The sequence below is a fragment of the Canis aureus genome, chromosome 1 (genome assembly GCF_053574225.1).
Source record: "Canis aureus isolate CA01 chromosome 1, VMU_Caureus_v.1.0, whole genome shotgun sequence".
NCBI classification, from domain to species: domain Eukaryota; kingdom Metazoa; phylum Chordata; class Mammalia; order Carnivora; family Canidae; genus Canis; species Canis aureus.
In genome coordinates, this window is record NC_135611.1 from 110,022,369 (window position 1) to 110,130,564 (window position 108,196).

Below are 108,196 nucleotides of genomic sequence, written 5' to 3' on the forward strand. Positions count from 1 at the left end.
ACCCAGGTGCCCCACTTTAAAAAAGAAAAGGATTTTATTTATTTATTTGAGAAAGAGACAGAGAATGAGATTGAGAGAGAGAGAGAGAAGGAGCATGGGCGTGGGTGCAGAGGAAGAAGGAGAGGCAGGCTCCCCCCTGAGCAGGGAGCCCGATGTGGGCTGGATCCCGGCTGCGGGGATCGTGACTGATGCTAAGGGCACAGGTTAACCTACTGAGCCACCCAGGCACCCCGACGCGAGCCATCCTAATGAAGAGCATGCATAGGAGCCAGCAGATTTAATTCCAGCTGAAACAAGATTTACGCAGGAATGAGGCTGCCCTCTGGGGCCACCCACTCACACGCTGGGGAGGTTTCTAGCTTCGAGGTTGAAGGGAAAAATGAATCATTTGTACATCTTTCGTGTATTTTCTTTTTTCCTGGCAAGAGCTAGCATTTCCATTAAAGTGCTCTGTGTCTGTCCCACCCTACTTAGTCCATTTGTTTTTATTTCTTTCCCTCAGTGTCATTTAGATGGACTTTCTTCACCTACCTATAAAAGTAATTATGATTGGGACACCTGGGTGGCTCAGCAGTTGAGCGTCTGCCTTTGGCTCAGGGCGTGACTGTGGGGTCCTGGGTTCGAGTCCCGCATCCGGCTCCCCGCAGGGAGCCTGCTTCTGCCTCTGCCCGTGTCTCTGCCTCTCTCTGTGTGTGTCTCTCATGAATAAATAAAATCTTTTTTAAAAAAAGTATGATGGCTAGATAAAACCCTCAGTAAACACCGAAAAATTAACCCATCATTTTGCCACACGTAACTAACATTTTACTGCTGAATACTTTGCTTCTTAAAGTTACAATATAGGTTTTAATTAAAAAAATATGGAAGCATGGAAGCCTTAGGGCACCTGGGTGGCTCAGTCGTTTAAGTGTCTGCCTTGGGATCAGGTCATGATCCCGGAATCCTAGGATGGAACACCACCCTGGGCTCTCTCTTGGTAGGGGAGCCTGCTTCTCCCTTTTCCCTCTGTTCGTGTTCTCTCTTGTTATCTCTCACCCTCAGGTAAATAAATAAATAAAATCTTTAAAAGAAAAAAACCAAAGAATATGGAAACCTTTTCTTTTCTTAAGATATTAAAATTTTATTTGACAGAGCAAGAGCAATGGTGGGGGGGGTAGGAGCAGAGGGAGAAGCAGACTCCCTGCTGAGCAGGGACCGCCCCCCCCCCCCCAAGCAGGACTGGATCCCAGCACCCTAGGATCATGACCTGAGCAGAAGGCACACATTTATTTTTTTTAATTTTTATTTATTTATGATAGTCACACACAGAGAGAGGCAGAGACACAGGCAGAGGGAGAAGCAGGCTCCATGCACCGGGAGCCCAACGTGGGATTCGATCCCGGGTCTCCAGGATCGCGCCCTGGGCCAAAGGCAGGCGCTAAACCGCTGCGCCACCCAGGGATCCCAGAAGGCACACATTTAGACGACTGAGCCACCCAAGTACTCTGGGAACCTTTAGATAAGCCATTAACAGTCCTTGTAAGGCATATAACCATGATAATTCTAACAGGGCCCAGAGGTGACTTATGTAGTGCAAAGAAACTTTGAGTGGGAATCAAGAATTCTGGGTTCGGGGTGCCTGGCTGGCTCTGTAGAGGAGCAGGTGACTCTTGACCTCGACATTGTGAGTTTGAGCCCCACATTGGGTGCAGAGATTACTTAAAAAGATCTTAAGGGATCCTTGCGTGGCTTAGCGGTTTAGCACCTGCCTTTGGCCCAGGGAGTGATCCTGGAGACCTGGAATCAAGTCCCACGTCGGGCTCCCTGCATGGAGCCTGCTTCTCCCTCTGCCTGTGTCTCTGCCTCTCTCTCCCTCTCTCTCTCTCTCTCTTTCATGAATAAATAAATAAAATCTTAAAAAAAAAAAAAGATCTTAAAAAAAAAAGACTCCTGGGTTCTACTCCTAGTCTGCCGCCAACTTGCCCCATGACCTTAGCGAATGCCTCCGCCCATCTGCCCTCTGTTTCTTGTCTATGAAATAGAGACTGGAGCAGAAGTGGTTTCTAATCCACCATCCCTACGCCACACCTGCCACACCTCCGACCAACAGCTTCAAACTCCGAGGGTGTGGCGGGGCATCCCAATGTCTTAAACACTCCCCGGGGGATTCAAATGTGTAGCCAAGGTGGAGCACCACTGTCCTTTTCTAGGGTTCTGAGTCAGTAGTCTCTTGGAAGTGGGGGGACCCGGCCCATTGCTGCTGCTCGGGGGAACACACTTTGAGAACCACTGCCTTAGCTGTTAGTTCACTCTCTCCCCGCTGTGACAATCCTGCAAGTTTGTGAGCGTCTGGCTATTACAGACCAGACTGGTTTCCTGGGTGAGTACAGGTTTGTCATAGTGAGGTGGTTTCGTGGTTGTCCTGGAAAAGGTGGCTTTGCCGTGCGTCCATCAACCGCTCACCTAAGACAGGCTGGGATGCCATGACCTACGGTGCCACACACACACACACACCAAGAGATGATCGAAAGGTCTGTTATGAGGGGCGCCTTGGCTGCCTCAGTTGGTAGTGCTTGTGACTCTTGATCTTGGGGTTGTGAGTTCGAGCCTCATGTTGGGTGTAAAGGTTACTTAAAAATAAAATCTTTGGGGAAAAAAAAGGGTTGTTGCTTACACGCTGGGACTTTTCTGGGGCAACTGAGGCAGGCAGCATAAACTAGTCCCGGTGGTTTGAACAAAATCAGAGCAGGTGGGGGCTGGGGATGCGGGTTTGCAAGACTTGACCTTCATCCCAGCACCAAGGGAGGGAGTGTATGGGCTTTCCTATCAGCCTTCCCAGATGTGCGGCATGGGGCGGGCAATCTCAGAGCTGTCAATGATCGATGGTCGGGTCGCCTAGGTGGCTCAGTCAATAAGGGTCAGATTCTTGGTCTCAGCTCAGGTCTTGAGCTCAGGGTCATGAGTTCAAGCCCTCCTCCTAGCCCCTGCATCGAGCTCCACTTTGGGCTCAAAGCCTACCTAAAAAAATAAAAATAAAAATAAATTTAAAAAAAAAACAATGATCAAACCTCAAAAACAGAGTCAGCCTCTTATCACAGGGGGATTTTACTTTTGGGATCGCTGTTTATGCACGATCATAAAACGTAAGTGGCACAAGGATTGGGCAGCCCACATAGCTGAGTGAGTGGCCTAAGGTCACACAGCAGTGAGTGGGGCGGGAAGAGGTTAGGACTTGAACCCAGGTCAGACGTCCAGAGATCAGCCTCTTGTCCACTGTGCTGTTTCTCTCTCTTTATGGGAACACAATGAAAACCGTCTGCTGTTTATCCACATGTGTATTTCCTCTTTTTTTGGTACCTCAAATGGTAATGCATAAATTGTAATGTGAATCCGAATCACCTGAGCTCCCTGGTACAAGGAAGCCCCGATGCAGTGGGTCTGGGTGGCGCCTGTGAATCCGCTGTGGAACCAGCTCCCAGGAGGGACATGCGCCTTTCTTGCAAAGGGATATAATGTGCACTGCTCCACACTTCGCTATTTCCGATTAATAACGTATTTTGTTCTATCATCTACCATGGATCCACCTTTTAAAAGATTTTATTTATTCATGAGAGACACAAACAGAGAGGAAGAGACATAAACAGAGGGAGAAGCTCCTCCTTTGGGGAGCCCGATGTGGGACTTGACCTCAGGACCCCGGGATCATGACCTGAATCAACAGTGGACACTCAACCACTAAGCCACCTAAGGGCTTTTCTTAAAAAGCCCTTGCTTGCTTTTCTTAAAGCACATCAAGCTCGTTGCTGCCTCAGGGCCTTTGCACTTGCTGTTCCCGCTGTCTGGAATGCTCTTTCCCCAGGAATCCATGTGGCTTTCTCTCTCTCTCACATCATTCAGGTCTCTGCCCAAATGTCACCTCCTCATAGAAGCTCTCACTGACTATCTAAGGTAGCTCCAGGATGCTCCGTCCCCTCAGCCTGCTTTGTTCTTTTTAGCATTTGATTTATATCGTTGGCCTGAATACTGCAACTGAAGTAGGGATGTCTGTCCACTTGCTCACTGCTGCCTCTCCAGTGCCTACCCCTAGCTTCTAGGTGTGAGATCGTGGTATGTAAAATAGAGTCCCCCAATATTCATGTCCACCAGAACCTCGGTCAAGAAGTTCCAACATCCAACACCCTGATTTCAACTTCCAGCCTCTGGAACTGGGAGAGAACACATTCCGTTGTTTGAAGCCACAGTTTGTAACAGGTGGCCAGAGTCCAGCACACCAGCTTCTGGTGGCCCCTGGCATTCCTGGGCTCGTCGCCCATCTCTGCCTCCGCCTCCACATGGCCTCTTCTGTCTAGGTTTCTCCTGCCTCAGTATCCCTCTCCTTCCTTTATAAAGATGCCCCTGGTATTGGATTTGGGGCCCACCCAAAACCCCAGATGGTTTCATCTACAGATGCTTAACTAATTACATCAGCAAACACCCTATTTCCAAATAACACCTTGCTCTGAGGTTCAAGGGGAGGCCTAAGTTTTGAGGGGGATGCCAGTAGACCCACTATATTGCTTTAAGCCAGAGAGGCTTTTTTTGGGAGGTTCAGAAGCAGGCTCCGAGAGACTTTGACAGCTTGGAAAGAAGAGGCTCATCTTACAATTTTCCATTTAAAAAATGTTTCCAGGGGATCCCTGGGTGGCGCAGCGGTTTGGCGCCTGCCTTTGGCCCAGGGCGCGGTCCTGGAGACCCGGGATCGAATCCCACGTCAGGCTCCCGGTGCATGGAGCCTGCTTCTCCCTCTGCCTGTGTCTCTGCTTCTCTCTCTCTCTCACTGTGTGCCTATCATAAATAAATAAAAATTAAAAAAAAATAATAAAATAAAATAAAAATAAATAAAAAATGTTTCCAGGGCAGCCCCGGTGGCTCAGCGGTTTAGCGCTGCGTTCAGCCCAGGGTGTGATCCTGGAGAACCGGGATCGAGTCCCACGTTGGGCTCCCTGCATGGAGCCTGCTTCTCCCTCTGCCTGTGTCCCTGCCTCTCTCTATGTCTCTCATGCATAAATAAATAAAATATTTTTTAAAAAATGTTTCCACTTGGGGCCCTGGGTGGCTCAGTGGTTGAGTCCCTGCCTTCCACTCAGATTGTGATCCCAGGGTCCTGGGATCCAAGTCCCACAGACTCCTGAGGGGAGCCTGCTTCTCCCTCAGTCTGTGTCTCTGCCTCTCTCTGTGTCTCTCATGAATAAATAAAATCTTTTTTTAAAGTGTTTCCACTTAATTTCTTTATACACATGTAAAACTTGACATGACCCGACAAACATCATCACGTGGTGATGATCTGTTACCGGCTTTGTGGTCTGGACCCACAGAACCCCTCTCCCTACATAACCAGGTCAACTTCCTACACCTTGTACTTGAGCGTTACTCTGTGCCAGGAGCTATTAGAAGCCCTTTACGTGTATTCTGCAAGGCAGATCCTACTATCCCTATTTTACAGATGAGGACTCTGAGGCCCAGAGAGGTCACAGAGTCAAGTCAGGAAGCCAAGATTTAGCTGCGCTCCTGCGCCTACCTCTTTAGCCCCTGACATGGCCTTCACGCTCTCGCTTTGTTCAGTGTCAGTATGGACACATATACAGAGAGGTCATTTGGGGCATATTTTTAAAAAAGATTTTCTGTGTTTATTCATGAGAGACAGAGAGAGAGAGAGAGAGAGAGAGAGAGGGAGAGACACAGGCAGAGGGAGAAGCAGACTCCATGCAGGAAGCCCGATATGGGACTTGATCCCAGGACCCCAGGATCATGCCCTGAGCCAAAGGCAGATGCTCATTCGCTGAGCCACTCAGACATCCCAGCATATTTTTTTAAATCTTTTTTTTTTTTTTTTAAGTAAACTCTACCCCCAGTGCAGGGCTAGAACTCATGATCTGGATATTAGGAGCTGCATGCTCCCCCAACTGAGCCAGCCAGATGCCCCTGGGTATATATATTTTGACCGAAAAAGGAGATCATATGACAACCTTTCTGGCCTCCCGCTGCTTTTACTAAAAAGGACCCCATGGAAAGTATGCAGGCTGCATGGACCCTCCATGCAGGGTTTGGGGGGTCCAAACCCTGGGCATTCCCAGGGAGACTTCTGCCCCGCAGGTGAGCCATCCTGATGCCAACCTGGGGTGCACCAGAGATCCTTTCTCTTTTCCCGAGCCCATTATCTGTGACAGCAGTGATTGTGTCACCTGATGGGCCACGTGTATTTGAGCCTTCATCTGTTAAAAGTACTTGACCAAACTATATCACTGTTTCAGGCATGCTCAACATATTTTGACACATCTTCATTAAAAAATATTTATTTAGGGATCCCTGGGTGGCGCAGCGGTTTGGCGCCTGCCTTTGGCCCAGGGGGCGATCCTGGAGACCCGGGATCGAATCCCACGTCGGGCTCCCGGTGCATGGAGCCTGCTTCTCCCTCTGCCTGTGTCTCTGCCTCTCTCTTTCTCTCTCTGTGACTATCATAAATAAATAAAAATTAAAAATATATATATATTTATTTATGTATTTGTTTGTTTGTTTGAGAGAACACAAGTGGGTGAGGGGAGGTGCAGAGGGAGAAGCAGAATCCCCGCTGAGCAGGGAGCCTGACATGGGGTCAATTCCAGGACCCTGAGTTCATGACCTGAGCTGAAGGCAGAAGCTCAACCGACTGAGCCACCCAGGCGCCCCTCAATATTGTTTTTAACTTGAGGAAGATTCAAAGGGTGCCTGCAGGGTCCAGACCCCAAATGCAGCCAGTTGGCTTCTGCAGGATTGTGATTTCAAATGTGCCAGGATTTTTAGGGAGGAAGCCCCAGGAAATTGAAACTGCCCTTTAACTGGAGTAGCCCAGCTGTCCCCCACCATCACCAAGGAGAAAAAACAAATACAGATGAAGAGGCCACCTGGGTGGCTCAGTGGTTGAACGTCTGCCTTTGGCTAACGTTGTGATCCAGGGGTCCTGGGATCAAATTCCACACTGGGCTCTTTTCAGGGAGCCTGCTTCTCCCTCAGCCTATGTCTCTGCCTCTCTCTGTGTGTCTGTCATGGTAAATAAATAAAATCTTAAAAAAAAAACCACACAGATGAAGAGAGGAGAGATGCCACCCCATGATAGGTGGGGACCCCAACTCAGGCCTCATGGTGCTGTGACAGAAAAACAGGACTCCTAGGGGTGAGGAGGGATTTAGAGACTGGATCATTCTCAGGCCTGCCACTTATTACAAGCTGTTCCCTTTCAGCTGCTTACCTTTCTGTGCCTGCAATTCTCATCAAAAAGGCAGATTATGACAGAATATTCCTTCCAGGATTGCTGAGATGATTGAAGAAGACATAATGTATTAAAGCTCAAATCAGCCCCAACAGACATCATCTCTCCTTGTCCTATTCCTGTTCCACGTCAGAAGCAGCCAGAACTTCACCAGATGTCTCAGCCCCAATTGGGGCCCCCAGGACCCTGGTTCCCATCCTGGCTGGTAGGTGGACCGACCAGGGAGGTTCCCAACACCCTTGGCCAGCCTGCATACGCAGAGATTGTCATGCAAGTGGTACAGGGTGAGGCTGGGGCTCCCAGAGCCCTGGGGCTTGCAGGGTGATTCCAGTGTGCACCCGGGACTGACCACTGCTACCCCAGGGCTCCGGGAGATGACCAGACCCCACAGCAGACCCTCTCCAGCTGGTCGTGCAGCAGAATCCTTGGGAGGCTTTCAAAACCACAGATTGCTGGGTCCCAACCCCAAGTGATTCCCTAGGTGTGGGGTGGGCTCGGGAAGATGCATCTCGTCCAGCTCAAGCTCGGGGTGAGAGCAGCTGGTGCTGCTGATCCCAGGACCTCACACGAAGGGCCCTGCGCTACAGAAACGTGCACTCTGGGCAGCCTGACGCTCCCAGGTGGAGCTTTGACCTGGAAGGCCCTGGGCCAGGGTCTGCAGCGTCCCGCGCCCTCCCCGAGCGGTCCTGGAGCGCCCCCTGGCGGGAGCCGCGGCGGGTGCGGGCGCTCTCCCCTCTCCGGGGGCGGGGGCGGATCCGGCGGCGTCTGCTGGCCTCGGGTCGCTGGATCTTCCCTCTAGAAGCTCTGGGACCCGACCCCATTCGCAGGAGTCCTGGGACTCGAGCGGGCCGAGGGGCCGGCACGGGGGGGGGGGTGCGGGGGAGGCCTGGGGGGGGAGGCGAGGTTGGTGGGGATCAGCGGGGCGGCGGACACTGAGGCCACAGGTTCAGAAACGTTAAGCGGTTCTGCGAGGGAGCCCCGGAATAGGACAAATCCGGGTTCGAGCTCCCCTCCCCGCCTCCTGAGCCTCACTTTCGTCACCTGGGAAACGGGAGTGAAAACCTGCCTTCGCCCATCCTATCTCCCCAACCCTATTCTACGCACAGGATCAAAAACAGGACACACACGAGCCAGCCCCAATCTCGTCACCCCACAGACCCCACAAGGACACACACAGCACGGGGGTGGCACTGGAGGGGCCCGGGAACACCCGCGAATGAGCCCTTGGCTCACGGGCCTGCTCGGGGCTTGTGCCCGCCGTCGGGCGGCCTGAAGGCGCCTCCCTCGGGGATCCCCTGCCCTAGGCCTCACCTCTTCGGGTCCTCGCTCAGCCGCACCTGCTGCGAGAGGGCGTCCCCCAGCCCTTCTCCCTCCTCACCCCCACCCCCCACCCCCACCCCCACGGGGGGTGCTGGCACCCTGCCCCGCCGCGGCTCCCCGGCAGCCTCCGGGATGCTGCCCAGCGCGCACTGCTCCAGACGCGTTTCCCCGGCGCCCCCGCCCCCCGCGCCCCGCGAGGGTCCTTCCCGCCGCCGCACTAGCGCCGAGCACCGGGCGGGGCTCCGTGTCCCCGTGACCCGCAGGGTCCCTGCCCCCTCTTCCTGAGTGCCACCTCCCGCCGCCGCCTCCAGGCTCGCTGTCCTCGGGGCTGCGGTCTGGGTGGGGGCTCGGGCGGGGACCTCCTAACCTTGGGGCCACCTGACATTCCCTTTCTGCACTTGGGCCTGAGGTACCCGTGTCACTGATCCCTCTACTACACCCCCTGACAAATAGAGTCAGCGGGTCATCTGGGAACAAATTAGTGTCGCAGGTGGCAACCAATTCGAGCTTGAAAAAGTGAGATGTGTGGGAAGGGCTATATTTTTTGTAGGGTGGTCAGGGAAGGCCTGCCTGGGAATGTTTGACAGTTGAACAAAGACAGGAATGAAGTGAAAGTGGAGCTACACAAATATCCTGGGGAAAAGCACTCCAGGCCCCAGGGGAACAGCAAGTGCAAAGGCCCTGAGGCAGGAATAGGCTCCAAGAGTTTCCTGAAAATCAAGAGATCTGGGCATCTGAAGGCCTGAGAGAGTGGTGAGCAGTGAGGCTGATGGAATGGAGAGAGTAAGCGAGCAGTGCTGTCCCAGAGAACTTTCTGCGATGGTGGAAATGACCTTTACTTGCACCTGAATGGAAGCCAGTGCCCCCACGCAGCTCTTGAGCACCTATGATGTGACTGATATGGTTGAGGAAATGGATGGTCAATCTTACATTTAATCAATTCAATCAATTAAGTTTAATTTTAATTGTCTCATTTGGGGACACCTGGGTGGCTCAGTGGTTGAGCATCTGCCTTTGGCTCAGGGCATATCTTGGGGTCCCAGGATCGATTCCCCGCATAGGGCTCCCCGCAGAAGGCCTGCTGCTCCCTCTGCCTATGTCTCTGCCTCTCTCTCTGTGTCTCTCATGAACAAATAAAATCGTTTTTGTAAAGTTATCCCGATTGCCCAGTGGTATTGGACAGAGCGTCTCTAACCATTACGAAGACTTTTGTCTTGACCTTTAGTGACCTAGGAAAACATTAGAGAGTGAGAAAGGGAGTGATTGCCTGGAACTTGACTTCTTGGTGAAACCGAGTTAAGTCCAGCCCAGATTCAAGCGGAGGGGAAACAGGCCCATCTCCTGGTGGGCGTGATGGGCGCTACTGGCAGGGAGGGAGTGGAGTGGCCCTTTTGGAGACAGTCCTCTGCAGCGCACCGGCTGGCAAGAAGACCCGGAGTCCGTTTGTCCTGCTCCAGGCGGGACACAGCTGAGTCGGCCCGTCTGGACCCCAGCGTGAGCATCTGCAGCGGCAGGGATGCGGAGGGGGCACTTTGGTAACCTGGAGATGGAGGCACAAGTATTCACGATTTTTAAGGCCAGGAGAGTGTAAATGGTGCCTGCAAGGCCTAGTCCCCGGATTCAGCCCGTGGATCCTTCTGGGTCTGTGGTTTCGGACTCAGCACGGTTGGTAAGGCTGTGGCCCCCAGGAAACCCGGGTCTTGACTCCAAACCAGCGTTTGTGTGGAGCAGCCTAGGGGCCCTTGGCTGTCATCAAAGGGAATGTCGACAGAACACAGACCTGGAGCGAAGAGCACAAGAGCACGCGCCTGGGCTGGGGGGAGGGACATAGATGGGGACATCATAGGTCCCCATTCTTGAGGGGGGGGGGTGGGACAGGAAGAGATCCTGAACCCACACAGCCCGGGTGCAGGTATTTGGAGTGGAGCTGCCTGGGCTCTCGCCCACTCTCTGCCCATCCTCCTTATGACCTTTGGCTGGTTCCTGACCTCTGAGTGTCTCCACTCACTCACCCGGAAAATGGGGATGCTGTTTCCTTCGCACCCTCAGGGAGATGGGAGGGTTTGACGTGCTCAGGCTTAGGGCAGGGCCTTAGGCTGCTGTGCTGGGCTCCCCTGCCCGCCAGCTGCCAGTCTCATCCGAAGATGAGAGCTCACCTGGAGCCTCTGCCTCTGGCTCACCTCCAGCAGCTCCCCTACACCTCACATTCCCCCTTCTGCAGGAACCCTGCTGGGAGATTGAAGGACCACAAAGGAGAAGCCTCATGGATTCTGGAGCCACACAGATCGAGTTTGAGTCCAGGTAGCCCGCCTGGGTTCAGATCCCAGCGCTGTGTGACCCTAGGCAAGTCATCTACCTTCTCTGAGCCTCTCTTTCCTCCCGGGTAAAATGTGAACAACAGGGAGCCGAAAAACAATCTGAGTGTCATCGCTAAAACATGGCAGGAACACAAGCGACCATCCACCGATGGCTGGATAAGCAAAATGTGTTATATTCACACAATGGAATAGTATTTGGCCCCAACTGGGAAGTTAATTCTGCAACATGCTACACCGTGGATGAACCTTCGGGGCATGATGCTAAGTGCAATAACCCAGCCACAAAAAGACAAGTGCTTCCAAATGGTTCCACATATAGGGGGTAGTTAGAGTAGTCAAAATCATAAAGACGGAAAAATCTCATGGTGATTGGCAGGGGTTGGGGGGCATCAGGGAGAATGGGGAGCTATTGTTCAACAGGTAGAGGTTTACAAATGGAGGGTTCTGGGGTGGATGGTGGTGATGGCTGCACAATAGCGTGAGTGGATTTAATACCACCGAACTGTACAATTCAAAAATGGCTCTGAAGGTAAATTTTGTGTTATGCGTATTTTAACTAAAAAAAATAAAAATAAATTTAAAAAATAATTAGGTGCCTGGGTGGCTCTGCGGTGGAGCATCTGCCTTCAGCCCAGGGTGTGATCCCAGAGTCCCGGTATCGAGTCCCACATCAGGTTCCCCGCAGGGAGCCTGCTTCTCTCTCTGCCTGTGACTCTACCTCTCTCTCTGGGTCTTTTATTATTAAATAAATTTTTAAAAATCTTTTTAAAAATTTTTAAATAAAAAAAAACAATTAGAGTACCTCAAACAGTGCTTGGAATATAGAACTATAGAAGAAATGGTTAGTGTTATTTTTGTAATTAGCGTTGAACCCCTACTTCAGAGCTGAACGGATCTGGGCAGGTTATCCCCCCACCTCCACCCCGACCCCGAGCTGCGGAGCCCCCTGCTGGGCTCGCCCTCAGCCAGCGGTCCTGGAGCGCCCCCTGGTGGGCATCCCGGGCACCGCAGACTGGGGCGGGGCGGGGCGGGGTTGCCTTCCATCCCCAGAGCCCCCATTCCTCCTTCCGGCTGCTCTAAGATCTGGTCACACACTCAAGAGTGTCCGGGCGCCCCTCTCCTTGCCTGGACGGGCCGAAGGGCCGGGACAGGGTCAGCCTCAGGGGATGGATGTCGGGGGCTGACGTGGGGACACCAGGACCTCAGCCTCGGGGATTCGGTCTACACCCCCCTCCTCCACCACCCCCTACGCAGGACTAGGGATGGTCATAAAAGGGGCTGTGGGGTCAGACCCGGGTTGGAGGTCTTCTTCCAAGCCTCTCTGAGCCCCAGTTTTGTCGTCGGGGAAATGGGAGTGTAACCTGCCTCTGTCCTGTTCTCAGTGTCAGCCTGGGAGGGGCGCCGGGGTGGCTTCCACCAACCAGTCGGTGAGAATGGAGGGGAAAGCTTGAAGGTGCTAAGTTAGGAAGTAGGATTTGGATAAATCTAAATATGGATTTCATGTGAAGGAATCGTTGTAGTCTGAGATCATATCCTACCCACTCTTTGGCTTTGTGGTTTCCTGTCTTCACGTGGGTTGTATTTTTATGTTTGTTTCTATTTATTTTTGCACTTAATTTGTGTTAGGCCACAGAAGAGGTCAGTGACCCTGTATCTGGGAGTCACCAGGATGCCGAGATTACACTGAAGGTGACACCCGAACTTTGGGGGCCTGCTCGGGCGCAAGCTCTCCATGGCTGCTCAGCACACGGACCCAGGGTGGTTTGGTAGCTTCAAGGTGTGGGGTAGGCTCGTGTCAGCCTGTGTCGCAATCACACTAACACGTTCACATACACAGAGGCTCACAGAAACTAACACACTCATAAAATACACACTCGGTCACAACTCACATATTCTAACACACTGAGGCACACTCATGCACTCACACATACAGCAGACCACCCAGGTATACACAGAGATTTGCACACCTTTGAGCATTCACATGCACCACACCTAGGGAGTGGGCTGGGGCATCAGACTGGAGGCCACCCCAGCCTCTCTTAGACTGGGACTGTGCTGGGACCTTCCCTCTCTGTGGAGCCCTGGGCTTCCCCCTGCTATCACCCTCACCCCCCAGGCCCCACCCCTCCTGTCTGGGTGCCTCCTTTCTGGTCCCAGCTCCCTCCTCTCGTCTCTTCCCATTCGCCTTCCACGTGGCTGCACAAATCTGGCCCTGCCCCTCCCCAGCTCAGAACCTGCCATGGCCCCCCAGTGCCCGCAGGACAGGGCCTGGCTCCTCATCGTGGCCCCGAGGTCTGAAAAAGTCTGGCCTCTACTCCTCCCAGGTCTCATTCCAGCCTACAGGGCCTGGACCCCGTCAGGTGCCCACTCTGGGCGGTCACTAATGTCTCAGCCTCGAGCTGTGTGAGCCCCGGGAGAGCGGTCCAGGCCTGTCATGGACAATGATGGGTCCCCAGCACCACCCAGCAGGTAGAAGAGGTTCAAGAAGTTCCTGAAATGAATAGATTAATTAATTCTCCGTTTAAACTTTGGCTCAAAAAAAAAAAAAAAAAAAAAAAAAAAAACGAAAAAGAAAAAGAAAAAGAAAAAAGAAAAAGAAAAAGGGGCAGCCCCGGTGGCGCAGTGGTTTAGCGTCGCCTGCAGCCCAGCGCCTGATCCTGGAGACCCAGGATCGAGTCCCGTGACAGGCTCCCTGCATGGAGCCTGCTTCTCCCTCTGCCTCTCTCTCTCTCTCTCTGTCTCTATAAATATAAACAAACAAACAAACAAATAAATAAAACTTTGGCTCCCTGTTCCTTTCCCTTGAGCTGTGGTTTCCTTGCCCACCAGAGGGCGCTCTGCCCCAACAAATATCTAATTCAGCGGGTCCCTCTCGGGCAGGGAGAAAGGAGGGACTATTCTGTTGTGGACAATTACTAATTTCAACCCTACTGCCTGCCAGGCCGGCGTCTGCTGAGCGCCCCCACGCACCCGATCTCCACATCAGCAGCGAGATGAGACCTAACCAAGATGGGTGAGGAAAGGCACAGAAAGATTGTTTAATTTCCCTAAGTCACACACATCCAAGCCACAGGCAGGCACAGGCAGGCTTCCACTCCAGGCCTGTGTGACTTCACAGCTCCTTGCTCTGTTGTTTGCCAAGGTTCCCAGAAGAGAGAGTGGTGACAAGGTGCTTGGCCAACGCTTGGAAACAGGGCCTCCAGCCAGGCGCCCTCCCCCCGGCCCGACCCGGCAGCCCCCAACAGGGCCTGTGTGCCATAGAGCATGTTCTTCACAGCTTTAGCTGCTGACTGTAGCTCTCTCAGCGGTCCAGAGGTGCAGGTGCTACTATATCCCCATTATACAGAGGAGGAAACAGGTTTGGGGGAATCCGGGGCCTGTCCAGAGTCACAGGGCACGGAGGTGGCAGGGCTGTGATTTAGTCTGTAGGATGCCACAGCTGGGAGGAGGTATGGATGTCTTTCCAGAGAGGAGGAGAAAGGAACTAAAGGGTGAGGATCTGAGGGGAGAGTGGGAGCCTATTTTAGGAGGAGGAAAGATAATCCTTTGTAGATCTGCATCAAAGGTTCAAGGGAGCCCAGGGAACCTTGTCTTCTCTGAAGTTAATTTTAAAAAGAAACCGGGCACCTGGGTGGCTCAGTGGTTGAGGGTCTGCCTTCGGCTCAGGTGGTGATCCTGGGGTCCCAGGATCAAGTCCCGCATGAGGCTCCCCACAGGGAGCCTGCTTCTCCCTCTGCCTATGTCTCTGCCCCTCTCCTGGTGTCTCTCATGGATAAATAAATAAAATCTTTAAAAATAAAAATAAAATAAAAAGAAACCAAAGTAGGGGCGCCTGGGTGGCTCAGTCAGTTAAGCAATTGAATCTTGGTCTCAGGGGGGTGAGTTCAAGCTCCATGTCAGAGTGGCACTTCCTTAAAAGGAGAAAAAAATCTTTTTTTCTGTTAAAGATATATTTATGTATTTACTCACGAGAGATACACAGAGAGAGAGGCAGAGACACAGGCAGAGGGAGAAGCAGGAACTTGATACCAGGACCCTGGGTCACGACCTGAGCCAAAGGCAGCTACTCAACCGCTGAGCCACCCAGGTGCCCAGAAAAAAAAAAAAATCTTAAAAAGAAAAAACCCAAAGGATGCAGAGTGAGGAAAAAGGAAGTAATAAACCATTCAGCTATTAGAAAGAAGACTCTAGATCCCTTATGGGCCAACCTGGAAAAAAATGCCCAGGTAATGTTATTAAGTGAAGAAAAAAGCCATGGGTAGAAATAGGAGTGTAGAGCCACTCCGTTTCGGTTCATTAAAGAAATAGTTTTATAAAGCTGACATTTATTCCCTGCTAATGACATGCCGGGAATGGTCTAAGAATTTTATGTGGACTTTTGTCATTAATTTCCATAACCTTTATAGTTCCTATTTTACAGGCAAAAAAATTGCATGAAGCCCAAGAGTGGCAAAGTGTGGTTGCAGACACAGGTTTTCGGACCCCGGAACCCCAGCTCTCAGTCCCTGTTCCCTGGTGCTCACAGCCCCAAACTTGCTCTGTGCCTGGGCTCTTCATGTTTCCCACGGTGCCCCCAAATAAATACCTGTTTTGTTTATTGTCTAGTTTGGCCCAAACATAAGTCCTTGTGTCCTAACAACTTAGTAGCCATTTGGAGGGAAAATAATAAAATAAATAAACACACACACATATACATACATCCATATGTATGTATATAGAAATAAAAAACCAATATTTTAATTTCATTCTTAAATAAGCATAATTATTCACTAAGGAGATGTATGTGCTTGTTGGGCACAGTCCAACTTCTCAAACCTTGGGATCAAATTGAGATCGCCCCTTTCATTCTGTTTCGTCTTGACTTCCGCGCGGGGTTTGCTTGTTACTCTCTAAAACCCACGAAAACGCAGCTCCACCTGCAAAGGCCGGTAGCAAGGGGGGCGGGGGTGGGCGGGCGGGGAGACTTCGAGCTCCCTGAGCCGGTAGTTCACACAGTGTCCGACAGACGGCGCTGTAGTCCAATAAAAAACTTAAAAGATGCCTTGGGAACCAGGGCGCTGATGCTTTTCTACATATAAATGGATAACTGTCAGAGCGAGTTTTTGTTTGAAAACCACAGATGGTCCACGAAGAGCTGAGTAAATATATATAGGAAACGAAAATTGTTTTTTTTTAAGATTTTATTTATTCATGAGAGACGCAGAGAGAGGCAGAGACAGGCAGAGAGAGAAGCAGGGAGCCTGATGGGGGACTCCATCCCAGGACCCCAGGATCACAACCCGAGCCAAAGGCAGATGCACAACCACTGAGCTACCCAGGCGTCCCAGGAAACAAAAATTGAATCCCTAATTTACACTGCTACTCACAAAGGTGGACTCTAGAGCTCTATGGAAAAAAAACAAACAAACAAACAAACCCAAAACAACAACAAAACCCACAAAAAGCCATCCAAGCTCAGAAGATTAGGATGAACTTGGGGGTTTAGGGTAAGCAAGAAGTACATCTTCGACAAAACTTAAAAATATAAACTCTCACGCAAAATCCGGTGAATCTGATTATATAAAAAAATTAGAGTTTTTATTTAATTATTCATAAGAGAGAGAGAAGCAGAGAGAGAAGCAGGCTCCACGCAGGGAGCCCAACGTGGGACTCGATCCCAGGACTCCAGGACCGTGCCCTGGGCCAAAGGCAGGCGCTAAACTGCTGAGCCACCCAGGGATCCCCAAATTAGAGTTTTTAAAAAAGAGTAGCTCTTAAAAGTTTTCACCACACACTCACAATAAAATAAATGGTAACTATGTGAAGTGATGGGTGTGTTAACTATTGTTAATTAACCTTAATGGTTGTGCAGTACACACATATACCAAATCATCCCATTGCACACCTTAAACTTACACAATGTTGTATGTCAAAAAATTTAAAGATTAAGAGCCTCTGTTAACACATCACCACAAAGTAAAGGCACAGAGAATGGAAGTGGAACATTGCAAACTGTTACGTGTTAGGAACACATGATGAGAAATGTACACAGTATTAACGCAAATTGGGGAGAAAAAGAAGGCAATCCAGGAGAAAAATGGGCGAGAATACAAACAGGCAGTGTAGAAAAGAGGGCAGCTCAAGGGCTCATCCATACATGATTAGATGCTCAAAAATCATTAAAATTCGAGATGTATGAAAGTAAGTAACAGGGATCCCTGGGTGGCGCAGCGGTTTGGCGCCTGCCTTTGGCCCAGGGCGCGATCCTGGAGACCCGGGATCGAATCCCACGTCGGGCTCCCGGTGCATGGAGCCTGCTTCTCCCTCTGCCTATGTCTCTGCCTCTCTCTCTCTCTCTCTCTCTTTCTCTCTCTCTCTCTGTGTGACTATCATAAATAAATAAATAAAAATTAAAAAAAAAAAGAAAGTAAGTAACAATGAGCTTATCGCTTTACAACCTGTAAGACCGGAGAAATGAGAAAGCTGGATAATGCTATTAATATACCCATTTTCCAGAGGAGAAACCTGATACTTGGTGGGGAAAAAGGTGGGGGATCTTGCCAAGTCCCACAAGCTGGGAAGTGGAAGGGGCAGGAAGTCATTGTTCTCTCACACCTCAAACCCCACACTGTTAACAACTATATGTCAGGCAGGCTTCAGTAGCACCATCCCTGCCATTCGTTCATTTACTCATTGATTCATTCATTCTTCCATCAGTCCATCCATCCCTCCAACCGTCCACTTATCCATCCAAGAGAGCACCCACCATTGTTGGATACCATTGAGATGAAGATAAGTCTGGTTCCAGTTGACAATATAAGTCACATAAACATCTGTTTAATTACTACCTGTCAACAACATGGACTGTGGCATGACCATTAAAAAATCATGAGCCGGATCCCAAAGCACTGACCTGGCAAATGGGGGAAAATGAGTTATGGGGGAAGAGACCTAGTTAGTGCAGTCACTCATATCAATCAACTATAGTCAACCATCCTCATCAATGACCTGTCAAGTTATTTAGAAAATGTATGCATTTTCTGCCCCCCTATTTAAAATTTTTTTCAACTTATATGATGAAAATGTTTAGCTGTAATGGGGAAGATGTTGTTTTTTTTTTTTTAAAAGATTTTATTTATATATTTGAGAGAGGGAGAGTGAACAGGGAGAGGAAGAGAGGGGCAGAGGGAGATGGAGAGATAATCTCCAGTGACTCCGTGCGGAACGCAGAGCCCGACATGGGGCTGGATCCCACATCCCTGAGATCATGATCTGAATCGAAACCAAGAGTTGGATGCCTAACCAACTGAGCCACCTAGGCACCCCAGAAGGTAGGTCTTCAAAAACACTTTTTTTGGGATCCCTGGGTGGCTCAGTGGTTTAACGCCTACGTTCAGCCCAGGGCGTGATCCTGGAGTCATCGGGTTGAATCCCACATCAGGCTCCCTGCATGGAGCCTGCTTCTCCCTCTGCCTGAGTCTCTGCCTCTCTCTCTCTCTGTGTCTCTCATGAATAAATAAATAAAATCTTTTAAAACCCCCACTTTTTTAGGGGATACAAAAAAATAAAGCTTGAAGTCCACCATCCTAGGTGACTTTCATTTGCTATACATGTTCTTATTTAATTTAAAGGCGGACGGAAGCACAGGACACAATCCTGAGAAGAAAGGAAATCCTAAGTAGATGGATCAGGAAAATCTCCTTCTGACCAAAGACCTGCAATGATTAAGCCAAGGTCAAGGAAAGGGGGTGAGTGTCAGCTGGGACAGACTCAACCTGAGTAGGGGAGCAGGGGAACCCTCCAGGTGTCTTTCGTGTCCTTCCAGAGGTGTACGCACATGTACACATACATGTGCAATGTGACATATTCTTTCTGCCATACAAAAGGCATCACATTCCACACACCTTTCTACTCCTTGTATTTTGCGCTTAACACCACATCTCAGAGTTGATTTCTTATCAGGACACTTAGAACCACAGCCAACTTTCTCTTTGATTTTCTCTTCTTTCTTTCTTTTTTTCTTTCCTTCCTTCCTTCCTTCCTTCCTTCCTTCCTTCCTTCCTTCCTTCCTTCCTTCCTTCCTTTTTTCCTTCTTTCCTTCCTCTCTTCCTTCTCTCCTTCCTTCCTTTTTAGGGGTAATAGCTTTATTGAGATATAATTCATATACCACAAAATTCACCCATTTAAAGCGTACAGTTCAGTGGTTTTGAGTACAGAGTCCTACAACATCAACACAATCTATTTTTTAAAGTTTTCGTGACCCCCCAAAGAAACTGTACACCGGTTAGCAGTCGATCCCCATCTTTCTTCCTCCCTCTTCGCTCTCAGCTCTTGACAAGCCATTTACCTACTTCCTGTCCCTATGGATTTCTTTATTCTGGACAGCTCATGTAAACAGAATCATAGAATATGTGACTAGCTTCTTTGATTTAGCATAGTGCATTTTCAAAGATTTTTATTTATTTATCTTAGAGAGAGAGAGAGAAAGAGAGTGTGAGCCAGGAGAGGGGCAGTAGGAGAGAGAGAATCTCAAGCAGACTCCGTGCTGAGCTTGGAGGCCGATGCAGGACTGGATCCTATGACCCTGAGATCGTAATCTGAGCCAAAATCAAGTCAGATGCTTAACTGACTGAGCCACCCAGGTGCCCTGACTTAGTGTATGTTTTATGTGTTGTTGTTGGTTCTTTTTTTTTTTTTTTTTTAGTGTAATATTTTGAAGGTTCATCCATGTTGGTACCACAGTCACTGCTTCTTTTTTTTTTTTAATTATTTTTTTAGTTTGATGTTTCCCCAGTTTGTAACAAGTAGGATTAAAGCCTTTTTTTATGATTTTATTTATTTATTAATGAGAGACACAGAGAGAGAGAGAGAGAGAGAGAGGCAAAGACACAGGCAGAGGGAGAAGCAGGCTCCATGAAGGGAGCCCGACGTGGGACTCGATCCCAGGTCTCCAGGATCAGGCCCTGGGCTGAAGGCGCCGCTCTACCGCTGAGCCACCCGGGCTGCCCTGCTTCATTTCTTTTTATGGCCAAGTAAGACTCCATCTCCCAGATCTACCACATTTGGGCTATCCATTCATTGACTGGTATACATTTGGGTTGTTTCTGCTTTTTTACTATTACGAACGTCCATGGACAAGCTTTTGTGTAGACAGATGTTTTCATTTCTCTAGGGTAGAGACCTAGGACTGGCACTGCTGGATCATATGGGGTATCAGTTGGCTAGCGCTGCCATCACAGAGGACCAGATTGGCTTCGACAACCGAAAAGTATTTTCTTGGAATTCTGGAGGCTCGAGGTCTGAGATGGGGGGCAAAGGTGATTTCTTCTGAGGCCACTCTCCTTGTCTTGCTGATGGCTTCTCTCCATGTCCTCACATGTTCTTCCCTCTGCGTGTGTCTGTGTCCTAACCTCTTGTTATCAGGACACCAGTCACACTGGATGAGAGCCCACCCTACTGACCTCATTTAACCGCCTCTTATGGTCCTTGGAGGGACTCACATTTGGAGGGACTGGGGATTGGGATTTCATCATACGAATTTGGAGGGGATGTAATTCAGCCCATCCCATGTGGTAATCCTGATTTACCTCTTGGGGAACTGCCAGAGTGTTTGCCACAGCAGTATTTTTTTTGTTTAGTTTTGTTTTTTTCTTTTTCTTTTCTTTTTTTTTTTTCATTTTTTAAAAAGATTTTATTTATCGGAGAGAGAGAGAGAGAAAGCCTGAGCAAGGAGAGAGAGGGAGAAGCAGGGGAAAGGGAGGGACAGGAAAGAGGAAGGGTAGGGGGAGAGGGAGAAACAGACTCCCCGCTGAGCAGGGGGCCCAACACAAGGCTGGATCCCAGGTCCCCGAGATCATGACCTGAACCCAAAGGCAGAAACCTAACCGACTGAGCCACCCAGGCTCCCCCACCTCCAGCAGCATTTTAATTTAAATTTGGCTGTGTTTTCTCTGCACTCATCCTGCCCTCTCAAAAATTCCTGTGAACTGAGGCAAGTTAGCCTATCTAAATTGTTTTCAAATGTAGAGACATGCAGGCTTATTTAATAGTTACTTGACTTGACTCACTGTCAGACATTGAAAGGAAGGTTAGCTAACTACAATTTTGCTGGTTTCTTTCTGTATTTAGGGAACCAATATATTTTTCCCCGATTCAGACATTTTGGGGAGGTGCTAGTGGGCAGAAGCAGCTGTTTTTTGAGCTCCTGCTGGCTGGACCTTGCAGACAAAGTATTAAAGCAACTCAACGCAAATGTCTTAAGTACGTGAATTTGGGTTTGATTTTCATAGCTGTGGAAAGCTCAGCATCCCTCCTGGCAAGTAAGGGGAGAACTTTGCCATAGTTTTTTTTTTTCCTCTCGCTATAGTTTTACTATTAATAAAGTCATTTTGAGGGTGTCTGGGTGTTTCAGTGGCTGAGAGTCTGCCTTGGGCTCAGGTCGTGATCCCAGGGTCCTGGATTCAAGTCCTGGATTGGGCTCCTTGCATGGAGCCTGCTGTTCCCTCTGCCTGTCTCTGCCTCTCCCTGCGTGTCTCTCATGAATAGATAAATAAAATAAAATCTTAAAAAAAATAAACTAAGGGGAGAGGTTGCTTGAATCAGAATCCGTAGAGATGGGATCCCTGGGTGGCGCAGCGGTTTGGCGCCTGCCTTTGGCCCAGGGCGTGATCCTGGAGACCAGGGATCAAATCCCACATCGAGCTCCTGGTGCATGGAGCCTGCTTCTCCCTCTGCCTATGTCTCTGCCTCTCTCTCTCTCTCACTGTGACTATCATACATAAATAAAAATTAAAAAAAAAAAAAAGAATCCGTAGAGATAATTCAGGGTAAGGTTGCTCTGATGAAAAGCCAGAACGAGATCTTCGGTGGACTGCTCTGCTCACTTCTTCAACCAGACAGCTAGCAACCAAAGGATAATCACGGATCAAAAAAAGGTGGATTCGTTTCAAGTCTTCTGTTGGTTGGTTCCATTCACCTGGGAGTCCGTGATCTCTCATTACCAGGATGGTCTCTCTCTCTCTCTCTTTCTCTTTTTTTTTTCTTTTTTCTTTTTTTTTTTTCTCTCTCTTTTTTTTAAGATTTTATTTATTTTCATGAGACACACAGAGAGAGGCAGAGACACAGGCAGAGGGAGAAGCAGGCTCTCTGTGGGGATCCCAATGTGGGACTCAATTCCAGGACTCTGGGATCACCACCTGAGCCAAAGGCAGACACTCAACCACTGAGCCCCCCAGGTGTGCCTCAGGATGGTCTCTAATCAGATTATTTTTTCCTTTATATTCTTGCTTTATGATTCCCCAGGTGTTCCTTTGAAGTTTTGTGTAGAAGATACAAGAAAGTGTTTTGCTGACTGAAGCCAGAGGGGAAAACTAGATCTGACTTTCTTCAGGGGTTGGTGGACTGTTGTCACCAAGTGACAACATGACAGGAGAGTGACAGTGACTGCGGAGTCTTTCGACTCTTGCCCTGCGAGTGTCCAGCCTGAGAGCAGCCTCTCCATCCACAGCAGAGGACGAGCCCATGTGGGGCAGAGGGTTTCCAAGAAGCTGTGAGTCCTGGCTCCTGGGCCTGAAACCCAGCAGGACTCTGCAAAGTCTGACCAGGTCGGGGCTGCTGGTTTGTCACTTGAATCTCTAAACACTTATTTGACTTTTTACAGATATTTTTGACCAGTCGGATTGTTCCCACACGTGGACTTTTGGCTCTCAATCATTTCTCTAACTACTGTTATTTTAAGTGCTGTTTGCTTTCATTTTGAATTGTATGGATTTCACGCCTCTGCACTACCCCCATATTTCATATACCCAAACACATGCATATGGACATGTGCTGTGCAGAGAACCTTTATAAAGCCTAAAATTAAATAAGCCATAGAGGTAAAAGACTCAAGTTATTGAATTTAGCTATAATTAGAGGTTTGTGTCAGGGTGAGGCTGGACTGTGCCGGTCCTTCTGGGCTCTGCTAGGGGTTTATCCTGAGAATGCTGTGGGGCATGGAATTGCCTAGAACAGGAGAAGGGCACCAGCAGCGCTTCATTGCACAGAAGACTTGAAATCTTGGCCAGCGTGACAGGTGCTGAGCCCCACCTTGGGAGAACGTGGGTAAAATGGTGGCCTGCCACCTGCACAGCAGGAGGTGGGGAATGGGAGGGGCCAGGACATGCCCTGGGTGACAGAGAGGACAGAGCAGCCACCCGAGATGGGCAGGAGAAGAGCAGCAGGAGGAGGCTTGGGACGAGAGAGGGTAATAAGGCTGGTTTTATGAAGGTTTCCCTGTATTCCTCAGAATGGTGATAGATTTCTTCTTTTTTATCACAACAAATAAACTAATCTACACTCTTCGAAAGGATTTGGATAAATACAAAAGTAAAAATCAGCTAGGGGCAGCCCCAGTGGCGCAGCGGTTTAGCGCCGCTTGCAGCCCAGGGCGTGATCCTGGAGACCCTGGATCGAGTCCCAGGTCAGGCTCTCTGTATGATGCCTGTTTCTCCCTCTGCCTGTGTCTCTGCCTCTCTCTCTCTGTCTCTATGAATAAATAAATAAAATCTTTTAAAAAATCAGCTAGGATTCTTCGTAAAATAATTCCTATTGTTATTTGATTGTATACTTATAATCTTGGTTACACAGACACAGGGGTATAGATACAGGTGCAGACAGGGATACACACATAGGTAAGGATATGCTCAGAGGTATGGATGCAGCCGTGGATGTGCATGTGGATATACAGAAGGATGTAGATGCTGCTACAGACAGAAGCATAGCTATTATAGTGGGGTGAATGTTGATCCCCCCGAAAATATGTCCACATCCTAACCCAACCACTGGAACCTGTGACTGGGGCCTCATCTGGAATAAAGGTCTTTGCAAATGTAATAAAGGATTTCGAGATGAGATCATCCCGGATTATGAGAGTGGGGGCTAAACCCAATGACCAGCGTCATCATGGGTGAGAGAAGACACAGGGAAGAGGGGACAAAACAGAGGCAGAGGCGGGAGCCCGAAATGCCAGGAGCCCCAGGGAGCTGGAAGGAGCAAGCAAGGTTGTCCCCTAGGGCCTCGGGACAGAGCGTGGCCCTGCTGATAATTCTGATTTAGAGCCTCTGGCCTCCAGAATTGGGAGCAAAGAAAAAAAAAAATTCTGTGACTACGCCACTGAGGTTGTGGGGATCTGTTAGGGAAGCCCTAGGAGAGGAACACAGATGGGCCTGGAAGGCAGCAAGGAGATCGCTGCGGATGCAGATCCAGATGAGGTGGTGGCTGTGGATGCGCACGCACGTGGCTGTCAGTGCAGGAACGGAGGGGCATAATAATCGCTGTGGCTGCCGGCACAGACAGACAGAACCCAGGTCTTGAGGAAGCTCTGATGAAGGACCGGAGCCAGCCCGGGCTGCCTGTGGGGCGCCGCCACAGGGAGGCCACCGCAGATGTCACAGGCACAGCCTCCCCCAACACACTCTGCAGCTGAACTCTCAAGGTTTTCTGGAAAATCCCACACATCCTGTAATCGTTTTTAGTGCCCCCTGCAAGCCTGCTCATTCCTGGTTTCTGGATAATCATTTTGTCCCCCAAAATGTAAAAATAAATCCCGTTCCCAGACTCTCTGTAGGTTTCTGCTTTTTCCTTTCTCGTGTAAATCCTGTTTGCCTTTGCGCATTGACAGCGGTCCAGTGGCCACCTCCCTCCCCTTCACATGCCCATAACTATTTTAGAATCAGGGCTTTGGAGCCTGGGAAAGAGGAGGGAGCTAGAAAGGGCTGAGGGAGGGAGGGCAGGGCCAGTAAGGAAGGAAAGGAGGGGAGCGTGCACCCTGCCACCTGGGGATCCAGCAGCCAGGGCTTTTAAACCAGCTTCCCTCTCCAGACAGAAACTGTCCCACATGCGTCATGGGAAAGAGACCTCCTCCTCCCAAAACTCCTTTAAATACCCGTCATCCTTCCTGATGGGAAGACTAAGGCCCAGATAGAAGGGGACACAGAAGTGCGCCTCCGTGGCTCAGTGGGTTAAGCCTCTGCCTTCGGCTCAGGTTCTGATCCCGGAGTCCTGGGGGAGCCTGCTTCTCCCTCTCCCTCTGCATGCCATTCCCCCTGCTTGTGTCCTCTGTGAAATAAATAAAATCTTTAAAAAAAAAAATAGAAAAGCGTAAGCCCACAAATACTTTGATTCAGGCTCTGTTAAGATTGGTAGTTGGAACCAAATTACATTAGGAATATGTGTATCCTGTATAAATCCTGAGGATTAGGACAAATCAGGTGGATTAGGAAAAAGTCACTCCCTTTACAGAGGCACTTCCCTGAAAATTATGTCTCTTGTGTGCTGAAAGGGCCACAAAGTCTCCCCCAGATGTTCTACTTTTAGCATTTGCATCCAAGGTTCTAATTTCCTGGTTCAGGACTCACTTCCTCACGCTATTGTCAGGCAGCCGGCTTGCTGCCCCTGTGCCTGTGTCCTCAGCTGTAACACGGGGCCACAGGTTGTGAGGAGCCAGTGTGCCCGTGCCTGCAAACTTGCCTGACACAAAGTGGGCCCTGGCTAAGGGCGCAGACTCTCGAGCAGCCTGCTGGTGTTCACAGTCTGGCTCTGCCACTTGCTGGCTGGGTGATCTGGGGCATGGAGCGTAACCTCTGCTGCAATTTGTTCATCTGTAAAATGGCCACCAAAAAGTGTGTCTACCTCACAGCTCTGACTTAAATTTTTTTAAGATTTCATTTGACATAGAGAGAGAGCATAAGCAGGGGGAGCGGCAGGCAGAGGGAGAGGGAGAAGCAGGCTCCTGGCTACCAGGGAGCCTGATTGTGGGGCTCAATCCCAGGACCCCAGGATCATGAACTAAGCCAACAGCAAACACTTAACCATCTGAGCCAGCCAGGTGCCCCAAGAATGAAATGTTAATACAGGTAAAGTACTTAGGACAGAACCAGGCATAGAGCAATTACCTGTTTTTTTAAAAGTACGCTCCACTCCCATCATGGGGCTTGAACTCACGACTTTGAGGTCAAGAATCGAATGCTCCACAACTGAGCCAGCCAGGCGCTCCCAGTGCAGTTACTCTCTCAGAGTTGCCCGTTAAGGTCTCCACTGGCAGACAGCATGGGTGCAGATGCCCCTTGAAGGTCTTCTCTCAGGGAGGACTGGGCGAGCTGGGAGAGAGCCCCAGTTCTGGCCAGGTTGCTGTCCCAGCCGGGGTCTCTGCGAGGACAGGGGAGTGGCATCCCCTCTCAGCACCGCTGAGCCGCTGGACTTCCTTCCCCGCTCCGCAACATCCCACATCCCTGTTTTTCTAAGTGCATGCCTGTTTCGGGTTTTTAGCGAATGGTGGCCCCATGTGTTTGTTTTATATTGCAGTAAAAATACACACAAAATTTACCATTTCAGCCATTTTGAAGTGCACAATTTGAGTGCATTTAGTACATTCCCAGTGTTGTACAACTATTACAGACCACTATTTCCAAAGCATCCCTATCGCCCTGAAGAAACCCCGTCCCCCTGGGTGGCTTAGTGGTTGAGTGTCTGCCTTTGGCTCAGGTCGTGATCCCAGGGTCCAGAGATCGAGTCCCACACTGGGCTCCCCATGGAGAACCTGCTTTTCCCTCTCCCTGTGTCTCTGCCTCTCTGATGAATAAATAAAATCCTTAAAAAAAAAAAAAAAGTCCCCACTGTCCCTTCCCCTCCCACAAGCCTGGCCACCACTAATCTGCTTTCCGTCTCCACAGATGTGCCCTCCTGCGCATTTCGTATTACTGGAATCCTACTACTGTCTAGATCTGCCACATTTTGCTTACCCCTCCACCCACCTGCTGATGGACATTCGTTTGGGTTGGCCTTTTGGCAACTGTGAACAGCACCGCTGTGAACATTCATGTACAAGTGTTTGAACACCCGTCTTAACTCCTTCTGAAAAGTCACCTGGGAGAGGGCTGCTGGATGTCGGGAACCACTGACACCCACAGGGGTGGCACCGCCTTACATTCCCCCAGCAATGTTGGAGGGTTCCAGTTCCTACACGACTGTGATTCAGAATATAGGCTGCGAAGCTCGAGCTCCCAGAACCCTGAAAGCTGCCCCGATTCATCCTGAGGTGGACACTCACCCTCCCCTCCTGGCACCACCAGGCTTGCACTGCTTCCACCCAGGTTCATTTTCAAATTCAAATTCAAGCTGGCTCCCCTCACCCTTTGGGCCTTGTGGATGTTAACTCCAGGTTTAGGCAGGCCTGGGGCTCAAATCCTGACCCCCCTGCTGTGTGCCCTAGGGCAAATGGCTTCACCTGTTTCCTCCTCTTACAGAAACCATGGAAAAGCCGGGTCATGACAGAATGAGGACAGCAATCTGGTGCATGAATGGAGGCAGTGACTGGTTCGCAAGCACACTGCAAGCACTCGCACCATGCCGGGGGCTGTTTACAGCACTGAACACACAGCTGCGGACACGACAGAGAAAGCCCCTGCCCTCGGAGGCCAGGACTCTATTGGGGACACAAGCAATGAGCATGAGCAGCAAACACTGGACAGTGTGTTGGAAGCTGGTGTGCGCTGTGGAGGAAGAGTGCTGTGCCACGTGACATGGTGCGTGCACTCTGGGCAGACTTCTCTGAGCAGGGACTGAAGGACCGGCAGGAGGTATTTAATAAGTGAGAAGGAGCAACATGGAAAAGGCTAGAACACATGCAAAGGCAGGTGTGCCTGGAAGGTTCCAGAATACCAAGGAGTCTTGAAGGAATCTGGCTTTTACAGAGATGGGAACCACAGGAGGGTCACAAGCAGAGGAACCCACGGGTGCGTGTGGTGGTCAGGGAGCAGTGGGCATCTGTCACTTTGGCTGCCAAGCACCTGACATCCCCCGACAGGTGGGTGCCCCCAGCCTGTGCAATGGGGCTGGTAATCTCTCCTCGCCTGGTGGCCACTTTGGGCCCAGGACCTGACTAAACATGCCAATGACAGGCTGGGTGGGGTTGTGGAGGGAGGCGTGAAGGGAAAGGTAGCTTCAAAGGAAGAGAGGCCCAGATCCAGCTACTTCCGAGCCTCAGCTCTGTCCAATGGGGCAGCTGCCTGGGTCCATCACAGCAGTTGGGGAGGGAAGCTTCCGAGACCCCCTTCTGGTTCTCCAGCTTCTCCTGTGTAGCCGTCCCCAACTCCGACAGGCCCTCCTCAGGTAGCAGGGTATCTCGGGGGCCCCTCATTCATGCCCAGACTCTGATGACCTCCACATTTGTTCCTGCTCAGATCCCAAGAACTTCCAATGGTTTCTGACATGACCATGCATCACAGTGTCTACACCTGACCTCAGTGTCTCCCCACTCGGCCACCCTGTGCACCTCTCATGGCCCCAGCTTGGTGACCCTGACCTAAATTCTAAAGGCTGGGGGTGGGGGGAGCCCCCATCCCAGCATCTGTAACCTTGCATCTTAATTACCTGTTTTCACGGGCATCTCTTGGCCAAATTCCCTTTAGTATTTAGTCTTATATTTAGACATTGGTTGTTTTTGCTGTTGTTCAATTAGCTGCCTTGAATCTTATGTTCATACAGATCCGTCCCTACTGGTACCTGTAAAACTTACGGACATATGGCGACCTTCCCCTCACAGGTCCCTCTCCCTGTCCTTCCTGCACCTCCACCCAACCTCCTTCATGTGGATGTTTAGTGTTAGTTCTTGTTGGGGGTATATCTCCTGACTTCCTTAATTCCTTTTTTTGTCAAGACATAAACACTACTGAGATGCTGCCCCTCCCAGCATCTCCTGAAGTGGTTTCTCTTTTCATTAAAAAACTCCTCTGGTAGCCACTCAGGGAAAGATAACACCCCACATACAAGAATAAGCAAACTCCAAACAGACCTGAGATCTAGATGGAAAACAAGGAATTGCACAAACGTGGGAAGAAAACCTGTCGGGGGCAGCCCGGGTGGCTCAGCAGTTTAGCGCCGCCTTTAGCCCAGGGCCTGATCTTGGAGACCCAGGATCGAGTTCTGGTCCTGGAGACCCGGGATCGAGTCCCACGTCAGGCTCCCTGCATGGAGCCTGCTTCTCCCTCTGCCTGTGTCTCTGCCTCTCACTCTTTCTGTGTGTCTCTCATGAATAAATAAATAAAATCTTTAAAAAACAAAAAAAGAAAAAGAAAAGAAAACCTGTCGGGATTTCTGTGAAACCTGGGTATAGAGTTCTAACCCTGACTCACAATGCAGAGACCATGAAAGAAAAACCCATACATTCGATTTCATCAAAATAGACTTTTGCATGGCACAAGCAAAGTCTAAAGAGAAAAGACTGGCATATAAACTGAAATATGGTTAAGACTTACACAGAGTATAAGTTTTATCTTCTGTGTAAATTTTTACAATTAAAAAATAAAAAAGGAAAGACCAGGAAAAAACTATTATTTGCAGCCTATTTCCCAAGCAGAGGGCTTCCAATACATTCCTTACAAGCTGTTCCAGTTAGAGGTCCACAAGAATCTCATGAAGAAACACCAGACCAACCCCCCAAATAAGCATTCTTTAAAAAGGAAGGATCACATTCACCACAAATGTCAATGTCATAAAAGACAAAGAGTGTGAGGAAACATTCCAGATTGAAGCAGACCAAAGGGGACAGGACAACTAAATTTAATTAGGGCATGCCTGGGTCAACTGACATGAATTGATATACACGGTGGCTGGAAGTAAATACAAACATCCTATGACTGTGAGGCTGACTAGCGGTTACGTTATCCTTACTCAGGAAAAACACACTGGAGGACACAGGGCTAATGGGCTATGACCTATGCTCTGCAACTTTCTCCCAATGGCTCAGGAAACACTGGTGTGCGTGTGTGCATGCGCGCCCCACACCGAGTGTGTCAAGCAAACGGAACTGAAATGAAATGCTTTGTTCCTTGGTGAATCTAGGTAAAAGGTATACAAGTGTTCTTTGTACTTCTCTGGTGGGCTTTTGTTCAGTTTAACATTGTTACCAAATAAAAAGTTAAAAAAAAAAAAAAAAAACCCAACAGGATTTTATGAAGAATGCCAGCAATATACATTCTAGAATCCAGACATCCTTAACATATAAAGCCAAGCAGTTGACAAATTAAATGCTTGCTATAGGCCTCTTTCTATAGAAAAAATTCATCATCTACTGACTTAAAAGAATCTGGCTTCTCGAGATCAACCCAAAACTGTACTTTGAATCAGAAATTTGCACAAATAAATATTTATTTCTATCTGGGTTGGCCTTAGTGACTTGCTTGACAAGCAGAATGTAGTGGCAGTGATGCTGTGGGATCTCCATGATCAGGTCACGAGGACTTATGGGCTCTCCCACCTGAGTGTGTAGGGTGCCTCTCCATACCACCCTCCCGACACCCCCCACCCCACACCCCGCCACACCAGGACCCAATTACACTAGAAGAAGCCCAAGCAACATGGAGGCCCTGTGTGGACGCTCCAGTGACAGTTCCCAGCCTGCACCAGCTTCCAGGCCTCAGAATGAGCCGCCATAAATGTCTAGCTAGGCTAGTCTTCTAGTCTCCAGGTGACTCCGGCCCCAGATGTCACCTGACAGCAAATGCCTAAGACCTCAAGTGAGAACCGCACAGTGAAGCCCAGTCAACCCACAGAACCGAGACAAATACACAGGTCTAAAGGCAGTTGTTTGTTGTGTAGCAAAAGGACTCACCTTGCCTAAATAAAGGTTTGGCCCTTGCCCAGCTCCCAGGAGGGGACCTTGAAGCCCTGAGAACATCCTCCCTGATGAGGGTCTTTGTTTACTGAGGGCCTTGGGCCACTTGAGGTGGTTTATGCTGGGGACCCTGGGCTACATGACACCAGCCCGTCTGGAGACGAAGGGTCCGCCCGCAGTCGAGGAAGTCAAAGTGACCAACCCCAATAAAGACCCTGAGCGCCAAGGCCTGAGTGAGCTGCTTCTGTGCTGGGAGAAATCAGTGTGTGTGACTCTCCTGTGTGGAGGACAAGTGGGAGCTCCAGCCTCGTCTCTCCTGGACTCCCTGCTCCCCCGTCCCCATCCCTGTGTGTCCCTTGTCTCTGCTGATTTTAATCTTTTTGCTGTAATAAACTAACCATAACCGCTTTTTCTGAGTCCCATGAGTCCTCCTAGCAAATTACCAAGCAGGAGGGGTAGGTGGTCTGGGGCCTCTTGGCTACGGCTGCTGGAGAGCCACAACCCCAGTGTGCTTGTGGAGACTGCAGCTTCTCACCAGGCCTGATCCACATGCAGGTCTGAAGGCCTCCTCAGAACACGTCCTTCCTGTGGGGAGTAAATGGGACTCGGCACATCAGGATCTGTGCCTATCCTCCTCAGGATATGCTAACCCCCAGGAAGGAGGTTCCCATACCACACTGCTAAAGTGGAGCCTCTCCAAATACCATGAAATCAGGACAGCCATCTCATTTCTGCCCCAGGGGAGGCAACCCAGGGGGTCAACGTGCTCACAGGACCCCACCCTCCTACACAGACAATAACCCAGGTCTACATCTCCCCAGGAAAAGGTGGGTCCAGAGGTGCTCAAACTGGAAAACAAAAATGTCTCCAGAGGGCCAGAGCCAGGCATAGTAGCCTGGACGGGATTCAATACTCATCTCTGATGGAGAATGAAAGAACAACAGTAGAAAATACCTCTGGTCTTCCTTGGCGGGGGGAAATGTCTGCTTCACTGGGTGCTGCAAGAGCCAGAGTGGGGTCTGCCCTGGCGGACACTGAGTGGCTGAGGGCAGGCGGTAGCCTCAGTGAGGACCTGCTGACCAGATCGTTAGAGGGGAGGACGAGGCTTTCCAGCTTCTGTTCTGGCCTGGCCACCCCGGCCCAGCCTGCGCCTTGCTTCCCGGTGTGCACCCTGGGCCACTGCTGGGGTGGGGATGGGGGGTCCTCCCTCCAGAGCCCGTGGGAAGGGCAGACATTGGGCGGCCTGGCTGGTCCAGTCCCAAGGTACCCCAAGCTTTATGGCCCCCCCGACCCCTCCGGATGCTGTGCTCATCCCAATCCCAGCAGCTCCACCGAGACCAGTTGACTTACAATAATGACTTTATTTTAACATTTAATTACAGACATAAAATAGCTGGGGAAGGGGGTGAGCCCCAGCCTCGCCCCATCTCGGGGCCGCCAGGAGGGGGGGATGCAGGCGAGGCCTCCCTGATGACCCTCCTTCTGGGGGGGTCTTCCTATGGCGGGGCCCTATTGCTTCAGGGGGAGGGGCCATGCAAACAAGGGAGGCGGGGAAACCTCTGGGCCCCGCCCACCCCACATGCAGTGGCCTCCCTCCCTCTGCAATGCCCGGATGTGCCCCAACCCCAGCCTCTCCACCTCCTTTCTCTTTCTCCGGGGAGCGGACCCTCTGGTCGGCTCCCCACCCCCTCTGCAAACCTATAGGGGAATAAATACAAACTTTACAAAGTAAAAGGGGTCCAACGTTGCCCTGGGCTGGGCCTGGGGTCACATGGGGTGCAGGCCCTGGGACATTCGGGCCTCACATCATCCCTAACTGCAGCAGCGTGCTGGCGTAGGCCATGGGCTTGACGTCGGGATGAGGCTGGGGAGCAAGAGCACAGAGGACAAGGGAGACAGAAATGGGGTGGCTTCAGGGGGAGTCTGAGCACTAGATGCAGAGAACCGCCCTCCCCGCAAGAGCTGTTGGGCACTGGGCCCTGACCCTGACTAGGCCTCTCAGCCTGGTCCTCCCTACGTCCAGGCCAGGGAGAGCAGGGGACCCAGCTGGTGACTCACCACTGCTGTGAACTGGTGGAACTGGGGTCGCAGATCGGAGCCCCGGAGGTGGATGTAGGAGGCTTTATTCCCCATCTGGTCACTGTGGGGACAGGGCAGAGTGGCCAGTCAGGGATGGGATGGGGGAAGAAGAGACCCAAGGAGGCTGGATGGCAGAAAGTCCGAGAAAGGAGGGAGAGACAGACGGTCAGAGTCCATCGGAGACTGACAGAAACAGGTACATAGATGTTGAGGGCCAGGAGAGGGTGAGAAACACAGACACAGGTGGACAGAGACACGTAAGTGAGAAAGAGGCCAACCCAGAAACACAGGGATCCTGGGGAAAGGAGGATGAGGGGAGGGAGGAGGAAGGTGGGATGGGGGAGCAGTAGAGGGCCTTCCTGAGCTGACAGGGAGCACAAGCAGCCCCATGGAGGCAGGGCTCTTGCCAAACCCTGAACTCTGACCACCCGGAGACATAGGAGATAGAGGAACGTGTGACTGGCACCCAGGGTATGGGTGGCCTGGTCCAGAGCACAGGCAACCCTGCAGGTCAGGGGGCCTGGTTTCTTCCACCAAAACCCAGCAAGTGGCAGGGAAGGAGGGACAGGGAACTGGGAGACCAGGACACTGAGAATGGGGCCCTTACTCGGGTCCTACTAGGAAGAACTCAAACTGCAAAGAGACATTTATGTGAGACATGAGGAAACAGAGCTCTGCGTTCAGGTGACCTCTCCTGACACCTGACAGTAGGACAGTGGTACCCTGCTTGCATAGAGAAAAGGAGAGTCCTTTCTTTCAGAAACATACGGGGGTGTCGGTGCATAAAAGAGGTGATGCCTGGGGTTTGCTTTAAAAGAGCCCAGGAGTTGGTAACTACTGAATCTGAGTGACTGCCACGCAGGTGTTCCTGATACCATTTGACCTACTCTTACCTCTCTTAGAAACATTATTGTAAAATTAAAAAAAAAAAAAAAAAAAAAATTCAGTGGGAGAGAAAAAGAAGCCCAGATCAGCGGAGGAGGTGGGACCCACCAGTAGTTGGGTGCGGAGAAGACTGTGACACAGCGGCCACCGTGCGCCACCTCGTAGCCCTCGGCCTTGACTTCGTGGCTGCGGATGATGTAGTCCAGGTGGTTCTCTTCCAGGAAAGCCTTGGTGACATCAGGGCCAAACTGGCAGCTCACACCCCGCTTGCTGACCGAGCGTCCGTTCTGGGGAGACAGGGTGCTCAGGGTGCTGACCGCCCCACCCTTCTCTGCCCGCAGCCCACACCTGCCGGCCGCAGCCCTGCGCACACTGACCTGCGGCTGTGGGTCTGACCAGAGCAGGTCGCACATGGGACCTGGGGGGGAGGAGAGGGGACGTCAGGGACTGGCCCACCCCACAGCACAGGTGGGGTGGGGGCTGGGCAGGGCATCCCTGAGCAGGGGCATGTGAAATAGGGTTCTGAGCCTCGTGACCTCCCCTTCCTCCAGACCCATTCAATGTATTATGGCCCCACAATGGGAGGAACTTTTAACAGTATAGCTCAGATCACACACCCCTGCTGTTCAAAGCCTGCTGTGGCCCCCACTGCCCTAGGAACAAAGCCCAAGCTCACCACTCAGGCCTGTGAGGCTCTGCGGGGTCTGGCCTCATCAATCCCTTTAACGTACATCCTGGCTTACCCCTAAACCACTGGCCTGCCAGCTGTTCCTCCCACCTGCAAACTCACCCCTGATGTGGGGCCCCCTGTGCTTGCCCCAGACATCTTCTATGTGGCAGGTGTGTCCTTCCCCATGAGTTCTAATGTGGCATCCCTAGAGAGGCCATCCTAACCTCTTCAGGCCCGGGCAGCACTTCCCACAGTTGTGTGCATGTGCATGAGAACGCTCCGTCGGTCCTCACTGCTGGAACAGGAGCCCTGATTTGTCTGTCACTCTCTGGGCTCGGCAGCTGAACTCACAAATGAGTGACCGATGTGTGCTCCCCGTGAACACAAATGCTCCCTCACCAGCCCAGCCCCATGAAGGAGGTGCGGCAATCAGAGGACACAGAGGCTCAGCCTTGCTGTCCTTGCCGAGGGTGTGAAGCCCACCCGGGGCAGGGCCACCCGTTTCTGCTGGAGATGCTGCAGCCCTGGAAAGGAAGGGGCTGCCACTCAGCCCGCCCTGGTCACCTGAATCTGGGGGCTGCCGGTTCCGCTCGATCTTCCTGATATCGTCCAGGGTGACGCCGTCCTCACTGAATAAGCCCCCATGCATGATCTGGATGTGGGAGTGACACGGCTGTGAGTGGAGGCGCCAGCCACACCCTACCCCTCCAACTTGCTTCACCAGCATATCTGCCTGCGTGTGGCCCCCATGGGTGCGGGGGTGGGAGGAGCCTGAGGGGTCCTGTCTGCCACCCTCACCAGTACTTTGCCGTTGATACACTGGGCCAATGGGAGCCACTCGAACACTTCGCTGAAGAGTTCATACATCTGGGCTGTGTATTTGGCCTTCACCTCTCCCTCGAAGCCATAGATCTGGTTCATGTTGTCCGTCTCGTGGTTGCCTGGCCAGCAGCAGAATGAAGAGAAGCTTCAGCATCCCCTGCCTGGGCGCCCCTGGGGACTGGGACTTAGGGTGACTGCCTAGCAGCCCCAAGCCCACAACATTCACACCTCTGCTTGTAGGCCCTTCACAGAAACCTGACAAGGTGCAGACACTGTTCTTGGTCCCTTTTCTGGAGGGAGAAACAGTCTGAAAAGCACACATCAGGTGTGTGGCCATGAGGTGCAGGCCTGGTTCAGCCTTGGGCTTCATTTTGGAGAAGCCTTGTGCCTTGTAAGCCAGAAGGACCAAGGAGGGGCCTGCTACAGAACACCTATTATGGGCTGGCCCCGTGCTGTGCTTCCAACTTCCCACACACAACCTCATTCTCCCCTCCCGGGTTCCTGGGGCTCAGGGGAGACAGAGAAGCTGCCCAGGCCCCCATGTCTGCTGAGTCTGGATTAGTCAAGTCTTCTGCTAGACCCACCTCTTCATCACCTCCTACAGAGAAGCCCACAGCAGGTGGTTACTGAGCACTTACCGTGTACCAAGTGCTGTTGTGTGAGCCCCCCGAACCTGGCCATGAACCTGGCCACCACTAGTGCTCAGGCCCCTGGGAGCCCCAAGCCCGGCCCACCCTTACCCCCTCCATCTCTCAATGGACAGGACCCCCCCCCTCCCCCGGGGCTCCTTGTTCCCTGGCGAGCTCATCCTACACAAGGCCACACTGACCCCAAACCCTGCTGCTGCCCAGCTTACCTCGAAGTAGGTGAAAGTGATCTGGGTACAGGAGCTTAAAGCCAAACAGGGTGAGGATCACTTCTACGGAAAAGGAGCCGCGGTCCACAAAGTCGCCATTAAATATCTGCTCTGCTAAGGAAAACGAGGTGGGGCATGCACTGCCTTCTTCCCCTGCCTTTCCAGGTCCCATGGCTCCCGGTTCTTTCCTAGGAGTGGGGATGTCAGCAAGCCTGGAGGATCTGGGGTGTTCTCTCTGGCCCGGCAGCTGGGCCTATCCGAGCCTCAGCAGGACAGTCCTGAGATCCCCCACCTCACTTGTTTCTCAGGGAAACAGATGGTAGAGGGGGACATGAGGTGGTCAGCTCACTTTGCTCCCCCTCCTCAACCAAATACAAGCCCAAAACCATAGGGGAAATGGAACACAGACCCTCCCACCGCATACTATGCAGGCCTGGTGGCCCCACACGGTGGCCATTAATCAAGCAATTGTCATAACCTCAGCAAACACTTATACAGCTCTGTGAGGCTCAGAGCCTCAGCTCTTTGCAACCCTCTCAACAATGAGGCAGACTCTACGATCCCCGTTTTTCAAACGAGGAATCTGAGGCACTGAGAGGAGGTATTGCTAACGGTCACACAGCTGGGAAGTGGCGGTGCCTGGTGTTGTTACACATATGATCTTGTGGCAGCCTCATCTGGAGATGAAGAGAGGCTGGGGCCCAGAGAGACTGAGCCACCTGCCCAGGTCACACAGCATGCAGGGAACGAGCCCTGGCCTATCTGGTGCTGGCCGGCCACTCCCACCACATCCTTGTGCCTGAGCAACTGGTCAGGCTTCTCCCTTTGCAGGTCCACGCCTTGCTCTGTGGCAGGAGCGCCTTTCTCAAATCCAGGTGGAGGAAGGGGAGGGTGTGCTTTTCTGAGGAAGGATACATAGGGGTTGGTCTCCGAGGGTAAACCATTGAGCTCAAATATGTTGAGGAGGTCATAGAACTGGCCATGAGTGTCCCCGCACACCGTAATCTTCTCTGTCTGGAAGAAAAGAGGCCACCGGAGAGGGAGGGGCCCAGAGAGAGAGGTGGGGAGGGGGCAGAGGTGAGGGGAGAGGCAAGAGGTCACGGGAGACCGAGAAGAGGCATGCAAAAGACACAAGCAGGGGACACAGAAATGGAGAGGGTGGGACAAAGACCAGGAGGGGAGAGGGACATTCAGGGGAGAGGCAGGAGGTGGGGGGAGAGGAAAGGCAGACCAAGCCAGGTGGGTCTGTGAGTTTCTGAGCTCCACAGCCCCTCCCCAGCCAGGGAGCCCCCCACCCCTGGCCAGTCCACACACCACCCAACAGTGCGCACCTCTTTGAGTGTGGTCTCTACGAGCGTGCTCAGCTTGGAGAGGGCCTCTTTGACCTGTACCAGGATCTGGAAGGGAGGGCAGGCTGTGAGCGCAGCCGGTGGGACTGCCTGCTGCCCACTCCGGGTCCCGGAGAGCCTGGGCTGACCAGGAGGCACCACTGAGTGCAGGGCAGGGAAAAGTGGGGGCAAACTGGAGAGCACAGAACTCCCCCAAAAATCTGGCTATGGGGCTGAAAATCCGAGTGCTCCCACAGTTCTGGAAGCTGGAGACCTCACAACTTAAAGACATTCCCAGGATGCTACCAGGGCTGAAGGAGAGTCCTGATTCCAGTGTGAAAACACCACGAGTCAGCGGTGACCACCAAGAGCTGCGCCAACTGCAGATTGCCGGGATTCAGCCCCTCACACCAGTGGCCTGACACAAGATGGGGCCGCCATCTTCGGCGGAGAATTCTTACTCAGCTCAGTCTCTACCGTTCTTTTACACAAAATGTCTGGCATACGATTTAAAAAAGGATGAGACGCATGAAGAACAGACAACAGAAGCAGACCCAGAGATGACCCAGATGGTGGAATTACCAGAGACTTTAAAATAACTATGATAAATGTGTAAAAGATCTAGTGGAAAAGACAACGTGCATGAACATATGGGGCAGGGAGATGAAAACTATTAATAAAAATAACTAGATGGAAATGCCAGAAACGAAAATGCAGCATCAGAAATAAAGCCTTCCTCTGCACTGCTCAGCACACTCCCCACTCGGCGGTGCCGGCTGCCGTGGCCACCCTTCTTCTCAACCTGCCCTCCGTGGCTGAGGCTGGGCACTGCCAGCGCTGCGATGCTATTGTGGGGTGACAGGTGTGAGCAGTGCCTGACACAGGCCTTACCTGGTAGGCGCATTTCCGGTGCAGTTTCTTCTGGTCCTTGTACCACTGCATGAGCTCCTTCATGAAGGTGATTGTCACTTTGCCATCCTCGAGCTTGGGCCCACTGTACTCATCCTCAATGGCTGGTGTGCGAATGGAAAGCAGGGGCTAGAGTCAGTGGCCGCAGCCCTCAAGGTGGTGGTGGGGGCAGGGAGGGGAGGCTGGCTCCTGGGCATGGGCGAGAGGCCGAGGGAGGGAGAAGGTCCCTCCCCTGCCCACTCCCTTCTGCTCAGGCCAGCTCTGCTAACCTCTCTGTATAGTGAGCTCCCTCTTCCAGCACCCCTCCCCCCTGCTGCCTACTTGGTTTTATAGCACTTAACACAGTTAATTCATTTGTTTACTTGTTAATCATCTCTCTCCCCACCAGGCCATCAGCTTGATGAGGGCAGAGACTATTTTAATCGCAGCTGTATCCCGAGAGCCTAGAACAGGGTTTGGCACCTAGTAGTTATCTGTAGAACGAGTGACTGAATTGTATGAGCACCCGGAGGACTGAGACAAATCCCACTGGGAGGCCCATGAGGGTGGGGTGGGCCGTACAGATGCTGGTAGGAAGCTGGGCCCTGGCACGGGGCAGGAGGGGCTCGCCTACCTCGCCTGAACCAGGGAACGCAAACCCTGGCAAACCTCGGCGGCGTGGAACTGTGGAGCTCCCAGGAGCGTAGACAGAGGAGCAACAGACATTGGGCTGGGGACAGGAGTATAGGCACATGGGGAGTGGAGAAGGCCCAGGCAAGGATGTGGTGTGTTCAGGGCTGGGTGTGGCAGGGCACCTAGGCCTGACTCACTCATGCTCTCAATGTCCAGCGAGTCCACAACGGAGCGCTTGTGCTCATCGCCTGCAATGGCCCGCTCGAAGGCTTTCTGCTTCACGATTTTGTTGCACTCCTGGTACTTCATTTTGGCATCCTTGTCGTGGGGCTTTACCTTCACCACCTGGGCAGGCAGGCAGAAAGGGAGGGAGCGAGGGAAAGAAGAAAAGAGGCATCAAGGCCCAGGCACAGCTGGCCTAGGGCAGAGAAGCAGACAGGTAGTGGGGACACTGAGGCTGTGCTCAGCCTGCCTGGCGCTGGGCTCCCCAGACACGGAAGCCAGACCACCGGCCTCCACGCACCACTGGCACACCCCTCCACTCTCTCACTTCCAGGCTGTGTGCCCCAAAACAGGGCAAGGAGAGCTGCCCGCACAAAGAGGGCTGTCCTGGGGTTTGGTAAACACTGTGAACCCATGCAAGCGGGGATTTCTTATAAAAATCAGCTCTGTCATTAAAATAAGCGTCCTGGCTGAGGAGTACGCGCTCAGCTTTTGGCTGCTTGTGGGAACCACAGCAGGCTGAGGCTCACTCTACTGACATGAGAGTCAACACCAAGGGGGATAGGATTAGAAGGAAAGGATGGGCTGGGTCTACAATCACGAACAGCCCCAGATGCAACAGAACCAATGATTTGCTGGCTGACTGGGACCGTTTTTATCACCTATAAAGGCGGGGTGTGGGTGTGGGGTGTGTGTGTGACAACACGGGACACGACTAGCTCCACCTGACAGGGCCGTAGGGAAGAACAGGTAACAAACAGAGGGCCTGGCACGTCGCAGCCAGCACCTACTGCTGTCCCCTTGGTGTCCTCCTCTGCAGGGCAGTAAAAGCTGTGGGCTGCCTGGGTTCAAATCTCAGCCCCACCAGTCCTCAGCTGAGTAACCCAGGACCAGCCTCTCTGCAAGAGGGAAGCTGTAGCAGTATCCGCCCAAGAGGCAGCAGCTCACAGGAGTGAACATGCACAAAGTGTGCACGGTGGTGCCAGCAAGAGTAAAGTCCACACAAGTGGAGGCTGCCCTTCGTGGCTCCTCTCACGGGCCGCCATGCTGGAAATGGGATCACACACACAAAAAAAGCCCCAGGCACGTGACTGTGGGGTCCAGTAAGTGTGCAATAAAGGCACCTGATCCCTCCCCACCCTCCACCACTCCACCACCTTCTATCCCACTTCCCACAAACTCTGATCCTCCCAGTTTGGAAGCACACAAGGCCACATGCCCCGGCTCTGTCACTTCCTTTTTTTTTTATTTAATTTTTATTTATTTATGATAGTCATCAGAGAGAGAGAGAGAGAGAGAGAGGCAGAGACATAGGCAGAGGGAGAAGAAGCAGGCTCCATGCACCGGGAGCCCGACGTGGGATTCGATCCCGGGTCTCCAGGATCGCGCCCTGGGCCAAAGGCAGGTGCTAAACCGCTGCGCCACCCAGGGATCCCGCTCTGCCACTTCCTTACCGTGTCATCTTGGCAAGGATGTCATGCCCCCAGGCCTCAGTGTCATTATCTGTAACTATAACTGCTATGCTCAGACCCTGCCCAACTCGCCCACCCTGCGGGTCGACCAACGAGTAGGTCCTGCAGCTCCTGTGCCAGGGGCCCAGAGAGAGGTGCCAGTGCCAGTCCTCAAGTGCGGGATGCCACCGCCCCCAGGGAAAGGCTGGCAGAGGGAGTCAGAAGGCTGTGCAGAGGTACTTGCCAACCCCCGTGGGGGCAGCCCCGGTGGCGCAGCGGTTTAGCGCCACCTGCAGCCTGGGGTGTGATCCTGGGGACCCTGGATCGAGTCCCACATCGGGCTCCCTGCATGGAGCCTGCTTCTCCCTCTGCCTGTTTCTCTGCCCCTCTCTCTCTGTGTCTCTATGAATAAATAAATAAAAATAAAATCTTAAAAAAAAAAAAAAAGAATAAAAGCCACAAAAAAAACCCCAAAAAAACAAAAAAACCGTGGGTCACTGTGGCTCATTCACTCTGGGAATGGGTGCACAGACGCAGTGGATGGCAGGAAGCTGGGTCATGGCACGCGGTGGCTTCCTCCCTGTCTGGGCAGGCTTCGGCTAGGGCAGCCTGCCAGGCAGCTCCACCTGAGGTGTGGGCATGGTGTGAGGCTCGGGAGGTAGGCGGCACCAGACACCACCTGGAGTCCTTCCCACTGGGGAGGGTATGAGTCCACACCCTGGGATCAAGTCCAAACCGCCACTTGGCCTGGCCCACACAGGCCTGCCCACCTCTCTGCTCTCTGTTTGCCCAGCACAACCTAGCCAGACCAAACCCACAAGTCCAACGCGCCAGCTCCCTGTCACCTGGTGCAGGCTGCCCCCAGCCCAGAACACCTCACTTGTACCTCCAACTCCTTCCTAGCTCCTCCTCCTCCTCCAGCTGTCAGCACCGCCGCCCCTCCTCCAGGAGCACCCTTACCCCCCTGGCTGGGTCGAGACCCCGGGGCTCACCTGCCCCAGTCCTAAGCACGGCTGGAGATGGGTGTCTCCACTGGAAGGTGGCCCCATGAAGGTGAGGCTGTGGCTGTGCCCCAAGAGGGAGTGAATGCCTCCCAGGGGATGGATGAACCACTAAGCACTTCCTCTGGCCAGTCCCCTGTTCTCAGAGAGTTCCTAGGGTGGGTGGAGGACAGGGATAAATACTAACAAGGCAGGGAAAAGGGAGAAGGAGCAGTAACAATACACAAGTAATTTTTGGAGCACTTATTACGTGCCTGACATCATTGTATGCACTGAACTTGCTCATTTTATCCTCAAAGTGGTTCTACTAGGTGTTACCACATTCCCCACTTAATGGATGTGGAAACTGAGGCCCAGAGACATGAGGCCTAAGGAGCCAGGATTCCGTTTTCTTCCCGCCTAGGGTCCAGTCTTCCACCATGCAAGCTAGGACACGTTCCCTCCTGGCCTGCTGCCACCTGTCCCCACAGCACCTCGTATACCCTCTGGGGAGTTGCAGGACCATGCCACCTCTATCCTGAGCTCCCCTCAGCTTCCAGGAGGGCAGGGTGCCAGTGGAGGGCTGTCACAGGCACTGGCAGCCAGCGAGTGCTCATTCCAGGCCTGGTGGCTGGCGCTGCTGCTAGGACTCACTACGGGCCGGCAAAGGAGAGGTGGCCCTGCCAAGCCCTGCTGTTCCTAGGGAAGGTCATTTGCTCCAGACTGGAGGGGCCTGTGAGAGAGAACTCAACACTGGACTCTTCTTTAGAAAGTAGTATGTGAGTTGTATCCCGGTCCGGATCCTGACTATGGTGTCTGCATAGTTAACGCAGATGTGTCACTGGGGTAACCAGGGAGCTAGGTCTCACTTGTTCACTTCTTACAATTGCGCATGTGAAGCTATGATGCTCTCAAGAGCTGTTTTTGACAACTGCCACCTTCAGTTGGGAATGCTCACAGGCAAGAGCCACATGCTCAAACTGATCAAACAGGAACCCAGGTTTGCGATCCCTCCATGACACTGGAGGGCCACCTGTGTAATAACCGGGAAATGCCATGCATGACCTCACGCCCCCAACAAGTCCAATCAGCACCTAATAATTACAAGTGTTCCGGGCTGTGGTTGCAGAACCTCCAGTCACCTGGAGGGGCACACTGGCATCTGCACCCAGCCCCTCCTGTGGGCCACAGGCTCTCCCCCTCCATCCCCCCCAACACCCTCCTGGAGAAATGGCAGCAAGTGCCAAGGAGGGGCAGGCCCCACTCTCAATTTACTTATCTCATTTATTCCTTGCAAGAACGCTCTAAGGAAGGCCCTAGTGTTCTTCCCCTTTTACAGAGGAGGACACTGAGGGCAGAGAGCCAAAGCACTCAGAGCTACCCAACCAATGGCTGGGTGTCCTGACCATGCTGCCAGTGCCAACTGCCAACTCCTACATTAGTGACCTTGAGGCTTTTGATTATGACTCACCGTAAGGAAATACACATTTTATATCACATCCATATCCACATAAATGAGATTTTTTTTTTTCACAAATACATACACAATTCATCTAAACGAACTACTTTTTTTTTCTATTCTAGTTGAGGAAGACAGATGTGCTGGTCTCAAACCACTAAGTCACAAGACGGGACTCCAGGTCCTACCTAGTCTTAGCTCTGCCAGGAGACCTTGGAGGAGGGGTTTCCCCCTCCAGACCTCAGTTTCCTGCCTATACGATGGACTGAATCCTTGCGTGCTAAGAGCTCACGAGGCCCACGGTGAGCATGTAGATGAGGACACAGAGGCCAAGAAAGCAAAGGCCTTTAGACTTAAGGCCAGGGCTGTTGAGAGGCAAAGCCTCAGGCCTGTGTTCATCCAAGGTCACGTCTTGGCTCCGCCTCCATGGAAGCTGTGATCCAAGAGGGGGCCTGAAGCTCTAGCATATCTGCAAGGCACCAGGGCAGAAGGTAGAGCGCGTGGATGGGCAGCCCTGCTGCCTGCTGGGAGTTCACAGAGCCTGATGAAATGTGTCACAGCAGAGAAGCAGATCACCCCGCAGGCTGGGGGAGGAACCACATGGGCGAGGATCTCAGGCTCATGTGGGGACTCCCCACGGCTCCTGGCCGAAGACTCCATGGGAAAATAGGCTATGACAAAAAAATTTTTTTTTAAGGCTGTGACAATTTAAGTGCTGAGTGTGGCCCCACCTGAGGGTGGTTCCCAAAGGCTATGGATCCCCTACCACCAGCCTTCCATGACATCCAAAAGACCAAGGAAGAAGTTCAGATGTGATTATGTCCACAAGATGGCTGGAACTGACCATCTCAGCTTCATGGAGTATGTGGGGTTAGGCCCCTGCCTGTGAAGAAGGAGTCTTCACCCCAGGAAAGACTTTTTCCTACAATTCCAGGCATGGTGAAGGCCCTGCCATAGACCTGTGCTCAGGCCCTCTGGTCCTCTGCCCTGCCCCGTCTCCCCAGGTCTCCCCCTGCACTGGGAGCCCAGCAGGAAAACCCTGCTCCCGACCAACCCCAAGTGCTCTCCTGGGTTACTCATTAATGGACCCTGTGCCCCAATGACCTCCACTCACGGCACTTTACCAGAGTCCCACAGCCACCCAGGAGGTGGCTACTCCTCTTGCCACCATTCTCTAGATAAGAACAAGGGGGAAGTTACACTAGGGAACGCCCTGGGACCTGAAGCTCTGCAGTTCCTTCCTCCATCCTCCCAGGTGTCACCGTGCTTCCTCCTCCATTTTGCCCCCCAGTCTCTAAATTACCTTCTATTCCATGCCCCTGCCCCCACCCTGACACAGGTGTCTCCTGACCCACGATTTGGCTCAAGACTTCACCTGGCCTGAAATCCACCCTCCACCCCAGGCCGGCAGCCAGCCCCGCTCCCTCCAACAGCAGCCTGTGGCTCTCACCCCCCCCAGGCGCCCCTCCCCACACAACAGAAGTTGCTCATCGCAGTATGGTGAATGAAACAAAAGGAGGGAATATGGGGGTGAATGGGGGGGGTCAGAATTATAATGCAACACATTCTGATTGAGCCTCTGCTGGTGCCAAGCAATGACCCAATGAACAGAACAAGCAAAACCCCTCCTCTCAGGGGGCTGACACAGGAGACATGGGTGCCAGGGGTTCGAATTCCAGTTCTGCCACTTGCCAGCTGCATGCTGACAGAGAGGTGACTTAACTCCCTGGGCCTCAGCCTCCCCATCTGCACAATGGAGTTAATCACCGTCCCTCCAGAGACTCATTTATTCCTCACCACAACCCTCAGAGGTAGGTCTCAGTGTTCTCCCAATTTCATGATGTGGAACAGGTGGCACAGAGAGGCCAGGTACTAAGCAAGTTATGGTAGAGCTGGGATGTGAACCCCTGAAGAGGGCTCCGGGCCAAGGGGCCTCACAGGCATTTATCTGTTGGATGGGTGAGGGGTGGTTGAATGCATGAATGGCCACCCATACCCTCCCAAGCCAGCCACGCACCCTGAGGCCAACCTTCCCCAGCTGGCCTACTCCCCAGGCCCACCCTCCAAGGCCCGGCTCACCGTCTCATAGTCACGCAGGGCGGCCCGGAACTTGCCCAGTGCCATGTTGCTGGCGGCCCGGCGGTAGTAGCCTTTAATGTACTTCTTGTCGATCTCGATGGCCCGCGTGGCATCAGCCAGTGCGTAGCCATAGCACTCAGTGCGCAGGTAGGCCAGGCTGCGGTTGCCATAGTAGATGGCATTGCTAGGGTTCAGCTCAATGGCCTGGCTGTAGAACTTGATCGCGTTCTCGTAGTCCTTGGCTGTGGAGATGGAGAAGGCGGCGGCATGAGGCACGGTGGCTGCCACCCAGTAAGAATAGGCCCTAGGCTGGGTAATGGCCCAGTCTCCCCATTCATGGATAGGGAAACTGAAGTCCACGGCTGGGCTCAGCAATGTCTTTTCAGCCTACCTCCTCTCCCTGTCCCAACTGTCCCATGCTTTGTTTCCTCAGGTTAAAATCCCCAGGACTCAAAGTCACTTCCACATAATCATCCAGCCATGCCATCACCCCTTATGGCCCCAACCTGGATACTTCTTCCCGGACTTCAGGAGGGTCTTACTCCAGTCCTATGGCCTGGAGAGGGTATATATTAGAATGCCAGAGCGGAGATGTTGTGAATCAGCAAATCTGAGTCCGCCCTGAGCCCCCTGGATGTCCAGCCCCACAAAACAAGTAAACAAGCCCAAAGAAGGGGCCTAGTAGAACAAGTAGGAAAGGAAAAGGGACCTACTCAGGCCTCGAGAAGGGGAAATACTAGCAGAGACCCAAAAGAAGTAACAAACTGGACAAGAGGAAAAGCATTCCCAAGAGAAGGAACAGGGGGTCCAGCAAAGGCCCCGGGCAAGGACGGAGGGAGTGTGCTGCCAGCATAAGCCTTGTATTTTAGGATTAGTGAGTGAGAGGCTGATGGGGCTGCAGAGTGAGTGGGAGGATGGAAGGGTGAGGGCAAGGACAAGACACATCCCGAAGGCCACTGCCACAGCAGGGGGTGGACCCTGAGGTGTAAGTGTAGAGCAGCAGGATGTGTCATCTGGCCAATGGGAAAAGGTTCATTTTATTGGAAATGAGCTATGACTGTGCCTTGCACTTTACATCTTGACTCGGGGAACCGTCACATCTCCACGGCATAGGCACTGTCTGGTGCTCACTTTACAGATGAGCCACGGAGGTCTTGTGCAAGGTCAGACACCCAGGCTGTGTCTGCAGAGCCAAGCTTGGACCCTTCCCATGTGCCCATTCGATAGAGAGGAGGCTATGGCTCAGGGGCTTGCCTGATTTGGGGGACCATGATGTGCCAAGTGCTACGCAGGGCTCTTGGTACATGAGTCCCTTCCCTGAACCCTCACCACACCTCTGAGGATAACTGAACTAGCCCCATTTTCCAGATGAGTGTACTGAGGCTCAGTGAGGGAAACTCATACTTGAGGTCACAAGGCAAATGGTACACAGGAACTGTGGGCCAAGCCAAGACCAAACATTCCCATTCTCACTCTCCATGCCAGGTAGCCCCTGAGAGGGAATCCAGCACAAGGGGCGGGTGGTCTGAGCCCAATCCGTGGCTTCACCTCTTATTTGCCGGGTGTCTTTGGGCAACTTATGTTACCCGCTCTGGACTTGAGTCTGAGAGTCCTTCTCCCAGCACTTGGCCTAAAATGGGAATGCTTGCCCTAACTCCCACCTCATTTTTGTCCAGCGCCATCAGATAAACCATAACTTTCCTTTGTTTTGTTTGCTTATAATCTATTTCCCCAATTTGAACCTAAGCTCTATGGGGGCCAGGGCCCTGCCCTGAGGACACAGCATCCCCTCTGCTCTGGCCTGCCCTGCTGGGGCTCACAGTCCAGTGGGCGACAAACACACACACACACACACACACACACACACACACACACACTACTGATGAGCGTTTAGCACGGGGGCAGACCAAGAAGATGCCAGAGCAGGAGACCTGGAGAGTGAGAAAAGAGTGAGTCAGGTGAAGAAAATGGAAGAGAGTTCCAAGCTCCATGAATAATTCTTCAAGGAAGGAAGGAAGGAAGGAAGGAAGGAAGGAAGGAAGGAAAAGATTGACACTAGGAAAAGGAGAAGTCAGGTCCCGGGGAGACGGCCAGGAACAAAATAATACCTCCTGTAGGCTAATACCCACTATCTTTCAAAGAGGGTTCAGATGTCCCCTCTTCCGGAATGCCCTCCTTGACTCCAAGGCTGGGTCGGGCACTCCTTTGGGCTGCCCTGGCCTCTGGGCTCACCTATCCCAGCCCCGCTCATTTCTGCGTTTGTCACCTTTAGGTGATGGGTGTGTCTCTTCAGGACTAGGAGTCCCGGAGGGCAGGCCCCACAGACTTCCCAGAAACAAGCAAGGGCAGAACCAGACAGCCTAAGTCTGCCGGACCCTCCCTGGAATGCCAGCGCCTTCGAGGACTACTTCCAGCCACCTGGCTGAGTTCCAGAGGCCAGCTGGCCAGCTCTCTTGATGGCTGAGGTGTTACTCTTGTGGCCATTTGGTCTGGCATGGGGAGCCTGGTGTCTTGGAGCCTGACACCTGGCTCTGCGGATGCTGACCACGAAGCCTCAGGCAAACAGCCTTCCCTCCCTGCATCTTCACTGGCTCATCTGAAAAAGCAGGAATGACGATCAGCCATTCTCTGCCTCACCCAGCTGTGAGGGCTACATAAACTCTCATATGAAATGTGGCTACGGCAGAGAAAGCCATCAGCAGATACTTCCAAAAGAAGTGAATATATGACTAACTGAAAGGGAGAGGAGAATCGGGCAGAGGAAATGGGAGGGGACTGTACTTCCCGCATCTACCCAACGACACCAAATCCTGGCCCTGTTCTATCTGCTTTAGATGCGGTGCATCTAATCCTCAAGACAGTCCTCATTTTAGAGATGAGGACAGGAAGTCACAGAGAGGTTAAGTCATTTGCCCAGGGGGTGACACAGCACATAAGGGAAATAAACAAGATTTGAATCCAGGCAGCCTGAGCTCTTAACCATGTCTACAAAATCTTAGACCCAGAGGCTTCTCTGGGGGTTAAATCCAACCCCTCCCATTTTATAGAATGGGGGATGATGAGGCCCGGAGAGCAGAGCAACAGCAGGGACCAGGCTCTGAGCTCGTAGAGGGGATCCAGCCATGCTGGCAGGGGGATATCCTCTTCCCCCTGCAGGCTGCAGGTAAGGACTCTGAACAAGGGAGCACGTGGTGAGGAAGGGGGATATCCGGGCTCTGCTGCTCACACTCTGACCTTGGGCAAGCGGTTTCACTTCTGAGCCTCAGCTTCCTCTATAAAACAAACAGGGCTGCTCCTACCTACCTCTCAGTGCCCGGGGGGAAGATTAAGCAAAGTGGTGTACCTGGCCACCACAGGGGCTCAATTAAAGAGAGCTGTAATTATTCTTTTTATTGTTATTCCCACAGCCCCCGAGGCTGGGGCTCTGTGCCTGCCATTGCCTGCCAGAGAGTTGAGGGGCCTGGACCAGTAGCTTTCTCCTCTGTGCCAGCTCAATGTGAGCACCTCTGGCTGCATGCCCGGCCTCAGGGATTCTGAGCGCCCAGGTCCTGGGGGGCAGGGGGCCCCTCCCCATGACTTACGGTTTCCCAGAATTCTTACCTCGCCTCAGCAACAACCCTCATACTTGCTGCTCTTCCTCAGCCCCATTTCAGGGACAGCCAATCCCCAGCTGGAGACCATGCCTCATCCTGGACACCTCTCCCGACGACACCTCTCCCGACCCCTCAACCCCCCGAAGCCAGGCAGTTGCCATGTTCTGTCAAGGCAGCCTCCTGAACATCTCAGATCTATTCATCCACTTCCATCCCTCCAGCCCCGCCCTGCCCTGGTCTGGCCTTCAATCTGTCCACCTGCCCGGGTTCCTGCCTCAGCCTCCTCCCTGCTCTCCCAGCCTCCAGTCCTGCCCCTCTGTAGGGGTCCAGCTAAAGCACAAACCTAACCCTGTCCTTCCCTTTCTCAGAACTATCCATGGTTCCCCAGAGTCCACAGTAGAAAGCTCAGCATCCTCCCTTGCCTCCTACACTCCGGCCCCACTTACTTCCTTGAGGCTAGGTTCTGCTCACCTTTGCCAGGATAGGCCTCTGCCATCCTGTTCTTTCTGCCTGGCATTCCCTCCTCCCTCTCACCAGCCCTCATATCCTCTCTGAAACATTTCTTGTTGGTTTCTGACCAGAGACACCTCTCATCTACCTGTCCACCATCCTTGTCTCCTTCCTGCCTCCAGCTCTGCCCTTGTATCCAATCTCAGCCCGGAAGCTGGGGAATCTTACCATGCCTCCCCACCACCCTCAGGATGACATCCACACTCCCTGAACTGGCCTCCAAGGCTCCGCCTCATCTCTCACTGGTCCTCTCCTCGTGGCTGCAGCCTGACCAAATGTTCCTGCTCTGAATCCCCTTGTGCTTCCACTGAAGGCCAACTGAAGGCTGCTAAGGCTCTAGATTCCAACCCCATTTCTTTTCCCCAGCTTTGCTGCCATAAGTCTCCCATCTCTCTTGTAGGATCAATTCCAGCTCTCTACTGGACCAGACTCTTGGACTCTTCCATCCTTTAAGAGAGAGAAAGAAAGCAAGCACCTCCCTCTCTCCATTTCTCCACTCCCTTTTAGGACCAAAATACTCGAACCACTTTGTCAACATTTGCTGTCTCTACTTCACTTCCTGTTCACCCTTGGGTGTTCTCCTAGCTAATTACCAACTTCATTGTTGCCCAAAACTGTTCTTATAAACTGCCCTTCTTAGGGCTACCACCAACATTCGTGAAGCCAAATCCAATGGTCAATGCTCAGTGCTCACCCGGGTAGCACCCGACCCAAGGTACAGCCCCCCTCCTTCTAGAAGCACTCTCTTCTCTCATCTTTCCTGACACCTTTCCCAACTTCCCTTTCACTTCACTGACCACTCCTCCTCAGCCTCTTCCTCTTCTTTTCTAAACATTAGAATTCCTCAAGGTTCCAGCCCCTTCTCTCCCTAGATGACCTCATCCATTCGCAGGTGTTCTATTCCATGCATAGGCTGATCAGGCCCAAATTCCTCTCCTTGCAGCTCCAGACTGGCCCATCTGTCAACTCAATGTCTCCTCTTGAATAGCCCAGTAAAATCCAAACCAGCTTTGCAATGACTTATGAAACCCCACCTGGTCTGGCCCCGGTCCTAAACTTATCTTGTATCCATCTCCCTGCTAACTTGCTAAAGCTTCCGCCACACTAGTCTTTCATTTCCTACCTCAGGGCCTTTGCACATCTGGCTGCATCCACCTGAAACACTCCTTCGAGATTCTTCTCAAATGCCTTCTCAGTAAGGCTTTCCCTGACGACGCTCTCTATAAAGTAGCCTCCAGCCCTCATTCTCTCCTTCACACCCTGTTGGGGTCTGTTCAAAGCATTCTTCATAACTTCTAAGCATTTTATTACTTCTTGTGTTTTTGCTCAATGTCTTATTCTCCTGCTGAATTACAAGCTATAAAAGGGCAGGGCCACATCTGCTTCATTCCCTGCTAAATCCCCAGAGTCTGGCACAGTCCTTAGCGCAAAGCAGGTGCTCTAGAAATATAATGAATTACTGAATGAATGAGTGCCCCCACATCTTACTCTTTTTCAAGATCGGATGTCATACTATTCTTGGGATTTCCCCACCTTTACTCCCAGGGCCTCCCACGCATCCCTTTTTCTCGTGCAACCCCCAATCTCCTTGCCCTCCCATCTAATGATCTATTCCCCACCCCTACTCTACTGGGACAGTGCCCCCCCCCCCCCGCCCCATCTCCCCACTGGGTAGCACCATCACTCCCCAGCCCTGTGTCACTACTTGGCAGCGCCCTCTTCAGGCCTCACCACAACTAGCACCTCTCAAGGACCTCACGTTCGGAAATGCCCTCGCTCCCGTCCCCCTCCCGCCGCACACTTGGTAGCGCCCTCCCCAGTCTCCCATTTAGTAGCACCCGCTCCGAATGCCGCTTCTAGGTATCACCCCTCCTGTCAGAAGCCCCCCCTGTCGGCCCCTGGTAGCGGCATCCTGGGCCTCCCCAAGCCCGGTCACTTGGTAGTGCCTGCCCCGCGCCCAGGCTGCCGCTCCGCGTTGCCATGGTTCCGCGCGGGCCGGGCACCCCTTGCCCCGGGCCGCTCTCCACCCTCCCTGGCCCCCTCCGGGGCAGGCGCACCTTTGAAGTAGTCGTTGGCCTGCGTCTTGAGCTCCTCTGCCCGCTTCAGAGCGCCATCGGCCGGGGGCTCGTCCCGGGGGGGCTCAGCACACTCAGTCCGCTCGCCCTCCGCCATCGCCATGCCGCAAAGCGACCCCCACCCTGGCAACGGCCGCCAGCGGCACCCGGCCGAATCGTCGCGAAGGAGTGCCGAGTTGCTGCGGCCGCTGCTGCACAAGTGTCGTAAAGCGCGGGCCCCGAAGGCTCCCTTCGCGCGCCTGCGCAGGGCCCTTTCGCCATAGAGCGCGCGGAGGACAAGGTGACCAGAGGGACCCTAGACAGCGCCCTTCGTAGAAGGAGCCAATGGGGAGGGCGAAAGGGGGCGCGCGGGGCGGGGGCGAGCGGGGAAGGTCTGGCCGCGCCCGCGCTCGCGAAGTCGCCGTGTTCGAAGGCCGCCGAAGTTCTGGAGGGGTCTTCTTGGGTGGGTGGGTGTGGCTGCAAGGCAGCCCCACGCAGAACCAGAGCCGGGAGACTAGCCCTACGGCCGGTTATTTGGGTGACCTTGAGCAATTAGGGGCAATTACCCCCCTCTGAAAAATGCGTGGATTCTCAAACCAAGAGACTAAAGTTCCAACCCTGAAGGTTAACTGTATCTCCATCTGTTAACTGAAGGCGCTCTGGATGCCCTAGTCCTGAGCAAGGCCCAGAAGTTTGTTGCACCATCTCCTTTCTTCATCCTCATCTCCTAGTCCCCAGCCTGCAACAGTGGCCTTAGAAAAACCTAAACTCTTTCTACTGCATTACCTAGGAAACGCTGAATAGGATAGCCCCAGGCGACATCTCCAGATGCACACACACACACCCCAACCATTACATCCTAGCAGACCATCCTCTCCAAGCCTTCAACTGCTCCTCCTGTGGAACTATGGCACTAAATCATTTAAGGCCCTGCTGGAGCTCCCATCCTACAACCACAGCTGTCCCACTTCTCAGTCGCCTTGTCCTGACAGCCTGATCCCACCACCTCGTATCATAGCCAACAATCAGCCTAGAAAGTAGATTATAGTATCAGCTCCATTTTACCACTGAGGACACCGAGGTTTGTAGAAGTCAACCAACTTCCCCAAGGTCATACAAGGAGAGTGGCAGAGCCAGGACTTCACCTTGTCCCATCTGATTCTGTGCTCTTAAGCCCTACTCCACTGTCCCTAGACTCTAGATTTTTGAGATTTTTAGAAGTGTGTATGGGAAGGCTGCTGTGATGGATTTGAATCCCGGATTCGAATCCAGCTCAGTCCTTCCCTGCTGTGTGACCCTGGCAAGTGATCATCCTCTGAACCTGTTTCCTCTTCTGTAAAATGGGGACAATAACTGTGCTTATTATATATGATTAGCAGAAATTTGATAAGATCATAGGAATAAAGTATTTGGCAGAGGGCCTAACACAGAGTAAGCACTTTTTATACACAGTCCAATAAAATACTCAGAGTGGTATCGAGTACCTAGACCTGAGAGGGGAGAGGAGGGGCTCACCCTGTTGGACAAGCAGGGAAGAGTTCCTGGAGGAGGGAATGTTTGAACCAAGAGCTGAAAATGAGTAGGAGATAACCAAGTGTGAAGGAGGAAGGAAGAAAAAAGCATTTTAGGCAAGGGAGCAACGAGGCCTGAAAGTTTTATTTCTTTAGTAGAGCACGTGGCTTGGGGTCATGATTTCAAACCCCACGTTGGGTATAGAGATTACTTAAAAATTTTTAAAGTAGTAATAAAAAAAAGATTCCTGCATGGAACATAGGAAGAGGGTTATTATAAAAGTCATACAGAGATGGGACAGAACAGGCACACCCATCTGCACCTGAATCTGTAGATACGCAGTCTCTCTTTCTCCCTCTCTTTCTTTCTCTCTCTCTCTCTCTCTCACACACACACACACACACTCAAGTACAGAGAACCATGTCATACAGATACCAGTATACAGAATGATAGTGTCAAAACAGTCCCATATGTGTAAGCATAATTGTAACACCACAAAACCTCCCACATTCAGGAACACAGAAACCCAAAGTAACCAGAAACACAAAGCAGAATCATTTCACTCAGATACTAACATACAGGTAGAAGGAATTACAACTCCCCACTCCTCACAGGTTCACAGAATTATGTCACAAAAACACATATATAGATTTACAACATCTCCAGGCATACAACTTTACATAGACCCATATAGGAACACAGTCACACACACACACTCACAGCGACATGGAACGGCCAGTGTACCCACATACCCTGAAGCAACCCCACAGATGAGTCAACACACGGAGCTCTGGTGCCTACCAAGGCAAGATCTTTATGGTGGTGTAGAAATTAGTGGGTTTCAGAGCCAGAGTGGCTGGTCCAGTCCCTTCCCCTCCCCAACCCAGCCCAGTTCCCCGGAACCTAATTTGAGGGCCCAGATTACCCCCTGAGGGAGAGAGGGCCCAGACCCTCTTCCCCCATAGCACCAATCTGGATAGGCCATCCCATGACAAAACAGAGTGAGAAGTGCCTTCCAAAAAGGGGGTGAATTGAGCTGAGAGAGGGAGGCCTTTTTGTGTGGGAGACCCAGAGTAGCACCATCGTAGAAATAGGTTTGGAGGGTAAGAGTGACACAAAGGTGGTCGTAGAGGACTGAGGAGTCCTGGCCTCTCTCCCCACCCTGTGATATGCAGATAGGGCTGTGCGTGTCTCTGTGCGGCTGGGGAAGTCTCTTGGATTGTAAAGGGAGCCCCAGGTCCCCCAGGTACCTGGGGTAAAGTAAAGGTAAGTGCATCCCTGGAGAGCTGAGGGGGGCAGTGGTGGTGGCTCTAGGACAGGGTAACTGTAAGGTATGAGCTTGAGGATGGCGAGGCTTGAGCATGAAGTCCCCTAGTAGAGGGACTTGGAATGGGAAGACTTGAGACAGAACAGGAAGTGGGGCAACTTGACTAGGATAGGAAGCCTAGAATAGAGTTACAAGGATGGGGTCTGGAATCAGAGAGTCAGAGGAATCCAAACCAGAGGAATCCACAGGGTGACATCCAGATTGTAGAATCAGGAACACCTGGAGGCTAAGTTCTAGAACCAAAAGAATTTGGATCTGAAGTCAGAGATAGCTGGAGGCTGTGAGGTCTAGAACCAGAGGAATCTATAGAGCAAGAATAGAATTCACAAAACTCTAAGAACTGAGTTCTAGAACCAGAGAGATTTTGGAGTCATAAGATCTAGATCTAAAATCAGGAGTTGGGCATTGTAGGGTCTAGAACCAGAAAAATGTATAAAGGCAAGGTCTATAATCAGAAGATGTCTGAAAGCTAAGTTCTAGATCTAGAGTAATTTGGAGTCATAAGATCTGGAGAGCAAACTGGAGATTGTGAGGTCTAGAACCACGGGAATTAACAGGGTGAGGTCTGGAATCAGAAGACATCTGAAGCCACGTTCAAAAATCAGAGAAAAAAGATCATCATCTCTGGAATCACAGGGTCCTGGGAACTGCAAGTTCTAAAGGTGATGTAGTCAGGAACCAGTGGATGTTGGAGGTCACAAGGTCTAGAGCAGAAGAGACCTGGCGTGCGGTGTCTGCCCTGGAAGTACTATAATGGTTGTAAGAGTGACATAAAACTCATTTTACTCCTCTTTGATTGGAAAAACAAGTGTTGAGTGTAAAAAGTTGAAAAGGAATGAGCTGGGTATTGTGAAGTGTACCACCAAAATGACTTAGAAATTTGGAATTCTGGGTTTGGAGCCAAATGTATCACACATGAGGAAGACTAAAACCAATACGAAGCTTGGGTTGTGGGTTCAGTCTGGAATCAGAGGCAGTTGTTGGTTGTAAGAGGTGGAATCAGCAGGAGTTGGAGCATGTGACATCTGGTACAAGGGAGACTTATTTACAGAAAGGTGTGGAACCAGAGGAAGTCAGAGTGAGTTCTAGAACCAGAGGACTCTGGTGGGTGTAGGCTCTGGAGCTTGAGGGACCTGGGAGCTGTGAGACCTAGAACCAGACAACTTAGGAGACCACGGAAGTATGAAAAGAGACAGTGCTAGAGGTGGTGGGTCCAGGACGAGAAGAGGGGTTTGGGGGATATGGGGTCTGAACCCAACCTGCTGGGGGCTGTGCAGTCTAGGACTAGAGAAGGTCTGAGGTTGTGTGGTCTAGAAGCATAGAGAGCTTGAGGTTGCATGGTCCGGGAGCAGAGGAAGCTGCAGGTTACCCCTGGTAATAGGAAGCCCGTAAATGGAGCTAGTGTCCCGGCGAGGCTCGGGGCAGCAGAAGTCCCAAGTGGAGGGGCGGGTGGAGCGGGGTGGCCACTTGGGAGGCTAAGGGATTGATCAGAAGTTGCTAGGGGTGAAGTCTGCGCCAGAGGCCCCTCCCCATTAACACCTGAGGGAGGAGGGGGGATCAGGGTCCTGCATTCTCATGGACCCCAGGCAATTCATAGCGATTAAAAACATCATGAAAACAACAAGGATAAAAATAAAAGAAAGATGGATGGAAAGAAAGGTGATCATGGTTATCAATACTCCCCAGAGCCCAGAAACACAGGTCTGAATCCCAACCTTCCCCTCCCCCCCAATTACCAAAATTGAGCCAGGAGAGTTGGAGAAAGAGATGAGGTAAGCAGTATTGAGAACCCCAAGGGAAGTCCTGAGAGAAGGAGGAGGAGGGCTCCAGGGACCCCCCTCCCAGAGGTCACTGAGCTGAGACCACCCCAAAGAGCCCCCAGATGTCGGGGGCAGAGGGGTGAGAGCTGAGGTAGGCCCAAGATGGGCAGGGGCCACCAAGAAGAGAGAGGGAACCCCTCTCCTGGCACCCCCATCCTGTGCGTTGGCTGCTGGCGTGGAGTGTGGTTGAGGTCCTTTCTGGGGAGTGGCAGGGAGAAGGGAAGAGGGCCTGGCTCAGTTGGCCTGGGCCAAGCCCACCGCTGGTTGGAAGTGGCTCCTGGGCTCCACGGTGTCCTCATCCGGGTAGAGAGAGAGCAGCGAGGGGCCCAGGCCTGTGGGGGAAGATGGGAAGGTCAGCCAGTGGGGAATTACTACCCAAACCCATCTTCCCCTCATGACAGTTAAAAGCGTGGGTGGCGAGGCAGGCGTGCCTGGATTCACATCGTAGGAAAATCGTGGGCAAGTTCTAATCTCTGAACCTCGGGTGCTCGGGATGTTTAAGGCAGCTGGAGCCAGATGCTGCCTGAGTTTGCCGCTCTTTACTTGCTGTGTGAGCCGAGGCAGGTGACTTCACCTCTCTCTGCACCAGCTACCTCATCTGCAAAGTGGACTACTGCTACTCCCTTTCCAGGGCTGCTGTGGGAAGTAAACCAGTGAATCCCTGTAAAGTGCTTTGAACGATAATTAGCACTGGTGAGCGCTCAGTAAATGAGCTGTCGTCACTGAGGGAACAGGCGTACTTACTTATACCTACCCCATTCGGAAAATATCTATTGAGCACCTGCTGTGTGCCAGGCACGGGGGACAGGGCAGGTAATGGGACAGACGAAACTCCCCGTCCTGAGTTCCAGCAAGGGGTGTCAGTTCGATCATGTATACAGTAGGTTTCGCACAAAACTTGGCACAGAGTGAGTGCTAGATAAATCTTAGTTCTTCCTTTACAAACATGTACTGAGGCCCTGCTCTGTGCTCAGCCACTGCCCTGCCTCACCCAGACTGTAGAGTATGGCAGTGACAAGACAAGCCTGGCCCCTGCCCTCACACGGCTCATTCCCACAGGGAGAGGACAGCTAAAAATCAAATGACAAACACCCATATATGAGCCATGAGCTTAGGAAGTTAGGGAGGGCTCCACAGAAGGGGTAATATTTGATCTGAGATCTAAAGGATGCAGTAATTAGGCAAAGAATAGAAGGAAAAGCATTTCAGGCAGAAGGATCAGCATATGCAAAGGCCCTGAGGCTATCTCCTCAAGCCAGATTGCTTCAAAGTCAGCAGGATGCCTTCTGGAGTCCCCATGTAATTAGTCCCCCAACCTTCTTCCTTCTTTGCTGCAGTTGTACTGGCCTTGCTTCCCCCAGCTAAGATACACTTCTACCTCAGGACCTTTGCATTTGCTCTTCCTTCCACCTCGAATGCTCTTCCCCTAGAAATTTTCATGGTTCACTCTCTCACTTCCTTCAAGTCTTTGCTCAAATGTCACTTTCTCAATGAGACCACTCTTAACTGTGCTACTTGAAATTGAAATCCCACCCCCCCGCTCCCCACCCCAGAATTCCTTTTCCCTTTGCATGCATTATTTTTCCCAGAAGCATGTGTTTCCCTCCCTTGCCTCCCTTCAGCTCTGTGACAGCAGGGATTTCTGTTTTGTTCACAGGTGTGTCCCAGCTCCCAGGACAGTGCCTGGCACTTATTTGTGTTCAGTAAATCTTTGTTTCGTGTCTGAAGGACAGAATGAACCAAACAAAAGACCGTAACTGTGGCTGGAACAGAGGATGTGCAGCAGTCAGACCCCGCAGAGACTGGAGGACAAGGTGAGGAGCCTGTTCTTTCTCGGAAGGGCACTAGGGAGCCATGGATGAGTTTGGAGCGGAAGGAGGCCTGGGTCAGATGTGTGGAGGTTTGGAGTGGAGCTCTGGCTACTGACAGGCGTGCTGGAAGGTGAGGATGGTAGCGCAAACAAGCCTAGCAGCCGGTCTTGCTCTGTGGCTCAGTGGCGGGGCTGTGAGGCCAACATGGCGTGAGGGCAGACATTTCTTGAGTGTTTACTACCAATCAGATCTTGTGCTGGGCTCTCCTTGTGCTGCCCCTCCACAGTTCCTGCACACATCTCCTTAAGGTAAGAACTATTATAACACATCTGTCGGAGGAGGCAAGGCTCCAGAAGCAAAAACTATTTCCCAAAGCCACGTAGCTGGGAATGACCAAGGCAGGACAAGCCCAAAGCATAATCAGACACAGGCTTCGGGAGGCCTAGACTGAGCCTGGGCTCAGCTTCCACCCCAAAGGGCAGCTCTGGGAAGCCTCTGCCTTCCACCCCTCGGGGCCTCTCTTTCCTCCTCACAGTGCTGCTGAGAGCAGAAAGGGGATGTCTGTCTTTACCAGGGTTGTATACAGGCACTGACAGCTGCCCCCAACCTTCTGGATTGCCCCCCCTCAGCCATCTGGGGCACCTTCTTGGGGAGAGAGGGATCCAGGGCCTTGCTACTCACGCAGGGGCTCATTCAGTTCCAGGAGGTGGGTGCTGGGATCCTGCTGGCTCCCTGGGGCTGGCCCTCCTGTCAGAAGGAAACTCTGTAGGAGAGAGATAAAGCTGCCACCACCATCATCGTCATCAATATCCCAGGAGACAGGATGGTGCAATGTGGTTAAGAGCTCTGCACGGTCCAGCGGCCACTTATGGGCTATGTGACTGTGGGTTAAGCCAATGTCCTACATCTCCTCCGTGTGTCCCTCCAGAGCCCCGTCCTGCCCTTCACCTGTGCCCCAGCAGGTAGACCATGCACATGGACCCAATCAACATGCAGCCTTGCTCCGCATGTTCATGTTAACGGGAGATGCCAGCACGATGGACAAGAAAGCAAGGGTATCTGATCTAGCTGCATCTCTGCTGGGTCGTCCTGGGTTGGCTGTGTCCCGCCATGGAAGGTTTTGGCTCTCACAAGACCTACTGTCTCCAGGATCGAGTGACCACCCTCTGCCCTGTGCCTTCAGGCAAGGGACAGTGCCAGCTCCCCATGCTGCTGGCCCCATGGTGATGCACCACCTCTTGCTGATTCCTAGACACTGACCCATGCAGTTGCTTGTCCTCTCATGTGCAAATGTGAATGCTAATAGTAACGATCATGGCAACAACATCTTAAGAGTGGTCATGGGGATTAAATAACTTAATCATGAAAGGCACTTAGTACAGTGTCTGCTGCAAGGTAAGCACTCAGTAAGTATCAGCTGTTGATACTATCAACCACAAATAGCCCTGCTCTGAGTGAGGAGCCAGAGAGCCACGGAAGGTCCTGGAGGGAGGAAGTGGTGCAGCCTAGGACGGGTTTTGGAAAGGGCAGAAAGGACAGCAGAGGTGAGATGGAAGCAGGGAGATGGGGGAAGGCGGGATACGGGATGCTGCCTTTGCTTGCTTGTTTTTATACTATTTATCACAGCCACTAAGGATGGGCCTAATTTCATTTGTTTCTCTTGAGTCCTGTGAGATGTAACCATCCCACTTCCCAGATGAGGAAACTGAGGTTCACAGTGGTCCCATCCACCTGCCCGATGGTCTCACAGTTACTAGGTGGCAGACCTGGGACTTGAACTTAAGTCAGTCTAACTCCAGTGTCTGGACTCTTAATGCTATGCTAATAATCCAAGGCCAAGAACTGTCTAGGTTTGGGGGGAGGCTCTCGGGAGAAGAGGAGGTTCCTATACCTATTAACATTTGTCATTTCTCCCCTTCACCCTGCTTAATTTTTCTTCTTAGAACTTACCACCAACTTACATAAATTTGCACAACCCTTCCATACCCCTGACCTGAGCTAGCAAATCAAGGTCCTAGCCTCACCTGGATGACTGACCTTCCATTTGACCTTCAGCCGGTACCTGCCCCTCTCTGGTTTTCCCACCCATAAAACAGTAGGCTTAAGGCCACTAGGTTCTGAGGGCCAGAGAATCACATGAGTCACCCAACATACCAGGCTGAGGGGAGGCAGCAGGAAGTTTTCGGGTTCTGGGCTGGGGGACCGTTTGGGGGGTCTCACTCCCAGCAGCTCCACCCCCTCAGCCTCATCTTCTGAGCTCTGAGCTAGGGTCCTGGAGGGAAACAGAATCTCAGAACACAACAACCCAAGCAGGCGTGGGCACCACTGTAAGCAGGTGATAAGCACTCATTCACTCTCCCAAGTGCCTGTTTATTCCTTTACTCATACACTCACCCATCCATCCACCCATCATCCACCCATCCATCCATCATCTATCCATCCATCTACCCACTTACCCATCTCTCCATCCACCAATCGTACATCCACCCATCCATCCACCAATCATACATCCATCCACCCATCTACCCACCCATCCACCAATCCATCTTCCCATTCATCCAGTGATCCATCTACCACCCACCCACTCAGCATCCATCCATCTGCTGTATTCATTAATTTCCTCCCTCCCTTGTTCAGTAAGTCTTTATTTAGGCACCCACTGTATATCCAGCACCAAGCTGAGAGCCTTGGGAAATAATGAGATGTATCCATAAAGCCTCATACAGATAGTAAAGGGACCATTCTGGACACTAAATGGGCACATGCCTACAACGTGGAAAGTAAAAACTCGAGTATTAGTAATTTAATGTCTCTGGAAGGCAGACATGAACCCTCTGAAATTATATGCAAAATTGTGCGTCTGTATGTATGTGTAAATGTTCTTGGGAAAGAGTCCATAGCTTTCCACAGATTCTCAAAGGTGTTAGGAAACTTGGTTTTAGACAGTTGCTTTGACACTTGCAATGTCCTTTTAACTGTGACAAAAAATCATCACTAGGCCAGATAAAAATCTGTTCCAAAGGAGAGGGCTCTGGTGGACTGGATAAACAAAGAGAACAGTGGAGGGCACTCTGGGGTGGGGGTGGGGGGGCACAGATGAGGCAAAAACAGAGGTTGAAACAAACATGGCATGGGCTGGGGACACCGAGAGCCCAGCTAGAGCAGAGGCCAGCAGGTCAGCAGGAGGAATGATGAGGGATGGGGCTGAAACAGGAGGCAGAAATAAGACAGGGGGTGTCCCTCCCCTTATATCCTCACCTCTTCCGAGCCCCAGCCATGGAGGAGGAGGCCGAGGGGTCCCCTCTGGAAGGGCTGGAACAGCTCAGCCGGGGGTCACTCCCCCAGCGGGGCAGCAAGGAGGACTCAGTGGTTGGGGGTGACAGGCCATGGAAGCTCCGTGCACGGGGTCTGGGGATGGCTCCTGGAGGTCTGTGGAAGGCCCTGGGTAGCTGCTCACTGGAGTTGAGCTGGAAGTCATCATCCATGGAGATGTAGGGGGCCAGCATCTCCAAATCCAGAGCATCGACATCCTGTGGGAAGCAGAAGGAAGTTAAGAACAAGAGCCTTGAGTCCCAGCTCTACCACCTCTGAGTTGTGTGCCCGTGTGGCTGGCGTCAAGAGTCTGAGCTTCACAAAAAAAAAAAAAAAAAAAAAGAGTCTGAGCTTCACTTTCCTCATCTGTAGAATGGATGGAAGGACTCTGGTAGCCAGTCCCCAAGGTGGCTCCCAAGGATCCTCACCTCTTGGTGTTCGTGTCCTAGTATAGTCCCCTACTACAGTGACCAGGGTTGATCTGGGAACAATAGAATATTGAGGGGATGATAGTGTGGGACTCTGAACATCAAGTTATAAAGGTACCATGGCTTCTGTTTCTGCTGCAAACTCTCTCAGGTCACGTGCTCTGGGAGAAGCCCTACGTAGAGGCTCATATGGCAAGAAACAGACCTCCCGCCAGCAAACCAGCGAGTCATCTTGGAAGTGCACCCTCTAGTCCCCTTCAAGCCTTCAAGTCACCGCAGCCCTGGGTAATGACATCTGGACTGCAATCTCGCAAGAGACCCAGAGCAAAAGCCACCCTGCTAATTGACTCCCAGGCCCCTGATCCCCAGAAATTATGTGAGCTAATACATGCTTGTTATTTTCAGTTTTAGGGGAGTGTGTTACCCAGAAACAAACAGCAAGTAAAATTTTGATCCCAAGAGTGGGGCGCTGCCCTAACAAAAAGCCTAAAATGCAGAGTGGCTTTGGTACTGGGTAGTGGGGCAAGGGCAGGGCCCAGAAGGGCTTTGAAGAGCCTGTCAGAGCCTAGATTGCCTTGAACAAACTATTAATGGAAACATGAAGCACAAGGAGCTGGCCAGGGAGGGCTCAAAGGGAGGTGAGGAACACGTGACCAGAAGCCCGAGGAAAGGGGATTTTTGTTGTGAAGTGACTAAAGCTTAGCACCAGTGTTGTGTGCAGTTCTGTGGAACTCAGAACACATAACTAGTGAGCCAGGCAATCCACCTCTGAAATTGCCAGCCAGAATGCTGAACAGCTGCCTGATTTCTTCTTGCCACTCAGAGTAAAGGCAAGAGGAGAAATCTTTTCTTTTTAAAGAATTTATTTATTCATGAGACACAGAGAGAGGCAGAGACATAAGCAGAGGGAGAAGCAGGCTCCTTGGGGGGAGCCCGATGTGGGACTCGATCCCAGGACCCAGGATCATAACCTGAACTGAAGGCAGGCGCTCAACCACTGAGCCACCCAGGTGCCCTAAGAAGAGAAATGCTAAACAGAAGGAGCTGGAACTTGAAGGTCTGGAAGCTTCTCAACCTCCCTGTGAAGCATCAACTTTACCCAAAATGAGGTGTGGTCTTTGCCCCAGCTCGTTGGGATTTCCTGAGTGGCCAGATATGTCTTTGCTCCTCAGGGTGAGCCCCTGGGGCCATATCTGATACTGTGCCAACAAGATGACTCAAGCTGGGGGCTGATCATGCCCGAATGGCCAACCGTGTGATGGGAGGGTTGGGGCCACGTGAGATCAGACTGACCTCCAGGGGAAGCATGTGTATCAGGGAGGTAAGATGAAGATTAAGGTTAACTACACGGGGAATAATCCAGTCATGCCTACATAATGACACTTCAGTGAAAACTGGACACCTGGGGCACCTGGCTGGCTCAATTGGTTGTATCCAACTCTTAGTTTCAGCTCAGGTCATGATCTCACGGTCCTGGGATCGAATCCCATGTCAGACTCCGTGCTCAGCAGGAGTCTGTTTGGATATTCTCTACCTCTGCCCCCTCCCCCTATTTATGCATGTGCTCTCTCTCTCTCTCTCTCTCTCAAATAAATAATAAATTAATCATTAAAAAAAACAAAATTCTGGACATCACAGCTTGAGTGAGCTTCCTGGTGTGGTGATACACCATGTATGCTCCCAGGAGCGTGATGTGTCTCTGGGGTCATGAAAGCTTTGCATGTGGGACCCTCCTGGTCCCAGATTCCATCCTATGCACCTCTTCCTTTGGCTATAATATTCTTTTGCTATAATAAAACTATTATCATAAGTCCAGTGCTGTCCTAAGTTCTAGAGCTACTTTTTTTTTTTTAAGATTTTATTTATTCATGAGAGAGAAAGAGAGGGGGCAGAGACATAGGCAGAGGCAGAAGCAGGCTCACCGTGGGGAGCCCAATGTGGGACTCGATCCCAGGACCCCGGGATCACACCCTGAGCCAAAGGCAGATGCTCAGCCACTGAGCCACCCAGGGGTGTCTCTCTAGAGCTACTTCTAGCAATTATTGAAACTGAGGGACTCAGTGGGAATCTCTGAATTTGTAGGCAGCTAATCTGAAGTGAGGATGGCCCTGGGGCCTCCCAAGCTTGTGGCTGATGTCAGGACTCTTGGATAGACTTGGCAGACCGGAGGACTGCAGCCTTCACCTTGTGTTTGCCCAGATGGCAAAGGATGCTAAACCTGAGCCAAAAAGAGCACTCTTGGGAAGGCATGGTCTAAAGATGAAGCCCAAGGTGTGACTATAAAATTCTTGGTGATGGCTTTGGAAAGATCAAAGGTCAGACAACGGCACTCTAGAGTTTAAGGATGTGTCTTCTCAATCAGACAACAGGGCTTCTATTAAACTTCCAGACACTGTCACACAGCATCTCAGTAAAAGCCCCAAGGTAGGGGCTTATCTCAAAGAGATCATGGGCATGACTTTTGTGTAATGGAGTGAACTCCAAAGAGATTCACATAAGACCCACACTTTTTTTTTTTTTTTTTTACAGATTAATATATAAACAGAAATGTTGCCAGCTTGGACTGAAAGGGACAGAGATGGTTACTAAATGAAAAGAGCCTTTGGGTCACCAAAGTCCCCTCACAAGAAAGCAGGTCATGAAAACCCTCTCAGCTGCAAAAACATATTACCTTTTATGAAGAAGCAAGGAGGAGTCCAAGCAAGGAGTCTAGTCTAGAGGGTGGAGTCAAGAACCATGGAGAAAGTAGTAGGAATAAGTTCTCATCAAGGAACTTCCCACAGTTGTCCAACCAGATTTCAAAATTGCTGTGGACCAGTGACACCTGTACACCCTCCAATCCTCTCGCTCTTTTTAATAGAACACATGGCCTTACTTTGTGCCTGTCCCACCATTGTATATGGGGCATGTGGCTGGCACATAACTTGTCTCTTTAGTTCACAGGCCAACAGAGTGAGGGCTTCACCACTCTCAGACCTGATGTAGGTGATGAGGTTCCAGATTTAGGCTGATGCTGTCATGGGAAGAGACTTTGGGGGCACTTGGGAGGAGGTGAGTATATTTTGCAGGAGGGAGAGACATGAATTATTGGGGGCCCCAATAATCCTCACCTTCTGGTGTATGCAGATGCCTTCTGCATTGTATCAGGGTTGGTCTGTATGACCAATACAATATAGTTGCTTCTGAGATTAGGTTATAAAAGACTGCATTTTCTGTCTTGGGCTCACTCTTGTTATCTCTTGGATTCCTTGCCTTGGGGAAAGCCAGACAGCCTATGTGGTAAGGAACTGAGGCTTCCAGCCAGAGCCAGTGAGGGGCTGATGACTGTCAACAACCATGTATATGAGCTTGGAAGTGGATCCTCTAGCCCCACATGACTGAACCCCTGATGGAGCGCTTGACTTCATCCAAACAAGGGACTCAGCAAAAACCAGCTGAGCTGCTCCCAGATTCCTGAATCTCAGAAATAGTGTGACTAAATAAATGTTACTTCTTTCAAGGTGCTCTGTTTGGGGATGATTTATTATGCAGCAATAGATAATACATCATATCACTGTCATTTATCTAGCCACTCAATCATCCAAGTATCTATCCATCCATCATCTATCCAAAGAACCAGTGGCTAACTACTCATCCAAACATCCAATATCCATCCATCCATCCAGGTATCTATCTAACCATCATCCATCCATCTATCGACCATCATCCACCTAATGAATACAGTGGCCTTTCTATCCATCCATCCACTCATGCCCTTAACCATTCAGTCACCCTCTCTAAAGCTCAGATATATCAGCCCCCAGAGCACAGACGTAAAGACTGTTCCTTCCAGGCCAGCCCTTACCTGAGCTATATCTAGATCCGTCTCCACAGCCTCAAGGTCTTTCCCTGAGGCCAAGAGTTTGTGTGTATTTTCCATGTTCATGAGTGGTTCATCTGGGAGATCAGCCTGTGGGGAGAGAGTAGCCACTTAAAGGAAATCTGGAGCCTAGGAAATGTTAACAGTAAGATAGTCTGATATTTGAGCTCAGGGGTAGAAGTAAGGGTTAAATGTCAGATGGCTGGGACACCAAGGAAGTCAAACAGCAAAAGCGAATGAATTCTGGACCCCGGTGTTCAGTAGGTGGAAGAAGCTGGGGATAGCTTGACAGGGAAAACTCAAAGATTAAAAGACTAAAGCCTGAGGCCAAGGTATTGAGGCCCTCTAGGGTTAAAGGTCTTGGAATCTGAAGTCTGGGTAAAAATGATGCAGAGTCTACTCTCCCAAGTGAGGTCAAAGGCCACAGTCTTATTTTGCTGGTGGAGAAAAGATTTTAGGGGTGGGGGGGGGTTGGGTAAGGATGAGAAAGTCAACATCATATAATATGGGCCCCTGAGTCAAAGGTTATACTATGGGTGCCTGTGTGGCTCAGTGGTTGAGCGTCTGCCTTCGGCTCAGGGAGTGATCCCAGGGTCCTGGGATGGAGTCCCACATTGGGCTCCCTGCAGGGAGCCTGCTTCTCCCTCTGCCTATGTCTCTGTGTCTTTCATGAATAAATAAAAAAATCTTCAAAAAAAAAGTCACACTATGTGAATTCATGTAAAAAATGTAACTGCTCTGGTATACTGAGCACCTACTAGGTATCAGGTGTCTACTAAGCACTTCCCATGAATGATCTCAATGAACCCTCAAAACAATCAATGAGATAGCTACTTGCTGTGATCCTAATTTTATATATATAAAGACACGGAGAGCCCACTTGCCCAGGACAACATAGCTGGTAAGTGGCAGATTCAGGACTTGAATCCTAGTTTGTGTAATTTAAGACATTAGACATTCTTGACTGTTTGAGAGCCTGGATGATTGATCACAAAGCAAGGAGGAGGTCACCCATGCCAGTCCCAAATATCCCAGGTTTTGGTCCAGATAAAAGTTGAAGAATCTGAGATGTAGGTCTTAAGGGAACCCCAAACCCCATCTCACCCCAGCCTTCCCATTGCACAGATGGAGAACTGAGGCCCAGAGAATAGCAAGATTCAAAAGCCAGAAGCCAAAGCAGCATGGATCCTGAGGGTTTACTCAGGAGGAACTGCTTACCGGAAGAGGACTTTGGGGGCGCTGTGTGGCTAGGGATGCGCTGGGGGTGGCGGCTACTGAAGTCCCATCCAGGATTGGTGCCAGGAGGCGACGAAGGTCAGGGCTACAGAAGCGGCGGGGATCAGCAGCCAGGGTGGCTTCGCTCAGGGCAGGGGGGTGCAGGAAGGCCAGGATCCGGGGACCAGAGGCATCTACGAGACGCAGAGATGGGGAGGACACAGGATGGTCATCCAGGGCTGAGGGGCAGAGCCCTCCACACCAACCCCAGGGAGCCTCATTGACATTTTCAACAAAGTATCAGAGGGGATGCCATTCACGTGCTGCAGAGCTAAGTTCTGCAGAACGCTTGCTGGACCAGGTCTAATCTCTTCCGTTGCCAGATTGTGGTGAGACCGTGGAGGGTCCTCGGGGCGCCAGTGCAGGGTGGGGGGCACACAGTAGGCTCGGGATAGTAGCAACTGCCCAATGATGGGGAAATGTTTTACTATTTAAAATCAACATGGGGGATCCCTGGGTGGCGCAGCGGTTTGGCGCCTGCCTTTGGCCCAGGGCGCGATCCTGGAGACCCGGGATCGAATCCCACGTCGGGCTCCCAGTGCATGGGGCCTGCTTCTCCCTCTGCCTATGTTTCTGCCTCTCTCTCTCTCTCTCTCTCTCTGTGACTATCATAAATAAATAAAAAAAAAAAAAAAAAAAAAAAATCAACATGGCTGGGCCGAGGCCCACGACTGACCCTATTTTCCAGTGACACAGAACAGCCATCAGCCACTCAGCTCTGGGGGGCTTGCATGTTAGGAGAAAAGACTGGCCCAGGGCCCTCAAGGAGGTTCTAAGGTCCCTGGAGGGGAGTTCTGAGCCAGAAAAGGAAAGGATATCAGTGACCCCATACCACACCCAGGAGCACTGGCTGCCAGTGACAGCTTGGAGAAGGTGATTGGCCTTGAAGAACCAACAGGAAGAGAAGCTGGTCCAGGATTGGGGAGTCACCGAGAAAGGAGCCAGACGTGGGAGGGTCAAGATTCCTGGATGCCAAGGAGCAGTGAGGTGGGAGCAGGGAACCAACCAGCTGAAGGGTGGGGGTCATGGGGAGCCATAGCAGGATTCAGAGCAGAGGAGCCACAAGACTGAAAGAATCATCCCAAGGACACAGGAGAAGAGGAAGGATAGCAAAGAGAAGAGCATTCTGGGCAGAGGAAACTGCCAGTGCATAGGTCCTGAGGCATGAGAGTCTAGCATGTTCCAAGAGGGCTAACTAAGGAAACTGGTGCCGCTCAGAGAGTGAGAAGAGGAAGGAGACAGGAGTCCGGTCACACAGGGCCCGGTGAGCCCTTTATTAAGGCATTTGGGCTTTTCTGGAGCCACAACCCCTCCCGGTCCCGGCCCTGTCCCATACCAAGGCTGTCCCCGGGATTAGGGGTGTCCTTCTGGGAGGGGGTGCCCCGCTGAGAGTGTCTGCGAGAGTGTCGCTCCGTTTGCTCCAGGGACAGCACCACTCCGGTCTCTTCCACCCGGCTGGGGTACAGGGCAAAAAGGGGAGTGGAAGTCAGGGAGCATCCTCGGCCCCCAGCCCAGGCAGCCCCTTCAGATGACGTCCTGTCATAGGAGGCGATCTCGTTCAGGGGCAGAAGGGCATTGTGCAGAAAATAACGTGCCACATTTACTTGTTGCCTTTAAGGATTTAATTTTTGTTGAATGCTTTTTATGATAATAGCTTTTAAAATAAAATTATGTGTGTCTTCCCAAGCTCTCTCTGTGGAAGGAGACAGAAAAAAAAAGAGTTGGCATTTAGCACAGCCTGGGTAGAGAGGGGAGACGGGTGGGGGCGGGGGTGACAAGGGACAGAGAAGGGGAGAATAAAAAGGCCTAAGAACAAAATATTCTCTTTATATTTGCTTATAAACATATTCTTAGAAATGACTGATTAAGTATATATATTTAACATTCTTACATTACCAAATATGAAGAATTCAGAGGGATATATTTTAATGAATAAGATTTTATTTATGAAGTTTCTATTCATAGACATTTTTCATATTCAAGGGAATGGATTTATAAATATATCCTTCTTATGTCCCCCGTGCTTCCCTTCCCCCCAGTCTCTAGCTGCTCAGACAACCCAAATGTTCGCTGAGGGAACTGGCTTTTGGAGAATTGGTCTGGGGGCTGAAGACCAGACCCTTGTTTGCATCTCATTTGCATAACAATATGCAGGAGGGCCTGTGGGTGGTCCTCCCACCAGCTCTTTGAGAAGCTACAACCCCTTCCCCACCCTCACCAAATCCCTTCTGGGCTGGACACATCCCAATTTAGGCTGGACCAAAGCCACCCCATCCCCTTTGAAAAACACAAGCACGCACATGTCACACATGTACACACGCATGGTACACAGGAGAACAGCAATGCTCATATACCCCCAAGTGTATACACAGACAGATATGGATGCATAATCCATGCTCTCCACGCTCACACGTGTGCATATTCAGCACATGAAGTTCACTCATTCGTTCATTCCATAAACATTTCCTAGACAACTAGTACTGCCTGATGGCTAAGAGCAATGGCTCTGCAGGCAGTGGCCTGGGTTCAAATCCCTACCATGCCACTTTTGAGCTGTGTGACCTTGAGCATGCGGCTGAACCTCTCTCTGTGCCTCATTTTCCTTCCCTGTAAAGAGGCAATATAATAATACCTCCTCCCCAAGTTGTTATGAGGCCTAAGTGGGCTAATGCACATCAAATGCATAGAACTATGCCTGACACATGGTGAGCTCTATGTAAGTATTTGCAATTATTGTTTATTGAACAACTACTAGGTGCCAGGCGCTGTTCTGGGTGCTGAAGATTCAGCAATGCCCGTGTAAATGAGTTTCTTTCCTTATAAAGCAATTGCTCACTGCAATGGATGGAGGCTCAGGTGTGGAAGGGAAGGGGTTCTTATATACAGAGTATTACCACCTGACACACAGATAGCCATGCAACTGCACACCACACAACAAGTACACAGAACAAGGGCAATTAACACCATATACTCCTTATTTCACTATCATTAAGTAAACTCCTATTCTTTCCTCACCCATTTCTGCCAGGCCTGCTCTTTGCTTAGAGTAAAGAAGACTGAAATCACATGGTCAGGCCATAGAAAAGCAAATCCTCACAATGAATAAAAGACATTTCCAGAAGGGGGGGGATAGGCCCCCTCTCATTTGCAGTGACAATGGCAATGGGAGGCCTCTTGCCACCTCTACAAGCTATTCAAAGACTCTGATTCGGAAAGGTGTTAAAATGAGAACCCCTAGATGATCAGTCTTGTTTTCTTGTGCAATACAAAGATTCATATGGATATTCCTGTTACTTGCTTTTTTTTTTTTTTTTTTTAAGTAAGTTCCATGCCCAACATGGAGCCCAATGCAGGGCTTGAACTCAGGACTGCAAGATGGAGAGCCGAGCTGAGATGAAGAGCTGGATGCTTAACCAACTGAGCCATGCAGACGCCTCTACCCATTTCTGTTTTCTAATAGAATCTGTCCTCGATCAGGGGTGCCTGGGTGGCTCAGTGGTTGAGCGTCTGCCTTCAGCCCAGGTCATGATCCCGGGGCCCTGGAACTGAGTACTGCATTGGGCTTCCCGCAGGGAGCCTGCTTCTCCCTCTGCCTGTGCCTCAGCCTCTCTCTGTGTGTCTCTCATGAATAAATAAGTAAAATCTTAAACAAAGAAAGAATCTGTCCTTGATCAAAAAGACGTAAGAAAACTCCTAAGGCTTTAGAAATTGATACCATGTCCTGGAAGTTAATTTGCAAAGAAAAGCTGTAATTTTGTCTTCTGTGGTAATTTGCTGCCCTCGCCACAATGTTGTCATGGTAAAAACTTCTAATATGCTTAATGCAGTGGAGGAGAGCCTGTGATTTACCAGTACACATCCATTAGAATGGTTAAAATTAAAAGAAGACAAAAACAGACAATACAAAATGCTGGCAGCCATGCAGAGGAACGGGAACCCTTGCAGGGCTGGTGGGAATGCAAAATGGTGCCGCCTTTTTGTAAAACGACCTGGTGGTTTCTTGTGAAGTTAAATATACACTGACCATATGACCCATCCACTCCATGCCTAGGTGTTTACCCAAGGGAAATGAAAACATGATCTCACAAAATCTTCTATGAGAATGTTTACAGTAGCTTTTTTCGTAATCACCCGAAATAGGAACCAGCCCAAATGTCCTCCAACTGGTGAATGGTAAACAAACTCTGGTCTGTTCATATTCATACCATAGAACACCACTCAGCATTAAAAAGGAGCGTCTCATACACACAACGGAGATGTTTTAAATATATTATGCTACGTGAAAGATGCCAGACTCAAAATGCTCCATACTGTAGGATTCCATGAACCTGACATTCTGGAAAAGGCAAAAGCCTAGGGTCAGAGAACAGCTCTTGGTGGCCAGGGGCTGGGGGGTGGGGTGGGATTCACTATGACAGAATGTTTTCGGGTGATTCTCTATACCTTGATTGTAGAAGCGATTCACAATCGCACATCTTTGTCAAAACTCAGAGAGCTGTATACCAAAAAGTGAATTCATTATATGTAAATTACACTTTAATTTTTTTAAAAGCCCCCACGATTCTGCTGTATTTCTTTTTTTTTTTCTGCTGTATTTCTCACTTTAAATTGAATATAGAGTCCTTTTCCATTTCAGTGAACAGTGCACACATGTGCATGGGTGTGCGCACACCCATGCATGTGTGTGTACATGCAGATACATCTGTGTGCATTTAGTCACACATGCTCTGCATACGTGCACATGTGAACACTCCCTCTCAGAGCTGGATGCACAACACACGCACGCTGTATGCACACACACCTATCCACACACACACAGATCAGACCCACACACGCCCCCTCACACTTACCTGATCAAGAAGTGGACGCAGACGATACTCTCAGAATGGGGACCCCGGCCCCCTGACACCACTGTGGCCTGAGTCTGGGTCCACAGATAGCCACCACTCCGGGCCAGGAAGCGATACTGCCCCGTTACTGCCTGGCCCTTGCTCAGCACTGGGGAAGGGGACGGGGAGGGGTCAGGGCCCCAGAAGGGACAAATGGGGCAAGAAGGTGCTAGGGGCAGGGGCTTGGGTATGGGGACCAGGAAAGAGAAGGTTCCTTGGGGTGTGGGGAGCAGGGAGCCGGGATCGGGTTTGGGGGTAAGGCTCTCTGGAGCATGGGGAACTGGGGGGCTGGTTTCAGAGTGCCAGGAAGTCTCACGTACGGGTGTGGATGCTCTGGCCAACGGCGTCCGAGTCCAGAGCGTGAATGTACTCATAGGCAGAGCAGCCAATCAGGTCATCAGGGCTGTAGCCAGCAACCTCTGCGATCCTGGGGTGGGTGCAGTGGGGCCTGGTCAGTTCAACTGGCTGAGGTGGAGGGTGGGGCTAGGGGACATGGGGATGAAGCCGCCAGGACAGAGACAGATGGGGTTGTAACAGAGAGAAAGGGAGAGTAAGAAATAGAAAAGGGGTTATGATAGGCTGAATTAGTGGTCCCCAGAGAGGTCTGTCTCCTAATCCTGGGGACCTGTGACTACTGCAACCTCCCAGGCCAATGGGACCATGGGTGGCTGATTAAGTGAAAGATCTTGAGATGCGGAGCTTTATCTAGATGAGCCAGGTGGGCCCAGTGTGGCGACAGGGGCCCTCACAAGAGGGATACAGAGAACAGGACTGTGCTGATGGAGGCAGAAGGCAGGGCCTTGTGTTTTGAAGATAGAGAAAGGGGTTCCAAACCAAGGAATGTAGGAAGATCCCAGAAGATTTTAAGGCAAGGAACCTTTAGAAGGAATGAGGCCTTTGGCTTTAGCTCCATAAACTCATTTCAGGGGCGCCGCACCTGGATGGCTCAGTCCACTAAGCATCTGCCTTCAGTTCAGATCATGATCCCAGGGTCCTGAGATCAAGCCCCACATCAGGCTCCCTCTCAGCAGGAAGCCTGCTTCCCCCTCTGCCTTCACTGCTCTCCCTGCTTGTGCTCTCTAGCTCTCTCTCAAATAAATAAGTAAAATCTTAAAAAAAAAAAAAAATCTAACTCATTTCAGGCTTCTGACCTCCAGAGGTCTGTGATGTTTTGAGCCACTTGGCTTATGGTGATTGCTACAGCTGCATGGCAGGAGAGGAATGGGGGTGGTGGGGATGGGAAGAGTAAAGAAGGGAAGAGAGAAAAGAAGCGGGGAAGAGAAAGGACAAAAGAAAACCACAAAATGAAAGATTGGAAAAAATGAATAAAATAGAAAGTAATAATGATGATAATGATTAAAAAATATTCTCGCAGCTCTTGGCTGGCTTAGTTGGTGGAGCATGCTTCATGGAGACTCTTGATCTCAGGGTCACAAGTTAAAGCCCCACTTAATGAAAAAAAGATTTTAAAAAAAAAAAAACACTTTTAGGGGTGCCTGAGTGGCTCAGTGGTTGAGCATCTGCCTTTGCCTCAGGTCGTGATCCCGGGGTCCTGGGATCAAGTCCTGCATCAGACTCGCTGCATGGAGCCTGCTTCTCCCTCTGCCTGTGTCTCAGCCTCTCTCTCTCTCTGTGTCTCTCATGAATAAATAAAATCTTACAACACACACACACACACACACACACACACACACATCTATAGCGCTCTGCACTGGGCAACCCACTGAGTGCTCAGAACAGCTGCTCTAAGGAGGTTCTGGTCTCTCACTCCACAGGAGAGACTGGAGAGCACAGCACAGAGAGGTGCCGGCGTGTAGTGAAGGGTACACAGCCAGGCTTTAAACCCAAGCCCGACAACGGAGCCCAGACTTGCCATTCCCAAGCGACTCCAGGACGGAGGGAAGGAAGGAAGATGCAGGAACAGGAAGAGCCAACGGGAGAGAGGGAAGAGGGAAGAAAAGGAGAGGAAGGAAAGGCTAGGGGGGTGGGTTAGGGCAGTGTGCTGAGTGCTGCCTTCCGTGTTGGGCACTGCGCTGCTTCAAACAGACAGATTCATTTAGGGAAGGCGACAGGGACAGAGAGAGAGAGAGTAAGGAAGACTCAAAGAGCACAGAGAGAGAATACAAGGTAAAAAGACTCACAGAGAATTCAAGGACAGACAGCCACACAGAGACGGAGAGAGATAGCATTAGAGAGAGACAGAAGTGGATCAGATGGAGAACCAGGGGAGGGGGTGGAGAGGCAGGAAAAGGACCAGCGAGTGACTGGGGCAGAAAGGAAGAGGAGGAGCTGGGCCAGTGGAGGTTGGGGGGGGGTGTGGGGGGGAGTGGGGGTGGATGGGCCGTGGGACTCCTGCCCACCTCTCATCACAGTAAGTGAACTTCATGTCCAGGCTGTGGCGGCTGAGGAAGGCCCCCCGGCCTAGTGGGGGCTCCAAGCTGCCCGGGTGGGGGATGGCTTCACAGATGAGCACCAGGCATTGCAAAGGAGGCTCCAAGTTGGGGCTCCCCGCTGGGGAAGCCTGTGCAGGGGGCTTGTAGACCCTCATGTGTCCAGAGCAGTGCAGCACCTAGTTTGGGCGGGGACAAGGCGGTAATTCACGTGGGCCCGGGGCTCCCAATGGGGCTGGGAGGTATGTCTCTGTGGGCCCTCCCCTCCCTTCCCCCCAGAAGCTGAGAAGGAGAAACCCCTGACCCACCCCAGGCCAGGCCCTGCACACCTTCCAGGTGGCTGCCTTGAGGTTGAGGGTGCGCCCACGGTTGGTGAGAGTACTCTTCATGCGCAGGGAGAAGCAGCGCTCGGTGGGGACCTCCGGCTTCTTTTTGGATAGGCCTGGGGTGGTGGGCCACAGGGATGGGGATGAGCAGGTCACCAGGTGGCTCTGGACAGGGCCCAATTCCCTCCAAAATCCTGCTTACTAAAATCACCCTGGCCTCAAAGGTCGCAGCCTCCAGCAAGGGCCCCCAGGAGTAGGGAATCCTCCCTCAGATACCCCAGGGCAGGGCTGTGTCCCCCTCTTCCCATCTCCCTCAGTCCAGGCTTCCAGAGGAGGAGGGGATGTGCTGAGGGACGGGTGGAGCCTTGGCACCTATGACCAGGGTCAGAGGCCTCAGAAGAACTCACTCTGCCGCGGAGTCAGCGCGTCCTGGAGCTCCTCTTGGTCGCAGGGATGGATGAAATCAAAGATACTGTGTCCGATGAGCTCAAGCTGCCGGGGCGGGGGGGGGGGGTGGATATAGGGGGTGTCTAGGAGGAAGAGCACTTTTACCAGGGCCTCTGACCCGCCCCCTCCTACCCATCCTCACCATCCCTGCCCAAATTCATGAGCCTGGATTACTTCACTAGTCCATTCATTCATTCATTCACTTGTCTTCATTCATTCACTCACACACTCACTGAGCAACCATCTCTTCGGCACCTGCTATAGCCAGGCCCTCTTCTAGATGGTAGGCAAAGCTGTGCCACACAGGCAAAATCCCTGCCTCTCAGAGCTTATTGGCTAGTGGGGCAGATGGTCCATAAGGAAACAAATACAACAAAACAACACAGATATAAAACAATATGGTAAGGAAATGAAGAAAACTAGTGTAAGGCCATGAAATGAGGGGATGCTATCTTAGAGGCCATGGTCAGAGTCCGTGTCTTGAGGTGATATTTACACAAACTGCTGAACCAAGCCAGTGAGGTGGTCATGTGGCTCTCTGCAGTGTTCTAGAAAGAGGGAACAGCAAGTGCAAAGAGGGAACAGCAGGTGCAAAGGTGCACCTCTCCACCTGTGTCTCCTGCCTTCCCATCCCCAGGCCTCTGGGGATTCTTCTTCTCCCACCCAGGGCCCCACACCCCTCCCTGTGAATGGACCCTCTAGCCTCTAGTCTCTTCCCTCCAACTCCACCTCTGTGTGCACCACAAGGGAGATCTCCAAATCCTAAATCCGATTCTACCTCTCTCACAGTCTCTCCCCTGCTGAATATCCTTCCATGGCTCCCCAGTGCCCTGGCAATAAACCTGATTTGGCCCTAAGGCATCTAGCTCTGTTGACTTCTCTAAACTTTTTTCTCTCTCCTTTCCCACTGCACTCAGCACGTAGCCAGGACACACCTCTTTCTTTATCTCAAATTCTCTATTTTATCTCACCTCTGGGTCTTTGCATATTCTGTTCCCTCCACCATGAACACTGCCAGTCTTCGCTGTTCCCATCCATTCCCCATACCTTCTGACTGGCTAGAGGCCTTCAGGTTTCAGCTCAGATGTCTTCTTTCCCAGGAAGCCTTTGATTCCCCACTGAGGCTGGCTCAGGTAACCCCCTTCCCCCGAGGGGCCCCCTAGGCTGCCCCATCCCAGCCCTGGCTGTTCTGAATCTTCCTGTGTGATGACACATCTGTCTCCCCTCTGTGCTGTGAGCCCTGTAAAGACAGGGCTCAGGCAGTCTCCATCGCCTCTGTAACCCAGCATCCCCTGCACAGGGCCAGGCACAAAGCTGGCAGCTCCTCTCACCTGACTGAGGCCCAGGTGTTTGCTGACATTCTCCGACAGGTAAGCCATGTCTCCCTCGGCAGTGAGCACCATGACGAAGCCCTCCAGGGCCTTCAGGTAGCAGGCATCCAGAGCTTCGCCCCCTGCTCCCACCTGGTTCCACTCCCCTGGTGTCCGGGCCAGGGTGGATGGGGTGTCTCTAGTCAGCCATGGATCCACCCTGGCTAGCCTCCCTCTGCCTTCCCTCATTTAGTAGAACTTATAGATGCCCCCAGGTGTGCAAGAACATATGCCAGTGGCTTGGGAATTCCAAGGAAGGCAGGGCCACCATGGATTATAATCGTAAGGGGACAGGGCTTCTCCGGGGCACAGAAGTCTAAGGAGGTGGGGGTCTCCCAGGAGAATAGAATTCAAGGGGGGTGGCCTCCTTGGATGGAGGGCAGACTTCTAAGAGGATGGGATTCCCCGGGGTCAAAATTTAAGGGGCTAGAAGGAGTCAGAATTCTAAGGGGGCGGGGCGGCAAGCCTCCCAGAGGTTCAGAATTTCAGAATTTTGGGGGCAGGACCTTGTAGATGGGCAAAATTCTAAGGAAGCAGGGACTCCCAGATGACAGAATAGTAAAGGGGCTGAGCCTCCCAGAGAAGGAAAATTCTATGGGGCAGGGAAGTCTCATGGGCAGAACCTGCCAGAAGATGGCTCCACATCCCTCATAAATAAAATCTTTTTCAGGGTCCTGGAGATTCCAAAGTGTGTGTGTGTGTGTGTGTGTGTGTGTGTGTGTGTGTAAAAACCCCCAGCAGGATAGAACTCCAACGGTGTGGGAATTCAAGAGGATGGCTACTCAGGGGAGGGGCCATGGACCCAGGGAGCTTGGGAGGGGACTCTCTTAAGTAGTCATTAAAAGTTGGGCAGTGGGACGCCCGGGTGGCTCAGCGATTGAGCGCCTGCCTTCGGCTCAGGTCGTGATCCGGAGCCCTGGGATCGAGTCCCGCATCGGGCTCCCCGCGGGGACCCTGCTTCTCCCTCTGCCTATGTCTCTGCCTCTCTCTGTGTGTCTCTCATAAATAAATAGAATTAAAAAAAAAAAAAAAGTTGGGCAGCTAAGCCTCCCAGGGATATTTATTGCAAGAAGGTCTCTCTCCCTGGGGACCAAACCCTGAGGGTTGAAGCGCTAAGGGAGCCGGCCGGCCTCCGGCCTCCTCCTAGTCCTTGGAAGTCTAACTCGAAAGAGGTGGGGCTTCCCCAGGGGGCGGGGCCTCGTCGGGCTGGCCCCCAGGGGAAGGGGCTCCGCCGGGAAGGAGGTAGGGGGCGGGGCCTTGCCAAGGTGGGACTTCCCGGGGGGCGGGGCTCACCTGCGGCGCAGAGGCGGTGCATGCGCAGGTAGCTGATGGTGAGGCGCATGATGGAGGCCTTGTCCAGGTGCGCGCTGACCCCGCGCGCGAAGGGCAGCGTGTGCGCCAGCTGGTACAGCACCTCGGTCTCCTGGCTGCGCCGGCTGCGGGCCGCATCCCGGGACTTCTCCTTGCGCAGCTCGGTGCTCGACCTGCGGGCGTCGGCAGCGTTCACTGGCGGCGCCCGCGGGGCGGAAGGAGCTGCGTGGGACATGCACGTGGGGCGCTGCCACATGGGGCCCGGGCTCGCGGACGGCAGGGCCGCCACCGCGCACGTCTCGCTGTGCGGCCCGGGCGAGTTTCCGGAGCTCTCTGGGCCCTGCTACGGTTATATTCTGGGGCAGCTCCTAGCCACGGTTTTATCTGTCCCCGAGCCTGCCCGGGCTGCCCCCAGCGGGGCCGCTGTCCCCTCCCTGACTTATCTGCTGTTTGTTCCCCGGGCTTGGGACGCCAGGGGACCAAGAGGCCTCCTGCTGGGAGGGGGCTGGCCGAGCTGGCCCCAAGCCAGGAAAGGGAGGGAACATGAAGATGTCAGCAGCCTCCGGGCCCCCTGCCCTGGAGCCTCCCAGAACCCCCTCTCTCCTGCCCTTTCCCCTCCTCAGCTGAGCTGAATCCTCAGAATCTTAGAACACAGATCTCAAAGTCCAACCACCCACCAACAAGGGCCCTGCCAATGTGACACAGCGAACCAACCCCAGTGTTCTGTGGAGCCAACAGCTAACCACTCACCCCTGCCCTTGAATCTGCTTCAAATGCCTGACTTCTACGTGTGGGGCTGGGAGAAGGATGGGTACGGTTTTGTCAGAAATATCTGTCACTTATCCAGCTTTTTGCCATCAGTTTCCTGTGCCAAGTGGGTAACTTACATTAACCCCCTTAGAGCTCAGACAACCCCAGAGAGAAGGTAGTAACGTTATCCCCATTGAACAGATGAGGAAACCAAGGCACAGAGAGGTTGCACTGCTTGCCCCCTAAGGAGTGAAGTCAGATTTGAACAATTGTCTGCCTGAACTCTTCAGTTTTCTCTGTTCTGTGGTCCTGGGTGTATCTCCAGGTTAGTGCTTCTCACTGTCTTAAATGTCCAAGTCCAAACAACATGGTTTTTGATAAAAAAGAAAAAATTAGAGTACATTATATATAGTATAGTATGCGTTATCTTCTCCATATTAATAATATTGATAAAACCATTAACAAGCAGTTATGATTTGCTGAGCAGCACGTGCGTGTCTGGCACTAAGTACTCATTCAATCCCACCTTAAACTTCCATTTCACAAAAGGGACACGGAGGCTCTGAAAGGTAAAGTCCCTGGTCACAAAAAGTCACAAAGCTAGTAACTGGCAGAGCCGGGATCTGAACTCAGGGAGTGCGGTTCCAAAGCCTTCCATCTTCTTCTGATTCCTTCCTTGTGACCCACCCAGGAGAAGCAGAACTCTAGGAAGGGAGGCTGGTCCTTCCAAAAACCAGAGGCCACTCCTGGGCATGGTATCAACCTCGCTCGCACACAGCAGACCTGCAGCCCCACCCCCAGGCATGACGGAGAGGGGAGGGGACTGTCCTGTCAGGCCGCAGAGGGGAAAAAACTCAGTGCAACCACTGGGAGGCACAGGAGGGGGCAGGCTGGGTGGAACGGTGGAGGGAGCCAGTGATCACCCCCATCCCCTCCTCCCTGGCTGGTGAGAGGCAGGGGCCCCCAGTCCTGCTCTGCCCGGAGGACATTCCGTCCTGTCCTGTTCTGTTCTGTTCCAGCCCTGTTTGTCTTCCTGCCCAGAGGGTGGGGGTGGGCGGGCCTCACTGAGCTGGGGGCCCAGACAGAGGGAAGAGGGAGTGAGAACGGGAATGGGGGTGGGGCCGGCCCCCCACCTCCCTGGGCAGCTGGGCTCTGTAATCCACTCCGTGGCTTCTCCCTCCATAGACAGAGCCAGCTGGTGGCTGCAGCAGGACCCTCCTTCCAGCTCCCAGCCTGATCTCTGGATACTCTTCTGGCAGGAAGTGTGGGCCTCTGGCTGGCTTCAGAGACGCCTGGGTCTCTAGCCTTTCGTTCAACAGAGTAGGGACTAGTACCTCTGGTTCAGGGTTCCAGTCTCACTCCACTACTTATTAGCTGTGTAACTTTGGGACAAATCACAGGGCTTCCCTTGAACATAGCACCACAACCCCACAGGGTTGTTTTAAAGATTAAAATGAATTTATATACGTCAAGGACTTAGAATAGGGCCTGGCAATTGATTAGTGCCACCGAGAAGGTTAAGCTTTTCATTATTCCTTCTTTGTCCACATCAGGAATGGAAGGCTCAGGAGTCTTTTGCTCCCTGGAGACCCCCGTGGGCTTTGGTGGTGACCCTGTGGCGTGGTGTGGGTGCAATTACACACACGACTTTCGCACAAGCACCTTGGAAGTAGACCAAACCATCATGACAGTAAGAATAATGATCACTTTGCTGTACTGAGCACTCAAGGAGCTAGAAACCCCACCACCACCACCACCACCTTCAATCCTCTCAATAGCCCTCCGCAGCAGGGAAAGTGATCTCCCTTTCCCAGGGCCTGAACCTGAGGCTCAGAGCAATGGGATCACTGGCCCAAGTAACCCAAGTGGTAATTGGGGCCCTCCACCCCAGAACCACCCCATGTTCCAACCACACCCCAGTCCGACTGACTGTGTATCTACTTCTGCCCAGAACACTGCTACCAAGCTTATTGCACACCTGTGGGGTATCCTGCCCCAAAGATCAGTTCCCTCACTGCTCCTCGTCTTGGGTAAGGAGAGGTATGACCCCCATCTTCTAGGATATGTTACCGGGGCTTAGAGAGGCAGTCACTGGCACAAGGCCACACATCCAGGAAGCAGATGAGCTGGGATCTGAACCTGACTTTGCAGTCTGTGCTCTTAACTGCCATGCCTGGGTGGGCACATCCACTCCAGGGGTCTCCACCCTGCCCCTCTTTGCCCGGTGGCCTCCATGCCTTTCCCTTGTCCCACCTCTGCTGCCTCCGGATTTCCCCAGCTGGCCAGTCTCCCCAGCTGGCCCCATGCCCAGCCCTGGTCCAGCCCCCTGGCACTCTGCCCAGCTTGGGACGTGCAGCTGGAACCCTGCCACCCTTCCTCTGTGTTCCAGCAGAGAACAGGGGGCGGGACCAGGGTCTGGAGGCCCCAGGGTGAGGCCTGGGAATGGGGGCTGGGGCGTGGTGCCCCCATCCCCCAACTAAGAGAGGGAGAAGCCCACCTCTGAAGAACCTGCCACCAGAGAGCAAAGGCATAGATAAAGTAGGAAGACCCTGAGCCACACTCGGGGCTGCTCTTGGCCCTCTCTCTTCTGACACTGAGCTGGATATTGGGGGGGAGGGGTGGTCATGAAAAAAGTGTAGAGGATCTAGGGGGCCTTAGGTTGTATCTGGGCATGGACCCCTCTTGGCACTGCGAGGCCAGAGGCAGGGTTTGGGTTTGAGAAAGGACTTGGGTGGGCTCAGTCAGGAGGAATCTCTCTGCCTCCACCTCTGCTCATTCCCAAGGATATGGTAATCCAGTGGGGTGCCTGTACCCAAAGTCCCATCTTCTCTGGGAACCCTCTGATCTGGGGGGCACCCGGGGCCCTTACACCCATCAGAGACCTTCTAAGAACATCCCTGCCCCGGGGTGGGATTGTAATATGCCTGAGCTGGAAGAAAGGAAGGGGGTGAGGAGGTATGGGGGCCCACTCACCATCACCCAGGCCCCCTTTGGCCCAAGTGCCATCCTAGGGGTGCAGGAGGGGACGGAGCGTGGCCGGGATCCGGGTGCGAGTTATGAGTGGGTGGTGCGCAGCACTGGGATGACACCACAGGAAAGGGTTGGCCTTGGTGGGGAAGGGGGAGCGCCCCAGCTCAGCCAGGAGGGGCCCCCACCCAGCCAGGAGGGGGCGCTGGGAGGGGCCGGGCTGAGGCTGGTCCAGAAGGAATGGGATGGAGTTCCTGCAGGCCGGGAGCCAGAGACTGGAATAGAACTGAAGGGGGGAACAGTGAGGCAGGGGTGGGGTGTGGGGGCTAAAAAACATGGTGTTGTGGACAGATCCAATCAGACCTGTGAAGCCAGGGAGGAGGGAAGGGGGTGAGGCTTACTGGATGCCTCAGATTGGACAAGGAAACCGAGGGCCTGCAGGATTTTCCGGGGCCCCACGAAAACATAGCCAGATAGACCCTCTGGCATCGGACCCAGAGCACTCAGCACATCTGCACCTGCTGGGCGGTGATCACAGAAACTTACCCTCTGGCCAGGAGGACCCAGCTGAACACTCTGGCAGGGGAGGTGCTCCCAGGAAGGCTTGCACTGAACCAGGCACAGCACCATCCATGGGGGATTCCCCAAATAGGGCTTGGCTGGGGTGACCCTGTCCCCAGACCCGGGCCCTGAGTGGGGGTGGGGAGGGAGATAAGGGACTAGACTGTGGGAAGAGGGTCAGGCTGTTTCTCCGTTATTAAAAGAGGTGACTCCACCTTTCAAAAGGGTACAAAAAGGTCCCTGGGAACGGTCCCAGGTAGCTTCTGAAAGGGGACCCCCTCTGCTTATGTCTAGGGAACCCAAGGTTTGAGAGATTGTCGGAGAGCATCCAATTATAGGGCATCTCTCTTCTCCCGAACTCAGCATCTGACTCCTCGTTCCAAGGGAGTCCCTGTATCTGGGAAGGCTTAGTTTGGGGGTATCCCATGAACCCTAGGATCCCAGGGGTCCGGGGGCAAGGAACAACCTCATTGCTGGGAATTCGGAGGCCAGTAGGTTCAGGATGTGGAAGGAGAATGCCGCCCGCTCCCGCAGAAGCCCGGGCACCCCCAATTCCGTGGGGACCCTGGAACCAGGAGGGAAAGCGAACCCGGAGCGGCAGGAAATTGGGGATCACCACCCTGAAGTCACTCCAGGCTAGAGGGGCGGGGCAATCCCCCTCCCCTGCAATCCGCAGGCTGGAGGGTGCGGCGGGGACGGGCCTCCAGCCGCGCGTCCTGGGGCGTCCTCGGCTGGACCCGCGCATCCCCCGCCCGGCTCAGGGGTCCCTGGAAGGAGAGCCCCCCGACTCCGAGCATTCCTGCCCCGAACCCCGGTACCTTGCGCGCTGGAGCCCCAGCGCCATGGCTCGCCGTCGCCGCTCCCGAGCCCTTCGAGGCCCCTAGCCCCCTCCCCTGCCCCGCGAGCCCCCTCCCCAGCCCCGCCCCCGCCGCGCCATTGGCTGCGCCGCGCCCGGCCCGCGGCTCCGGTTGGTCGGCGGGTGTGTCACTTCCGAGAAAGAGGCGGGACCAGAGGCGAGGACCTGGAGCTCCAGCGGTGGGGGGGCACCGCGGCGTCCGCCGCCCCCCAGCCACACCCCTCGCCGCGGACTTCCTCGCCCCCTGGCCCGGCCCCTAGCGCCGAGTTCCCGCACCAGCGCTCTCCCGAGCCCAGCCGGGCCGCCCTGACCCTTACCCCGCCGCCCCGGCCCAGCCCTCCATTCCCTGCCCCCGGTCGGGCCCCTCGGACCACCAGTCCCACGCCCTTCTAGTCGCACAGCTCTGCCTCCTCCGTCGCTTCCTGAGATCCCCCCGCTTCTCGCCACCCCCACCCCACCCCGGCTCTCCAATCCCTCCCCCTCTGTACCCCACCTTTCCCTCTCGGTCCCATCCCTGCAGCCAGTACTCCCACCTCACCCCGCTCCTGCTCCTCCAGCCTGGCACCCCCTGCACCGCAGCCCCACCTCCTTGCCTCCCTAACTCCCTTCTCAAGTTCCAACAGCTGAATGATTACGTTTATGTCAAGTAAATATGTCAAACCCAATCACACCCACTTTTGAAAAGAGCAGAGAAATGGTATCTTTCTACTAGGGAAGTAAGAAGAGAAAGGTACAAGGTCACCAAGGAGTGGCTAAAGCCTTAGGATTGGCTAGGGAACAGTGTGTGTGTGTGTGTGTGTGTGTGTGTGTGTGTAGGGAACGGTTTACTAATCCACAGGGCACCCTTCTTCTGGATGCAGCTTTGAACAGGGAAAAGAATAGTATAGCCAAAGTTTGTAGGATTTGCCTTCTCCAGTATCTCACTCATTTTTCTTATAGGGAACCACTTCTCTCTGTAATATTCTGTTGTCGTTTTTTTTAAGACTTTATTTATTCATTCATTCCCACTGAGCAGGGAGTCTGGTGCAGGACTCCATCCCAGGACTCCAGGATCATGACCTGAGCCAAAGGCAGACGCTCAACCACTGAGCCACCCAGGTGCCCCTGTTTTACTGTATTTAATTTAAATAGGGCTGACCATAACCCTCCCTGCACCAGCTCCAGGGACCTAGGATTCAAACCCAGCCAATCAGTTTATTCTGTTTCCCTGGTCACAGAGATTGGTTCAGGGAAGATGTGTGACCTAACGCAGCCCAGTAAGAACCATTTGCTGCAACTAAAGAAAAAAGATTCTTTATTTCTGCTAGAGTTGCGCAGCTGGTGGGAGGTGAGCCTGGAACTGATGGAAAGAAGAGGCTTTACAAGATAAAAGTCAATACAGAAGAAGGCAGAAATGAAATTTTGTGAAAGATAGTCCTGACATCAGCACTTGGGTACCTGGATCCAGCCATACCTAAACTCCAATTTAATATCAGAACCATTTTGGCTTTTCTTGGCTGTTGCTGTTGTTAAATAAATATTACTTTATTCATTTACTTTGTGCTTAGATTAGTATGAGTCGGGTTTCATCTGCTTTCACCCAAAAGAAAGAGTCTTGATTAAACAAAGGAAATATCTCCCAAGCTCCAGCATGAAGGCATGTGGAGTATGAGAAAACAAGAGGCCTAAATTAGACAGGGCTGCAGGGGAAGCAGTGTCCTACAGGAGGAAGCAGAGGCTATGCGAGTCATAGCAGAGACCCAGTGTGAGCGTCCGAGGAAACCTGGCACGTGTTAAACACACATCAAAACGGAATTCACAAATATGTACGGATGCGCCGGGCATCTATGATCTGGGTTAGCATTAAACTTCACTCACTGGTTCCTGGCAGCTAAGGCAATAGGGGAAATGTGTTTGTTGAAACGGTTTCCAATTTTTGCTGAATGGGTAAGTTCTCGTCTGCCTCGAGAAACAAGGTTTGTTCCTGGAACTGAAGTTCAGCGGATACATTCTCGTTATTAAAATGTAGAGTGATCTGAGCCACCAGGGACTGTGGGAGCTCCGTGGAGGTGCCTCCTCACCCAGGCCGTCAAGGTTTCCTAGGGAGGAGACATCTGAATGAATAGGATGAACAGCAGAGAGGAAGGTAAAGGGAGGGCTAGGGGAAGGTACTCTGGACAGACGGAAGTGAATATAATGGTGTGGAGTCGAGAGAGCTTGGTACCGCGAGGGACCCAAGAAGTAGACTGCCTGTAACCTGGAGGGTAAAGAGAAGAGGTGAGAGGTGGTGGTGGAGTGGTGCGTGCAGGTGAAAGCCGTTAAGGAAGTTTGGGCGACCTCCTGAGGGCACTAGGGAGCTATGGCAGAGTCTTGAGCAGGACAGTCTTTTTTTTAAGATTTTATTTATTTATTCATGAGAGACAGATAGAGAGGCAGAGACACAGGCAGAGGGAGAAGCAGGCTCCATGCAGGGAGCCTGATGTGGGACTCGATCCCAGGACTCCAGGATCATGCCCTGAGCCAATGTCAGGCGCTAAATCGCTGAGCCACCAGGGATCCCCAATAAATAAAATATTTAAAAAACAAAACAAACCACCCCACGAAGAGATTTATTTTGCTCATGAACTGCCATCTAGGCAGGGCTCCACGCAGGCAGCTCATCTCCACCCTACTTGGCATCAGCAGGGACCACTCAAGGGCTGTGTGCTGGAGTGAGCTGCAGCTCCCCCGTTCACCTGCCTGGCACTTGTTGCTGCCATCAGCTGGCGCCTCAGCGGTGGGCTGCGGCTGGGACATCTCCATGCGACCTTGCCCCGTGGCTGCTTGGGCTTCCTCACATCATGGCAGCTGGGTCTCAAGGGAGAGGAAAAGTGAGCGAGGAAATAGGCAGGAGCTGTGTCTCCTTGATGACCGGGACCTGGAAGTCATGCTGTGTCACCCCCTTTTTTAAAAATTATGTATTTATTATAAATTTTTTTAGATTTTATTTAAGTATTCACGAGAGACACGCAGAGAGAGGCAAAGACACAGGCAGAGGGAGAAGCAGGCTGCCTGTGGGGAACCTGATGCAGGACTCGATCCCAGGACCCCGGGATCACGACCTGAGCCAAAGGCAGACGCTCAACCACTGAGCCCCAGGCGTCCTCCATCCCCCTTTCTCAAGTCAGACATGAGTCCTGTCTGGCTTCCACTTCCTGATGGGAATTGGCAAGCTCGTGCAATGAAGAGTGTGTGGGACTCGAAATACTACTGTGGCCGTATGGGGGAATATCTGCCACACTCCTCGTGAGACAGGATCTTGGAGCTCTGCCTAGGAGCAGCCCCGTGGGGTGGAGTCTTAAGTCTTGAGATTCTGGAGAAGGGACAGAGGGATCGCGTCCCCGGAACTGTGCACGCACCCAAATCTGGTATCCCTGGCCACTGTCGCCTGTACACCTGCTCAGACATTTCACCCCTAGTATTCACCTCCTTATGTTCACCGTCCCTGCTGCCAGAGACGGGAGGGAGTTGCTCCTAACCTCCTTACAGCTACCTCTTGTGATCTGATTCTATCTCCACTCGTCCTTCCCCGGACTCTGACACCTGATCATAGGGGTTTATAAAGGCCAGCTGGCATTCCTGGAACACTGCCAAGGGCAGAAAATCCCTCCATACTCAAGCCAAGACTAACCTGGAACTAGGTGATGGAAATAAACAGCACGGGCCATAACTATCATGCCCGGGTCCTGTGCCAAGCGCTGTACTAAGCCCTTGGCATTCCTGCTCTTACTAGAACATCACGCCAGCCCCATCAGGTGCGCTCCCCCTTTTTTTTTTTAAGATTTTATTTATTTATTCATGAGAATATACAGAAAAGAGAGAGAGGCAGAGAGAGAAGCAGACTCCACGCAGGAACCCGACGCAGGACTCGATCCTCGGTGTCCAGGATCACGCTCTGGGCTGAAGGTGGTGCTAAACGGCTGAGCCACCCAAGCTGCCGTTTTTTTGTTTTTTGTTGTTGTTGTTGTTGTTTAATTAATTAATTAATTAATTTTTGCTCCCTTATTTCCCTGAAGTGTAGCATTATGACCCAGGGGGCGCTGGAGCCCGCCGCCTGCTTGGGTTCAAATTCTGGATCCTTCTTTTGCAGCTATGGGACCTTGGGCAAGTATTTAACTTCTCTGTGACTCAGAATCATTTCTGAAAAATGCATTTCATAAAATAAAAAAAAACACACGCATACACACACATTATCACCCGGGGTAGATTGGATTATTGTTTCCCCCTCTCTCCATTTCCTCCTTGTTCTAGAACCGCACAACCACGACTTCACTATGTGCCGGTGGAGGCCCTCCTGAATAAATCAGATACAGTCCCAGGCCCAATTGGTCACGTGACATCGTTCGGCCAACGAGAGGGGGACAGACGCTGCTGTCATCACACACACGCCAAAGACTCCACCAAACTTGATGATGTGCCTCCTGGAGGGAGGACAAGCAGCATCAGTGAAATACTTTCACCAAAGTAACAGGACTGAATCTCGCAAAGTTTCCGGACGTCACTATCCATTTACAGTGGACAGAAGAACACATGAAACACACTATGAAGAAACAATCAGCCAGATAGATGTAGACTGTGGGAAACCCTAGACCAGCACTGTCCAATAGAACTTTCTGTGGTGATGGAAATGTTCTATATCTGTGTTGCCCAGTATGGTAGCCACTGGCCCTATGTGACTCCTGAGCCCTTGAAATGTGTGTAGGGTGACTGAGGAATGAATTCTTTATTTTCAGCTTCTGGGGTTGCTCCTTTTCTTCCTTTTTCTTTAGGATTTATTTATTTATTCTAGAAAGAGAGGCGAGGGGAGAGCACAAGCGAGTGCAGTGAGGGGCAAAGGGAGAGAAGTCCCCAGGCAGATGCCTCGCTGAGCGGAGAGCCCCATGCCAGGCTCGATCTCACAACCCTGAGATCAGAACCTTGAGATCATGACCTGAGCCGAAAGCAAGAGTCAGACATTCATCCGACTGAGCCACGCAAGTGCCCCAGTATAGCTCTTTCTTTTTTCTTTATTGAGGAAGTGAAATTTACATAACATAAAATAAACCGTTTTAAAGTGTATAATTCGGGGGGGCCTGGGTGGCTCAGTGGTTGAATATCTGCCTTTGGCTCAGGTTGTGATCCCGGGGTCCAGGGTTCGAGTCCCCCATCGGGCTCTCTGCAGGGAGCCTGCTTCTCCCTCTGCCTGTGTCTCTGCCTCTCTCTCTGTGTCTCTCATGAATAGATAAATAAAATCTTTTTGAAAAATAAAGTGTATAATTCAGTGGCCTTTAGTACATTCACGATGGTGTGCATCCATTACCTGTGCCCAGTCCCAAAGCCTTTTCATCACCCCAAAAGAAAACCTGGCACTCTCATCCAGCCTCTGGCAACCACCATCCTACATTTGTCTCTGTGGATTTACGTACTTTAAACATTTCATATAAATGGAATCGTACAACATGTGGCCTTTTGTGTCTGGCTTCTTTCACTTCGCACAATGTTTGCAAGGTTCAGGCGATAACCCACGGTGCAGCTTGTATCCCCACTTCATTTCTTTGCATGGGTGTTTTTGCATTACCCCACTGGATGGCTATCCCACCTTTTGCTTATCCATTCATCAGCTGATAGACATTTGGGTTTGCTTCTATTTTGTGGTTGTTACAAACGATGCCGCTGTGAACATTCATGGGCAAGTATTGTTTGAACACCTGTTTTCAATTCTTTTGGGGTATATGCCTAGAAGGTGGAATTGCTGGTAAATCTAAGTTTTTGAGAAACTGCCAAATGGTTTTCCACCACGGCTATGCCACTTTATAATCCCACTAGCAATGAACAAGGGTTCCAACATGTCCACATCCTCACTAGCATAAGGGCTGTGGACCCATGATGATAGGGGAGGGAGAAGGAACCCCTCTTCTGCCTAATGGTTAATTGTCACTAGACACCCCCACACACAGACACACACATGCACACACGCACAGGGCCAGGTGTTCTTGGATTAAATGGCGATTAAACTGTGTCTACCTCTTTTCTTCTCTGAATTGATGATAGGGGGCTGCCTTCTGTTCTTTTAGCCTGCTGAGTGCCTGCCCTGGAAGGACGGCAATGTATCTCAAGAATTGGGGAAGAGGACTGTCCCATCACAATTGGAACAAGCCAGTGGTTAAGAACACTGGGTTTGGAGTTTAAGAGGCCTGGGTCAAATCCAGGGTCTGTCTGCTTTTTTTTTGAGAGAGAGAGAAGGAAAGAGAGTGAGAGCAGAGAGGGGCAGACAGAGTGGGAGAGAGAATCCCAAGCAGGCTCCATGCCCAGCCAAGCCTGATGTGGGGCTCAATCTCATGACCCTGAGATCATGACCTGAGCTGGAATCAAGGGTCAGATGCTTACCCAACTGAGTCACCCAGGTGCCCCAAAGTTACACAGTGTCTTGATGACTCAGTTTTCCTCATCTGTATGGTGGGGATATAATAGTCCCTACGTCTCTGAGACTGGAGAGGATTTAATGAGAGCAGGGCCATCCACGGTAAGCTCACAGGATCATGTGCCATTCACTTGCTCATTCCTTTTTTTTTTCTTTTTATTATGTATATATATATATATATATATATATATATATAGAGAGAGAGAGAGAGAGAGAGAGAGAGAGAGAGAGAGAGAAGCAGAGACACAGGCAGAGGGAGGAGCAGGCTCCATGCCGGGAGCCCGACGCAGGACTCAATCCCGGGAATCCAGCCACCCAGGGATCCCCTCACTTGTGCATTCCTTCGAGCGTTTATGATGCATCTATTCTCTGCCTGATGGAGGGGACATAGACTTTCACCAGAACTGCCCCTGCTGGCCAAGGGGCTCCAGCCTGAAGGGTGGACGGAAAAGGCTCAGACAGGCACTTTCCCTATCCACGCGTCCACATGTATATATGTCATGTGCGTGTCGATGTCACACATGTGGCTGTCACAAAACAGGCTGCTGTTAAGGTGTTTCAGTATCAACCCATGTGGATTCTGACACATACACGTGTCATACCATAAGCCTGAGATCTGTATCTTAGCCTTCGGCACACAGTGATATTAGCGTGCTTGTTGATGTTGGCACATGGATGCATGTTGGCACCAGTGCATATCTGGGTTCTGCAAATAAGGGCACCGGTCATAAATAAAACAGGTGAAAGCTCACAGTCATGTCCATGATCGCAGGTGTGTGAAGGTCTCACGCATGTCATAGCTCCCTGTACAGACGTTGGTGTGTATGTTTGTGTTGGCACAAGTACGTGCCCCGGACAGTGAGATGATGGAGTGGATTCTGTGGCCCAAGTCCCCTGGTGCCCCCTGCAAGAGAATCTCTCACTAGACTCTGGGAAGCCAGGGAGTCTCAGAGCCCTGAGCCCCTGTCTCACCTGCTCATGCCTCTTAGAGCTCAGTGAGCAGCCTCAGCAGCCAGGGTGTCCCCAGGAGGTGTATGTAAATAAGGTTTCTGGCAACTGGTGGCTGGGGTCCCTGGGTTTCCTGGGTCCTGCAGGAGTCTGCTTACTGTCAGAGGCTACAGCAACTCCCGTTTTATATCCAAACAGCAAGAATTCTGCACTATTTTAATCTGCTCTGAATTTTCCAGAAAAGTAAGTCCATGTGAATCAAGGGAAGATCATACTCTGTTTGGGGCAGACGTTGGGAGTGTTCACCATTTCAGAGAATCCGAATCCTATCATCGACGTCTCTCTCATCGTGGTATTTGAATCCCAGCCGATCTAGCTGGCCTTTCTGCTTTGGCTTCTCCTGTAGTCCACATGGACACATCAATGTTCTTAGTTAGCCCTTATTCCAGAATGTCAACAAGGGCAGCCCAGGTGGCTCAGAGTAGCGCCGCCTTCAGCCCAGGGCGTGATCCTGGAGACCCGGGATCGAGTCCCATGTCGGGCTCCCTGCGTGGAGCCTGCTTCTCCCTCTGCCTGTGTCTCTGCCTCTCTCTCTCTCTCTCTCTCTGTGTGTGTGTGTCTCTCATGAATAAATAAATAAAATCTTCAAAATATTGTCAACGATAAAGAAAAATAGACATTGATTGAATCTTGTCTTACTTTAAATCTAAACATACAATTCACCCAAACCAGGAACATCTGGCTCGGTTGTATCTGTGAGCACTGACCTAACGGAGCACTTCATATTCCTCATAAATTACAGGCTCTCCATCAGCCACTCATAATTCCAAATTCCAAATAACTCTGAAAAGGAAAGAGTGTTGTCTAATTTGATGACAAAGCCTGGCCTGACACAGGCTATTCTTGATCATCTGTATTCAGCCCACTTTGATGTGAAGAGCCCGCATTTCCCTGCATTACTATTGAAATGTTAGATTTCCAGAGCCACCCTGACCCTAGCTGGGCTGTTACAGCCTAAGTGCCATGGACGCGTGTCACTTTTCCAAGATCTAACCACCTCCTCGATTCTTAAACTCGTGTGTCTGGTGAAGGACAGCAGATTGTATTTTTTCCTTTGTTTCTTCTCTATATTACAGACAACGTATCACAGTGAATTTCAGTTAGAGATTTTAGGCGCGGGTAAGGTGTGCTGTGTACGAATTTTGTTTCATGATAACAAAAGGGTATTATAAAATATCTTTTTTTTTTTTTTTTTTTTAAAGAGGGGTATTGGATGAGAACTGAAATTCGAAGCCCGTGGTTCCCGAAGTGTGTGGTCTGCAGACCCTGGGGGTCTCTAAAATCCATTCATGGGATCCACAGGATCAAAATGATTCTCATAATAAATCTAAGATGTTATTTGCCCATTATTTTCCCCAGGGCACAGTGAAGCTTTCCAGAGGCTATGTGATATGTGATGGTGTCACTGCTCTGATAACACGTAATGGGTTTATTATTGCTATTTCAAAATGAATAAATAAATCTTTAAAAAATTTGCTTAGGGCAGCCCCGGTGGCACAGTGGTTTGGTGCTGCCTGCAGCTTGGGGTGTGATTGATCCTGGAGCCCTGGGATCGAGTTCCATGTCGGGCTTCCTGTGTGGAACCTGCTTCTCCCTCCGCCCATGTCTCTGCCTCTCTCTCTCTGAATAAATAAATAAATCTTTTTTAAAAAATTTGCTTAAATTGACGTAAGGTAAGTATGGCTAGCTATCCAGGGCTGCTGGTGCCAGCCCCTACTGACACACAGATCCAACTGTTACATTTTCAGGATCATCTGAGCCAGTTGTTAAAACTTTGGTGGCTTGAAATGGGCCATGGGGGGAGTACTTACACCACGGAAACACCACATCACGGGGTTACTTTTCCTTCAGGCAGCTGGTTCACCAGCACACCACACCGTATACAGCCTGCACAAACAGAAACTCTCTGGGGGTCCTCAATAGTTATTAAGGGTGTAAAGAAGTTCAGGACCACTTGTCTAGCTAAACAAAACCAGTAGAGCCCTAACCTAACCTGAGGTGCCCTCTGGTGGTAAAAATTAGGGTGGTTATGATGATCTACATACTCAAACATCCCCATCTGGGGCGGGTGTGGGGTGTTTGTGTGGTTATGAAGAAATGGCAACACAGAGAGGTCCCATCAGTTAAATATTTTTGGTGGCTTGATTTTACTTTTTTTAAAGGATTTTTTTTTAAAGTAATCTCTAAAAAAAATAAAATAAAATAAAATAAATAAATAAATAAAAATAAAAGTAATCTCTACCAACATGGGGCTCGAACTCACAACCCCGAGATCAAGAGTCCCACACCCCACCAATTGAGCCAGCCAGGCACCCCTTGATTTTACATTTTAATTATTGATTCGTTCAAAGATGACATGCCAGGGACTGTTAACAAGCTATTTCACATCACACAACTTGATCCTCACATCTATCCTATGAGTAAATATCATTACCTCACTTTTGTGTCCTGAGCCATCTGGGGGTAAGTGGCCAGTGTCATGCCTCATCACCTCACCTCTGAATCTCTGGTGCGTAAGTGCTGGAAACAAAGGCCCCCTCCTCCCTATGTATGCTTGTGACTTCTCTTCTACCTTTTAGGCCGCTCAAATCTCTTTCCACCCTGATCTTGCACGCGCCTCTCTTTCTCTCAACCTGTCCAGCACAAAACTGGGGTCCTTGTTCTCGCCTTTGGAACAAGTCAGGACAGAACAGTCTGATTTAAATCACTCAAGAGGGAGGCAGCTGTTAGAAACTTTGAACTCAGGGTGCCTGGGTGGCTCAGTCGGATAAGCGTCTGCCTTTGGCTCAGGTCATGATCCCGGGGAACTGGGATCCAGCCCTCCGGCTCCCTGCTCAGTGGGGAGTCTGCTTCTCCTTCCCCCTGCTTGTGTTCATGCTATCTCCCTCTCTCTCTCTCTCTCTCTCTCTCTCTCTCTGTGTGTGTGTGTGTGTGTGTGTGTAAAATAAATAAATAAAATCCTAAAAAAGAAAAGAAGAGAAACTTTGAACCTGCCCGGGGCAATCACCTGTGTGTCCCTCCCGCTCGGCAAACCTCACTGTCGACTAAGGACCTCATGGATCTGTCTCTGGGTGGGCCTGGGAGGCCTCCCCTCCCTGGCCCTGGGATACTCTGTGATAAGTTCTTCTTCCACTATGATAAGCGAGAGCCAGGGCAGCCCCGGGGTCTAAGGACCTGGGAGTGGAGACCCAGGACCTGAAGGAGAATGAACCGTAGCTCAGAGTCTGGTAGAGATAGTGGCCCGGGGGGGAGGGAGGGGCAGGGCCAGAGGCATGTGGGTCCCAGCTCCAGTCCCTGCCCTATTCACCCTGCAGCTGGGGACAGGAGGGTGTGGCAAGGCTGGAATTGCACAGAGGTGAGGCCTCCGTGAGACTGCCCCAGATACCCCTCACTTGAGTGGAAGAGAGGACACACCCTTCTGGGCTGGAGTCTTGTTTTGTTTTTAAGATTTTATTTATTTATTCATGAGAGACAAAAAGAGAGAGGCAGAGACACAGGCAGAGGGAGAAGCAGGCTCCCTGTGGGGAGCCCGATGCGGGACTCGATCCCAGGACCCCAGGATCACAACCTGAGCCAAAGGCCCATGCTCAGCCACTGAGCCACCCAGGTGCCCCAGGGATGGAGTCTTTAGGGTTGAGAAGGTTAAGGACAAGTCACTGCCTGGAGTGGGCCAGGCCTTCACTCCCACCAGGCAACACTGGGCTCTGAGCTCCAGGGGGGCCTCAGTACTAGAAGCTTCTAGCAGTTGGACTACAACGGGCAGGACTTCCTCACCTTCGCCCTAGGGCTCCTCGTGTGGATGGTGGGTGTGTTCTTCTCCAGCATCAGGAAGCTCTGGGAGACACAAGGCCTTAGGGCTGATCTGGTCAAGGCTTTCCTGCATGAGACTTGTCCTGCCCAACCCCTTAGATAGCTGGCCTCCTGCAGGGACAGTGGACCCAGGAGGAGGGTCCACTGAGTCTCTCCTGATTCCTACAAGGATGAGAACTTTCCTGTTGTTCTCTGAGTGGCTCTCCGCCTCTGGCACTAGGTTAGGTGCTGAGTCCTGACTTGTTGGTGGGTGCCACAGCCTAAGGTCACACCCACGTGGTTGGGTGGGTCGGAGTGTCCTCCAGACCCACTGCTGATCCTCCACCTGGAGAAGCAGAGGGCCCCTAGGTGTGCACCTGGGTCTCGGACCTCAGGCCACAGGCAAGCAGGAGAGAGAAACATTTTCTCTCCAAGACCCTTATTTTCTGGGATATGGACCTTGAGGAGGGGAGACCTCTCGGTTTGAACTCCTTGTTAGAGGCACTAAGATGGGGCCAACCCGGCTGGCAGCTCATACAGAACATAAAATATTCCAGCCCTGGAGCGTGAGGCTCACATATTCAAACCCAAACCACCCAGAATCATGTCCACCGGGGCCATTCCACGTTCGTTCTGCTATTTCTTTTGGGGCAGGTCTAGACGGAAGTTTCTTCCTTGTCTAGTCTCGTGACAGAAAATAAAAGGTGCTGGGATGCTGGTGGGCAGGAGGAGAACACCTACAATCAGCCAGAGGTCCCCCATGGAATGGAAGGCCCAGGACAGGGCAGCCCCGGTGGCGCAACGGTTTAGCGCCGCCTGCAGCCCAGGGTGTGATCCTGGAGACCTGGGATCGAGTCCCTCGTGGGGCTCCCTGCATGGAGCCTGCTTCTCCCTCTGCCTGTGTCTCTGCCTCTGTGTGTGTGTGTGTGTGTGTGTGTGTGTGTGTGTGTCTCATGAATAAATAAATAAAATCTTTAAAAAAAAAAAAAAGGAAGGCCCAGGACACAAGAATCAGGGCTGGCCATCCCTGTGGGCAGTCCCCCCCCACCGCTCCCTGGGGCCTGCGGAGCTGATTTTGTCAGGCAAGAAAGAGGTGCAGCACACTCAGGTCAGATTCTCAACCCCTGTGGGCCAGAGCAGCCCCCTCTGTCCTGTCAGTGCCCACAAATTCATTCACACCATGTGCCCATGCATTCAGGGCAGGATTCAGGGGAGCACCAGGTGGACCTGCTGGTCCCCAGGAGCAGGGAGTTCAGCTCCTCTTAGACATCCAGGTGCATGAGGGCCTGACACCCTCCGAGGGTCCTGAGATTGTTGGGGCAACACAGGGGGGCCTCCCACATGTGTGACCTCCTGGGGGCAGGACGGGTGGGGGAGGGGTTAGCTGGAGGTGCATGCGCACTGGCGATTCAGGCGGGCTATACCTTCTAGGTGTTTTCCTTGAAGTGGATGGAGGGAGGATCCCCAGCCTCCCTGCACTGTGCCTTGTCTTCCCCCAGGTTCCTGTGGGTGACTGTGACCCACAGCAAGAACCCGGTGGGCAGGGTCACCCTGAGGTGTTGGGCTTTTAGCTTCTATCCTTGGGGTGCCACCCTGCCCTGACCTCATCTCGGGATGGGGAGCCTCGGCATCAGGGCTTGGTGCCTTTCTTCCCAGAGGGGACAGGACCTACCAAACCCGGGTGGCCACTTGGGGGATCTTCCCCGGAGAGGAGCAGAGGTTCACCTGCCACAGAGGATGCTGCAGACTGAACGAGTCTTTGCTGAGAACTGGGGAGGACTCTAGGGGTCCAGGTTTCTGGAGGTAGAGTCAGTGTAAGAGCCTCGTATGAAGAAGGGCCCACTGGCTATCATCACAGCCCTTTAAAAAAAAAAAAGATTTTATTTATTTATTCGAGAGAGAAGCAGAGACATAGGCAGAAGGAGAAGCAGGCTCCATGCAGGGAGCCTGATGCGGGACTCGATCCCAGGAATCTGGGATCAGGCCCTGAGCCAAAGGCAGACACTCAACCACTGAGCCACCCAGGTGTCCCATCACAGCCCATTTTAAGGTGGCCTCCAGGGCACCTAGCTCAGAGGGATGTGGGTGCTGCCTCAGCGGCCACTCTTCTGACTGTATCCCCTCTCGCTGCTGTGTTGAATTTGGTGGGTGACCCCTGGCTACCTGAGGAAGGACGCAGAGCCTGTGAGAGCCCAGGTGGAAGGCACCTGGGGCAGTGAGGACAGGTCTGATTTATTTTTTCTCGGGGTGGTGACTGGAGATACCTCTCTTCTCTTATAAACGAGACAACAGGCCCCTGTGCTAACTGAGCCTCATGTCACCAAAGCAAAACTTAACTAAATGACAGTTTCGGATTTCGCAGAAACAGAGTCTTAAACCAGGGATCACCTGGTCAGCACTAGTTAGGTCATCTGCCTGAGAGCCCTGCCATCCCTACAAAGGAAAGAAACCTTGCAACATCCATCTGCCTTTTCTTCCTGCGCCTTCTGTCTGTACAACTGCTCCCCCCTGTATCGCTTTTTGGGGCTCCTTTGCACCTGCAAGATGGGATGCTGCCCAATTTATGAATCACTGCTTAAAGCCCATATGATCGTTGAAATCTTCTCAGTTGTATTTTGTTTCTTAACACTTTTTTCCCTTTGGGGACAGGAGAGGATTAGACAAGCCCTCTTCCTATTAGAGGATCGAGGAACCAGGTCAATATTATGAAAATTGGTTTAAAAAAAAAAAAAAAGGAGGGACTCCTGGGTGGCTCAGCAGTTTGGCACCTGCCTTCAGCCCGGGGCGTGGTCCTGGAGTCGCGGGATCGAGTCCCATGTTGGGTTCCCCGCAGGGAGCCTGCTTCTCCATCCCCGTGTCTCTCATGAATAAATAAATAAAATATTTTTAAAAAAGGATAATGAATCAAGCATTCGTCCTGCCTTTCACATTAGAACTGGACTTCAAGGGCATCTGGGTGGCTCTGTTGGTTGGTCGTCTGCCTTCAGCCCAGGTCATGATCTCAGGGTCCTGGGATCAAACCCCTTGTCAGGCTCCCTGCTCAGTGGGGACTCCGCTTCTCCCTCTCCCCCACTTGTGCACTCTTTCTCTCTCTCTCTCTCATAAATAAATAAATAAATAAATAAACAAACAAACAAACAAACAAATAAATAAATAAAATCTTTTAAAAAAGAACTGTTATGGGCAGCCCCGGTGGCACAGGAGTTTAGCACCGCCTGCAGCCTGGGGTGTGATCCTGGAGACCCAGGATCGAGTCCTGCATCAGGCTCCCTGCATGGAGCTTCTCCCTCTGCCTGTGTCTCTGCCTCTCTCTCTCTCTCTCTGTGTCTCTCATGAAGAAATAAATAAAATCTTTAAAAAAAAAAAGAACTGTTATTAGTTGAGAAAGACAAATATTTCTTCGCAGTAGAATAATAAAGGTATTCTGAATAATAAAGGTAGGAAAAAAAGAGGCAGAGTTGTATTATGATCATTTTTTTACCCTAATGAATGAATAGATCTAGGCAGTAGCTCACTGCCACCCTCAAGGGCTGCCAGCTGCAGCTTGGGAGGCAAGTGGTGTGAGGTGCCTCCTGGTGGAAGTCCGTCACTACATGTGATGAGTCCCTCCATCCACTCACTGGAAACAGGAGGAACAGCCTTAAGCCACTGACGGGACAGGTGGACAGGCCGTCGGCAAAGGCACAGTGCAGACTGTGGAAAACCACGGGACAAGCAACCTTGTTCCTTCACTAAATAAACTACCAGGAAACAAACAAAAAAGATGCAGGGGGAGTGGATAGATTAAAAGGCATTAAAAATTTTTTTAAAAATTAAAAAAATTAAAAAATAAAAGGCATTTAAGAAACATTTTTCAATCACCACGTCTGAACCTAGTTTGGGTGGGGTTTTTATTTCTTTTTACTTTCTCCTATTTTGCTGAGATATAATTGACTTCGAGCACTGTTTCTTTTTTATTTTTTTAAGATTTTATTTATTCATGAGAGACCCACAGAGAAAGACAGGCAGAGACACAGGTAGAGAGACAAGCAGGCTCTATGCAGGGAGCCTGATGTGGGACTTAATCCTGGGTCTCTAGGATCAGGCCCTGGGCCGAAGGTGGCACTAAACCGCTGAGCCACCTGGGCTACCCTCCAGCACTGTTTAAATAAGTTTAAGGGATGCCTGGGTGGCTCAGTGGTTGAGCACCTCACAAGCTCAGTGGTTGGGCATCTCATAAGTTCTACAATGTGGACTGTACTATGATTTTATTCATGGCCCCATGGACCCAGAAAGGCACTAACCAAAGCCACTTCAAGTTTGGCTAAGGTCAGGATCCCAGGGTCCTGGGATCAAGTCCTGCACCAGGCTCCCTACAGGGAGCCTGCTTCTCCCTCTGCCTATGTCTCTGCCTCTGTGTGTGTGTTTAAATAAACAAAATATTTAAAAAGCTAAGTTTAAGGCATACAGTATAATGATGTGACTTACATGCACTGGGAAATGATGACCACAATAAGCTTATTTAACATCTATCATCTCTAGGTCCCTGATTGGCTCAGTTGGAAGACCATGTGACTATTGATCTTGAGGCTGTGAGTTTGAGCCCCATGTTGTGTGTAGAGATTACTTAAATAAATAAAACTTTTTTTAAAAAAAAGGTCCATCATCTCTTATAAGGAAAAAAAATGTCTTCTTTGTGATTAGAAATTTTAGGATCTACTCTCTTGGCAACTTTCAAATATACCACAGCAGGTTTAACTACGTATAACTATGGTCATGTTGTGGGTTACATGCGGTACTCATCTGTCTTATGACTAGAAATTCATATCTTTTGATCACCTTCATCCAATTTCTCCACTCCAATCTGGACCTAATTTGGATTTTTTAAAAGATTTTATTTATTTATTTGACAGAGCAAGAGAGTACAAGCAGAGGGAACAGTAGTGGGAGAGGGAGAAGCAGACTCCCTGCTGAGCAGGGAGTGGGACTTGGGGCGATCCCAGGACCCTGAGATCATGACCTGAACCCAAGGCAGACACTTAACCTGACTGAGCCACTCAGGCGCCTCTTGACTTTAGTATTCTGAGAAAATATTCTTTTGTTCCTAATTCTACATTTCTGCCTGTCTCTAAGAATAGATTTTGTTCAGGAAAAAAAAAATCTGAATCTTACTCTGCAACTTCATAAAATTCTGGGTTGAAATGACATGTGATACACACACATACACGCACGTGTGTGCACACACAGACTACAATAATTTCTAAATTAATGTTTTTTCCAACCAGGAACATACTACACTTTAAAATATTTGCTAAGATACTCATGACCTTGTAACTGGGGGACGTTATGTGGTATCTTATACAAGGAATAGGGAAATGTTCTCTCTTTTCTCTCTGTATATACAGATGTGGATTTTTTTTTTTTTAATAATTCTGGGGCACCTGGGTGGCTCAGTGGTTGAGCATCTGCCTTTGACTCAGGTCGTGGTCCCGGGGTCGTGGAATCGAGTCCCACATGGGGCTCCTCGCAGGGAGCCTGCTTCTCCCTCTGCCTATGTCTTTGCCTCTCTCTGTGTGCCTTTCATGAATAAATAAAAATAACTCTGAAGGACCTTCCTAGTTTTTTAAAGATTTATTTTTCCTTGAGAGAGAGAGGCAGTACACACGAGCTTTGGCAGGGGGAGGAAGGAGAGGGAGAGAGAGAACCTCAAGCAGACTCCCTACTGAGCGCAGAGCCCAACTTGGGGATTGATCCCATGACCCTGGGACCAAGAGTCATATGCTCAACCGAGTCACCCAGTGGTTTTCTTTCTTTAATAAAGCACTTAGTACATTTGTAAGCATGTTCTGCACCAGTGGCCACAATTTTATTATGAAGTCAAGTGAGAGGGCTGTGGAGCTCGTGAGCTGACCAAATCATGGGAATGTGGATGGAGAATGGAGGGTCAGCACTGCAAGCTCCTCCCTTGCTTCATCTCCTTCACGGTCACCTCCAACCTCTTGAATGGGAATCTTCTTTCTAACCTTATGAATTCATCATCTCACAAGCTCTACAAGGTTGACTGTGCCATGATCTTATTAATGGCCCCGTAGACCCAGAAAGGTACTAATCAAGGCCACTTCAAGTACTGTCCCAAGCCTGGAGACACCAGAACATTTATCACCCAGGGACATGCTTCTCTAAGCTGAATTGGTGGTGGCTGTAGAGGGAGAGTCCCACTCCACTTCAGAAATAATGGGGACAGGGATCCCTGGGTGGCACAGCGGTTTGGCGCCTGCCTTTGGCCCAGGGCGCGATCCTGGAGACCTGGGATTGAATCCCACATCGGGCTCCCGGTGCATGGAGCCTGCTTCTCTCTCTGCCTGTGTCTCTGCCTCTCTCTCTCTCTCTCTCTCTCTCTCTCTCTCTGTGACTGTCATAAATAAATAAAAAAAAAAGAAAGAATGGGGACAGCTCTCTTCCCCCAACTGGAGCCCATGTTCAGAGTTCCTCCTCCACCACCACCCCCAGGAAAAGAGTAAGAGAACTGAGTGCCAATCCTTCACCCCAGCACAGTCTTTCCCCCAGTAGCTGACCCAGCAGGGACGGTATCAAAACTCTGATGTGAAATTGGAAACTGGTTGTGAGACGAACTGTGGGTGGGTCTGAACTCGAGGACATAGCACAAGAGACGAGAGGAAACTGGGAAAGTCACAGAAATGGCAGGATAAAGAAGGAGAGAGTCTAGAGAGACTTTGCCATACGGCCATATGGAGAGTTGATTCTGGTTCTGCAGTTCCTGGTCTCCTCGGAGCCCACCTGGCCCACGCCTGTGTCTGCTCAGCCCTTGATCTACTAGTCTGAGAACAGGCCCCATGTTTACTGGGGTCAGGAGCCCACCCGTATGGCCACACTCTGGATGCCCCATTCCCAGCCCCCATCCCACATTCCTACCCCCCATGTGCCCAACCCCTGATCTTCTCAGCTCAGTTCTGAGCAGAGCTGCACCTGCAGCCAACTCCCTCCCCAGGGCCGCTGCGGGGGTGGGGGTGGGGGTGGGGGGGTGGGGGGGTGGAGTTCTGGTGAGGAATGGCTTGCAAGGTTATCCAAATCCACCTCCTCACTCTGAAATGGCCCTTCTTCCCCTCTCCTGGCCCTTCACCCTCCTGCCGCTTCCCTTCTTGGTCCCAGGGTTTGTGGTGAACTTCCCTAATGCACTTTTTAAATTGTGAAAGACAGGGGTGCCTGGTCGGTCAGCGGGTTAAGCGTCTGCCTTCTGCTCAGGTCATGATCTTGGGGTCCTGGGATCAAGCCCCACGTAGGGCTCCCTGCTCAGCAGGGAGTCTGCTTCTCCTTTTCCCTGTGCCGGCTCCCCCTGCTTGTGTTCTCACTTTCTCTCTCAAATACATGAGTAAAATCTTTTTTAAAAAATAAATTGTGGGATCCCTGGGTGGCGCAGCGGTTTAGCGCCTGCCTTTGGCTCAGGGCGCGATCCTGGAGACCCGGGATCGAATCCCACGTCAGGCTCCCGGTGCATGGAGCTTGCTTCTCCCTCTGCCTGTGTCTCTGCCTCTCTCTCTCTCTCTCTGTGTGACTATCATAAATAAATAAAAATTAAAAAAAAAAATAAATAAATTGTGAGGGCAGCCCCAGTGGCGCAGCGGTTTAGCGCTGCCTGCAGCCTGGGGTCTGATCCTGGAGACCTGGGATCGAGTCCCGCATCAGGTTCCCTGCATGGAGCCTGCTTCTCCCTCTGCCTGGGTCTCTGCCTCTCTCTCTGTGTCTCTATGAATAAATAAATAAATACATCTTAAAAAAATAAATAAAATAAATTGTGAAAGACATGGAAAGTATTTTCTTTTTTTTTTTTTTATTTTTTTTATTTATGATAGTCACAGAGAGAGAGAGAGGCAGAGACACAGGCAGAGGGAGAAGCAGGCTCCATGCACCGGGAGCCCGATGTGGGATTCGATCCCCGGTCTCCAGGATCGCGCCCTGGGCCAAAGGCAGGCGCCAAACCGCTGCGCCACCCAGGGATCCCTGGAAGGTATTTTCTATGCATTAATCTCACGTTCAGCACTTTTATATACAAACTGGACAGAAAGGGGAGGTGCTCGGGGTCACTGATGGGGGTGTGTGTCTCCCCAAACAGGCCTCAGGCAAATATGCGCCTCCAGCCCCCTGGGAGATGCTGGTGTCATCGGTGTGGCCCATACTGGGGGGCCTGACTGGAAATGATTTTTAGTTGGAGATTCCAACACCCCTGCCTCCCATCCACCAAAGCTGACTCAGGAGGGCCCTAAGAGTCAATCCTTCCTCTGAGGAGGAGGATCAGTCCTATGCATTGCCCACTTTGACCTTGTTCTATTTTGTTACTAAGTCCAGAGCTGTCGGTTTCCAGGATCCCATAATGCTGATACGTTTGGTTTAACCAGAGAAATTATTTTGGAGGCGAGTACCTTCTTCCCGTGTGAGAGACCAAACCCCTACACCACTGCTTCCTGGCTGGTGGGCACAAGCCCTGGGTTTGGGATTCCAAGGGAAGAGAATTTTTTTCTCTCTAGGGCAGGCGATTCCCACCTGGTCCACACGCAGCAGCCCCGTCCTCCCTCCCCTGGGCAGGTGGAGGCAGGTGGAACTCAAGCTCGGGGCTGACGTCTCCTTTCCTGTATATCGTTTGCGTGTCCCAACTCCCTGTCCCACACCCTGGTGAGGTCACTGCAAAAATCCCGAGCCTTGCACGGGAGATAGGATTTTATCCACTGAAACCAGGAGATTATGGTTATTTTGAAATTTGTTCATATGCAGGAAAAGCGTGCAGACCTTGCCACCTCTGGAAGCAGAGAAAGGACCCCATGTCCACCATTTCTGATGCTTCCCAAACCTTCAAGCTCCCAGGATGACAGTCTATATGTAAACCCGCAAAAATATATATATATAAATAAATAAAATAATAATAATAAATAAATAAAATAAACAAACCTGCAAAATTTATGAAGTGCCTTGTGTTTTGCATCTGGCAAGAAAAGGGCCTAAGGTTACGAAAAATATATCAGAGACGTGTCCCCAGTGCCAGCCTGGAGATTGTGTCTAATGATTTTGGCTATAGGGGTAAGTGTCAGGGGTCAGGGCCCTGGGGACTTCCCAGAGCAAACTAACCCCTTAGGATTGTCCAGACTCATAGATCGGGGACCAGTCACTCTACCCAGGATAGATCCAGGCTGAGTGTCTCCTGTGCTCAAACACCACTCGATGTCCCAGATCTAAGTCAACAACTGATCCCACTCTCCAGGCTCATTTATGAAACAGAATCCAATGGGTCCTCTGGTCACCTGATCATCTGTCAGCTGACACTGAAGAGGGACAGAGAAACTGAGGGGGGGGAGGGGAGAGATTGAGGGACAGGAAGAACGTGGGCAGGGCAGTGGAAAAGAGAGACCCGAGCAGGACACGCTCCCCTCCCACCCCACATCACCCCTGTTGCTGGTTTGCTCTCTCCAGCAGCTGCAATGCAGAGCAGTGTTCTCCAAACTGTGGCTCTCACCATCTTAGTAGGTCATAGGACCACCTGAGTTGGTCATGAAGGATATTGTTTTTAATTAAAATAGGTTAGAGGGATCCCTGGGTGGCACAGCGGTTTAACGCCTGTCTTTGGCCCAGGGCACGATCCTGAAGATCCGGGATCGAATCCCACGTCCGGCTCCCGGTGCATGGAGCCTGCTTCTCCCTCTGCCTGTGTCTCTGCCTCTCTCTCTCTCTCTGTGACTATCATAAATAAATTTTAAAAAAAAAGTAATTTATAAAAAAAAATAGGTTAGAAAAGGGGCACCTACCTGGGTGGCTCAGTGGTTGAGCGTCTGATTTCAGCTTGGGTCATGATCCTGGGGTCCTGGGATCAAGTCCTGCATCCGGCTCCCCATGGGGAGCCTGCTTCTCCCTCTGCCTTTGTCTCTGCCTCTCTCCCTCTCTCTCTCTCTCTCTCTCTCTGTGTGTGTGTGTCTCTCATGAAAAAATAAATAAAATATTTTCAAAAAATAGATTAGAAAATGGTTATTATGTGCCTCTTGGAATCATATCAAAAGCTGTTTACTGAAACTCATCTTCAGGGCTGCTGTAAATCGAGGGAACCAGATGGTTAGAGACTCAGGAATGGGGGAGGCCCTGGTCAAGGGCCCCTTTCCACTTTGCTAAGTGCTACAGACTGGGCTGCCCGGGCATGTCTCCTGGTTGAGGTCCCATCTCTCATGGCCTGGATTCAGTGCACTTCCTGGGCAGACGTGGGGCCGACCCAAACACAGGCCCCGTTGCCTCCACCAAATCCCAAGTGCAGTAGAGGCATGGAAGACAGCCAAGGGGAGTGGGAGAGATCACAGCCCCCAGCACAGGGCTGGAGAGGTCTCTGAGGAGGGATGAGCCCAGCATGTCCCCCTGGGGCCTGGAGCCACATGTCTCAAAGCATCCGAGTCACAAAGGGGCAGGAAAGAGGAGGGAGACCCAGACAGGATCTATTTACCCATCTTTGATTTTTTTGTATAATCAGAAGAATACAATCCATCACGCTCAGCTTTGTGTCTGGCTTCTTTGACTTGTCACGAGGTTTTCAAGAGTCATCTGTGTTGCGGCTTGTTAGCAATACTTCGTTCCTTCTCGTGAGGAATAATATTTCATCACAGGGATATATGGCATTTACTTTATGCATCCATCAACTGATGGACATTTGTGATATTTCCACCTTTAAAAAATATATATTTATTTATTTTGGAGAGAAAGCAAGAGAGCACAGAGGGGCAGAGGGAGAGAGAGAGAATCTCAAGCAGACTCCCTGTAGAGTGTGGAGTCGGATGCGGGGCTTGATCTCATGACCCCTCAGATCATGACCTGAGCCAAGACCATGACCTGAGCCAAAATCAAAATCAGATGCTTAAATGACTGAGCCACACAGGAGCCCAATATTTCCACCTTTTGACTCTTGTGAATAATGCCACTATGAACATTTGTGGACAAGTGATAGTTTGAGCAACTATTTCAGTTCTTTTGGGTAAATACCTAGGAGCAGAACTGCTTGTTCACCTGGTAATTCTATGTCTAACATACTGAAGAACAGACAGTGTTCCATGGCGTTTGTAACCATTTTACTTTTCCACTAACAAAGCACGAGGCATGCAATTTCTCCATGCCCACTAACGCGTTTTTCCTCATTTTAAAATTATCACCAGGGCAGCCCGGGTGGTGCAGCAGTTTAGTGCCGCCTGCAGCCCAGGGTGTGATCCTGGAGACCCGGGATCGAGTCCCACATCGGGCTCCCTGCATGGAGCCTGCTTCTCCCTCTGCCTGTGTCTTTGCCTCTCTCTCTCTCTGTGCCTCTCATGAATAAATAAATAAAATCTTTAAAAAATAAAAATAAAATTATCACCATATGAAGTGATAATTCCTAGTAGCTTTGGTTTTAAGTTCCCTAATAAAAATGACTTTGCGCATCTTTCCACGTGCTTGTTGGACCTCTGCATATCTTCTTTGGAGAAATGTCAATGTGAGTCCTTTGCCAATTTTTAAATTGTGTTGTCTTTTTGTTACTCAGTTGTACAAGTTCTGTATATATTCTGGATACAATATTCTAGATCACTATTAGATAACATGATTTGCAAATATTTTCTCCCTTTCTGTGGGTTGTATTTTCACTTTTTTTTTTTGTAGAAATAAAAAGATCCAATTTCATTATTCTGCCTGTAGATATTCATTTTCCTCAATACCACATGTTGAAAACCATTCTTCCCACATTGAATGGTCTTGGCACCCTCATCAAAAATCAATTGGCCACAGATGTATGGGTTTATTTCTAGAACTTCAATTCCATTCCACTGATCTATATGTCTTTCCTTATGTTATACTGTTTTGATTCCTGTATCTTCATAGTAAGTTTAAAACTAGGATGTGTGAGTCTTCCAACTTTGTTCTTCTTTTTCAAGATTCTTTTAGCTACCCAAGGTCCCTTGACATTCCATATGAATTTGAGAATGAGCTTTACATTTCTGGAAGAAGTAGCCCAAAAAAAGCCATTGGGATTTTGCTAGCGATTGAACTGAATCTGTAGACTGCTTTGAGAAGCAATAATCTTTTTTTGAAAAAAAAAAAAAAAAAGATTCTATTTATTTGAGGCGGTAGGGGGAAGGGGCAGAGGGAGAGGGAGAAGCAGATTCTCTACTGAGCAGGGAGCCTGATACGAGACTCTATCCCAGGACTCTGAAATCATAACCTGAGCCAAAGGCAGACGCTTAAACTACTGAGCCACCCAGGTGCCCCAAGAAGCAATAACCTTAATAAATAAATGAAATTGATTTTGGAGGTGAGGATGGGGCCTTGCTATGGAAGGAGATGAGAGCAGGGAAAGGAAGGCACTGGGGTGGAAGTTGAGATTTGCTCGGGAGTGGTTGTGATTGGAGATGGGGTTCTGTCCTCTGTACCCTGGAGGCTACATCGGGGTAGCCATGTCTCTGCAGTTGCCATTGGTTTAGCCCTTGAAAAAGCAACAGATTTGGCCAGTCCCTTTGTCTCTAGAGAAGAATGGGTGGTGGCAGTGGCCCTACAGTCCTCCTCCCTGGCCCCCTGGACACCACTTGGCTCTGGAGCTGGGCAGGCATCATACAGGGCATCTGTCACTTTGGAACCAGATGTCAGGTCCTTTAAGAGCCTGGAGAGGCCAGATGACCCCTTTAGTCCCCCAAATACCTCCTTCTTACCCCCTGGTAACAAGGCTGCTTGAGCAAAAAGGAAGGCATGGCATAAGCCTCAGAGCCATCCCCACTCTTCCAAATTGAAATAGTGAGTAATGCCTAATCGAAGTGACCCTGCAAATCTTCTTTCTCCGGGGCCTTCTGTACATGTCCACCCCTCCTGCGGGGCCTGTCTGCTCCCCGACCTCACACTCCCAGCCCAAGGACCGGAGTGTAGTAATTGCTCACCTAACCACAGCTGATGTCCTTCAGGTGAAAGACACTGTGACAGGCAGTGACATTTTCTTTACAGATTGGGACATTCCAATTTGAGTTGAGTTGGCAAAGTGGAGAATTTGCCAGGTTTCTGGGGTCACACGTAAAACCAAGACCCCAGGACTCAAATGCCACAGGGACACTAGGTCGACCTCCATATCTATATTTATCCAAGGACGCACAACTTGTAACATCCCAGGCACTGATTGCAGGGTTCAAGGATCTGAGGGTCAGTGTGGAGGGTGCCCCACAGAAATCACTACTCTCGTTGGGTTCGGAGGGGAGAGAGAGGGCAGGAGGACACAGGAGAGAAGACAAGACTATACACGAATGGGAAGAAGCTGTGCCAGGCCCTACATGAGCGATCGGTGACTTCAGAGGTGACTGATGTGAGATCAGTGTCATTATCATACTTGGTTCATTGATGTGCTGGACGGGAAAGCCCATCACTAGACCCTCGAGTAGATCATGGCCCCCTGATAGTGGACGGAAGGATGGGTACAAGGTTTGCACTCATCTCTTTCACAAAAAGTAATCTGCTTCGTGGTTGAATGCACTTGATCCGAGGGAGGGGGGCATAGTTCCTCCTCCAAGGGAAGCCACTTGGGTTCAGAAGATGAAGGAGCCACACCCCTGAGGGATGCTGACAGTGCGGTTTATTGCCTATTTTTCTTTTCACTTTGAGACTGGGTGTAAGCCGCACCGTGGTGTAATATCTACTTTTCCTCGTAGGTGCAGGAAACGGTTAGTAAAATCAGGACTAGAGAAGGCTCTGGGGGGCCTGGCAGGGCTCCCATGCTGTTGGTGGCCTCGGTTCCCGGCTCCAACACAGGGCTGGGTCTGATGTGTGTGGAGTGGAGGAGCAGGGGAGCTGGACTCTGAGGGAGGCTTTTCTGGAGAGGGAGGCCCTGAGGCCACCCCCAGAGCATGAGATCTCACAGGGCCTGGCTGAGCAACAGCACAGGAAGGACAGGGAGGCTGCCTGGAGACGGAGAGGCTGGGTGTTTAGGCCAATTTCTGACCAGTTCTCAGAAAGACAGTATGTCAGACAGGCATGTGGAGTTAGATACATGCTAAACACAGTGCTTCCATCCATCCATCCATCCGTCCAACCATCATCCATCCATCTGTCCAACCATCCTTCTATTCATTAATTCAGCATTCCCAAAGCATCTGCTCTGTCACCAGCCCTGTGCTAGTCGATGCTGGGGACACAGTGATGACTTAGTCTCAGAACCTGTTCTTCTGGTTTTTACATCCAGAAGGGGACATAGACCACCTCAGACAATAGTGATTCACAGTGAGTAGGGCTGGGAAAGAGGGCCAAGGGCATCAAGGAGGGCTTCCTGGAGGAAGGGACATCTGAGCTTTGACTTTAAGAGTGAGCAAGAGGGGCGCCTGGGTGGTTCAGGTAGTTAAGCATCTGCTTTCAGCTCAGGTCATGATCCTGGGGTCCTGTGATCGAGCTCTGAGTCAGGCTCCTGGCTCAATGGGGTGTCTGCTTCTCCCTCTCCTTCTGCACCTCACCCCTGCTCATGCGTGCTCTCTCTCTCTCTCCTATAAATAAATAAAATCTTTAAAAAAAAAAAAAAGTGAGCAAGACCTGTTTCAGTGGGGTTCAGCCATGGGAGGGCAGGGCCAGTCCTCCTCTGGGCCTCAGTGAGGATTGGACTTAACCTCCCAGGGCCCTAAGCAGGGGTGGAAGTGGTGAGGTTTGAGTCTGTGGAAGATCCTGGTGTCTGTTTCCTGCAAGGGGGGTAGACAAGAGGGTTGAGACAGGAAACC

At 51.4% G+C, this 108,196-nt stretch overlaps 2 protein-coding genes and 1 long non-coding RNA gene across 9 annotated transcripts; 1 reads left to right on the forward strand and 2 right to left on the reverse strand.

The window, feature by feature from the left end:
* Positions 1-31,873: 31,873 nt before the first annotated feature.
* Positions 31,874-51,253, reverse strand: PPP5C (protein phosphatase 5 catalytic subunit). Its single transcript, XM_077847890.1, has 13 exons — positions 51,045-51,253; positions 44,885-45,126; positions 38,891-39,038; positions 38,064-38,185; positions 37,176-37,241; positions 36,760-36,858; positions 35,845-35,950; positions 34,965-35,107; positions 34,731-34,818; positions 33,874-33,914; positions 33,605-33,783; positions 32,591-32,672; positions 31,874-32,396 (listed from the first exon to the last, which is right to left on the reverse strand). The coding sequence occupies exons 1-13, from the start codon at positions 51,163-51,165 to the stop codon at positions 32,334-32,336; spliced, it is 1,500 nt and encodes a 499-aa protein (XP_077704016.1). The 5' UTR covers positions 51,166-51,253; the 3' UTR covers positions 31,874-32,333.
* LOC144283590 (uncharacterized) lies at positions 51,191-64,753 on the forward strand. Of its 2 annotated transcripts, XR_013352149.1 has the most exons (4): positions 51,191-51,342; positions 57,358-57,514; positions 61,403-61,536; positions 63,781-64,753. It is a non-coding gene; the product is annotated as an uncharacterized LOC144283590 (long non-coding RNA). The 2 variants fall into 2 exon arrangements; XR_013352146.1 differs by lacking the exon at positions 63,781-64,753 and having other exon boundaries at positions 61,403-63,771.
* Positions 52,680-82,272, reverse strand: HIF3A (hypoxia inducible factor 3 subunit alpha). Of its 6 annotated transcripts, none has more exons than XM_077847865.1 (15): positions 82,215-82,272; positions 77,101-77,291; positions 75,769-75,914; positions 74,398-74,482; positions 73,994-74,106; positions 73,635-73,843; positions 71,595-71,701; positions 71,236-71,383; positions 67,722-67,840; positions 66,329-66,519; positions 65,096-65,200; positions 60,770-61,041; positions 59,666-59,783; positions 58,193-58,274; positions 52,680-56,032 (listed from the first exon to the last, which is right to left on the reverse strand). In XM_077847865.1, the coding sequence occupies exons 1-15, from the start codon at positions 82,238-82,240 to the stop codon at positions 55,935-55,937; spliced, it is 2,010 nt and encodes a 669-aa protein (XP_077703991.1). In that variant the 5' UTR covers positions 82,241-82,272; the 3' UTR covers positions 52,680-55,934. The 6 variants fall into 6 exon arrangements, with proteins under 6 accessions (XP_077703991.1, XP_077703985.1, XP_077704001.1 ...); XM_077847859.1 differs by lacking the exon at positions 82,215-82,272 and adding an exon at positions 80,842-80,992 and having other exon boundaries at positions 74,398-74,520; XM_077847875.1 differs by lacking the exon at positions 75,769-75,914.
* Positions 82,273-108,196: the final 25,924 nt, after the last annotated feature.

Bases quoted from the DNA above. Each gene is read 5' to 3' on its own strand.
- PPP5C (XM_077847890.1), bottom strand. From the start codon at position 51,165: ATGGCGATGGCGGAGGGCGAGCGGACTGAGTGTGCTGAGCCCCCCCGG. The intron at 35,951-36,759 runs GTATCCTTCCTC...TTAGCAGAGCAG, and splicing joins CCTCGGAGACCAACCCCTAT to ATATTTAATGGCGACTTTGT. The intron at 34,819-34,964 runs GTGAGGGTGGCA...TCCCACATCCAG, and splicing joins GTATCAACGGCAAAGTACTG to ATCATGCATGGGGGCTTATT.
- HIF3A (XM_077847849.1), bottom strand. From the start codon at position 77,374: ATGTGGCAGCGCCCCACGTGCATGTCCCACGCAGCTCCTTCCGCCCCG. The intron at 67,841-71,235 runs GTAAGTGTGAGG...CCTGTACCCCAG, and splicing joins TGCGTCCACTTCTTGATCAG to CCGGGTGGAAGAGACCGGAG. The intron at 58,275-59,665 runs GTATGTTGGGTG...TCTCTCCTACAG, and splicing joins TGCTGCCTCCCCTCAGCCTG to AGTTTCCTTCTGACAGGAGG.